General features: G+C 37.4%; 1 protein-coding gene across 7 annotated transcripts; it reads left to right on the plus strand.

Annotated features, from left to right (window-relative positions):
- The first annotated feature begins 21,265 nt into the window (after positions 1-21,265).
- On the plus strand, positions 21,266-96,223 carry CSNK1G3 (casein kinase 1 gamma 3). 7 transcript variants are annotated; one of them, XM_085043781.1, is made up of 16 exons: positions 21,268-21,473; positions 36,775-36,830; positions 38,962-39,374; positions 43,158-43,198; positions 54,169-54,238; positions 65,779-65,927; positions 67,191-67,425; positions 78,160-78,245; positions 78,376-78,460; positions 80,407-80,555; positions 81,544-81,639; positions 82,294-82,389; positions 89,481-89,587; positions 89,966-89,989; positions 94,657-94,748; positions 96,031-96,223. In XM_085043781.1, the coding sequence occupies exons 3-15, from the start codon at positions 39,197-39,199 to the stop codon at positions 94,712-94,714; spliced, it is 1,374 nt and encodes a 457-aa protein (XP_084899907.1). In that variant the 5' UTR covers positions 21,268-21,473; positions 36,775-36,830; positions 38,962-39,196; the 3' UTR covers positions 94,715-94,748; positions 96,031-96,223. The 7 variants fall into 7 exon arrangements, with proteins under 7 accessions (XP_084899912.1, XP_084899907.1, XP_084899910.1 ...); XM_085043782.1 differs by lacking the exon at positions 21,268-21,473 and adding an exon at positions 21,818-21,924; XM_085043784.1 differs by lacking the exon at positions 94,657-94,748.
- The last annotated feature ends 13,841 nt before the right edge of the window (positions 96,224-110,064 follow it).

Here is a 110,064-nt window from a genome sequence, read left to right on the forward strand (position 1 = left end):
TCTTTGTGCTGACATAATATCCTTGTATTTTAGTAGCACACATATTCTGTAAAGTTGCTGAGTCACAATTTGGAAACACCAGGAGAGGGAGAACCTGTTTTCCTTTTTCAAGAATTTATTCTGGTTCTGAAACACTTCCCCACGGGACACTTTCTTATGTCTGAGTTGAATCTGTCCAAGTTCAGTTCTGGCTGCTGCTTTTTGTTGTGTCATCTTCTGTCATATAACACTACATTTGGCATAGCAACTCTCTAGCTCTGCAGTCTGAGTTCTTAAATTTCTATCACTGTTACCTTCTGCAAGCCAAGTTGCTGGCACTTTTTCTAGATACTTTTTACACAAAACCTGGAGGCAGACCTCTGAAAAGTGAGTGATTTTGGCTAGTGAGGGAACATGATCCCAGATGATACCAAGAATATACAATTTACCTGTATATTCAATATCCAATATACCTGTACAGCTTTTTCATTTGAATATTGATTTCTCTTGGTGTGATTCCTGAAAATAATATTCTTGTGACCTACTGTTGAATAAACAATCACTTCTTGTAACTGTCCATGGATTTGCTATTTGCCTATTTAGCAAGCTGGGCTGGTTCAGCAGAGGGTCAGACGAATGCCAGAGCCAGCACAAAAGACTGAGAGCTTGTGACTTGCAACGCTGGTTTATGGGTGTTTATGTCTGCACATGGCAAAGCATGTGGGATCTCTCCTTTTGGCAACAGCAAGCCTTTAAATCAGGTCACCTACCTCATGGAACTTTATCCTTTGATATTCTCTCCTGGCCTTAACCTGACTTTTATTTTGATGTTACAGGTATTAACTGGGGGAAGAGCCTCATCACTATAAGCTCCTTCCAGTAAAGACTTCTTTTAATAAAAAAAATGAGGAGACAGGAGAGAAAAGAGACATCAAAAAGACAATAGGACCTTCTTGGTCTTACCATCTACATTTATTTTGCAGTACACCAAGCCTTTCTCTATTCATCCTAGAACCACCAAAGATTGCTTCCTTATTATGCTATCACAGTCACACCTACTTGTATCTCATCTTGCGCATTTGCCTGCTGAGGTGTGAGCTGCAGGATGTGCCCTATGTAAGAACACTGGACAGCAGCAGTGAACACTCAGTGGGAGGTGTGCCCAGGTAGAGGAACTCCTCCACTTAGTGACAGAGCTGTGGGAGGAGGTGAGCAGAGGGAGCAGCAGAGGGAGAGTCTGAGTGAGAGACAGACTACTTGAAAAACCCCCTACCTTCCCAGGAGCAGACCTGTTAGTCAGACAGGATCCATGATACAGGGGATTCCCTATCCTATCTTCAGTCTACAGAACAAAATTACTTAAGGGTTAGGGGGGAAGTGGTGACAACTTCCCGCCCTGCACATTACTATCCCACCTTCCCAGGTGCCCTGGCAGAACAGGTACAAGGCTCTGCAAGTGGAGCAGGACAGCAACGAGAAGGATGGTTCATCAAAGTTGGAGGTGTCACTGAGGTTAAGTCAGCCTAATCCCTGTGTCAACACTGCTTCCATACAGAAAAAGGAAAAAAAAAAAAAAAAGATGTGTCATTGCAATAAGAGGCTTTTTCCTGAGAGGAACAAAAAGCCCAATATGCAGAGTGGGTCCACTTCTTAGAGAAAGTCTGCTGCCCTCCAGAGCCTGGATTAAAGACATTAAAACTGCTACTCTGGTACAGCCCTCAGATTATTAACCATGAATACTTTTTCAAGCAGGCAGTGATGAAATTGCAGTAAGAAGCCTAAGGGCAATCAAAAAGGAAATTCAGCACCTTGGGACTAAGTGGTTAAGGGATAAGGGGCACATGTAAAATTCTCTTCTATTGTTCCAGTTGTAGGTAATGATGAAGGAAGAAATAGGAAGCAGATCAAGAGAAAAACAGATCAGTATCTGACTCTGAGACTGGTTAGACTGGTCCCTGGCAGAGTTTTGTGGGTTTTGATCATCAGGCATGCTGCTCCCAGGCTTATTTCTAGTGAAACTGTTTTTGTCCCCTTTCCCCTTCAAATCTAGTTTAAAATTCCTCTAATGAGTCCTGTTAACTCCTGAGTAAAGATCCTTTTCTCCCTCTAAGACAGTTGCATCCTGTCTGTCAGCAGCAGGCCTGATGATCAAAAATATTGCGGGGGTGGTGTGCAAGTGGACACTGTAGCAAATTTGAATTGCCCCAGCACTAATTTGTGCAGAAGGGGTAGGTGCTGAAGTGTTAGAAACCATGGAAACAATTGAGAACAGTCACAGGAATTAGGTCTTCTTCCCCTAAAAAGGTAGCAGGATTGATAGCCCAACTAAAATGCATCTACACCAATGGAAAACACTGTGAAGCCCAAAAATTACAGTGTAAGCAATCATGGGAAAGTGGTGGAATACCTTGCACTTCTGGAATGCTGCAACAAGTGGCAACAAAATATTCAGAATCAGCAAGAAAAGAGAGCCCTCTTTAGGAAGTGGAGGAGTCAGAGAGTGTTTTGACTATCTAGAGCTTGACAATGGTGATGAAAGGGTAAAGTATGCTTTCTTGAAATTTGTTATGCCCTTTTCTAAAGGCATTTATTGACTCCAAAATAAGGAAAACTCCAAACAGTAGGGACAACCTAATAACTCTCAGACTTCAATAAATGTATTAGAGTTGGAAAGGCATCTAAATGAAATAATGTAAAGACAATGCTGGTATTAAAAATATTGTATATATTATTGCCATTCAGCACACTTCTTTCTAATAATTTGTGAGATTGTTTAAATCTATCTAAAATACATAGATTTAAAAAAAACCCTAGATACAACAGTAAAAAAAACCCAACAGAACAAAACCACTGAGAACAAGTCATAAAGCAGCTTGTTTCAACTACAGTCAGTTTCTATAACATTACATTTTCTTAGTTTGATCTTTCAATGCATCTTTGGCAAATTAATGTTATTATGCATCTCTTTTAGCAATAGAATTAGAACTGTTGCACTTAAAATATTAATTTGTCAATTCATAATCAACTTTTTGTGAAGAAGATAGAGAATGTCCAGTATCTTTTGCTTCATTACTATGTTCACTTATCCCACATGTCTAAGGAAACAACACAATTAAATTAAGGTGGATACATATTATAAGTTGGCCCATAAAATAAAATCAAGTAGTGAATACTAGGTTCAATGCTTAAGCTAGCAATGGTTACAAAATTTTCTTCATATAGACAATGTTTAAACTAATTACTGAGTTAACAATTTAAGAGTAGGATTATTAAATAAATCATCACTTTTTATGTTTAGCTCCTTGATTTAGAGCCTATTGAGTTTTAATAGTTCTTCATAATTATTAAATTATTTTTCTTGACATTTTTTTTTTTTCAGTCACAACTTCACTTTCCATTGGCAGACATGACAATTTTGTCTCCATGCCTTTTCTTATACCTCTTTTTACAAGGTTACTCATTCTGTCTTCTTTATTTCATTCTCTTAAATAAAAATTCTAAAATGGATTTCTATTGAAATTGAAAGATTTGTACTTGCTGCATTCCTATTTGTCTTAGGATCATTTATTTAGTTCTTATTTAAGCTGTCTTGCAACTCCTTTTACAACTGAGGATTGTTCACACAGAGAGGATGATAAATAGCTGTACCCCTTTGTAGTATGGGTATAAATTGAATGTAAGTGCAATGTGTGTTCTAAAATTAGTCTTCTTATGATTGTTTGGTTACACTTTGGAATACTTTGGAAGTATCCTTAAGTGTTCTATTTTTTTCCTATCATAAAACAGCCTCAGTAAGAGCCTACTTTCTATGGAGTTTGAATATGAGCGCAGAATTTTAAATACTGTCTTTAAGGCAAAAATTAAAATTGGAATCACTGATCCACAGTGCATGACCTGGAGGAGAAAAAACATCATTTAAACAAAGAATATTTGAATATAAGAAGAAAGGAAGCTGAAGGCTCTTTTCAAAGATTATATTAGAAAAGCAATAAATTTTATTCTTCTGAAAATGAGAGAAACAAAAGGTGAAATACATTTCTTCAGAAATAGTAATACAATATTATTTCTTTTCCACTGATAGCTTAGTATGCGTAAATTGTATAACTATCCCTAAACAGTTACTGTGATGCCTAATTAAATTCACATGAACTATACTCACGGATATCATGAATATCAATGAAAATTAGAAAACGGTTGTACTTGGTTTGTAAGGCAAGGTTTTTGTAGTGGGGGCTATAGGAGTGGTTGCTGTGAGAAGTTGCCCCCATGTCCAACAGGAACATGCCAGGCATGTCCAAGCTGAACCCACTGCTGGCCAAGGCTGAGTGCATGAGCAATGCTGACAGCACGTCTGGGATAACAGATTTAAGAAGGGGGGAAAAAAGGCTGTGAAACAGCAGCCAGGAGAAACGAGTGAAAATGTGTGAGAGCAACTGCCCTGCAGACACCAAGATCAGCGGAGCCTGACGGGGAGTAGCTGCTCCAGGTGCCGGAGCTCGGATTCACCTGCATCCCGTGGTGCAGCCTATGGAGAGGCAGCTGTGCCCCTGCAGCCATGGAGAACCACAGGGGAGCAGAGATCCACCTGCAGCCTGTGGGGCACCCCACGCCAGAGCAGGTGGAAGTGCCTGAAGAAGGCTGTGACCCTATGGGAAGCCCCCATGAGTGATGAACTGACCAGAGCCCCCATTGTCTACAGCCCCCATTCCCTGTAACCCTGTGCTGCTGTGGGCAGGAGGCAGGGAAGATCAAGAGCCCGAGAAAAGGGGAGAGGTGGAGGAAGGTGTTTTAAGATTTTGCTTTTATTTCTCATTCTCACTCTGATTTAATTGTCAATAAAGAAAATTAATTTTTTTTTTCAAGTTGAGTGTTTTGTCCCTGTCAATTACTGGTGAGTGATCTCTCCCTGTCTTTATCTCTACCCATGAGTCTGCCGTTATATTATATCACTGCTGCCCAGCTGAGGAGGAGAGTGATAGAGCAGTGGGCACTTGGCAGTGGATGCCAGAGTCAACCCACCACAACTGTTAGAAGAATTGGATATGTAAAGGAAACAGACAATTACATGCAAGAAAAATGAACAGAAAGTATCTCATGGATATTTCCAAACTAGGGACAAAACACTGGCTTTGTTCTTTTCTCAAGTCTAGGACTATCTAGAACTCTATGATGAAAAATAAGAGAATCCTGAAGAGTATCAGAATATATTCTGGATGTCCCCAAAGCACTCCTATGTTATGACACTCCTAGGAGTGTTCATGTAGCCTATCAGATTGTTCCTGTTAATTTTCAGACTTTTTCAGTAAAAGCAGGTCAGATTCTCTGTCAAATTGTTGGCGATAGAAATTTCTGAGACTGAAAATGGCTAACGGCTTTGAAATCTAAAAATGCTGTCAATGAGTAGATAACTACTTGTCTTTGGTCTCATGGTCTCCTATTATATGGCTGCTTACGACTCACCTAGTAAATAATGCTAATACTGAAGAATAAAGAATTACCAAACTCTTATTATTTGGAAGAGGAAAACTTTCAGTCAACATTTCAAGGGGATAAAAGATTCTGTACAGGTGAGAATATTTTGTGGGCTCTGTTTTTCAGAGTTCTAGTATTCTTAGGGACTTTTACATTTTTTGAAGTTTAATGTACTTATTGAGAGGTAAGATGTCTTAAAGGTTACCCTGTGAAAGAAACTTAAACAAATAATTTCAGCAAATGGCATCCCCTCACGATAACATTCAAGGAAATCTCTTATATAATCAGTTTCCTTTTATCAGTCCTTAATTCCCAGGAAACTCCTTGCATCTTGAAACACCTAGTAACTTAAACACTGAGTTAAACTAAGGATCTGATTCAGAACCCACATGAGTCAGTGAGATCGGAAGTTATCCCTTTCTTTGAAGAGATAACTTCAGTGGATTTCAGATCTTGTCCTAAGTGACTACAGACATACTCCTACATCTCTGCAAGAAGGAAGTTTAACCACACAGTTCAGGTCATATTTGAACAGCAAACACAGTATTTAACCAAACAGAATAGTATCATATGGGCTTTTTGCCATTTAACCAAAGAGAATGGTATCATATGGGCTTGCATAACCTGGCAGGTCGGTGAAAAACTGAGAACCTTGATCTCCCAAATCTTAGCTTTCTTCTCTATGCATTAGGCCTTGCTGGTCTTAATATAAATCAAGACATTATCTTTCTATTTTGAAGAGAACATTTGTGAGGCTGAATATGCTGTATAATATAAGAATGGAGAAACCAAGGACAAAACAATCAAAATGCTTCTGTAAAATGTGATCAGTGGCAGCAAAAATGCTAAAATGAGATTTTTTTAGAGTATTTTAAGAGAAAGTCATTTGGGTCTGGTACTCTAGATTGGGTTGCTACTGGATCCACTGTTAAAAATTGGATATATGCATCTGATTAATTTTCTTAGACTTCATATATTAAGAGTAGGAGCACATCCAATGAAGAACAAGAGAAAATGGACTCAAGACATTACTTGGAGGCTGCACAGGTGTTCAATCAGCTTGTCTGTGCTAAGGTTACATTGTAAGTATCCTTCAGATATTTAGTGAAGAAAAGAAAAAGAACTATGTTCAGCGCAGTACCTTTCCCAATTTCTCTATCACAAGTAAAAATGTAAATGCAGTTGTAAGACAGCAAGTGGAAGCCTCCAAGTAGGCATCAACAAAGTAGTTTTGTAGTCCTGAAGAACTAATTATGACAAAAAAGTATTAGGGCTGTTCTGCCCTGAGGGACTGACATTAATCTAGAACTGCTGGCACTCAGTCACTTTTCCAACTCAGGATTATGTTTCTTCCCATAGATATGTGATTTCTAAGATTATATCTGTACAGATGCACAACCTAATGTTCTTGGAAAATTCACTATTATTCTGGGACACTCAGGTATATAGAAAAAATAAAAACGAATGTCAAATACATCTCTATAATTGTGACACTAAAATCTAGTGATGTAAGTCACATTCAAGTATCTGTGTTAGCCTGTAAAATAATTCATTACAGAGGATTAAATTATAAAAAAGTCTTTGCTGTATTCTATGAATAAGAGAACATGGAGAATATGTGTGCAGTATTTACCTAACAAAAAATAACAGGTATGACTAGTATAGTTCCAAAGACCAGAATACTGTGCTAAAGCTGATCCTTAAGGCATGCACAGATAATAGAAAGCGATACATGGAAAAGGCCATCTAAGTCTAGCAAGCACTAATCTATACTTGCATTTGTATCGATTTGCTCACACAAACTATTTCTGTAATTGGTAACTCTGCCAGTATGAGTTAGCATTTAGTCTTAGATGGACCAGATGGACAGAGAGTTAGAGACAGGGTTTTTAATCCCATTATGGAGATTGATAACTCTAATAGAAGGATTGTATGACTTGCCCAAAGATGCTTTGGAATCATAAAGACATTAGTTTACTTCCCTTTTCCACATTCCATTATGGTGTCCTATCCAGAACACATTTTGGGAAAAGGTAGTTTTTGAGCTAATTATCATGTGCTGTGAAGTTCATTTGCCTCTAGACAATGTTTGCTGTGTTATATATATTGTTTTTTCTCATGTATAGTTTTTTTTTCTTCTAATTGCTGTGCAGATTGGAAGTGAACTGTTTTTTAAACTTCTAAATTCTCAAAACTGTGTAAAAAACTGCAACTATCACATAAATGAATAGACTCATTTCTCCCCTCTTACAAAGCTTATGTAAGTTACTGTTTGAGTGCAAAGTACTTACGAGACTTAAATATAGAATATATTTAGGATAGGATATGGAATCACAGAACTGAAATCCCTGACTTGAAAGGGACCCATGAGGATCATTGAGTCTAACTCCTGCAACCTAGAGACAAATCACCTCCTTCTTGAGCACCAACAGTCTTGGGGCCATGACCGCTTCCCTGGGATGCTTTTTTGAGTGCTTGACCATGCTGTCTTGGAAGAACTTTTTACTAATATCCAGTCTTACCTTCCCCAGATATTTCTAATATCCCTCTTACCATTCCCTTGTGTCCCATCAGCAGACATCAGAGAAATCACTCCACTCCTCCCAGTGCAGTTAGTTTGAAGTAATTGTAGTTAGCAGAGGCTTTGTACAGCTAAAGTTGTTATGGTGGTGAGTGCTTTCCTCCACTGTGAGAATGACAATTTTCTTCTCTAAATGCATATTTATAGGAATTGCAATACCAGTAGCAGTTGCTGAATCCAGTGGCCAATCTTCACCTGATCTTACACATTTTCTGGACTACTAATAGAACTCAGTGAGGTGAAAAATGGATATATTTTGAGGATAATTAGGTTTAAATTAATTGTCTTAATCCTACTTCATTACATCATGCCCAAATAAGGCAGTATTATTAATTGAAAAACCTAATAAATTAATGCACATGACACAAGCAATTCTGGTTTTTTTTCTCTCTAATGAATAAAATGATGCTGGACCATACTACAAATGGCTACTGCTAAATATATTTTTAATGTGCAAAATAAAATCCAGGTAAAGTGCTTAGATGAAATGCCTAGTCTAAACCAACAGAATGTTTCTGTAGGAATAATAAAATTTTTTCAAAGTTTGCAATCTCTGCCTGTGTTTACAGAGATGCTGACTCAATTACATTTTGTGTGAGGTCTCCTTCTTTCACCATTATTAGAATGCATATAACATTATTAGAAGTATACAAGATATGGAAGTGTAAACTGTGGCCATTGTCATTATTACTTATAATAAAATGGCCATGAATATTAATTCTTTAAATTTTCACTGTGTTAAATTTTCACAGCATCTAGGGTGGCAGTAGAATGCACAGATTCAGAGCTACAGTAGGACTATTGCAAAACAACCATAGCTGGTTGGGGTTTTTTTCCCAGTACTAATTATTAGATGCTTCAAAGAAGGATCAAGGTTCCCTTGTACAAAATATTGACATTTATTAAAGGAAAATAGTCTTTCTTGCTCTCTTGTTCACTAGTAAGGTATACTAAGATATGTCAGTTATCAACTACCTGTCAGGCATAGCACTCTTCTGAATACTCACTTGATTGCAAGCCTAGGATAAGTGTTGGAGATTACTTACTGCAAATGACAGTGTTTAATTTTATGTTACTGTAGAATATTGCATTACGGAATATTCTGCATGTTATATATTTTTCCCCAGTCCAATGAACTGATACTTGAAAACCTAAGAACTTTATCTTGCTAGTGCAGTCCAATGTTTTTAAAGTGTTTTATCCTGGATCCTTCCCTTATTCCTTTGCTTTCATAGCAGAATCAGAGAAACATTTTAAAGTCTTAAATTGTGTGCTTAAAGTGGGCAATGTCCAAAGACTAAACAAGATACAATTCATTTTTTAATACTTTATTTTTTTCCCATACCTCTTTACTGATAGTGAGGATTTTAGTTTTGCCACTGCCTTCAATCTAAATGCTATAAAGTTATAAAGTGATGTGTAAAAATCAATAGTACTCACAGTCCCAGTTAAGCAAAATTTAGCAGGGCCTGTATTTTTTCTTTTGCATCCTCTAAATAACCATGAAAAAATTTAGAATGAGGCAATTTGGATTATACTTAAATGCAACCAGAAAAACTAGATTGCAAAGGACACTGGTCTCAAGACACATATTTTTAGTAATAGAAAGAGTTGTAAGAAGATGATTTCCATATCATTACACCTCCAGGATGAATAAATATACTGCATGAATTTGCAAGTTAATGCAATCTGCTCTATGTTCATATGTCAAGCCCCAAAAATCTCTCAATGGGAAATCAATAAGGCCTCTGGAAAAATAAAATCTATGAATTTCATATATTTATTTCAAACTCTAGAATCTTTCATTAGCTGCTGATTCAGAAAGTATTTCTAATATGTTCTGGTGCTTGTCTTTTCCTTGGATAAGATTTTAATAGTTAAATGGTAAGTGATATAGCAATGTAAATTAAAATAACACCTAAAAGTATGTTCTAAAGTGATTGAAAACTGTACTTGTATTGCTAAAATGAAAGATTACCACAGAAGCAGATCTCTTTCCAGGTATTCTCTCACTTTTTTTGAATCATTAAATATAAAACTTTTTATAGTTTTATATTTATAGCAATCTACTGAAAAGATTGTTATAAATATAAAACTATAAAAAGTTTTATATTTAATGGCACTAGGAAATATTTTTTTAAGCCGGGATTTTGAAGAGTTATTTGTTTTTTCCTACTTAATTTATTGAAAAAATGAAATGAAATGAAATGAAATGAAATGAAATGAAATGAAATGAAATGAAAACTTTCTTACTGGTACCATGTATTGCCAAGAAGAACATGCAGCATTTTAGAGTATTAGTACCAGGTATTTTTGCTGTCTCTGTTTTAAAACAGATAAATCAGACACACATTAAGGATGGACCTCTTGAACAGAATAATTTACCTTTTAATTGCATGTAACCAGACATTAGGCAAGATCACATGAATGCCTCACAATCAAGGGTTGAAATGTGTTAGTGAGAACAATGGTTTAATAACGAAAGATATACTGATGAACATTGGCTTATGAGATGATACTAAAAGAGAAAAAGCAGTAGTTCAAAAACATTTAATTTTACTGGATACCTACATATTTAAATCTGGTTCATTTGCATTGGGTCCTCACTGTATTGTATTCTGGGGATAATTGACACATTTTTGTGATTTCCTAACATTAATAAATCCCTGATTTGATTTTATCTTATTAAGTGACTTTTTTAACATCATAGAAATTGTAATCCTCACCCTGCCATGCCTGAAAAATGTAAGCAGTCCTAGTGAAGTCAACAGAATAATTCATGTGGAAGAAAAGCTATTCATATGCTTAGGAGTGTTCAGGTCTTACATTTTTTGCATGACTTCTCAATGGTGAGAATGCATATAACTTTACAACAGGCTCACAGTAATTCTACATGGTAGAAAAATGTGTGTCCTTCTGATCTCAAAAACTATTAAGGTGGGAAAGAAAATTACACCTGCTGACTATTCCATATTTTTGTTCCATAACAAATCAAAATAATTACATATGTTACTAGAGAAAAAGAATTTTATGTGAATAAAAATAATTAATTTTCAAGTGAAAGGTGGATTAAATTATCAACCCGAATGCCTGATAGCATTTCAACCTTCCACATTTTTTATACTGACTTTAAAAAGGCTTTAGATTATGACATGAATTACTTAATTCCTTTCAGATCAAGCTACATCAGTATTAACTTAATCAGTTCCATCTTCCTCTTTTTTGCCACAGATGTTCCCCTGCATGTATTGATTAAATACTTTATCTAAACTTAACGTATAGTTCTATCATTCTCTGATAGAGTTAGCAAGCAACACAATATAAACATTATCCCCATAAAGAAGCTTTTCCCCCCCGTGGTTTTTAGTAATATGGAATTTCTAGATTGACATAGTACTAAAAGCAAGGGTGAGTTTTGGCCTGTTTGCCCAATTATATGGCCATTGGAAATCTTTTGGGAAAAGGTTAGACAAGCATTGGTTTGAATTAAGGTAGGTATCATCTTGAGACAGGGAATTGGAAATTATGATTTCTAGGGGCCTCTTTGAATATTATTTTTTAATTTAGCTGTGTCTAATTGTTACATACCTACAAGACAAGCATTGTCAATTTAAAATTGGTGATTTAAAGATTTAATTAATTTATGATTTCAAGCAATTACATGAGTCTAAGTCAAGAAAATCAGGAACAAATTTATTAGAAGTGAAAAAGCAGCATTAGACTGCTGCTTTTATCCAGCTGCAAAGTAGAATAAAATGCTGGTATATTTTCCTAAGAAGGCTACGAAGTTGAGGAGAGGGGGGAATAATTGCTTTGAATAATAGTACTGTTCAGATGGAGGACGAAAGAATTCTTTGGTTGAATCTTAAAAATACACTGGGTAAGCAACACTAATTAATTTTGGCAACACAAATAGTTCCTCTTGCTGTAATTGCTTAGCTGTTTACGGTTTTTTAGTTGGTTGGTTGGTTGGGGTTTTGTGTTCTTTTTTTGCTTGTCTGTTTGTTTTGTCACAATGATCTAAATAACTAAGAAAGTATTTGCTATCGAAATTTTTACAGTGGGCTGTCTGAGAATGGATAGCATGTTAATGGGATAACAGGAATAAGAGAAGACTTCATAGTTTCTTCAGATTCCCAAGGTTCTGCTTTTGTTAGCCTTGCCAGAGGAAACAATAAAACACGAACTAGTGAAATAATTGAGAATTTACTCTACACAAATAAAATTGGTATGGAATATATGGAAGTTTACAGAATTTGAAGATTAATAATAGCAGAGTTAAAGCTATCATAGTAAGTGTAAATATATATATTTATCAATATACAATGTAGTCTGTACCACAAGCTGTGCTACAACTTCTTGTTTAGATTTTGTTGAGTGATGCCTTGGTAACTCAGACCCTCAAATTTTTTCTTTTTTCCTTCTTGCATTTCAGACTATGATGGAAAGCAAAATGCGTACATTGTACACAGCCTGAGCTTTTATTAACTACACTAAGACACACTTCTCTCACCACAAATTTATGTTGCTCCAGACGCCTTACAGGATTTCCTTCCTGTACTCTCTCTCTCCTCCCAGCAGAATATAACTTCCTGTATTTTCTTTGTCATAACATTTATCTTCATTATTCCTCAAATTCAACAACTTCAAAAACCTTAGAGAACCACATCCTGCTAGATAGCTTCTAAGTTCTATTGCCCATGAAATGGACATCCACACTCTTTTGAACCTTTTGGTATTTAGTGAAAATCTGGTTAAATGCCATTATACAGTGTGGGTTCTACCTGAAACTACACCACAGGGATTTTTTTTCCCAGATGGAAAAACAAAGATATAAACTTAAGGCCAATTTAAATGCGGGAAAAAAAGTAACTTAACTGCAGTATTTTGAAAAAGAGTAAATTGCTTACTCTTTGGAAAGAGTATTTTTTTTTTAGTCAGAGGCATAGAGATAAATCTGCAGCGGTACAATGTCCTTCTGTACTATACTTAGTATGACTGAATTTCCATTTTTCTTAAGATGTCATTTTAGTAACGTCAAAATAAAAGATATCTATAAACCCATAGTTAGATAATAAAATAGTTAGAAAAGTAATATAGAAAGAACTGAGGAGGAACATTCTAATTGGCATATCTGAGAAAAGATGTATTGGAATTGTAGAAGATTCATAGGGTAACAAGGATGACCAACGCATTTAACAGTTTCTTTACACTTCTTTACAAGGAGCAAAAGCATAAGGAAGGATTTTTCAGTCTGGGAAAAAAATCTGGACAAACCAAAGAATCCCCCTTGTCCCCTGAAAAAGTTTGGTACGGGTTATGTCAGAGATTGCAAAATCACTGGTGGCACAAATTAAGCAGGACATCTAACAAGTGCCAAGGCCAAGAAGACCCAGGTTCAAAACAAGCAAAATTCTTCAGACAGCAGCTACATTTTCTGTGAATCTCCCCACTACAGTACATTGTCAATGCACAGACTTGACATGAGATCAAACGGAGCCTGGACTAACACTGAAAAAGACAAAACAAAGGAACTCCCTGACCTGAAAGCAATTAGTGACTTGGAAAATATGTGGGGGCAGTCTCATATGTGACTGCTCTGTTCTTACTAATCCCTGGGCAGTGATGGTTTGGGGCCTTTGGCCAAATAACAAAGATCCTATGGAATGCTGTTTGCATTTGCTCTCATATAAAGGCCAAGGGCTGATTTCAAGAGATGCTGCAGTTTTCCAGTCTTGCTGGTTCAGGTGCAAATCCTATATATCTTTATATCAAACTGGTGTTATCTTGCTGTAGAGTTTCTTCAGATGGGGTTTCTATGAACACGAAGCGTTACAAGGTACCTCATCAAAGTAGTTTTCCTAGGGTAAAACTTTGGGAAGTCTTGTGAAAGTCAACTTTTTTTCCAGATGGAAATGGGAAGCATGTGATGACACCTTGGGGCAGTAAATATATCTTTGTCTTCAGGAGGAAGAACCTCAGAGGGAAAATTAAAAAATATATGAGCCAGTCATTTCAGGGATCCACTAGCTGCTTCAAGACAGCATATTCCAGTGCCTCAATTGCTCATACTGGAATATAAATCAGGATATATTTTACCTTTGCAACCTTTAGAGAGAGACTATAATTAAAGACAAAATATGATTCTTAGAAGATTGCTTGCGTGATTTTGGATTGACAAAAAAGTTCTCTCTTTAATTTAATTGATTAAAGTAGTAACTACATCACTGGGACAGCAGCACCCCCCCCCCCAAACAAACAAAACCAATCCACCTCCCCAACAAATCAACTCCCCAAAACTCAAAGAAAACAAATTAAACCAAACCCCAAACAGACCTATAACTCATGTATAGCAACTATTTGTAAAAATAAAAAAGCTCACATAGTATTTACCTTATCTCTCTAAATTTCCCACACAATCTTTTTTTTTTCTTTTTCAGTACAGCAAACAGCTGCCAGAATTTGTAGATTACAAATGCAAGGATTTTCACAGAAAAGTGGTTCACAGAAATGTCCTTGATCTGGTAATACTACTCATCCTCCCCTGAGCTTAGCATTTTGCTGAATATACTATTATTTTTAATGAATAAAGAAGATGAGTTCTGTGGAAATACCCTTGCTTTCAGCACACCATTGGCAAGTTTCCAGAGAAAATTATATAATAGCAGTAACATAGAGCACATAAGCAGCCCTTAAAAACAGATTTTTATTGAATTAATGGAAAGGCAGTGATGTTAAGGAAGCCAAGCTATTTTATCCCTTATGTTCCATCTGATGGTATAAATGGTTTCTATTTCTGGGTTGAGCAGGAAATCTTATTTTGTCCTCCAAATCCACATGAATCCAATTTTCAGAAATTTAACACACATACCCTAAAAAGATACATAGGGCTTCTTTAGTGTCAAAATTACTGAAAAAAACTCTTAAAAATCAATAGGATAGACAGAAACATAAACAAAGCCAAGAGAACCTCCTTTTGAATGTGATTTAACAGCAAAATTATTTTTTAGGTTTAGTTCTTCCTTGATTTTTTATCTGAAAAATACAGTCCATTGATCTCAATTTTCAGAGAAAATGTTAAATACAGTGATCAATCCAGTGTAGTATTTATATCTGGAAAACCAAGCAAAAGCAATACAAATCTGAACATGCATTTTACTACCATGAAACTAGTCACTTCCAATAGGAAAGCATGATTTGAGCAATGATGGATATGAGTTGCTTCTCTTTAACATTTTAATGAGAAATACGCATTCCCATTCATTTTCATGAGAGCCAGCATAATAGGATACAAATCTTCAGAGAATTCACTAGCTTCTACTATACAAAACTCCCTTGGTCTAAGTAGCACAGCCATAATTTTGCCATGTAGCTCTGTATCTGATCAATTACTCTATTTCAGGAAAAGTTTTTAGTGTCAATGAGCAGAATGCTATTTATTGGGTAGACATTTAGAAAGCCAAACCCTAATGTGACTAATGTACCATTGATTTTCTACAGTAGTATTCAAACAATTAGTAAACTAGGGAACAGATTTGGAGCAGAATCTTGGGTGTAACAAAGGTACAAATCTACATTCAAAGGACTATTTATTGCTTACCTTCAAGAGACAGGATTGGGAAGAACTACTAACACTGGCAAAGCCAAATCAAGAACCATTTAGCTGGCATAAAAATCAAGTACAATTTCTAGTGTAGTTTGTGATATATTAGCAAATGTAGCATTTTAAAAACCTTTAACCTTCCTAACTTATGAGAGGAAATACTGCAGAACAGCTTGAAACATATAGCTTATTTATACTACCTTACTGTTACAGAAGAAAGGAGAAAAATATGCAGTGCCTGAAAAAGACTGAAAAAAATTACATCATAGCAGTATTCTTCTGGGTTTTGTTGTGGTTTTATTTAATCAATTTTCCGGAATTACGGAGACACTTCTAAAACATATTGAAAACAGAAAATGGGATACAGAGAATACAAGGAAGCTTATACTGCTGAAAAAGGAAAGTTACTCTTAAAAATACCCTATACTTATAAAAGAAAGCTCAATTAAACAAAAACAAAAAAAGCTTTTATCAGCTTTAAATTAAAATAATTACAGTTGGAATCATAGAATGAAAACAAAGGAGTAGCTTTATAATGAAATGAATGAATTTATTTCTAAATACTCTGACAGAAGGGTCTAGTTTTATTTTCAACATTTACAGGGAAGCTCAGATTTCAAAGTGCTTATGAGACAGAAAATCTTTTCAAATGCCTCCTTAATTTTTTGCCAAAAACTTTCTATCTCCATGCTTTCTTGACCCTAAATTTTGAGCTTAAATGAAAAATAAGTATGTTCTTTTCAACCTCTTGGATAAATAACAAAGTGATTACAATTGGTTAAGCAGGTCTATGATTAAATGCTTAAAACAAACAAAATCCTCTCTGCACATGAAGCACCCTTAGATCAACAATCAGATCATTGACCACTATCTCAAATTCCAGAATTCTGCATTTTGCCAAAGTGCCTGATTTCCTGTACCTTATCACGTGATATATGTGTACATTCTACATTCTATGTATATGTATAAGGTACATTCTGTACCTTATCACGTGATACGTACCTTATCCTCTTACATATGAGGACTTTTCCGTTCTTTCGCTTGAGCTGACTCACATTTTTTCATTATACAATTTACCAGACTAATTCACCAGTTGTATGAAAACATATTTTGATGCAGTTGAGGCATGTCACCAATGAAGGTCTCTATGCACTCATGTCCTCTTTTTGCTTGCTTTTTTTAGGGCTTGTTTGTTTTTTGTTGGTTTTGGGGTTTTTTTGTTTGTTTGTTTGTTTTGTGTGCAACTCTGATTTCTACCAGCTTTTAAAAGTTCATTTTTCTCCATTAGCATGGAGGGGATCAACCTGATCCCAAAACTTTTTACATCTCTCCCTTATGTAAGAGTACTCCTCCCTGGTTATGGGGAGTTCTTCCAAAGACAAACAGTGACCAGCAAACTGCTGAGCAGTCAGGTCAACCAGCAACTTCAGGACGGTGAAGAGAAAGTAGTGTAACATCTTTAAGTGTGTCAGATGACATAAACAGCCAAAGTGAGTTATTGTTTCTTATTTAAGGTAATGACATTCTATCAATTTTTATTGTTGCATGATGCCTGAGATTGATGTATTACAGGAATTCTCTAACCTGGCATGCTTTTTGTTACCATCTTTAGCAATGACAGCACTACACCATTAACTGCACAAGCCTCACATTTCTCTCGTATGGTATTCACAAATCCAGGTTCCTTGCTGTGTTCTCTACATTCATTAAAAGACTATAAAATGCTCCTTGTGGTCCTAAAATTTTGGAATGTACAAGTGGACTTCAGCTCCAATCTGCAGTGCATACTGCTGTGTCCAGCCAGGTAGGGCTTTCTCCTTCACAACAGCATGCTGCCAAACTGCGTGGACTTTAGAACAAATGAAAGGTTCCCAGGGGTGTTTGTTTTCTCTGTAGGCACACATTTGCAGCAGCCAGGCACAGATTCCCTCTGCTGCCTCTCCCATAGGGTTAAAAGCTGGTGAAGTGCTGGCTCATGACTCTGTACATTATTATGTTGCAGTATTTTTTTTATCACACTCTGGTAACTTTTAGTCCACAACAAAGAACTTAAACTAAAGGGTAATTAAACAGAATTTGACTGATCAATAGAAAATAATTAATTTACTGCAGAGCCTGTATTACTGCCTGTTTAGCTCTATTTTTAGGTGTTGAGATCTTCCTAGGCACATGGATTAAGTTACAGGATCCTGAATGGAAGAAATTTGAAGGGACCGTGTTTGAGATACCAGAGTGAGAGCAAACACCCTAAATGAGCTTGACTGGCTCAAATCCTATGCCAGTGAGAAAAAGAGTGATATTTAGAAATCAAAATGAGTTTAAAACAAAGGATGGAAAGAGGAATCACATTTATTTCTTCAATATGTGTAAAATGAACAAAGATCTTAAGAAGCTGGAAGTGCTTTTAGGATGTGAAGGGAAAGCTGAACTACACTTAAAAGCCAGATGTTACGCCTGTGGGTTTCTAGTGCAAGAACTTCATTTATTAATATCTAGTAATTAAACAGTTTAGCATGGCAAGGAGGAATAAGTTCATTAGAGAAATACAAAATAAATAAAATGGTGTAGGCTACTGGAAACAGCTGCTGAAATAGTGCCAAATGGTGAATATTAAAATGAAAGCTGAAATATTACAGGTAATGAAATATCACATCACCTATACAATAAAGTACCCTTAAAAAAGGTAAAAAGTTTTGAAAAGTTAAGAGGTGCAGTACCTGGCAATCTGTTACTTCACTGTGAGTGCACGAATTTTCAAAGGATTCCATGAAGGCACTAATGCTCAGTCTAGGATTAAACAGTGGAAGTACTTTTTCCTTCACTTGGAACAGAACCTATGTATATACATAACAAGTTATATCACACTGTGGGATGATCACATGGTGATTTTGGCTGGGATAGAGTAAATTTTCTTTACCGTAGTGAGTATGGGGTTGTGTTTCACATTTGTGCTAGAAACACCATGTGTGACAGCACATGGACATCTTAATGTTAATTATGATTTAATGTTAATGATCAGCAGTGCTTACAAGGAGTCAAAGCTTTCTCTGTCTATTGCTTGTGGCTGCTTTTTTTCCTGCCTTTCACCACAGGTAGGCTGTGGGTGCACCAGGAGCTGGGATGAGACAGGGCACAGCTAGGACAATAGACCCCAACTGACCACAGGGATAGTCCCTATCATGTGGTGTCATGCTTAGCATATAAAGCTGGCAGAAGGAACATGGGGGGATGTTTGGAGTGATGATGATTGTCTTCCCCAGTCACTGTTATGGTTGATGGGGCCCTGCTCTCCTGGGGATGGCTCAATATCTGCCTGTGGGAAGCAGTGAATTAATTCTGTGTTTTGCTTAGCTTGCACACACAGCTCTTGCTTTCCCTATTGATCTGTCTTTATCTCAACTCACAACTTTTCTGGCTTCTGCTCTTCCAGTTCTCTCCCTGATCTTACTGGTGGGAGAGTGAGCAAGTGGCTGTGTGGAGCTTGGTGGCTGACTGGGATTAACCATAAGAATGCTATACAGCTGAAGCCACAGCACTCTTTTTCTATTTTATGTGACTGATATATGGCATGGTATGTCTCTGTTGCTCTTAAAGATTAAGATTATATGTAGCAATCCTCCACTTTCTTCACCACTGCAGCCTGACTGTAATTCTAACCACAGATGCACATTTTCTTTAAATATTGAGATGTAGAAGACATCTTTCCCTTTTGCCTTATGTTCATCACCCAAATCTTAGAATTATAGGTTATTAAGTAATTTGTTGAATTCAACTAATGGCCAATGATTTTTTTTTTTTAAGTAAGAAGTCATAACTGAAAAAATTTCCCACAGCTTTAACACAAAAACCCCCAAATCTGTACTTATTGTTAGGTTTATGACAGCATATTTAGAAAAGGCTGGGAAAAAAAAATACCGGTAGTTGTGATTATGTGTCCATTTCTGATTAAAGCTGATGGAAAATTCCAGGACAATTGTACAAGATGAATCTGGCATCACAGTAATGCTAGACTTGGTTTTGTCTCTGCTTAGTTGCTTGTGAGAGTGGAATGCTTGTGACTGTCAAGATCCTGCAGTACTAATTGGAACTCAGTATATGCTCACTTCTCTTTGACAAATGCATCTTTTACAGAGAAGAAACTTTCATAGCAGAACACCAGCTCTCTGTACTGTCCTAAGACTGCCTCATGTATGGTGCTACAGAAGTTGAGGTGAATTGCTGGAAGAGAGTTACAAGTTCTGACAGTGAATCTGTGCTCCACAGGGAAAGCAAGGAGTTAAACATTTCTGGGAATGAATGACAGTGATGTTCCTGAGGACTGCCCCATATACCAGCACACTACAAAATACTTAGCAGGGCAATTATCAATGGGCCTAAATTGCAAGATCACAGTTAAATGTCACCAAGATCCTTCTACATAGTAATAACAGCACAGATTGCCTATGGAGGATTTTTGGCAAAAGTAATTCAATGTCTCCTGACACAAGGAAATGAATCTCGAGCAAATGACTTCTGCAAGTTCCATGAAGCTACATTGCTTCTAATTGCTTTTTCTGCCAGGACTTCTAGAATGTTCTGTAACGTGCCAAGTCTACCTAAAAATTATTTAAACCAGCAATACACCAAGATCTGTCAGAACCTCCAACACTTCTCCTTTGTGTCCTATCTCCTCCATATTTATAACGACTGTAAAACAACTTGTTAATAAACGTTAAAGTTGTTTTTATTCTTGCAATTATCAGAAAAAGAAAATTCTTTTACTTAAAGCCTGAGGCCCACTAGGGACAAAATGCAACCCAAATTTCAAGGTTTTTAAACTGCTACTCTCCTGACCGAAGAACTAGAAAAGGACCTAAAGATCTCCTTTGCACGAATGTTGGCATAAAGTCTGTTACATAGCATTTATAAGTGTATTTTTAAAAATAATTACGTGGCAGCTCTTGCAGAGCTCAAGAGAGAGCGGGGTCAGATTTCGCCGTTTCCCACCGGCTGTACAGGGCAGGGAATGCAGGATGCCCGAGCGGCGAGCAGGGTAACCTCATCCCAGCGCAGCGACAGTGCGAACGGGCGGGCTGGCCGCTGCCAAGCGCGGCGGGCACAGGGCGGGCACGGCATTTCTGAGACACGGCTTGACGCGATCCGCCTGGCGCCCAAGGATGCAGGCGTTTGAGGACTGGTGCCCAGCAGAGGATCGAGCAGAGCAGCGCTTCCAGGCGCCCCGCGGCTGAGGTCTGACACTGACTCAGCCGCCGCTGGGCACAGGGCAACCCCTGGAAGTCAGCCCTTCCCATTTTAAACGGGTACCTTTGTCCCTACCAAGGAGAGGCTTGAGGCGAGGGAGGCGCGCAGCTGAGCAGGGGGAGGAGCGGCTCGCCTCTGAGCGGGCTCGCTGAACTCTGAGGGGAGCAGCGCAGCCGGGACCGGCCGCGACCCACAGGAGCCCTCCGGGCGCTGCCGCCGGCGCGGCCCCGCCGCCGCACGGCCAAGCCCCGCCCCCCGCGCGGCCCCGCCTCGCGGTCATTGGCTGTCGGCTCTGCCCACCAGCGAGCCCCGCCCCCTCTCCCAACCTGGCGTTCTCTTCCCGCCCCCCGAGTGGCCGGCTCGCCCTGTCAATCACTCTCGCGAGGGGCGCGCGGCGCGTCCCGCCCGCCCGGGCGCCTGTGCCGCGGTGGGAAGGGGCGGGCGCTCGGGGCCGCCGCCGTTTCCCTCAGCCTCGGAGCGCCGCCCCGGCCGGCCCCGCTTCGGAGCCCCGCGGCAGGGGCGGGGCGGCTCGGGAAACAGTGCCCGGAGGTGAAGGGCTGATCGCTGAGCCTGTGCCTCGCTTCTCTCGGCTCCCCGGTAGGTCGCTGTCCCTGACCGCCTCTCGAAGCGGCGTCGGTCGCGGCAGCCGCAGCACCCCCTGGGCCGCGGCCTCGGACTGGCTCCGTCCCCGTTTCCCTGGCGGCCGCGGGGCGGGCGGGGGCCGCGGAGCCCCCTGAGAGTGCGGCGGCGGCCAGGGCGGCCGTGCGGGCCGGGGCAGAGAGAGCCTGCGGCGGCGCGGAGCCGTGCCCCGGGCGGGTGCGGGGAGCCGGGAGCGGCGGTGCCGGCGGGGCTCGTACGGCGCTGGAAGGGCCCGTCGCCTCCCTGTGGCTGCGCTCCCGGGTGGCAAAAGCCGTGGCTGTGAGACCTCCGAGTGCGCTCTCCTGCAGGAGTTGCTTGCGGCGGTTGGGGTTCCCTGGCTGGCGGTCGGTGTCGGTGCTGCTGGCGGTGGTTGGTCCGACCGACAACCGAGCTGGGTTTGTAGGAACAAGTAAGTTTGTTTTCCTGTTCGTCGTAGCAGGTTGCAGGAGTACGGTTGTGCTGGGTTAGCAGATTAGCAGGTTAGAGGCGAACTGAGCTGCCAGTGTTCTTTTCTTTTATTCTTACGTTTTATTTTGCTTTTAAAGAAGTTATTTATAGGCACACTCGGAATGTAGTGGTTTTAAATTTGATTAATTAAAATCTCTAAAAGTGATATTTCAGTGATTGGCCATGGAACTTGGAGACAGTTTATTTTCAAGCATTCCTGTCCATTTGGCTGGTACACCCTTAGTGAGCATTGTAGTGACATGCAATGTGTAAAAGAATTTGGAATATAATCAAAGATTTTTCTTTTTCCTGCTGAATTTGTACTTAAGATCTTTTGTAAGTACATAAATAGTTAGAAATAGATACTGTGCACGCCGTTAAGCATGATTATAAGAGAAGCACACTGTTAAGCATATTAAGCCTTGCTGCCTGGGTTATGACTGCTTGCAAGGATAAACAACGTACCTGCTCTTTAGACTCACACCTCTTCTGAACATAAATATCTAGCGGATGCATTTTGTCCTGAGCTGCACTGAGATGTTAAAATCAAAGAGGGGAGTAATGCAATTTTACTTTAGAGGGAAAAGATGAGATAGAGGTTTCTGTGCTAACTTTATTTTAGGATATGCCTTCTCTCGACCTCAGTATCCTTTAGTCAGTTTCTTTTTAATTGAGACGTTTCAGTAGTTAAACTGTATTTGCAGTGGAAATAAGTGGCATTTTGTTGGGCTGACCTGAAATGGAAAAATTACCTGGCAAACAGCAGACTATTTACATCAGTTGAGAATGACTTCCAGCTAATGAAATGAATCTTTTTCTCTTGCCACTCTGCATCAAGTAGATGTATTGACTTATAAAATATAAATTACTTTCAGAGTCTGGAGTACCTGTTCAGATACATCACATTTTCTGTAGAGTTTTCTTCTTCTATGTAATTGAGATAAATATATTTAAGATTAGTTAAGAGAATCAACCTGTTTGGAACTTTACAGGCCACGTCTTAACCCTTCTGAAGTTGTTCTTCTCCTAAAAAAAAATAACTGAACCTACAAAAAAGTTCTTCCTTGTGCAGCCTGCTTTTGTACAGTTAACAAGACTCAGTTTGCTTCCTGTGGTAATTTTTCAGTTTTTAATAGTCTCGTAATTAAATTAATTGCATTTTTAAAGCTGATGCAGTGTATCAAATGTTAGTGTCCCCACTGCATCCATAAAGTTTGCCCTGTCAAAATAGAGTTGTTCTTGCTTCACTATTTAGTATGATAAATTGTTCTGTGATTAGAAGTATCAAAGTTACATGTATTGCTAAGATCTTTACTCTTTTCTTGAAAATTTGTTTAAAAAAGATCAGAAAATCTTCTGATCTTTAAGATTAATTTAGTTTAATTATGTCTTTGAGACAACAATCGATGGAACACGATGAACAGGGAAATGACAGTGGTTACTTTTCTCTAATATCTTCCAATTACCAAAAAGAATTTTCTAAAGAACAGGGTACTGATCAGCTATATTAACGGTCTTCATCTAACTTTTCTCCAGCTGAACATTTATTTTCAGTCTGTTGTAAACAAAACATATAGCTACATCCAGATCCTCAGGCTTTTCTTTTTACTTCTAACTGATATTTTGGGGGTGGCATACATGAAAGTAATAATGTAATAAAAAGCGCACACAAACCACAGGAATAATGAAGTAGTAAAGGAGTTTGACATACTGTTTCTTCACAGTTTAAGCTCACTGATTCAACTGCACATTAATGGCAAGAGTTCTCAGCCAGCCCTTCATACCCCACCTGAGGTTGTGTGAACAAAATACCTGACAGTGCTTAGGGGAAGAGCAGGACAGTGCTTATCAGCCATGCTCTCTGTTAAGGTGATATTAAACTGGCCATGATACCAGGGAGTCATTTAATAATGTAAATGGAATAGTATGTTTCCAACTAACATATGCTGTTAAGAGAAGCCAAAAGCTTGAAAATTACAACATGTTTTTTGGGCCTTCAACACCCTTTCAAAAGTGTTTTGAGACTTCTACATAATTGATTTCCCTGATCTATTAAAAGTTAAAAAAGTAACTTTGAAGTAAATGTTGGGTACTTCATAGCAATCCTTAATTTTTTTTATGCTATGCAGGCCTTTTAATGCTTCCTCAGTACTGCTGCAGAGCCAATGCAGTGAGATCAAGCCTGATGCTGCTGAGCCTGTTTTTTTAAGTAGTTCTGAGCAGCCTCCGAGACATTGTCACTGGAGTTCCAGAGGTGTGTAAACTACAGCTGAAACAATTGAGTGAAGAAAAATGTGTTGGTTTAAGCCAAATAATTGCTTAAATAAAAACAGACTAGTAAGAGGGTAGTTAAAAGCTAGGGTGATGATCACAGATAAGGACAGTGACTGGAACATCTGTCCCTCTTTGTGATCTTAGGTAAATCACTTAAAATTTAATGTCTCCTCTTTGGCATAGGGAGCATGTAGAAGAGAAGACGTCACACACCAATCCATGCTTTGGAATTGGTTTGGATTATGGTTACTTAGGGAGCTTTCTGAAAGTTGCACTTTCAAACGAAGTTTTGAAACTCTTGGAAGGTAGTGAAGTACCGAGCTAGTTGAAAACAAACAAACATGGCTTTATTTATTTTGGTCAGATTTAGCTCACCCATTATATTTAGGGCTAGTGTTTTGTAGATTATATATTCATTACCTTAAAAGAATGAGTGGGATTGTTTCTAAGAAAAGGGGCAGAGAGTATTTATATGTTAAATATACCTATATATCAAATATATAAATATGTTATTAAGTATATAAATAAATATGTAAAATTAAATATAAAACAATTTTAGAATATTACAAATGTATTTACCAGTGCATTCTTCTAGGATGTTTATTGAACTGCATGCACCTCATCTGTTACAGAGAGCATTTTTCACAGAATTTTTAACATCTACTCTCCCCTCTCTTGTTCATTCCTTCATCTAGCATTTTGGAGTTTGTGCAGGAAAGCTTTTTAATGTAAGATAGATAAAATCCACATTTGTCTGTTCAAAGAAGAGTATTTAGTCCAAAATAAGTAAATACTGTAGGTATGAAAAGCTAAAAAATTTTCTCGCTATTTGTGTGCCTGGTATCCTTCCTTGTGCGGTGGAATTAGGAATGGGAGGAGACATATTGATCAGTCAGAACTGTCTTTGCCAAAACATTTACTCAGGTAACTATAGGTCACAGAAACCCATGACAGACACACAGGTACATGTTGCATATTCATGTAAGTTTATTGTTTAATCTGACTTTGTGTGTAACGCCATTAATATGATTACAGCTGTTTTTCTTACGCTTTATGATCTTCTCTGTAAGCTTACTAGCCAGCTTAACTTTTAACATACCAAGGCTTTTTAGTAACTGTTTTACTAAACTGAAATCTCCTAGTAATTTGATGTCATTTTCCTAGAAATACTTTTTTTCTCCTTGGTTACCTGGGTGGTCATTTATACTCTGCATCAACCATATGTTTAAATGATGTTATTTCTGGTTAAGATAGGATGTGGACTGTAATAGTGGAAGATTATATCCTTTTCAATTCTACAAAAACACAGAGATGTTTTATGACAAGCAGAGCCTAGATTTCAGTTTGAAATATGTGGTTTTTCACACCGTCTTGTAGTCTTTGCAATTGTTCATTGAATAATTTGTGAGGTAATATACTCTTATTCAGTAAACCATGTGCAATAACAGAATGCAGGTGGAACAGCTTCCAGCAGAAGCAGAGTTGAAGGGGATGTTTGGGTGGCAAGCTTGTGTGCGGGGGTCACTGGGGTTTGATGTCCTTGAAGGGGATGCACTCGATGGGCTGTGAGACACCACCAGTCATTGCAGCAGGGCTGCAGGCTGTTGGAAAGATCCTTCTCTCCACTACCAGGCATTCCCCTGCTGCCTTCCTGGCTGTACAGTTTTGTGGCTTCACTCTTGCTCTGCATCCTGTCTCTTGTGTTCTCCACTAAGTTGATTCAGCTTTTGTTCAGTAGTGAGTTATTGAGTGTGTGAGCTTTCTGCTACTGTGAGTGAGTAATGGCGTCACTGAGCTGTGGGAATGCTGAGGCAGGTAAGCAGCAGGAGCAGCAGGTAGTGTGGCCACATGCAGTAGGAGAAGAGCCATCATAGTAATCCATCACAGTTATCTAATGGTGTTTTTCAGAACAAAATCTCAGACTTAGGTTCTACTGTACCCTTAAGACTGTACTTTTTGGTTCTGTTTGTCTTTGAGCTTGAGGTGCTAATTGCCTAGTGAATGTTGTGTCTGTTACATTCTGAAAGCTGCATGGGCTGTATTTTTGTAGAAAATGCTTTAAAAGCATGGGCTTCTTGGCAGGTTCCCTTTGTGATGCTGGAAGCTGTGATTTAGTCCAGGGTAGGACACATATCTGCAGACTAGAAGAAAGTATGATTTAAAAGTTGTATTGTTATGTGTAGAAAAGTCCTGTATCTTTCTGTATTTAAGACACTAAGCATTTTCCATTTTAGGTCTTTATATATGAACTTAAATGAAGTAGCTGAGATGACTGTTAGTGTGTTTCAACAGCTTTTTAAGCAATCTTGACAGGCATTCAGTATTGCTTTAGAGGAGTTCTGCTAGCTTAAAATAAACATATTTAATTTCATGTACTATTGTTACTTTTTATGTCAGTTTAAATGTAGATAATGTCCATAAAAATACAGCTATCTTAAGTAATTGTGCAGTAATTGTGGGAAGATAAAGTAACGCTATAGAGGCTGGAGTCAGGGACATGATTGCTTTCAGGGTCATGGGAGACATGTTTCACTTCTAACCTCAATCAGTATTGTTTTCTTAGTTACACCTTGCAAATACTTTCTTCTGAAAAGAGAGAAGTTCAGTATGAATTGTTTCTTTCCTTTCTGTGGGAGGTCACCTCAGCTGGCAGGAGCAGGTTGCTCAGTGTATCAGGTTATTAAAGTTTCCGTGTAACATTTGTTGATGGTAGGCTGAGGCATCGCTAAATCTGGAGAAGTAAATAATGATGAAACTTGGATTTACAGTTAATGGTACAGAGGGAAGGACGAATTTTTCCAACAGATAAGAAGATGACTGTATAACTAAATTTGCTTTTAAGCTTTGTCAGACTGAGAGATGTCTTTACAGAAATGCTCTTGTCTTTGATTTTAATTTTCCAACAATATTCAGTATTGTTTGGTTTTGTGTAAAACATTGGGAGACTTTCAAGTAAACTGTGTTGGTTGTACTTAGAATTTTCTTCTGAAAACAAGTCTGTTTTTAAGGAAATAAGGTATTTTTGGTCTGCAATTCTCTCATCTGCTGCCTATAGCAATGTGGAATTTCTAGTGCAGTTTTAACCAAGCTCAGATTCTTATGCTTGTGAAGATAAGTTCCTTAAGCTTTATAAAAAACATTTCAGATAGTAGATATTTATGAACCATAACCACGGTGAAGGAAGGGTGTTACCTGTTTCATGTGCTAGTAGTTTGAGAGCTGCTCAGCTTGCAACTTGTAGTACTAGGCAAGCAATAAAACATCTCTCTTCACTGAGTAAGAAGGGAACATTTAATACTGGGAAGAAACAAGGGGGCTTGTGAAGAAAGAGAGCTGAAGATGCATGAGGGGGTAGCCTGGGAATACTGTGGAGATGTGGAAGCTATCCAGCAAGCTGACATTACTGCTCTGGGGCTGTGTGGGTGTTGAACACTAATCTGTACACAGCCAAGCTTAGGTAATGTTGATGCTTTTGAGGAATGATCTATCTTAATCTTCCTAAGTGGTACATCAAGAGTTTACTACACTGTACCCATATCAAGATACTGACATTTTCTCATTTCAATGCTTGAGAATTTAGTTTTGAATTAAAATCAGTGTAGTTATGTAATTGCCATCAGACCTTGGCAAAACTGATGTTGATAGCATCGTTATTTTGTTCTCAGAATTTACACCAGATGATTTCATATTCAGTATTATTTGATTTTTTGTAAAATTTTGAGGGACTTGTTTGTTTCCTCTGAGTTCCACAGAAGGGCATTGAATTAAGGATGTTTTGTGTTACGTCACTAATGATGAATCCAAGATCTTAACTGTGGGTAGTGTTTTTCCTTAAGTTTTCCTTATGCTTTCAATACAAAAGTGTCAAGCATGATTCTAATTGGTGTGGTGTCTGAGCCTTAATGCCATTTTATTCCATATTAGACTTATAAGTAAAAAGCATTATAGCCTTTTGAAGACTTTAGAGCTGTTGTTTCAATTTAATAAAGACATTTAAGTATACATTGCCGTGAAAGCCGTGCAAATGAGGTTAGCGTTGCTAGTGTATTTCATAGTAAAGTACTTGGTATTGCTGTAGAAGATAGCTACCTGGTTTATACAGGCTGTTGGGACAGCAGAATCATTTGATTGCCATGTAATTTGTTGCTGGTATAAAGCCTTGACAGATAAATAGCTGCAAAAATCACTCTGGAGACATTTTCCTGTGCAATGGGTTATCCCTTTCCTTATATGTGGAGTTACTAAACTTGAAATTGGCTCCTGTCTAAGTTCTTGAAGTAGAATCTGGTCATGTAATTAAACTTGAGAGGAGGAATTGTGTCAGAGAATTAAAAATACTTTTAATTTTGAAAACTGATCTTCACAATCACTGTGGAATGCTAGAGCACATTATGTACTTTATCCTATCCAAAGTCTAACCTGAAGACAGAATTAGTGTCTTTTGGCCTTTGAGAAGTGTTTCGGATTTTACTTCCACATAACACTGGGGTGCTCTACTGTGGTGCCTAATTTTTTCCTCAGGTGTAGTTAAAGTGTTAGATGAAATGCAATTCTCTTTGCTTTGTTTTCTAACTTTTATATGTGTTAACTTCACAGTTTCTCTGGCCTAGCCTTAGGCTAATCTGAACCTTTCCATTGTTCTGCTATAACACTTGTGTACCATGGTGCAGTGTTTCATGTAGAAAATTGAAGCCTCCATTATGTAGTATTAGCTAACTCAGCATTAGCTTTCTGTCAGCTGTGGACAATATAGCCTGTTTAAGTCTGTATGGTTATGGTGGTGGAAAAGGGGAAAAACAAATGACTGAAATACTGCTTAACTAACCATCAGTTTTGTCCTTTCTGTGCTCTTTAGTAAATCACCTTTAATACTGTCACTATTACACTTCTAAAAATTATTCCTTTTGTTATGGCTCTCCTTTCTGAAAGCTGACTTTCAACTTCTACGCTAAAATGGTGATTATATGAAAGTGCAAGGATACATAAAAGTTTTCATCAAGTAAATGCATTCACTTGCATGGAATCCTAAAGTGAAGCTATTAGGATTTTGTAGTGAAAGCCTATGATGAAGTACAATTCATAGATTAGGTCCAAACTTGTCTTCTAGGTCAATGAGAAAATAAAAGTGTTTATGCAGTGACCAGAGACCATCTTCAGCTGATGTCCGTTTGGAGTTAACAGAGATGAAGACAATTCTCGGAGATCTTAATTGCTAACATAGTTAGTGACATAGTCGTTTGTGGAAAAATTGTATTGAGTTAGGGTAACTCCAAGTCCTGTGCATGTCTTCTGATGTGATAGCATTGGGACCAGAACTGGCAATTGGGTGGTGCAGAAGGATACATTATTGTTCATTAGGTGTTAGGCTTTCAACTGACAAAATTAAATGTACAGAACAGATACTGGAGTTCGGATCTTGGCAGTCCTCAGATTTGTTCATTTTACTTTAAACCTTGGCACAAGAAAAGTTACACTAGCTTAACTAGAATAGATTTCTTAAACAAGTTTCAGTAAAGATGAGATAGATTTTTGGTTAGTAGGGGAATGGTTGATTAAATGTGTTCATAAAGCTGGTTTTGTGTCAGATTTTGTGCATTGAAAGATAATTATATGTGGCCATATGAGGTTTGCTGATGAACTTGCCCTAGGGAAATGCCTATATGCGTGCAAATTGAAAAGCTTATTCTAAAATCTCAAATTTATAATTTTCATTGCAAATAGTGTGTGCAGTAGATACTGTAAGAGAAAAATGTAATTTTTAGGTTTTTTTCACCATATTTACAGATAGAGATGAAAACAAGACTTTTTGGAAGGCTTGGTTATGTAAACTTTTATTCATAAGAAAGCCACTTGGATTTACCTTGACATTTTCAACTAGTCTGTTTCTTTGAGTGCATCTCATTCATACATGTTTGTAAACATGTATGTGTACAGACTTACATTCAGTTGCCTAAACCTTTGTTTTACGAGGAAAATCATATATATCTGTAAGAGTAAGCAAATAAATACTTAAAAAATAATAATTTTCAGAAATGCTGGAAGTCTAATTTGTACACCAGAATTAATAAATTCTGTTCTTGTTTTGGTTTGCAAAACTTATTTTAGTCTAGAATGAGTTGGTATTGCAGAAGACAGACATGGAAAAAGACTGAACGCTGTGTGAACAGTACAGTTGTCTGAGTTTCAGCAAGTGAAAAGAAGAATCTGTGAAAACTGAGACATAAGTAAAACAGAAGTGATAATGTAGAAGGTACTTGAGATACAGACATCGTGTTGTTGGAAGTGCTGGTAATGCAAGCAAAATATATGTGCACTTGTGATCTGTTAGTTGCTTTGGAGTGCTGAAGAGCATGAGTAAAGTGTTTTGAGGCCATGCACACTGAGAAGTAAACTACACAGTTGAGCTTCTGCACGATCTGTTATAAGATGATTTCATTTGCCTTTGATATAAGCTTATTATACTGACTTTCTCAAGTAAACGTGTGTCTTCTGAAGTCTGAAAAATTTGATGTGCTGTGATCAAGAAGTAGCAGTTGCTTTGCATGTTTTCCCTCTTTTGCTGCTGAAACTCTAGGAAGGATTTCCAACTTACTACTGTATTATGTACCTTTTCTCTGTGGAAGAAGAGTAGCAAATGTGGAATCTGTAGTTCCACATTGAAAATATATTGAAAGGCAAACTGGCAGGGAAAGAATGTGGACAGAGGTTTTTGATCACCTGAATGTGGATGTTCCTGAAGATCTTATTCAGGTGTGTTGTTACTTCTGGTATATCCCATATGTTTCTCATCTTGTTATTGTGGAGACAGCAGTCCTCCTATGTGAAGCTGAAAAAGACAATCCTTATTTCTTGGATTAGTTCACATCTGCTACAAAACGTTGATTTTTTTTTTTTTTTAAGAGAAAAGCTGTTGCTTTAGAGGATTTGCATGCTCTTTTTACAGTGCTTCCAAGGTGATTGTTTATCTAATTGAAGTCAGAATAAGTAACTAAAGAATAGGAGAATAAAATAATCTTTGATGAATTAACTAACATCTGAAAATATGAAGAGCAGATAATGCCAAGTTGTATTTTGTTTTTATGTTAAATTTTAAAAAGCTATAAAATCAGGCTACAGTAGTCTTGGAATTCCCCAGGTGTATGAAGTGGATTATATTGTTGAGAGCAAAATGAGTTACTGATGAATAAGTTTTCATTATGTTCAGGTCACATTTAGAAAACACCATGTAAGACTTGTAAAATGATTCAGTAATGAGTAATTTTGATACAGGTTGTTGATAGCTGGAGAGAGAAATTGTGTCAGGAGGAACTTGTTTGGAAATGTTCTTTGCTTTTTGAAGCTGATATAATGAGTATGTACCATCTGTGGAAATTTTGTGTACTGAATATTTCAGCACACTCATTTTGTCTTTAGTTTTGACTAACATGCTAATGATTTTGCATATTTTTTCTGCTCCTGAAATCTGAAAAACTATGAAGTAATATTTAATTATTTAATTGAGTTATAGAGTGAATCTTTTAACAACTTTTTATTTTCAAGTTTGTCTAGGAAAATATTACACAAAAAATAAAGCTATAGACATATTTATTTGTAATATAAGTCACTGCAGTAGCAACTCAGCTTCTTTGGGTCACATGGAGGTCATATGAAGGCCTGAATTTCTCTCATTGGGCTGAAGTGAAACAAATTAAATCCACCCTTCAATCATTAAATATTAATATTTTTCATTTTAAATAAACAAGGGATCTGACTAAATCGTATATAATTTTAGAGATTTTCCAATACAAATTCTACCTGAAAAGTTCATCATGGTTAGAAACTGCTGTCCTAAACTTTCAAGGGGTCTTCACTCCTGAGCCTATTTGCTGTGGATTTGGAGTTTCCTACATGTCTTCTGTTGCATGGAGACGTGTACAAAAATGAATGAAAATGATACAGTAATTTAGAGCTAAACTAGAAAGAACAGCTTAATCTTTCCATGAGGCATACAAAAATAACAGAATTTAAATTTTGTAGTCTTACAAACTCTTGTTCTAGCTTGGTTTCAGATTTGCAGTATAATTTTCAGTTTTTATAATCTTTAATGTTTTTAAAGGAGTTTTGTTGGATTAAATCTTGTACTGTTTTCTCTGTGGTCCAAATACATTTGTAACATTCAAATGACTATTGGAAGATGAACGTGATTGTTCTCCATCTCAAGTAAGGGCTTTGTAGTAGGTGAAATATTCCATAGAAACTGTGTAAAATGTGAGAGAAAATCTCTGGGAAATCTGTGGCAGAGGCACCAGGAACTTTCTCTGCACTCTTCTAGAATGTGTGAGGAGAAGCTGTGTTGCTAAATTACTGTCAGTGCCAAAAATTGTGAGCCCTTGGGATCAGAAGTATGTGGACAAAGACACTTGAGAGGTGAGAAGCTGCAGAGGTATGAAGATACCCGGAAGCTCAGTGAATTTTAAATGCCAAGTGCTTAAACAAGGAATTTTTCTTTACTGTCTTTCGTAAAATAATAAAATAGCCTCTGTTGGAAGGGACCTGCAAGAATCATCAAAGTCCAGCTCCTGGCCCTGCACAGGATGCCCAGAGTCACACCATGTGTCTGAGAGCATTGTCCAAATGCCTCTTGAGCTCTGTCAGGCTGGTGCTGTGACCGCTTCCCTGGGGAGCCTGTTCCAGTGCCCAACCACCTTCTGGGTGAAAAACCTTTCCCTCATATCCAACCTAAACATCCCCTGACAGAACTTCAGGCCATTCCCTTGGGTCCTGTTACTTGTCAGCACAGGTCTGTATCTGCTCCTCCTCTTCCTTTCACAAGGGAGTTGTAACTGCAGTGAGGTCTCCCCTCAGTCTCCTCCAGGCTGAACAGATCAAGTGCCCTCAGCCACTCCTCACAAGGCTTCACATGGCCCTTCACCATCCCCATGCCCTCCTTTAGACATTCTCTAACAGCTCAATGTCTTTTCTGTGTTGTGCACCCAAAACTGCCCCCAGCACTGGAGATGAGGCTGCCCCAGTGCAGAGCAGAGCAGGACAATCCCCTCCCTTGCCCAGCTGGCAATGCTGTGCCTGATGCCCCCCAGGACATGGGTGACCCTCCTGGCTGCCAGAGCACTGCTGGCTCATGTTCATCTTGTCATCAACCAGGACTATCAGGTCCCTTTCAATGGTGCTGCTCTCCAGCCTCTCATTCCCCAGTTTGTACATCCAGAGTTGCCCCATGCCAGGTGCAGAATCCAGCACTTTGTTGAACTTCATACAGTTGGTGATTTGTTGAAGTCTTTCTGATTTGTCAAAGTCTTTCTCTGCAGGGCCTCCCTGCCTTTGAGGGAGTCAACAGCTCTTACCAGTTTAGTGTTGTCAGCAAACCTGAGTTTGCCTCATGAAGCTGTGCTGGGTGTGATGGATGACACTGTCCTTCAGGTGTTTTTCAGTATCTCCCAGAATAATCTCTATAATTTTAACAATAAATGAAATCAGAGTGACAGGTCTGTAGTTCCTGGGGTCATCCTACTTGCAGTTCTTGAAAATTGGGGCATTAGCTGCTTGAAATCATCTAGGACCTCAGCAGATTCCCAAGACGATTCAGAAATTTTTGCGAAGGGTCTTGTGATAGTATCAGTGATCTCTTTGAATATTCTTGGATGAAACCCATCAGGCCCCATAGATTCGTAGGGATCCAGCTGGAGCACCAGAACCTGCACACATCAGGGTTCACAGGGAGCTTGTCATTCTCACAGCCCATGGTCCTCCAGCTAGGAGTATTGAGACCGTCATGACTGGTCCTCAGTGCTGGAGGCAGAGGCAAAGAAAGCATTAAACTTCTCTCTGCCTTGTCTCTGTCCCTGTTTGTGAGATGGCTGTCCTCATTCTGTAATGGGCTGATTTTATTTCTGACTGCCTTTTGCCATTAATGTATTTGAAAAAAACTCTTTTATTGACCCCCATGGTTCTGGGCCAGCTTCAACTCCAGTTGGGCTTTGGCCACATGTATTTGCTGCCTGAGGTGGCAAGCAGCAGCTCCGTATTCCTCCCTTGCCACCAGACCTTGCTTCCCATGGGCATACACCTGACTTTTCTGCCTTGTTTCAAAGAGGAGATCCCTGCTCAGCCAAGCTGGCCTTTTGCCTCCTCTGCTTGACATCCAGCATTTTGGAACTGCCTGTTCCTGTGCGCGTAGGAGGCAGTGGTTAAAAAATGACCAGACCTGATACACTCCAGCCCCCTCAAAAGAATTTTATTGGGGACCCTATTGGTTCCCTGAGCAGCCTGAGGTCGGTTCTTCTCATGCCCAGGGCTGAAATTTTGCTGGCACTTTTCGTTCTGACAACAGATTTTAAACTCTATCGCTTTGTGGTCACTGTGACCAAGGTGGCCACCAGTCACCACTTTGTTCATGAGATCCCCTCTGTTTACAAGCAACAAATCAAGGAGGGCACCTTCCTAGCTGTCTCCCTTAGTAGCTGTATCATGGGGTTATCCAGATGTTTTAGGAGTGTTCTGGACCAGCTGTGTGATGCTCCCAGTTAACATCTGACAGGCTGATGTACCTATAAGGACAAGGGCAGCTGTTTTGTAGGTGTCCCTTAGTTTCTCAGAGAATGATTCACTGTCATCATTGTCCTGGCTAGGTGGCCTATAGTAGACTCCTATGATGATATCTGTATGTTTGTTTGTCCCTTAATCCTATTCCGGGACTGTCACCCTGCCATCACCAGCTGCAGGCTCTGTTCATTCCAGCCCCTCCACGTCTCCTGCCCTACTTGTCCCTCCTGAAGAGCTTGTGACCATCCAAAATGGCACTCCAGTCACACGGCTCATCCCACCAGGTTTCACTTATTCCAGTCACGTTCCTCATGTTGAGTGTGTTGGTGTAGGAACATTTCAGGTGTGGTGTGTTGTAGCTGACATCTCATGAACCAGGTTAAGGCTCTCACTAGCACTCAGTTCATTGAGTTTTGGCCTACAATCCCATAGCTTATTACTGTCAAAGCTGTTTATGTCCTTTTCCTTCTTCCAGTCTAGTTTAAAGCTCCGTCAATTTTTTCATTTTCCTGTATAGCTCTTTTGCTACTGTATGCTTTTCTTAAAAGTAGAGAAAAATGTTAGTGTACTGATACTAGCAGTGATGTAGGATCTTGTAATTAAAGTGTGAAAGGTAATGCCTATGATACCTAAGGGCGCAGTTATGGTTGAGTCTTGCATTTAAGTTTATCAGTCTTGGGCAGGGGAATGTTCTATTTAGCAACTGTAATATTCACTTAGTTAGTTTATTTAGGATTAAATATGGAACACGGAAAAGGAATGAAGTAGCTGTTAAGTTTTTATTTTGAAGGTGACTTGCACACTTGAATGTGAACGTTGTTATCACAACACTTCAGAATATGTAAGCTTGCATTTAATTGCAGTGGTGCTCCTGCTGCTGCTGTAGGATCAGGCATTTGAGAAATGTATGAATAAAGGTGCTAAAGTGAACTGTTCTTTTATTCTGCCTTATATAGTGGCCTAGAGAGACGTTGTTGCTACAGAATAGGGTTCTTACGTGGTTTATAGTCTTTGATAGTGTTAATTGGGACATTTTCAACCTTTTCACTTCAGAGATTTAGGGAGATGTGTAGATTTATATATCTAATCTAGGGATACTTCTGTAGGTGTTAGGTGTGTGACTCTTGTCAGTCAGCTGAGACCCTGTTGTCACTTTTCTTACTTGTCTTCACTGTGCCTCTCCTTACTTTTCAGACAGTCTCTCTACACGGCTTGGAAAAGTCTATGAAATTACATAAAAAAATGAAACCTCTGGTTGCTATTATTAGTTGTGCATATCAGTTACTCTGAAGTTACTTGCTTTTTTCCCATCTTGTTTTACATTTTATCTTCAGTCTATATGGATTATAGATTTAGTTTATAATTGAGATCTAATTACTTTTCCTTCTATGTAATACCATTTTGACCTTTTTTTGGATCACTTCTTTTACCTTCTCTTTCTCTTCATACTTGGAGATAGTCATTTCACTCCTGTGATGTTGCTTTGTTAGCTTGGCTTTGATGGTGTGTTTGCCATTATCCTGGTATTTAGTAATATACTTTCTTAACCAAGAACAATTATTTAAATCTTTACAATATTCCGTGATGCTGGGCTGAAGCTTTTGGTTTAAGTGTGCTCATTTATTGCAGTCAGAGATGAAAAATGAAAATTAAACAGAAAATCAAGCTGTGAAATGAGGACAAGGATGACATGTTTTTCAGACATTATTGCCCATAACTATCGCATAGCAAGAAAAGGACTTTGCAATAATTTAGAATGCTTACACTGTATATATTCCATTTTCGCTTCAGATGATGCACACTTTTGAATGATGTCTGACTTCTGAGCCTTAAAAATTATGTTGAATCATTGAGAAAAATTGATGAATCTTCCTTAACAATCTAAGAAAACTAATGCAATTCCAAAAACTTCACTTTCATTCTGTATCACAAGTTTTTACATGCCAAGTATTTGCAAATACTACATATATTTCTTTGCCTTTTGGTGCTTTTCCTCTAGAATGTGAGCGTTATGGTAAAGATATTGCCATTATCAACGGTGTAACACTGTCATAGGTAAGTGCAATACAAATAAATAAAACCATGTATTTTTGAGGTAGATACATCATAAAATGTTGTACAGGAACTTCAATATGAAGAATGTCTCAAGTGCTGTCCTTGTTTTGAGTTAGTTGCAGATGATCTTATTAGAAAAACGTTATAAGAGAACACTGGTGTCCTTAAGAAACTGTGTCAGGAATGCTTGCCTGTCTTCCTTTTGGTATGTATGTAGTGTGGGAAAAATGCATGGGACTTTGTTTAGCAGGTATCTTGTAAGAGGTATTAATTTCAGTTTATATAAGAAAGCTTAGCTGTAATGTAACTGGAATATCTCTTGGTTAAAACAGGAGAAAAGGGAAGAGTAAAAGTTCTGGCGTAATAGATTTGTCCTTATAATAGACAAATTTCTTGAAATCAAAGTTGATGTGTTTCATAATGTATTTGGTGCACTAAAAATTCTAGGGTTTTTTATTGTTAGTTCTCGCTGAACATAAATCTTCATTTCTTTGGTATCTAAAATATATATGCACTCTGTTGCATCAAATGTGCCGACCTTGTTAGTAAGAACTGAATGGTGACCTTGAAGCTCTTCTTCCACACACCTAATGTCTAGCTTTCTTACTTCTTCCATAGCTTTTGTAGCATAATGGGTGAGGGAAAATAACGTATTGCTTCCCCTTGAGTCTATTCCTTTGAGATCTGTGGTTTAGAAAGCGACTTTAGGGTGTCTGATGGTGGTGCTTGAACCTGCAAGATTGTGTAGTAATGTGCCTGTCTTTTTCTCTTAAACACTTTTGTCTCTACCATAAAACACCACAGCATTAATTTCTCACTGTTGAAGTCCTTTTTTTCTGGCATTAAGCAAGTCATTTTGAATTGGAATCTGCATTTGTGTTTTTCGATTGCTCTCAGAAGAAGTCTTTCATTCTCCCTTTCACAGTATTGTGGTGATGTTTCTTTGCTAAACAAATCTCCATGTATTTAATTGTTCAGGTAGTAGGTTAGTCAGCTGTTGATCAATGATTTTTAAATATCATCTAGTTACAACCATGCTGAAACTATGTATGATTTAACAAACACAATTATTCAGTTGACTGCTCTGGTATATTTTTACTACTACCTCTTTGGTTTTGAAATTTTGTAGTCAGCTACGATGTGAGTAATAATTTTACTTTGGGAGAAATGGATTTGAGAAATGAAAGGGTCATCAGCTCGAAGTGTTCAAAATAAGCTCCAGATGACTGCCTTTAAAATAGGCTGTAGCACATGAAATACATTTTTACAGAGGCTGTTTTCTTTTACTGCAGTATATTCCCAACATAGAATCAGATGCAGCAAAATAATTTTGGACAGGTATTTAACTCATTGTAGAATTTTTCCTTCATAAGACCTTCTGAATTACTGGGTTTTATGACACTGTCAGCAAATAGAAAACAATATCCAGTGTTCTCGTAGCTGAGATTTAGAATAAAAGCTCTCTTGTGGCTCTTTATTGCAGTAGTAAGATAACATTGTTTTTGCTGAAATCCACATAGGAATTAGTGTCTAGGAAATTATGCTAAATAAGGGAGAAGGAGAGCAGGAAAGCAAATCTATGACTTTAGTAGGGGAGTAGGTAAGTAAATATAGTTTATTTTTAGATTTGAGGAGTTACTGAAAGAGCTCAACTGTCCTTGCTGTGAGTTCATAAATTGTGCATCTCAAAAATTATAATTCATAGAATTCAGTATATTTGTATAACTTAAATAACTGTGCAGCTTGAGCATTTACTTAAAACAGCAGATACTATTTGAAGGAAAATAAATTAAATGTTTTCTTTTTCAAAGCTGGCATAAGGTGGGGTGAGTGTGTACATGTGTCAATTTTAAGTTTTTTAATGCAGGAAGAAGTTTTTTAGGACATTTTTGTTGCTTTTTAAAAAATAACTGTTACATGAAGTGTTGAAATTTTAGCACACTTAAGTCACAACAATATCTCTTGCCATTACATACTAGAATCAGAGGCTTTAACCTTAAAGCAGTGGTTTTTGTAGGTCTTCTAAGCAAATATAATTAATTATAACTTAATTGTGTGACTAGTTGAAGGGAAAGGTAATTTTGTACAAGAATCTTAGTGTCTTGAATAACTTTTGTTTTTCTTTTAACAGAATTCCTCTAAATACTAGGAAATATTGCTGGTGTGTGCATTCTGGAATTATATCTTCATACAGATACCTCCAAGGCTTTGCAAACAGGATGAACATGCTGCTGTTGACTGCTTGCTGACAGTAACCAGCTGGGCATTTCACTCATGATGTTTTCATTCTCACATTGTCCAGCTGGAATTTGCTTATACTGATTTTTAAAAAGAAATAAATCAAAGTGGAGTACCGTAAGCTTGACATGGAGAATAAAAAGAAGGACAAAGACAAGCCAGATGAAAGAACAACACGGCCTAGTGGGAGATCAGGCCATAATTCACGTGGGTCTGGTTCTTCAAATTCTGGAGTGTTAATGGTTGGCCCTAACTTCAGAGTTGGTAAAAAAATTGGATGCGGTAATTTTGGAGAACTTCGTTTAGGTAAGGTTCTTGTTTCTGTATTTCAATTATGTTATTCAAGGCCATTTTTATGTAGTCTGGGCATGAAAATCTCTGAATGAATGCTGTACAGCTCTTCAAACTGCTTTAAAGCTTCAGATATGCAAGGCATATTTAGCCCTTTTCTTGTGGCTTTACAAAAAATGGGCTTTACCCAGCCCATGCAAGCTTGATGATGTGAAGAATCTCTATAGCAAGATACTTTGTGGGACTAAAACATTTTCTAACTACTTGCAGTGCTCTCCTAAATTTGCTCAGTTTTCTCTTACAAGATGCTGGAAGTTACTTCGTGGTTGTTGTAGCTGTCTTTTCTGATATCCTGAAGTAGTTTGTTGAGGTATATTTAGGGCTAAATGGAAATTCCTTGGTTTCTTTTGTAATGTAGTGAGGCTAAACATTGAGCTGCTGTTAAATGGGGCAATAAGAATCCATCTGTAGAGAAAATCTGGGATAGTTCAATCACTCTAGTTCTCTGCTAAATAGGTAACTGAAAATCAGGTGGTGGAGAAGGCACAGACTGAGAAGGACCTACAGATTTTGAAGAATTTGGGCAGCAAAACTGGAAATGTTAGCATTTATTAAAATAGACACTGATGGGTGTGTGCTTTTGAAAGACTATAGATTTAGCACTGGGGACTTGGATTTCCAAGATGGACAGCATCATTAGTCAGGGTTTTCAAGGTTTGTCAGTTCGGTACATGTTAACAAATACAACTGGACACTTAATGGCAAAAATTTGTTCTAGTATTTTTAGAATGCTTGAGTTAAAGTGCTTCGTGCATTAAATAGAGGTGGGTTTCAAACTTGGATGTTTGAGAGGAGGGTGGGCTATGTTCGTGTTATTTCTGTTGATCTTTGCCTGCGGTAGAACTAATACCCATTGCCCTTCAGACAATATTTCTGCTGTAGTACTTGCATAAAATATAACATGTTTTGAATATAGTGCATTCTGGGGGCTATCAGGATGTAAATGTGCTTAGCAAATTTATACTGTAGAGGGATTAAAGACAATATTGCTGTATACTGCTGCTGTCCTCTGACTGAGAGGATAGCAATACATGCATACTGCTGCTGTCCGCTGACAGAGGACACTGAATTTTGCAGTCTCAGTAATGGATTATTACTGTTGTTATAGTTTCTGGTGTATTATTTAACATTAGTTATTATTATTAGTAGTTAAAAAAAATTGATACAGTTTGACCTGTACAGCATTGCATATGTGCCTTTGCAGTCCACAAATCAAGCTGAAAAATCCAAAACTTTTGTGTACTGCCTTCAAATCATAATTTTTGTTTGAAGCCTCTCAATGAACTAAATCAAACCAGCAGATTAATTTTACATAAAGGCATCAGCAAACTAGTGAAGTTAATTTTTTGCCTGTTATTTTGGTCACAATGTATAGAGTTGATTAAAAATTAATATCTGATTAACTCATTTAGTTTCAGCTGGTACAGAGTGAAACAATGTATTGAATTTTAAATATAATATTAAATTAATTACTACTTCTAGTTTGATAGTACTGAAATAAAATAGAGCAAGTAAGTAAAAGAAATAGGAGGAAGACTGTAGGGCAGTATACTGTCCTGCAACAGTTGCTAGGACAAGTGCAGCCTTTCTCATTTTAATATCTGTGGGTTTTGCATATATAATAGGTGTTTCAAATCTTTATTTATTGTTGTTCATGAGGTAAGATGCTCTAAATGTAAGTTACTGAAAGCAAGAGTTAATATTGCTTTTATAGATTCTGATTTAATATTTTTAGTTTTTCATTTCCTTTGCTACAGTACTAAGTACTTACTGTGCACCCTTTCTCCAAAGATGCACACAAGCACTTTGTTTTATGAGCTTCTGTGAATGGGAATATATTCTGAGCATGTGTCTTGAGGTTAGAGCTGAGAGTCCTAAGGGAGGATTAAAGTTGTAGAGTGGTGAAGTTGCACTCAGAAGATAAAAATTCAGTTATGTATCAGGAGCTGTTGTAGTTCTTCCACCTGGGAAGAAAGCATTGCTCAGGCTTGAGTAGTGGCTAGTGGATCAAATGGTGAATTGGCCATGTGGAGCAAATTTCTGTCTGTGATGTTCAGCCATTAACTTGCAAAGGACTAAACTGGTTTGTTAATTTTAAGACTCTTTGTTATAGTTAAATTAAACTGATATAGTTAAGACAAACTGCTAAGATAGTAAGAGAGAACTTGTTGCTGTTGGAAATGATGCGTTACTCAATACCTGTTGTGTGTTTATAGGCAGATCAGCAGTGGTATCATATATATGTGTCTGCTGCATTTTAAAGAGACAATTGTCTTGACTGACCACCTGGAAAGTTAGTGTCCCTTCTAATGCTTCTTCAACATAAGCATGTCATTACAGCTTTTGGAATGCAATATCCAGTTACTGAACTGTAACTGGATTTGTTACTTAATCCCAGTAGGTGATTTAAATATCTAAGAGATGAATGAGCAGAGCTCTTGCAAGAGCTTCTTTTAGTTTCTTAGGGATTGCAATACCATGCAAGGACATAGAAGCAGGTTCAAAAAAAGTACACCTTTTATCAAAAATGTAACTGATATGATAACGAAATAAGAAATACCTATTTAGGATGCCTGGATTTCCACTCTGGTCCCTGCGTAGGTCTAGGAATACACGTCATTCTGGTGGTCAGATTATGGGATGCTGTTCATATTGATTATATGTTTGTTATTGTGCAGCCCTCAGGTAATTTGATTTTTTTTTTGTGAAGTTGATCCACTGAGACGTGTATGTTTTTAACGCGTCTTGTTTCAGCTTTACAAGAGTACTTTATTTCTTAAAAGAACAATTAGAGCTCATATCATAGTCTTTGACTGTCGGTGTAACTTTGGTCAGAACATGGTCATGGGTTCAATCCCTGCAGGGGCCATTCGCATAAGAGTTGGACTCACTGATGCCCTGTGGGTCCCTTCCAAATCAGAATATTCTATGATTCCATGTAACTGTCTTCACAGGGAACTTTTTAGACTTGGTCCATGTCTTTTCCTCATTTGATTTCTTTAACAAAACAGAGCTAATCGTGAGAAATTCAGACCTGAGTAATACTACAGAGAAAATAGTAGGATTGTTGTTAAAAGTAATATACACTAAATGCATTTGAAGATTGTAAAGAAACAGAATTATTTTTTTCTTTATCTGCTGTTTTAAATTTTAAACCTATGAAACTTGTTTAAAATTTTAGTAATTGCATACAGTTTGAAGTAATGCTTATTGAAAAACTCTTATCCAGTTACAGAATCCCTTTAAAAGCAGCAGATGTGTTTTCCAAGTGGTGTGAGGCTGTCAGTAATGTCATTGTCCTGTCCTAACTTTTAGCTTATAAATTACTTAATTGAGGAAAAAAGTAGTTTGTTAGTTCTAATTAGTGGCTGATGTTTCAAAATTATATGATAATTTTAAAATAAGTTTCAAATAGTTTTCAGCAATAATTATGAAAATGGAGGATATCACATTTCAGTTATAGTGATTTACCAATTTTCAAGCTTTTTTAGTACATAAAAGTTTTGCAAACTTGGTGAAATAGCTCAAACTCTCTGTGAAATACCCACCTGTTACACTATTCAAGGAAAAATTCTTTTTAAAGCAGAATATTAGACTAATAAACCCATATTTAAGTCACTGCCAGAACACCTGGCACGTTAGATGAAAAATATTTTGAAGACTTTCTTGATGTTTCAATGGCATTTTACTTGAAAAAAAAGCTGAAGTCTCACATTCTTGTTTCTATTCTTTTTCAAGGAAAAAATTTATACACGAATGACTATGTGGCAATTAAACTGGTAAGTTAATATTTTTTAAAGGATTTGGGATGAGAAACTAATCAGATTTTTCTTTTCAGATGTTAATAGTTTGATCTCTTTAATTGAAACCTTTAATAGTATTGTATGATTTCATCAAACCAGATAGAGGCAATTAGTGACAGATGTAATTGTATAGTTTAGCCATATTGAGTAAAACCAGTTTTTAATTGTTGTCCCTGGTTTTAAGGCTAAATCTACATTTGCAAAGTCAGCGATGGTTTAGTGCTGCTTCAAGGTTGTGCTCTGCAGCAATCATTTTAGTAGATTCCTTTGTTTTCCTACAAGTAGAGGAAAAACAAATTTACTGTGAATCTTAACATCAGGTGACTACAGAGAAACTCCAGAAATTCTTCAGACTGCATGTGTTTTAATTTACCCACTCCTGCCTAACTGTTGGTATTGCACATCACTTTTGGTAGACATTTTTTATTTGCAATGTTGTGTAATATATTTTCTTCACTTGCAAACATGATACATTTGGATATTGTATTAATACATTATTGTTCGACTTTTCCCTCAATCGTTCATCAGAACTACTTTGGTAACACCAATATTTGCTTCTGGAAACTTTTAACTTCTTGGTAAATGACTGTTTTCATAACTGAAGTATTTAATGGTGAAACTTAGTTGGTTATTTTTTGTCATTGAAAGAATTTTAGGACTACAATTAATTTCTTGTTGCTGCAGTAGCAGAGAACTTTTTACATACCATGATATGGTTTCGTAAAATGAAAGGTAAACTGTGGGAACAGAAATGCATGACTTTAGATAAGAAATCTAAAAATCATTACAAACATATAGTAAACTCCTGAAAAATACTGGTATCACTGTCCTTGTTTAGGACAGTGCTATATTTACTTTAGGATTAGGAGAAGTTTTTGAAACATGCAAGTTATGGCTTGAGAGAACAACATGGGATACAGTTTTGAGGGTTATTGTCCATTAAATCAGATTGAAACTGATTTTAATATGATCTTGAACTTGCTCTGTATGTCTGGAGAAACTTGAAAATAGCCTGAGAATTCTTATAGTTAAAGGCTGTCTACTGCAAAGTGCATTCTGAAATACTTTGCCAGATAGTGATTTTTTTTTTAAAGCACTAATTACTTGATCATATAGAGCAAGGGGTTTTTTTAATCCGATTGGTTTTGGTAAAAGCATTTTTATTACATATGCTACTTAGTAAGCGTGGCTACCATTTCAACCCATTTCAGCTGTTACAAATGATACTGCTCAGTGGCAATATTTACTTTTTTGGTTTCCAAATATCTCACTATTGGAGTTGCTTGTTTCCAGCTGAGTAAAAGCCTTGAATTAACTCAATTGAGTAACTTAGTTTGAGGTCACTAAAGAACCAATATAGTTAAGTATATCTGTAATTTACTACTAGTGCTTAAAGAACTCTGAATCTGTAGTTAACTTTTTCAGTTGTCCTCTTACGTTAGGGGTATGAAAAGTTATGTCTTTGCAATGAAAAATAGATGAAGTAAGCATAGTGAAAATGAACACTAGAGCTTGTATCATCATAGTAAGACAAAAATACATTTATTAGCAGGTAGAACCAGTGGATTCTTTTACTATTGTTCTCCCTTTTTTGTTTCAGTGTGTATTTCAGATCTTTTAAACTTATTTCCAGATTGGAAAGGATTTGAATTACAAGGTTCAGCTTGCTAAAAGCACCTACATCAAGTGGTAGGATTTATTTGGGTTTTGTGGGTTTTTTCCTGCTTTTTCCTATTTGAGTGCCAGGACTCTATTCTAACAGTTAGATCGACTGGCATGTCTTCCTTTCCCTTTTTAAATGTAAGCTTTTGTTTTCTCTGGCACTTTTACTTTTGTGCTTTCAGAGCAGTCATTAGGCCTATGCTTAGCTTTTGTTTTGTTATTGCAAATGAGACACTCTTAACTTCCTCTCTGTTTTGCACCTGTTGTAGTTTAGGTTTAGTCTTCCTGAATGGGTTTACTTGAATTATGTTTGCTACAGTTTGAGTAGTTACCCTTGGCAGGTGTGGCTGTGGTAATGTCTACTGCAGTATCCTAAAATTGTATCCCTCGTGATAACATTTCATTGTTGACCTGCTGTCATCTTGTGAACAGCAAGACATCTCCTATGCCAGATGTTTCGTGTATCAATGGTAACCGTATACTCTAGTGCAGGAGAGCTGTGTGGATTTCTCTCAAAAGCAATGAATGGCTGTGTTTATACAGTAGCTTTCAGGAGTACTTCTCACGTTAAAAGTAAGTGTTGTTTTACAAGTGCTCTTTTGGCTCAAACTTTTTAATTGTCTTGAATTAATATTTCCCTTGTGGACAAAATTATACAAGCACATTCCTGTTATCATGCTTAGGGCAACTTCAGGACTTGTGTAACAAAATAGCTTAAACAGTTTTTCTGTGTGAGGTCTGAGGGTCATACAATCTATACATTTGTAATGTATAATGTTGATATGTAAATGCATATTTATTATGGTAAAACAGCTATAGTTCCAGAATCTTACTCTTAATTTGGTTTATTTCATTATGGCCTGTTCTGATTAGGGACATACTCAAGTTTGAGAGGTCAGAATAGACTTTTAAAAAAAACTAGAATGAAACTCTTAAGAACTGGGCTTTACCAGTTCTGCACTGTATAGTGGTGTTTGTATGTTTCTGCTGGTCTTTTAGTATACAAATTGATTTATTGTGATCAGGTAGTTCTCTACCAATAGCTATTTGGTGTATAAGAACTCTGCCTTTCCTGCTCACCTCCTCATTTATTGTTAGATTTACTGCTTTGTTACATGATCCTGTACTTGATACTTAAACCTCATTCACTATTCAATTTTCCCCTCTCCTTCATTGTTTTTCCCTTTCCCTTTGACATATTTCTCCACTGCTCAAACTTATCTCCTCTGCAGATGCTTAACCGCTACCAAAAGACCAGCTAAAGGAATTTCTGCTTGAGCATGTGATGACCTATCTGTAGGGGCCATGATGTTCATTATAAGTTTTCATTGAGGTTGAATAAAGACACTGGACATGCTTTAGGGAGCTCTTGTGCTTTTTTGTGTGATCGCCTGATTGTCTGGCAGCCAGGCCATTATTTAGACTTAAAAGGTGTCTTGTCTAACAAGCCCTTACCTTTGTACAGTAGAGTTCCACAAGTGCTGGCTAGCAAGCCTGTAATTTTTACAGGATACTTTGTAATAAGCTCTCATCTCCCACAGCACACTATTCAAAGGTGCTGGCTCACAAGCTACAACACACTTCCACAAACTACCCACTCTCATGGTAAGCTTCAGTGTGGAGTGTGGAAGAGAAAATTATAGCCATGCTTTGCCCAGACAGAGCAAGGGAGTAGAGAAAAGCAGAAAAGAAAGAGAGCAAAGAACACCACCAGTCCTTAGATCCTGCATTGGTCTCACAGTGTAGCTGGTCCAGAGCTGGAATTGTGGCTCAAAGAAAGTGAAAGAGAGAAAAAGAGAACAAGGGAGCCCAATCTGCTTCCTTTAATAGTTAATCTGGTGCAGCCTCTTTTTTGTGCTGTTTTGTTCTTGAATGTGCAGCTAGCCTTTGGAGGCCTCCTCCAGGGAGTGAGCACAGGGTGGAGGCTTAGCACAAGTCTCCAGGCAGAGCAGAGTTGTCTCAGCACAGTACTGCCCTGCCTCAGCAAGACCCTCTCTTCCGGTCACAGCTTTCCTGCCAGAACAGTCAAAATGTTTGAGATAAAACATGCCTATGCCAGGTCCTCCACACCACCCAGTGGCTCATTCAATTACATTCCTCACTGTTGGTTGGGCACATGGCTCATCTTTGGCTGTGGTCATCTCTGCATAGCAGACAGAGGGCTAGAAGAGGGTGGAAGCAGAAGAAAGTAACTAGCTAATTATAGCTGCAAATAAGTTAAATGCTTATCATTAAAACCAGAAATCCCACCAACATTACAATCCCAGTTTGTGCCAAACACTTTCCCCACCCCATGATTTCAAAACAGAAGGAATCTGGGGTCCAAGGCATGATTCATTGAACCAGACCTTTGGATGCAGTAATTGGAATAGATGACCAAATTGCCATCTGGTCAGCAGCGTCTTTCATCTTTGCTCAGGCCTCTTCAGTAGAAGTTGTAGCATTGTGGGTGGTGACAGAGCACTCTCCTTAGGTGAGGCTGAGCCTCCCACCTAACTCTTTTTCAATAAGTGGTATGCTAATGGTGCATCCATCTCTGAGGAGCTGTCAGACTGAACACTGATAGGACATAAGAAGGAATTCAAACACCGCATTTCAATCCAGCATGATATTCTAGTTTTGGATGGGAGTAAGATTTTCCATCTGAACTCCTCCAAGCCAACCCCAAGGAGGCTTTATAGTCTACAATTTTAGGTGTCAATAAGATACAGATAATTATTTGTGACTCTGTGGCAGGCCAATTCCTGCCATCAGGTACTACAGTGAAAAATGTGTAGGATGTTGGGCCCATTACAATTATAGCAAGTACACATATTTTTATTCCAAGTTCTAACACCAAGTAAGAATGCTGTTTCAGAGGAGGTCTTCAGGTCAAGTGTTACAAGTAATAAACATCAGACAAAATTACGGACAACAGAAAGAATCTTTAATTCCTTTCTGTGCAAAGCAGAGCATGGCAAGGCAAAGCCCTTGGCTGTGAGTCCTCCATTTTCTTACAAATTCTGATATTAGCTCCCAAGTTAAGTTGGAGTCTTACAATAGTTTGTTTTTAACTATTGGATGAAGAATGAAGGTGAAAAGTACACATTGCTGAAACATCTTGGTCAGTAGCGCTAGGTACAAATTAAGCAGTCAAAATGCCTGATGTTAATATCAGTCATTACTTTGTCTTAGTTCCTATAAAAAAAGAAAAAGGGAAAATACCTAGTGCTAAACCAGGGGTTAAAAAGAAGGTACTAGCCGTTGGGTGCGAACACAGTGTTCTTTATCATGGGCATTGGTAGCTGTCCACAAATAGCTGCTGAAAGGCATCCTAAGTCACTGCTCCAGTAGTGAATAAATCTGCTAAAACTGGTTGTCCTGGGTGGTCCTGAAGTTTAATTGGATCTTTATCTTTCCTTTTGTGAAAGATACAATTGATTCCTTTTCCCATGGCCCATACTTGTACCACTGGAGCAGTAAAGTGTCTGCCGTTTGTCTCATTGGGTGGAACTGGGCTTCGGTAAATAACTGAACCACTGTTCTAAAATGGTGTGCTATTTCCTGTGTCTGGACTAACAACTTCCACTTGAATTAGTCTAGACTGTAACCTCCATGTTTGAGGAGGGATTATGTATGGCATCTTCCCTCTCCTCATTTAGTTTACCCTGCAATAACTTTGATATTTTGGTCACCTATATGACACTATTTTGGTAGCAGTTTGCTGACCCTGACCATTATCTCTGGTTTTAGTTTTAACTAGAGGTCCAGAGTCTGCATCCTGCAAATCCTCATGAAGGATACTCTCATACATATCCCAAAACTGTGCCTGAAGCCTCCTAATATTATCGTGCTTGACAGCAAACAGCCCCTGTGCCTTCAGCCTCTTTTCCTTATTGCTCTCAGACAAGCAACACCTTGTCCTGAGGCCTGCTCTCCCTCTCCAGGAAGCCTAAACCCCTTTACCAATTGGCAGCCCACTGGATGAGGGACCAGGACTCACAAGGATCATTTACCCTTACAAAAGCCTCAGGTTCCCAGTATCCCCAGGCCTCCTCTTCTGCAGTTTTTTTCTGCTCTACAGTGGCTGCTGCCTGCAGTTCTGTCTTTCCTATAGCCTGACTTCAGCCTCTTCCGTAGCTGCCTTTGTGTCCTTGCCCAGCACTCCTGTGGTTCTCTCCTTTGGATCCTTCTCATCCCTCACTACTTTTGATTCCTTTACTGGTTGAGTCTTTGTTTCTAAAAATCTAGCAGCCCAATCTTGCCTTTTCCTTTCACATATTAATTCCTAATCTGAGTAGTTATCTAAATCCTTGTTTTCCCAAGGCCAGCTTCTCATCCCTGCCTTGATACCCGACACATATAAGTATTTTCTCCTGCTCTTCAGCCTTACAGAGCTCACGTAGTGGTAACTGGGTGAGGTCCCTTTCTAAATTCAGCAGAGATTCCAATTTTCCTCTCTCATTTTTCTCTATATCTAAACCTTTTTGTAAATGGTCAGCCAAATCTTGTGGACATTTCTATAAGGACTCAGCCAAGGCTTGTAAATGTTTTTTGCAAAGAGTCAACTGAATTTTGTAATAATCTGTCTCTCTCTTTTTGCTATCTAAACGTTTTGATAAAAAATATATCTGTCTCATCTTGCTCTTTGTATGAACATTTTTGTTAGGAGTCAACCAAATTTTGTGGAAATGTCTCTCCCTTTTTGCTTGCTCCCTAGACATTTAAGGATTCATGAATCCTTTTATCCTTTTGCGTCTCCATCAGCATGACACACAGAATTCCACCCATGTCATGTTCTGCTCCACCTGGTTCCTGATCCATCCTGTCCCCCAGAGATGGAGATATCCCAGCTATAAATAGCTCAAGAGCTATTCAGTTCCTCTCAGGCTCACAAGAGGGTCCATGATACGAGGGACAGCTCTCATATTAGTCCTGATTCTTACATCTTTAAGGACGAGTTAGCTACCACCTTTATCTTGCACAGTATGGGGGAAAAATATGATAGCCATGCTTTGTCCAGGCAAAGCAAAGGATGAGAGAAATTAAGGTGCAAAAGAGAGAAAGAGAGCACAGAAGTTCACTGATCTGTAGATTCCGGCAGTTGGTCTGGCTGTGTGGATGGTCTTGAGCTGGGATAGCAAAACAAAGAGAGATATGGAAAAAGAGAGTGAGAGGGCCTGATGCTCTTCCTTCTATAGTTAACCTGATGTAGCCTCTTAAGTAAGCAAGACTTTTCACACCGTGTTGTTTGCACATCCACTAGCAGCCCTTTGAGGCCTCCTCTGGGAAGTCAGCTAGGGGGAACTGAGCAGGAGCAGGAAGCTGGCTCAGAACAGCACTACTCCATCTCCATGGGACCCTCTGTTTTGATCACACTTTTCCTGTCATAACAGTCAGAATGTTTGAGACAAAACATGGTTGTGCTTAGTGTTCCACAGAACTGCTTCTGGAAATATGTTAATTTTTCTTTCTTGGGATAAAAGACAGGAAGTTACAAAGTAGTTATTGCTGCCTTTTAAACTGTAATCTTTAATTCATGGATTCACTGGTCCACTGTTAAGATTTGAATTGCTAAGCTTAAAAGTGAGGTGTGTGTGGGTGTGGGTGTGTGTGTGTTTAAAAAAGGTTGCACTTTGTTTCAACGTTGGAATGTTTTCTCTTTTTTTTTTTTTTTTTTTTTCGGAAAAGAATACCTGTGGTCTGGAATGACACCTTTTCAGAATCCCTTTAGGAAGATGTAGTTAATCCAAATCTAGGCAAGTCTGTTTAATAGTCTCGCCCTTTCCTGTAACAAGAACCTACCTATTAAAGATTTTTTTTTTCCTGAAAATAACTTTTGTTTGCCATTGCTTACAAATGTGTGGAGCAGAGACAGAGCATAGACTGAGTTATCACTGAATTACTAAAACCATGGTAAGTGGGTAATAGCTGAATGTTTATATTGTGCTTTGGGTTATCAGATTTCTTGAAAATTTCTAACCTTACAGTTCAAGTAAACTGCTTTTTCAAAGTCCCTTAAAAGGAAGTCACTTGAAAATTGTATAGTAGTGTATTCCATGTATGTGGGACCAAAGTAATTATGAAAAGAAGTATGAATTTGAAACAGATTTCTCATTTCAGGTGTCTTTATCCATTTTTTCTTACTGTATAAGCATCCCACAAGAGAAAAGGGGAGGGAAAAAACCTCTCTGATAAACTGAGGAGTAGTTGTTTCTGTCTCTCAGATAACTGGGGCTCAGTAAACTGCATGTTTGTTCTTTGATGGCAGCAAGATCCCATGTTCCTCATTTGGAGATAAATGGTCTTCTGCAGAGAAAAAGTTTTCTATGTTTTAATACTGAAGCTTTGAAATAATTAGATGTGAATGTAAAAGCAATGTAGGGAGGGTTGTTTACAGAACTTGGCAGATCCCAGAACAATTCTTTCAGTACACTTCCGTGAGGACCTGGGCTTATTTAAGTAAAGAAAATAACACTAATTTCATTTGGTAAGAGAAGAACTTGTCTTCCAGGCACTCTGGGATTAACATGATATTTGAAGAGTGATGTGTTCTCAAGCTTATTTTTAGATCCTGAAGTGTACCCAAACACGAATGAAACTAAAGAACCATAATTTGCCAATTTTTTATTATTGAATTTTCTTTTTAGACTTGTAGATGCAGTAGTGTGTTCTTCACTGTTATGTTATGATGAAAGATTACATTTAACATTATTTCATCTTGATTTATCTGTATCTGTCCTTTCTCATTTATGAGTAGTTATTGCATAATGCAGGGTGGGATGTGCAGAAATAAAATAGTTTTGTGTGAAGAGGTTATTGTGCTTGCCCTTTTACAAGTATTGTTGAACAAGACTGTGTATTCCCTTGCATGTTTGGAGTTACAGGAAGATACCTAAGCCTTCTTACAAAAATAAGGTAATTCCTAAAGACTGTCATCCAGTAAATGAACTACAAGTACATATTACCACATTTTTTTCACTTTTAATGGAGGGAATAAAAGTGTTTGTCTCTCTGCTGAGCAAGGTTTAGCTTCAGTCTTTCGCTGTGCGTAGTTGTTCAGTAGATATATTTGACTGAGAACATTACTTTCTGGAAATTTATCAGGACTACTTTCTGCTGATGGCTGGAATAAGCAGCATTCTTGAAAAAGAGGATGTGTGTGTCAAAAATTGGAAGCTGTTTCTTTTGCCTAGAATTTTTTTTTTGTCTATTCATGTAAATTTAATTCATTCTTTTTATGGGACCATGTTACAGCATTGAGGGGTTAAATTGTTAATGTACAATCAAGACAGAACTGTATAATTGAACAAAATTAAACTTCCTCTAAGCCAGTGTCTTGTGTCATTGTAATCAGTAGACATGCAGAGTTTTGTGGACTAAAATATTTCCTTCTTAGCTGGCAGAATCATAAGTTTTAATTAGACATTATGTAGATTGTGATGTATTTTGTAACTGACAGACTTATACACTACAAGCAAACTAGTTATTAAATTTGCCTAGTTTTCTAAAAGGTTAAAATGTTTCAATAAATACTTCATAGTGGATTTCCTCGTGCTGCTGAAAGCTGAGTACTAAAGGTTGATAGTTATGCTGATTTGCTTTGGCTCATGTTTGTACCAAAGTGTTTTGTTGGGGAATATCTGTCTTCAGTACTTGACCATAAATTTCATATGTCCTTCTGACAAACTGTAACTAGGCCTTTGGTGGCCCTGTTAGTCTTGTCTAGTAATTTTTTGAATAATAAATACTTTGTTTTAGAGAATTCTTGCTCACTTCATTGCAGAGAATGCTAATGTTCAGTTATGCTGACTGCTCTGGAGCATAAAAAGCATACAGTAAATTCTGTTTGTTTTTTGCAGAAACTGTTACATTAGTCCTTCTTTACTTTTAGGCATCCACCTTTGGCATCCTGGCAGGATCAAATGCATAAATGTACAGTGACAGGGACTTTCGCAGCAATTGGAAGCACCTAAGTCTTGGAGGGAGATGAGTTGAGGAAAAATACTAAATTTTTCTTGCTTGCACATTGGCTTATAGTTTTTGTGCTGTGGATGTGACACTGAGAAACAACACAAGTTTATAAACTCATAACTTTTGAAGATGATTGTATGAGGAAAAAAATGAGGACTTTGCCCAAACCTTTCCTGAAAACTGATGTCCAGCAGTATCAGTTATTGCTGATACAGTTGTATTAACAGTCTTACTACGTGCTGCAATTCTAATAGTAACAGACTCTATTACTACACTATGTGTATTAATAATACTCACTTAGTATCTAAATTATCACTGAGGCATGGGAAGATTACAGAATAAAGACCTGAGAGAGCATTGAGTACAACCTCTGACTGAACACCACCATGTCAACATGTCACTCAGTGCCATGGCCAGTCTTTCCTTATACACCTCCAGTGATGGTTACTTCACCACCTCCCTGGACAGTCCATTCCAATGTCTAAGCACCCTTTCTTTGAAGAAACTTGTCATGATGTCGAACCTAAACCTCCCCTCGTGGAGCTTAAGATTAAGATCATATTGCATATCACAAGAAACATGGCATATCTTCTAAAAGATGTCCTAGGAATATTTGAAGAATCATGTGGTAAGGTGTCGTTTCTTTGTGAATGGAGATACTCGAGAAATTTGAGTTTCCATTTAGGCTGCATGTATCTTCCTGGGCTTAATCTCATATCACTTTGTTTAGTTCTTTGAGACCCTGACACTGGCATATTGAACACAGAAATAAGATTTCATTAATATGTATAAACTGCAAATGTATTATGGGCCTTTTTTTTTTTGCCTGTTTTGGATTATAGTTTGGAGTGGTGATACTTAATTTCTACTAAGCTGTTACTATTTGGCAGAAGGATTTGGTATTTTTGTAAAGATCCTAAGATAAAACTTTATTCCTATAAAGATACATCTATTGTGTATTAAGTGATTGGAGGTTCTTTTCAATCTGTTAAGCTGCATATTAGTGCCACTTTCTGAGAAATATAGGACATATCATCCACTTTGCATTGGTGAAACATACTGTTTTTTAGCTCTTCCACTGTGTGTCTGTTATTTGGTTTGCATGTTGAACCCTGGTCTGGTGGAGCAATACAAGATGTAAGTGTCCCTGTATGCATTGGTGTCACCTGAGAGAAGTTTACTTTTCTCTTTTTCTTAATTGCCAGTCATTTTGGAAGAAACATTCAAACTCTCTGTGTAGCTTGGAAGCTGTAGGGCTAGTTTGGCTGGTAGTAGGTTAGTGTATTAGTTATTAGGCTTTGTTTTAAATGTTGTTTTTGTTTTTAAATCAGGAGCCAATGAAGTCGAGAGCACCACAGCTACATTTGGAATACAGATTCTACAAGCAGCTAGGATCTGGAGGTAAAAAGCAGTGTAATGCATTTTACTGTGATGTAATCTAGGGTCAATTTTTGGCTGAAGTTTTCTGATTTAGAGGTATAAATCTATTTCATGAAGTGTTCCTAGCTACCTAAAGCAGAAAAAAGCCCTATGAGTCAGTGGATTAATGTATAAATACCTGTATTGTTACATTTTTTTTTCTACTCTTTAAAGTGTGCGTATGAAATCCTGAGTATTTATTAAATCTTAGCTATCATAGCATTTGTCTGCATACAGGTATACCTTAAATTAAATAATTTTAGACTATTCCCATTACATACTCCTTGAAAAAATACTGCAGGTCTCCAAACTGCTAATCTACTAATCACGTATTTTTAATTAAAGTTGCTGTGATATTTAAATAGCTTCAGATTCAATTTCACTTTATTTCACTGTTGTTGATGTAGTATATATTGCTGCTTACTAGTTTTAAGCCTCTTAAATACCTCTGGAAAAACTTTAAATGCAGTTTAATATTAGAATTTCTGATTTCACTGCCATTGGTGCTTTTATACCCAGAAGTGCTATTATGATGGTCGCCTGAATGATCCAATTGTCACCTTTTGTTTTTATAGGTGAGCGATACCTAAAACTTCTCACATATTTTTGTGCCTTTCACAAAACTGCATATAATCAGTTAGGAAGATGTGAAGTTTCTTACACTAGTAAAGTGAGTACAGATATTCTCTAAATCAGCTGTAACCTAGAAAAAAAAAAGATACTATGACATCTTTTCCTTGAAATTATTCCTAGAGTAGGTCACATGATTAACTTTTCCCCATTTTTTCACTAATGCAGAAGTTTATTTTGTGAGTGGACTACTAACAGTGGTTTTCTGCATATGTGTTCAGGTTTTTTTAGCAAAGACAGCCTGTAATTTGTAACAGTGATTTTAGTTGTGCTTAAACCAGAATAAAATGCTATCTACTATGAAAAGTTGTCTCTGAAAGGGAATACACTAGGAACATCCTTATACCACTTTGATTTTCTTACCTTGAATGTGTATGTGTGTGTTCCAATGCATTTTAATACTTTTTAATTACTGCTTTCACCTATTCAGTTAAAATTCAGTATCATATGCTCATTGCTGCACTGACTGGATAGTGTTTCTCAGTTAGCTAGCTTTCAAAATTTTGTGCTGCTCTTTAAAGACTACATCTAGTGAAACATGGTTTCTAGTGTGTTCAATAATACAGAATTTTTTTTCTGTTGTACTAAGAATGCTTTGAAACTAGGAAGTTTTAGAGATTACTCTTTGCAAGACACAACATTGTAAGTTTCTCTTCATAGATGGAAAATAAAGCTGTAGATAGTAGGTAGTCAAAATCTTGAGTCTACATGCTTGCTATTTGGAGAAAATCATTAGACTATGATGTATGGATTTTTTTTGTAAGTAATTATAAATTGTCAGCATACCCTACACTAGCATTTTGAAGCAGCTGATGAGTGGAAAGCTGAGATCTGAAGTGCTTAGCTAATGGGGCATGACAACCCACAAGTTAGGTACAGTACCTATCTGAATATAAAGGTGTAACTATCTGAAATTGCAAAGGAGCTGTGTCCTGGAGGTGAGAATAAAGCTGTAATTTCTAGTTCAGACTGCAGAAATTAGGCAAGTGCTTCTCAGAGGTACAAACCCTTATAGGAATATTTATTGGGAAAATGTCTTGGTGAATGTAACTTTGTTTACCTTTTTATTTAGTGATTAAGACTGGGAACTGTGTTTAGTGTAAAAACATAGTCAAGTTGAACTTATTCTGCTTTGCTTCAGATTTCTTTCAGTCTTTTTAACCCTATTTGCTGGTTGCAATAAATTTTATATCTTTCTCTGATGCCTTATTGATGTATTGAAAGGGAGTTAGCTTTCTGATTCATTGCATGAAGATGAGGTGACCTTTAGAGTGAAAACACGAAGATAGAGCTGGTGACTTACTAAGCGTCATCAATATTTATGGAGAACTTTGTTACAGACCTCCTTTGTTTTTGCAGTAACCTGCTTTTATTCAAAAGTGAAAGCCTCTCCCAGCACAGAACCTTGAAAGCTCCTTTTTGAGCCTTTCTCAGGCACCCTACTTGAGGCTTATTTTAATAGGTTTTGTTGCAAAGGCATATTATGCAGAAAATAATTTTCTTGTTCTTATCTACTTAGAAGTTAAAAAGAAAACTGCTGATTCCTTATCTTTTGGCAGCAGTCTCTTTTTCCATCTTTACAGTATTTGGGTCCTTCAGCCCAGGAAGTTATGCAGCCTATGATTTTCAGGAAAAAAGTTGCAGTGTTGTATAGTTTTTATTCTCATGTAATCTGCAGAAATTGATTTTAGTTTACTGCCTTTTTCATGACATGCATGTTTACTGTAAAGCATAGATTGCAGTAATTTTTCTCATGAACAGTTGAAAACATGGTGTTGGAAAGTTGAAAGTGGTGAATTCAGGAAGCAAGTATGTAAACCTCCTGTGTTATACAGGAGATAGTAAAAAGATCCTATGCCAAGTCTATCTATATAAACATTATTGCTTTATAAGCAGTGGTTGTACTTTGATTAGAGAGAGAGTAGATTGAAGGAAATGATCTTCAGCATGAAAGTTGCAGGAGAGTCTGTTGTAGGAGGTAAAAGAATAGCTGCTATTTCTGGAAGAAACTTGAAATATACTAAGTGTGAACAGATCGGAGGTTTCTCTGCTACACAGTTATGCACCATACTAGCAGTTACAATTGTCTGAAGCCTTCTGTTTTTAAGCCCCTAAAAATCCACATTTGCAGGCTTTCTTATGATGAAGAAGTCTTTTCCTTAGCTGTTACTGTTTATTCACACAAACTTCTTGTAATTTGGCTGACAGCTTTATAATGTGTGGACTGTGTATTTTGCATTTAATTGTACTAAATTGTGCTTCCCCTTGTTTTTCTTATGTTTGCGTGTTTACTTGTGTATTAATATCAAGTGACTTCTAAACTATGGTTTCAGAAGCAGTTGGTGAAAAGTGACTTGTACTCCCAGGACTCCTTCTCAGTCTTATAAGGAGAGCCATTATTTTCCATAAACCCCTCATCATTTTTACAGAGAAGAACTATGAATTCCACAGTTTATGCTACAAATTAACTTATGCTTAGTGTGAAATAACTTGATGTTTAAGGGGTAAAATTCCTGTAGCCCCTGTGAAATCCCACTTGACTTGGAGATGGCAGGGGAAGACTCTGAGGGGGGAGGGGCATTAACATGTGAATTAGTACTTCTAGAAGAAAATTAGGTTTTTTTCTGGCAATATCTTCCTGAAAGCAAGTAAATATAATGTTGTTGGGATTACAGATTATCTTGCCCTCAAACCCTTTTTAACAGAGCATCTTTGTGCTTCCTCTGGTCTTGTGGGCATCCTTGATGAAAGGAGTAGCATTTTGAAATTGTATGTTTTCTTGGTATTCCCTTATCTCCAGCCAGTATTTGTCTACTAAGTCAATTTATTTTTTTTTTATAATATCCCTTTTTCTTGCTTTTCTAATGACCTTGTAGCTTGGGGTTGTTTGGGTTTTTTAGTATAGATACTATTAATCGCTGTTATAAGTTATGCTGTTTTGTGTCTTGAATGCCATGAAGATGGAAAACACCCTTGAGTGAAAAAAAAAGAAGGCTCTTCTATAGTTCTGCTCACTGACAGAACATGGAGGAAAATAGGCATGAAATATGATAGATGTGCAGTTTTTATGCACAGGACTTTGGAACTGAGAGTCTTAATTCTTTGTATTTAATAAAATGTGGTTTTGACTTGCATGAATAAGAATTAAACCTCTTACATACGGTTTTTGAAAATATGCCTATTGATGTGCAGTAACATGTAGGTGTTTGTCAGGAAAAAAATATGTGAATAATTCCTCCTTAAAGAGGAAATATTTTCTGTACTTCTGGGCTTTTTGAAATGTTTTTAATGTTTTAGGGAAACAGACCTCAAACTTACTAGAATTAGCTCTTAAATTAGTTTAAAGATGTGGCTTATTTTAGTCTCATCAGTATTTAGCTTTCATTTAGGTTTTATATACAAAAAGAGATTTTTACAAAAATTGCTTTCTCTTTTCTGCCATAATTTTGTCATTCACTAACTACAAGGGTGTTTTCCTTGGGTGGTTTGAGATCATTAGTCAGTATGCAGAAGTTTCTAGTCAATTGAATGAGCAACATATGGATGGAATTTAGAATATCTTTGCTTCTAATAAATTTTGTTTAAGGTGTATTTTCTTAATATGCAGGTATTAGTTATAAGAAAAACTGATATACTATTGTAGGTACAGTACTCCAAATAAAACTATAGCTGAATTTTGCACTAAGGCTTTTGGAATTAATAGAAAACAGTTTTGTAATTTTTAATTTGATTTTTAAATTAATCTTCTATGTTATTAGCCTTTTTTGCCTGGTTATAAGAAAAGTTGTAGGTGTATTTCATGTGCTATGCTGTAATTTTAACTGACAGGTAGGTATTTACACTGTGGTTCAGTTTTCCTTTTGCAGAAAGAAGTCTATAAATCAAAGAAGTTATGTGTTGAAGAGTGTAAGAACTATTCATCTTTCATTGTCGGATTTTTCAAACCTCTCTTAATAAATGGGTCATTATCATAATGACTGGGAGTCTTTGCAAGTGAATGAGAACTCTTTTGTGCTTACTTACCTGAGCACCTGGAACAAAAGAATGGAAAGCAGCTTCTGATGCCTAAAGTGACTTAGTAGAGCTCCTGTTTGTAATGCTGCTATTAGAACAGGCTTACTGTGGTACTTGTTTATAGCAGCTGGGGGTATCCATTGTTAGATTTTATTTTTTTATTGAGGTCATTTTTGAGAGTCACAGATCTGTTCTGCTGTGGATTATCCTACTGGTGACACTGCTGTATTAATGTTTCACACAAGGCAGATGCTCAGTATTGTAAATCAGGGTTTTTTTTTCTTAGCTTTTGTACATCTGTTCATTTAGCTGAAATCTACTTGATACTTTCCTTACAGAGTGACTATTTAGCAGTTAATATGTAAGATATGTTTGTATTTGGTGGGAAAAGGTGTTGTATTTAAGAAGATCTGGGCCAGTGTGAAATGACTACTGAGTATTGCATTCTGTACATGAATCGTTGTCGTGATTTAGTACCAACATTCATGTGATAAATGTTCTCTGCATTGCTATCTAAAAATACACTTTTTAGTTTTGAAGTTGTGCAAACCTGCCTTTTACACAATAGAATTGTAGTACTTTCACTGATGTAATGACAAAGTTACCATTGGGATAGTGATTCAAGAGCAGTTTATCTGAATTTCTGCTTTTGAGCAGTGCACAGTACATTAAGGCTAGAACACTTCTTTATTATTAGATACCTTATACACAGTTTAATGTGGACTAGTAGGTTAGACACTCCTGTTCATAGGGTTTGGGGTTTTTGTTGGTTTGTTTTTGTTTTGTTTGGTTGGGGTTTTTTTATTTTTGTTTTTGGGGTTTTTTTGTGTTGAAAATGTGTTTGACAGGCTAAAGGGCAAGAATGAGTACCTTACCACTACTTTACTGTTTAGTGCTTTTGCCTCTAGGTAAAGACAAAAATATTTAAGGTGAAAAAATGGGATTCTTCACCTTATTTCAGTTCAGGCCAGCTTTAGCTGCTGTGTGTGTGTGAGATCTGAGTGCGCAGTGGCAGCTATTACATTTTTTTTTGTGCAACTCTATAGAATGTGTGGTATAGAATGTGTGAAGCAGATTTTGCCAGTGAAAGACAAGCTACGTTTTGTATTTAAGATAATTACAGGTAACTTTTTTTTTTAGTCTGTCACTGTGACCCACTGGGAGAAGGAAATGGGATTTCAGATTGCTAATGATATCATCTCTAGTTCATCCCCTGGCCACAGCCATCTTGCCTTCCACTTTAGCCTCTGGGAGAAAAGGCAGCCCAGCATGATTTCATTGCAGTGTGTCAATGTTCTGCTAATTCTGTCTTCCCAAGACAAAATTTTCAGTGTAAATAGTTTCTCCCAGTTAATTGACTGTAATTTACTTTACTAGCTTGATATTCTGTCATATCATGAGGAAGTATCTCAATAGCAAGTCTCCTTGAGTGAAGTGCTAGAAACAAAGAACTACAGCTAGATTAATGTGTCAGGTGACTATTTTTTGTTCATGGATCTTCTAGAAACAATTTTAAATAAATTATTCGGTATTTTTCAAAATATTTTGAAATAAATATGGTGTGATTGGTGTCTTACACTTGCTGCTATTATAGAATAAAACCTATGGAAGTTAAGAAGACACATTGAAAAGAAGATATATATGAGAATACTTGAATGCGCCACATGCAGATACATTAATTGAATGTTTCCATTACTTAGTTAAAGCAGAAATAATTTTCTGGAGCTTCAGATTTTAGAATAGTATTTAATTTCTAAAGCATGGGTGTTATGTTTCTAATGATATGGGACAATGGGAATTGAAGACAAAATGTCTAGCTGTAAAATACAGAGTTAGGAAGCAAGTAATTTCAGGATAGTCTTAGTTTAGTCTAAATAACATTTAATCAGTTCTTACAGATATGTCTGAGTTGTTTGACTTCATATCCCTTCTATATATCTTGCTAGCTGTTATTCAGTATAAATGCAAAGTGAATAATAAAATTACTAATAAAAGTAACTTGGAATGAATGTTGCTTTGAACTGTACTTCTAGGTAGGTAGCTGGGAATTTGCTCTTAAACAGAAAGCTGGTTCTTTAATTTTTTTTTAATAATGCTGTCTTGCTTTATTACTTCTATTCTAATTTGACTGGGATTATTATGTTGCAGAGTTAACAATAACCAGTTAATTGAAGTAGTTTTTAATCTCTATTAAGTAAAAAAAAACATGCATGTGATTGTAGAAAATAATGCTCTATGCTTAATTTAAGAATGTAGTGTTAGAGCACTTTAACTGAATTACATGTTGAATCTCTTGACTGAAAAGGAATCTGTTCATAGGCACTGTGATGACTGCTGTGGTTGTGTTGTGAGTTGTTTGGGGAAGATAGTGCTCAAAAACTCAGCTTTGAGTTTTTGCTGCTGATAGGCTTCCTTTAATAGGAAGGTTGAGCTGCTCAATTATTTACATGAATGTGCTAATATGTATGTTTACGTGAATAAACAACAATGATAACACCTAATTTATTTTTAAGTGTAATTCAACAAAAACTATAAAATGTATTGCTGGCAGTTTTTCTTGTTGTATGCCAATCCTTTTCTAGCATTTGGCTAGTAGTTTTTTCCTCTACAATAAGTGCAAGAAATCTGGTAAGAATGGCAGCTGCATAAGAGTCACATGATAATGTTTCTGAGAAACAGTAGCTACTGGCCATAAGAAGCCTGATTGTATGCAAAAATTTATGTGGATTTTGGATTGTGACATCACACAGAGGTATGCAATAGATAGCTGTGAAAGGAGGCTTGATAATACAGTTCACAGAACAAAGTGAGTATTGCATAAATGGAAGTTTGATTTAATAATGATTGCAATAAAATACATCTCTAATTCTATTCTAGTAATGCAAATAACTAGTTAAGATTTTTCCTTTGAAATAGATCTAACTCGTATTTTACTATTTTTTCTTTTTGCAAACATATTCTTATATTTGTAAGTAAGAAATGTAGTCTAAGTGTTGTGGTGATATAGTGTCTCATTCCATGTTTAGATTTTTATAATTCGTGGCTCATCATGGTTTCAGTAGCCTTAAGGTGCTATGTTTCCAGAGATTGTATTACCTTCTGTGTATGCTGCTTTGGCTCGAGTCAGAATACACTGCCCTGGGTTTTATAATCACTTCCTTTGAGAGGATTCAAGCCAGAGTCCATAGATAAAATAGGGAATACTTGTGTTTGTGGCATTTTGTTGATTTGTATCCTTGACAGAGTGAGTACCAATATGAATGTCTGTGAAATACACCTATTACTGCAAATCTTCCTGCTAGTGTGTGAGGTATTCAGCTTATGTCCAGTGAATTGCCACACAGGAAAATTAAAACTACAAATAAAAGGCAGCAGGGTATAGGAAGCTGTATACAGAACACCTTGATCTGCAAGAGCAGTCTTGTTTATTGTACTGGCCTTTATAGGTCTGATTTAACAGAGTGTAAGCAATAGGATATAATGCAGATCACATCAGTCTGTTTTTTGACTGGTTTAGAGAAAACTCTAAAAGGAAATTAACATTACAAGAAACTGAAAAACCTTGGAAAGCTACTTACTAACGTAATAGCATAACAAATTTAGATTATATTGTATAGAGATATCTTGCCAAGATACAGCTCAAAATTAAGTCAGTGATAGATGAGGTTAAACACAATGGGTATTGTCACTGACCTGTGGGTTACATATGCCTTTGGTAGTCAGTCTCTGCTGCCTGTTTATCAAGTTTTTTTTTTTTCCTGAATGAGGACACACACATGCAATAATTGAAGCTGTGATACAGTATTTGTGTCAGGGCAAGTAGATGGAATTTTTTCTTTAACATACAAATGTATATTCTTGCTAATCATGTATATTGCTTTAGATAACTGGAGTCAACAGCATGCAGTCTCAAGCTTAAATCAGGTTTAGTGGTGAATTTCTTGAAGAAGATGGCAGCCAAGATGGATAATGGTCCAAAAGCAGAAATAACTTCTACATTATTTTCTTTATTTTAAAGAGGTTTGACAGATACAGTTTAATCTACTAGTAATGTTTTCCTTATTGTAATGTTTTTATCCTTTCATCATTGTAGGGGAAGTCGTATCTGTCAGCATTAAAAAACTCTCTGGACATTATGTACATAAACGTGGTGGTCTAAAGCACTTGAGTGAAAATTAAACAATATAATCCATAAATCCACATAAGTGGCTGAGGGGGTTCCCCCCCCCCCCCCCCAGTGAATAGCCATGAACTTTTGGGGTACTTGTTTTTGGTACTTTGGTTTGGACTTGATTTTGGCAACCAGAGGTGTACGGCAGTAATGTTTTAGGTGGCTAATGAAAATTAAGTTTGCTAGAGGAAGGAATTGAAATCCAAACAATGTTCATATTGTTAACTTCCAAGTCAAGACTTTCTTGATTTTTGTCAAAAATAAAAAAAGGATTAAAATAATACTGATTTAAAATCGATTTACAATTTTATGACAGGGCAGTCACATAAGGTATTGTAGATTGCTTTAGTCAATTGAGCCTATTCAAATGAAAGTTTCACTTGTCAAAAAGTATAAATGTATAGGGATAAGTAAATACGACTCATATCTGAAAAAAAAGGATGCTACGTTCAGAGTTTTAAACCTAGAAAGGAAGGCTGTTTAAATATTAAAGTAACTTAGTGGGAGTATGTGAATCTGTTCTTTGGCCACAAGAACATTCCATTTTTGGTGAAAGAGTAAGAAGCTGGATGTAACTTCTAGTGATATTTGTGTGACAAGCATTGAGTTCTGTATGTAGTTGGGGAGGGGTACTTGTTTTTAAAAGGGATTTTTGATAGTGGGGAGAAGATCTGCCAAGGTACTAGAAAGGATTAAATGGTAATCAAATTAATTATTGATCAAGAAACCTAAGACCAATGACTTCTTTAAATTCAGAGCAAGAAGACTGGGATGCATCTTAAAATCTCAAAGTATTCTTCAGTGATTTGAGCCAGAGTAATTCAAAACAGAAATAAAATACATCCTCATAAGTGGTAATAAGTAGTGGAATATCTTGTCAACAAAATAGTGGATTCTTAATTTCCTAAAAATCAGAATTTCTTTGTTTTTAACCAATCTCTCTTAAAGGTTTATGTAAAAGAGCTTACATTTCTCTCTCTATAGTGGGAGAAAAAGCCTCATATACCTTTTAGTAGTAGCATGTTACTTTCTGACTTCTGAAGATTTAGAGACATGAAGAAATAATATAAATAGGAGAATGATATTCCCTTATTGTTCCCTTAACAGAAAGTACTAAGAATGCTTTGATTAAGAACCAAATCCCCTAACTGCTAGTACTTTGGACTGTTAATATCAAATTATTTTATCAACATGGGTAATTTTAGACAGAATGCTCCATATGCAGGGCAGACATTATGACATGTTACACACAATATTGGGACATTTTTGAATTTTCATCTAATCAGAAAGTCAAATGTTTTAGGTATCTATCTGATAATTGAGGATGATATTTTTAATATTAGGAACAATATCTTGTACCATATTCTGATACAGGATGTGACATTATTGCTTCTTCATTTGTAGCAATAAGCTTCTGCTACGTTGTCTTTCTGAAATGGGTATGGTTAGGCCTTTAACGTATATTAGTATACAGATGGGTGTGATTATACGTATTTAAACATATATTGAAGCTCTGGTCTTCTGAAAACTGAACAGTTAAACTGGATTTTTAGGGGTTCTTCTTTGATTATTCTCACTTGTAGGAAAAAAGATTTGTAAAAACCTCTTAAAATGGTGTTAGTTTTACTAAAATAGTATTTAATTTTTAGATTTTTTTTCACCCAAAGCTGTAGTGAATACAATTACAAATTTGTGCCCTCAGTCTAAGTGTCACTATAGTAAGGTATGAAGAACTGAAGACTTTATGTACCTCAGAAAACACTCAGAGTTAGAGTTGTGTTTGACCTACAGAGAATAAAGGTGAAATCCAGTGTTTCATTAACATGTTCTGAAAATAGGTTTTGTACTTCTGTATAGTACAGTATTGTATCAATGAACCCTGTAGAAAAAGCTCACATGAAAGGAAGAATACATGTTCAAAGTATTGAATATTTGGAATAAATGAAACAGAGGATACATGCTGAAGAACAAAAAAAAAATCTGGAATATTTAGTTTCCTTAAGTAAACAAAATTTATTGTGCTGAATGAATAAAATATATGCATGTGGAAAGCTGCAAGATGAGTAGAAGCAATGATGATATCAAGGTATCTTTAACTAAATGGACACACAATGCATATTGTACAAAAAGGTGGAAGTAAAATTGGATCATAAGGCTTTAACTGTTCATATTTTTAAACTTCTGGATTGCCTGACTTCCTAAGGCAGATATTCATATAGAACTATAAAGTCCAGACTTAATGTATCATTAAACTCTCAGGTTCATTAATCTTTTTGATTTTTAAATGATTTCTCTAGGTAATAATGTTGTTTTATTCCTAAAGGTAGGAATAGCCTTAATTTAAAAAGTTTAATTTAAATGCATTTTTTTGTAAAAAAGCTTATTTAAGCCTTTCTTCATAGCATTTTAAAATCTTGTTTCAATTAGCTGTTACAAAACTTAATAGGTTCTAATTTAAATTTTTTAATCAAAATCTATATCTTTCACAAGTCAAATATGTAATTGTACAATTTTCGTTAAATATCTTGTGACTATCTTTAGTATCCTGTTGTATCTTTTACCTGTATTTTTTATGAGGTTTTATTTTTCTTCTATGTGAAAATGTATCTTTAACTTAAGATCAACTTGAAATTGGGTAGGAGTTTTATTGGTATGTTCATTAATCTTATTTATCTCTTTGTCATTACTTTGTGTTTTCATTTTACAGATGGAATACCTCAGGTTTATTATTTTGGCCCATGTGGCAAATATAATGCTATGGTGCTAGAACTACTTGGACCTAGTCTGGAAGATTTATTTGATTTGTGTGGTAGGACATTTTCTCTTAAAACCGTTCTTATGATAGCCGTACAGTTGGTAAGTAGAATAGATGTTCATTTGAGTGTTCTCTAGAATTACTAAATTCGTGTTCAATGGATTAAATGCGTATTTCACTTAGAAGATTTGCACTTCTTATGCTTTAAATTTATGTTGGTTGTATTTAAAAAGCTTGTCATACAGTTTTAGCAGGAATGCTCTTATGTCACTTTCATTTACTTTGTTCCAGTTTTTTCAAGTCATTCCATGAATGTAATTACTTGTATCTTCTGCATTCTCATCACAACCTGAAATTGTGAATTTTAGTTTGACATACTCTTTCAAAAAAGAAAACCTTGAAGAAATTAAAATAATTTTAGCCCACACAAGCAGTTATATTATAGGATTCCTAAATGGCATAAATATTTTTTTTCCTGGGCATTCTTATAAGCAAGAAAGCAAACAAAGAAATGAAAAATTCCCCAAATCTGTCCAGAAATTACAGCACAAAATTACTCAATGAAGAATTATTCTCTTTTTTGAAGATTTCCTTATTTGGGACTGACCTAAGGATGGATGGAAGTGGAAAAAAGGACAATTAAGGCTGTGCTTGTTTACCAAATTTCCACTTCCCTAAATGGTGATATTTTTACCTGTGAAGGTTAAAAGTAGCTGTTCAAAACATGAATGTAATTGTTTCCCAGGCTTCCAGGTACAGACATACAGACACATTGAGCTTACTTACAGCCAAAATGACCAAGTGCATTTTTAAAAATGCTCAAGTCCTCACAGATCCAAAGACCAGCTGTATTTAATACTTCCTGTTCCTTTCTGAATATAGAAATTTTGATAGAAAGGTGTCCAGCTGGAATGGACATTATATGCATAGTGCTGAACTTTCAGTGCTTCTCTCATTTACACCTTTAGTATGTAATAGATATACAGCAAACTTTGCTGCTTACTGCTCGGTGACATAATTTCTGATTTTACTTTTAATGTACACAAAACGTGCTTGGGTCAGCTGTTCTTAGAAACGAAAACTTCTGTTATAGATAAGACTATGACTATTGTCCAATGTGAAGGTTTCCAATACATCAATTGATATATTTGCTTTGGGAAAGTGTACATTTTTAGCTGAGTTTAACTGGGAGACACTTCGCTAAGAGCAATATGCCTTTGATCTTGAGATATTAGAAGGGGTGATTTCTTCTAAAAATAAAGCCAATGTAAGATACTTAGCTTATAAGACATTTTAATGTGGCAACCTGAAGCTTAAACTAATCTTTCTTGTCTGTTTTATTTTTTTTTTTTCTTTTATTGAAGATTTCTCGTATGGAATATGTCCATTCAAAGAACTTGATATACAGAGATGTAAAACCTGAGAACTTCTTGATAGGACGACCTGGAAACAAAACACAGCAAATTATTCACATTATAGACTTCGGTTTGGCAAAGGAGTACATAGATCCGGAAACAAAGAAACACATACCATATCGAGAACACAAGAGCCTTACAGGAACAGCTAGATACATGAGTATAAATACACATTTAGGAAAAGGTACGTGTGCTTTTTAGGTGCAGAAACAGCTGTGATTTGTCATGAACCATCTTGTTTTCAAGTTAAAATTTTTCTCAGTGTGTAGTCATTATGAACTGCAAATTTTGTATATTGTACAAAATATAGTTTGTCCTTACAGAAATACTGTTTATGGGAATAATCTTTTTGAATCTCTAATCATCATGATCATGTCTTGGGAATTGTCCTTTTTGTTGGATGTCCTTAAAAGTAAGGTGAGGTGTATCTTTTTGTATCATAGTATCTTCACATTATAAGTACACTATGGCAGAGTGAATTGTTGAGAAATAGATGTGCTTGTTAAATACAGTAAAGTCAATAGGTTGCAACAACTTGGGTTTTCAATGCTACCTTGCTAGTTTACTGATCTCTTTGAAATGCACCATAAAATAATAAAGTAGCTTATATATGATACTGATTTCTTAATTGTTTTTTAGTGCTTGTCCTATTTATAAGGCTTTGTCAGAGTAGTTAAAGGTTATGCCAGCAAGCTAAAGAAATTACAAGATGTATATAAATATTAAAGTTGTTATTATTGAATGAATAAATTTGCCTTGAAAAAGGTATGAGCACTCAGATCTTTGTTTATTCCAGCTATGGAGAGGTTTTCTAGTAAAAACAGTTAATTAGAGCCCTTTGAATTTGTGTAAGCCACTTGCTTATGACTGCATGGTAATGACTAATTAGGTGACTCTGTGAATTGGTCATAAAAATGTTGCACAATACTTACAGTTTAAATGTTAGTATAACTGTTAATATGGCAAGTGAGAAACCATTCACACTTCTCATACAGGAGTAAGATGCTCAATAATGCAAAGCCATGGAATCACTTAGGTTGGAAAATACCCTTCAGGTCGTTGAGTCAAACTGTTAACCTAGCACTGCCAAATCCACCACTAAACCAGGTCCCTAGGCACCACATCTACAAGTATTTTAACATTCCTCTGGAAATGGTGACTCAAGCACTTCACTGGGCAGCCTGTTCCAATGCTTGAGAACCCTTTTGGTGAAGAAAATACTCCTAATATCCAGATAAAACTTTCCTGTGGCACAAATGACACTTTTTCCTGTTGTCCTATTGGTTGTTCCTTGGGAGAAGAGGCCAACCCCACCCTGGCTGAGCCCTCCTTTTAGGTAGTTGTAAGAGTGATAAGATCTCCCCAGAGCCTCCTTTTCTGCGGGCTAAACACACTCAGCTCCCTCAGCTGCTCTTCATAGGACCTGTGCTCCACAACCTTGAGCAGTTTTGATGTCCTTTAGTAGGCAAACTCCCATACTTCAAATGTAGGGTTTGAGCTTTCTAAACCTAACTTTTGGACTCAGGTTCTTCAGATGAAAGAAGCATTCACTATATTTTTCAGGCGTGAATGTTGATCAGCTTAATGTGACTGTTACATTTTGACACTGGGCTCTCATGTCCACTAAACAGGATATACTTTTGATCAATATGAAATTTTGAAGTGGCACAACCACTTTTAAAATAAACTTTTTATTCCTCCTTAAATAAGAAAATTCCCCCTATAACATTTAAGAAAAAGCAACCAAAATGCAAAACTGGTAATTACTTGAAAAACAAACTGGATTTTGAATACGTCTGATATTAATACAGGATGTGTTTATTTTTGTCCAGTGGTAACTTGTTTAATCATAGAGTGGTTTGGATTGGAAAGCATCTTAAAGGTCATCAGTTCCAACCCCCTTGCCATAGGCTGGAACAGCAGGTTGCTCCATCCAGCTTGGCCTTGAACAGTTCCAGGGATGAGACATCCACAACTTCTTTGGGCAACATATTCTGGTGTCTTGCCACTCTCACACTTTCCTGAATATTTGAGCTAAACTTACTTTCTTCCAGTATGAGAGCACTGTTGCTTATCCTGTTATACATGGCCTTGTAAGACGTCCCTGTCTAGCTTTCTTGCAGGCCCCCTTTGGGTACTGGAAGGTGCTATAGTATCTCCCTGAAGCCTTCCCTTCTCCAAGCTGAACAGCTGCAACTCTGACTGTCTTCATAGGAGAGGCACTCCCTGAACATCTTCATGGACTTGTTCCATCATGTCCATATCCTTTTTATATTGGGGACTCCAAAACTGGAGACAGCACTGCAGGTGAGGTCTCACCAGAGCAGAGCAGAATCCTCTCCCTTAACCTGCTGGCCACACCTCTCTGGAGGCAGCCCAGGACACACTTGGCTTTCTGGGCTGCCAGTGCACATGGCTGATCATGTACAGCCTCTCTTCCACCAGCACCCCTAAGTCCTTCTCAGGGCTGCTGTCCATTCTCTGCCCAGCCTGTACTTAATGCTTGGGATTGCCCTAACCCAGGTGCAAGTCCTTGCACTTTTTGTTGTTAAACTTTATGACATTCACCCAGGCCCACCTCCCAAGCCTGTCCAGGTCCCCCTGTGGCATCCCTTCCCTCCAGGGTGTCAAGAGCACCACAAAGCCTGGTGTCGTAGGCAGGCTTGCTGAGGGTGCTCTCGCTCCCACTGTCCATGACACCAACAAAGCTGTTATCCACCACTGATCCCAGCAGTGACCCCAGAGGACCTGGTTTCCACTTGGACATGGAGTTGTTGCCCACAGTTTTAAGACTGTGACCACCCAGCTGATGCCATATCCGTTTGTTTCATGTGTTAAATCAGTGTCTTTCCAGTTCAGAGACAAGGAAATCCTGTGTTACAGTGTCAAATACTTTGCACAAATCCAGGTAGATGATACTGATTGCTTTTCTGTCATGCACTAATGCTGTAGCTGTGTTGCAGGCCACCAAATTTGACATACATGATTTGCCTTTACTGAAGCCATGTTGATCATCTTCAGTCACCTCCTTATTTTCCATGTCCTTCAGCATAGTTACGAGGAGGATCTACATCATGATCTTGCTGGGCACTGAGGTGGGACTGACTGACCTGTAGTTCCTCATGTCTTCCTTTTCTTCTCTTTGTAATAATGGGGCTATCTTTCTCCTTTTTTTAGTCTGTGGAAACTTCACTGGGCCGTAATGACTTCTCAGATGTAATGGGTAGTGTCATAGCCTGAGGTTCCCTCAGGACTTGTAGATGTATCTCAGCAGGTCCTATAGACTTGTGCAGCTTCAGGTTCCTTGCATGGGCTGGAGCCTGATCTACAGTGGGCAGTTCTTCATTCTGCCAGTCCCTGCCCTTGTCTTCTGTGACATGGGTAATGTGACTGGGATACTTGCCAGAGAAGACAGAGGTAAAAAAGTAATTTTTTCCTCAGCTTTCTCCATATCCCCAGTCTTCTGTTTCCCTCTGGAGAGGTCCCACATTTTTCCTAGTTTTCCTTTTGTCACCAACATACTTATGAAAGCTTTTCTTGTTGCCCTTGACATTGTTGGCCACATCTAATCCTATCAGGGCTTTAGCTTTCTTAAGCTGATCTCTGGCTGCTTGGACTATTTCTCTGTATACCTCCCAGACTACCTGTCCTTGCTTCCCCTCTCTATATGCTTCCTTTTTTTTTCTTTGGATTCATTTAGGGGCTGCCTGTTCATCCATGCAGGTCTCCTGATGGTGTTTGCTTGACTTTATTGAAAGGCATTGCTCCTGGGCCTGGAGCAAGTAATGCTTGAATATTAACCAAATTTTTTAGGGCCCTGCTTCCCTGCAGAGCTTTATGGAACTCTGAACCTAATGGAACTCTGCCAAGCAGGTCCCTGAAGAGACCAAGTCACTTCTCCTGAAGTTCAGGCTGCTGGTCTTGCTTTGCTTTCTTCTCATTACCCTTAGGATCTTGAACTGTGTTTCATGATCACTGCAGCCAAGGCTGCCTTTGAGCTTCAGACTCCCCACCTCTCCTTGTTGGTGAGAACAAGGTCCAGCAGGGCACCTCTCCTTTTTAGCTTCTCTGTCACTTGGAGAAGGAAGTTATTATCAAGGATAACTTACTGGATTGCTGATCCCCTGCTGTGTTGTCTCTCCATGAGATACCAGAGTGGTTGAAGTTTCCCATGAGGACCAGGTCTCGTGAACATGAGGTTGTTCCTGTATATCTGTAGATGACTGTAATGAATGAATGTTTGAGAATGCTTAAAAAGTCATCAGCAAGGATGTCAGTAAAAACAGATTTAGTATTAAGCAACAGCACAAAAAAGTTCTTTGGCAAGGTTCACTCTTGCTACTTACTAGACAGTTAAGGCGCACCGAGGAAAAAGGGAAAGCCCCCCCCCAAAACAACATAGTCCAGTCAACCAAAACAGAAGTGAACCGAGAATTATCTGGGTGGGGGGTGTGTGGGTGTGTGTGGGTGTGTGTTTAGGTGCGTGTGTCAAAAGGACAGTGAGGGCAAGGATAAAAAGGAATGCAGTCTGAAAGCCTAACAGCACTTAAAAGTATTGATTCGCCGCAATCGAGCTCAGAGGCACTTCAGAGACCAAGTCAGAGAAGTGGGTATTTGCTTTATTCAGTGCACCGGATGTGTGGGGAATTGTTTCCACCAAACACACATACCTCAGTACCCCCAAAGACACAGTGTTGTAGGTAAAATTCATGAATTTTCATTACATTATGGAGAGGAGAGGTTAGGAGAGGAGTGGTTATACAAATTACTTCTCATAAGTCATTAATATTATTAGCGATTTCTTGTGCTCAATGGCAAAAGGATTCCTTTTGCCCCCTTTTATCTTGATAAGATTAAGGGAATCCACAAGGCCAGAACTGACAGGTGCTGTGCTGGTGGAAGGGCTAAAAGCTCAAACAAACACGAATGGTTGAAGTGCAAATAGATTTGGGTTTTCTATTTGACTACTCCTTTCTCAGTATTTAGCCTTAACTTATACCTTAAACTTAACAGTTTTACAAAGGAACACTTAACTTATACCTAACTTAACTTACAAATTAACTTATGATTTAACAGTTTAACAGAGGAATAATACTTAACACCATTTAACCTAACTTAATTTACAACTTAACCTTACTTACAGGCCTAACTTACTTCAGCATCCAAGGTACTTAAACATCTAAGAGAGCAGTGTTTCTCCCAGAATTACAGCATATGTGTACATTTATGCACTCAGACAGAGTCATTGCAAAGTACGTGTGAAAAATTCCCCTTGAAGGCAGTAAAACAATCACTCTGGATGCTTTTGCATCTTGTCAATGTGTGAAGAGTTGAGCCTTGAGGAGTGGGGGTGTTGGACCAGGATTCATTGTTGTTCAGCAATCGTCAGAGTACAGCAAACCTGAGAGTTTGCAGGCTCTGAGAGGCACCACTCAGAGGGAGGTTGCTGGTCACTGCTTCTGCAGTCCAGAAGAGCTCAAAGGTTCTCATTTTGGACCGCTGTTTACAGGGTCACAAGAGAGTGGGCTTTAGTCATAACAGTGTTTCGTCCTGGCCACAGTGTGGGTCAGCACACTTTCTTTGAAAGTGTGAGAACAGGGATGTTATGTTACTCAAGGAAGAAAAATAGTTTCCAACACTGATCGTAAAGAAAACAAGAGGTGGTTCGTGGGAGCAGACAGTGTTTCTGATCAGCTGAAGAGGAGCTGAGCCCAGGTGCTGTTTGTCAAGGCTGAGGCCTAATGAGCATTTCTCAGATCGCAGTGTGGCCTGGAAGGGGTGGGGGAGGGAAGCAGCACCACAAGGACTCCTCTTCTCTGTCTTCCTGGTTGGGGTACCTGTAGCTGCTTAACCCTTAAACAGCTCCCATTAAACCTTACCCACAAGCTCTCGATCAGCTCCTCATCATCCCCAGAGAGAGTTCCATGCACTCAGCTGGCTACTGCCATGGAGGGTTACATCACCTCCTGGTCTCTCTTGCCTCCTTCCTAAAAAGCCTGAATGCTTCCATTCCAACGTTGTTTTGTGGTGATACTCCTCTGAAAGTGTAACATACTTTTAAATTCAGGCAGTGAGACACAGAACACGGAAGGTCCTCAAGCTCTGTGTTTACAGAGAAAGTGGCATATAGGATATAGGTTGCACTGAAAATAGTGGTAATAAGACAGTTTTTTAGGGTTGTATTTTTAGTGTGTAGATAATTTCCTGAGCAACTTGAGTGGTCTGATAATTGAACCTTGTTAAAAATAAATGTCTTCAGTAAAGAGGGAGACTATCAGGTTCACGTTCTTCTTTAAGTTACTTTTGAGTATGTCTCTATTGAGCTGTAACTTTATCTATGTTAGTGTGTCTGAATAAGGAAGGATGTTGTCCTTGAATCAGAAGTACATTTTAGGATCCATAGTATTTGAAACTATAATCAATGTATAGCAACTGGAAAGACTTTAAATGCTTAATGAAACTTGCACAAAATCACCAAAGCCTACTCTTTTAAGGTGTATATAGGAAATACATAGCTATTGAACATCCTGTGGCCAATAATTGTTTCAGAAGAGACATTTAATCAAGGATTTTTGGTAGATTTGTGCCATGCTGGGAGTTTGTGCGTGGAATAGAAGGTATATTGTCTATGTGAAGAATGATGTGGCTTTATTCAGATAGCTATTTGAAGGAAATACAAGTACTCTGCAGCCCTTACCATTATGAAGCTGGTGCCCTACCTTTCTATGAGATAATTTCTCTTAGGGATAGAACTCTGTGCTTCTTAACCAGTTAATTTGCAGGAAGGGAAAGTAAGATTCTAGAGAATGTACATTCTGATTGGAGGGTTAATGAAGACAAAATCTGCATCTGTAGAAGTCCGGCAATTTTCTGTGTTTGCTGGATATGTAAATTAGTAATTATTTTGGGATTTCCCTAAATTCAGAAAAACATTGTATTAAAGTGTTGTCTAAGTTATTTGGCTACAGAAAGGATAGTCACATGCAGTCATAACTTACTCTAATACAGCCATCTGTAATGGTCTCTGGGGAACACCCCATATCCTTGATTGTATTGGTCTTTTTGTGGTAGTGCTTAATTATTGAAGAGGCAGAGGTTAGTTATCTTCCAACGAATACTTGAAACTCTTGGGAATAAAGCAGCTATACTCTTAAAGTGAATAGAAAGGCCAAATGGAACTAATTTCTTTAAACAGTACTTACCATCAAACAAAACTAGGAGAACCCCATTCTTACCTTTAGTACATCTACTCTCATGTCAGAGCTGTCACATGTTCTAGGTTTCAAATAAATTTTGTAGGGGCTAGACTCCTCTGTAATCTAAACCAACAACAAATAATTATGCATTGGATCAATTTAAATTAATTTCTTATTGCAAGAACAATAAACATCTGGTCCTAAAATTTTATTAGCTTAAATCCTGGAGTTTTTCTAGTAGCTGTATTATATATATATATATATATATATATATATATCTTCCGCATGTATAGTCTGTTTTTTGTGGTGATGTCTCTACAAGTGTCCCAACAACTTTCACTTGTAGCTGAGCCAGTGGTGCAGGACAAAGTCCTTTCCCAGACCTGGGTTCCCCTCTAGGAAGTTCAGTGTTTTCCTTCTCACTGGTTCATCTATCACTGGAACTTGGGACAGAATTATCTGTCTTAGATAAACCCCTTTTCCTGTGTCAGTTAACCTTATAAATCCACAGTTATACGAAAGAGTGCGTCTAATAAAAACAATAAGTCAGTCATTGCACCCTTAGCTAAAAGTATAAATGAAAATAAGGGTTTTTTTTCCTTTCAGTCTATATTATTCTTAAGAAAGTAGTGTGGCATACAGTGTGTGTTTATGATAAAATTGGCTTCAACTTAATTTTTGTGAACCAGATGAATTTCATGATTCATGATTCATGATTCATGGCTTTGTTCAGGAAGAAATGCATTCTTTCCCTCATTACTGGATGAATCCAATCATTTTTAGTAAGACTACAAACACTGGGTTTCAAATTTACTTTTGCTGAACTTTAGGGACTGACAGTTCAAGCTAGGTGGATTATCTCTTCTCATTTCTGTATCTAACCATGTTATCTTTCCGGTAACTTGCAACTGTGTCTTCTCATCCAAAAAGATAAAATGTTTCTACAGCTAGAGCATTCCTAAACTTTCTCTAGGGAGTTGGATGCTTACTAAAGACTGAATGTCTGTTGTTTAAACTGTGTTATGATTACGTTATTGTTTATGCTAAAAAAATATAATTTCTGGGGATGGCCTGCTGAATGAAGCTCTAGTTTTTATTTAAATCCAAGTATTTTAGTTGAGATAATTGTGTGTAGTTTATGAGCTAAATAACAAATTTCTTACCAATTTAGCTAGCTTCAGATATCTCTTTGAGAGAGAGGAAACCATGTGCCCTAAAGCTTCCTTTTGTATTTGTTATTTTATGATTGTATTACCTTTTAGGCAACATATCCTCTCAATCTCATTAAAATGTGATACAATAGGATCTGTGTACATCAGCAGCCCTTCCCCCAGCTGATGCTTGAAATCCTTTTGTCTTCCAGCTAGTCCATTCTAGTTTCTTCCAGTTTTTGGATGTCCTTCTTTCAATAACAGCAATATAATCTTTGGATTTTGTGTTTCTCAGGCTCATCTTGAAGATTTCCATAGGAAAGATTTCCATAGGAAAGATTTCCATAGAAAGATTTCCATAGGAAAGGATACTTGGCTACTATTTCTTAATTACTCCAAAGTGATCAGTGAGGAACTTTATGAATAGAGTCTAAATAGTAATCCCTGTCCCCCAAATTAAAAAAAAAAAAATCCTTTCCCGTAGTATCTTTTTGAGGACATTGTGAACTAAAATGCTCTATCCTACTTCCCAAAGAATTGTCCTACAGAAATATTGCCAACAGTCTCATTAAAAAAACTCCAGCAAAACACCACCACAAAACACCTTAATTTGAAATAATAAAGACTAAAAGTTTCGTCTTTCATAGATAGGACTCTATGTAAAGCAGCAATTGCCTCAATAAGACATTATTACTTTGGTTGGTTTATAAGGAGAAAAGGCTAATTTTTCATTAGCATAAATGATAGAAATTAATATGAAAGAGAGGAATTATTGTCCCTTAGCAAAGACTAAATGGAACTTTCTAATACATTTATGTGGGCCGTACCTTAGTGTTGCCCACAGAGGGACCATCTGTTGCACACTTGTAACATTCCTGTGCGCTTTGCCACTGCCTTAGCACTGATCTGCTTTACATGAAATGCACTGCATTGCACAGGATGTTTGTCAGGAGTAGTGCTCCCGGAGTAGTGATTTTCTGCCTGTTTGCCCTACCTCATAAAGAGCACAGAATTCCTGCTAGCAACTGGCCCTAATGTTTCTTTCACACCCTAATGTTTCTTTCTTCTGTCAGGCATAAAACTCTGCAGCTTGCTCCTGATTTCTTCTTAACCTATGGGATTGTATCAGAATAGTGTGTGGTCAGCAAGGGGGATATTGTAGGGTTGGCAGAGAAATTCAAATACACCAAATTGTCTGGAGGTCCCTCACAGAGAAAAGTGTCAGCAGTGGACAGCGAGAGTGGAGACATGAAGACAAACAAGAAAAGTCTTGGTAGAGGAATTAAAAACATGGAAATGAGTGAAGGAGAAAGAGTCTCATATGGCTGGCAGATGTGTGATGAGGTGGGGGGTGAGATGTAGCCTGTGTTCTGACTTGCCATCCTTTTTTTTTATATTTTCTTACTTGTTTGCTGGTATGTGTTTACTCAATGTTCAAATGAGAAGATAGGGCTAGAAAATAGTAATAAGTATGTTGTTCTATTTACATGAAAGTTAAAAATTGTTCTTCAGATCAAGTATATTTATGGCAATATTATGTGTTGATCAGATCAGAGCCAGGTTGGCTTTGTTCACTTTACTGTGTTCAAAAAATTGAACAAACATTTTTTTTCATTTACCTTTCTGCTCCATTTCTCTTGTTATCAAAGCATAGTGACTTTGTTCCATGAAATACTGAGTGTTAATGTTTTGGTTTTCTTCCTCATGTCAGGGAGAAAGTAAAATTTAGAATTACATGCTGCCTATTATTGCAATACATAATACAATGTATAACGTTTCTTTCAACAGCAATACAGAATGAAGTCAGATGGAAATGTAAAAATCTGTTTTCTGCTAGTAATTGAAAGACTTGCTATTCCCTATTACCTTCAGTTTTCCCAAGAATGATGGATTTAATTTAAAAACTATGTGAATGTACTCTGAAAACTTTGAATACGCTGTGTTTACGTGTTACTTTCCCTTTTCTTTAACATTTTGTGAACTTTTTGAAGGACTGCCACTGCTTTACTGTAGATGAAAAATTGTAGCTTTGCCAGGCATTGTGTTCTGGGAAAGCTCATATGTCAGCTAGACTTGATAGCAGGCTCTATGTACATGCTGCTTTCTGTTCAAATAATAGTGCTTCTGGGCCTTCTTCAATCTACCTTTGGCTTACTCAGAAATTCCATAATGTGTCCCTGAGGAAAACACCCTGAGGAAAATTTTTCTGTAGAGGAAAAATTAATGCTATTGAAGCTTTCTTAAATTATTTCAAGTTCACAAATAATAGATCAAAAAAAGTCAGAATTAAAATGCAGTTTTAAGGGTTGAATGTATTTTAGAATAAGAACAATTTCTTACAGCAACATAATTTGCTTAAAGTGCTGTTGAGGTGAATATTCCTGCAGTCTGCATCTGCTTTTTTTCTGCTTTTTACTTGTGTTGAGGCAGTCCATAGTACACAACGTGCAGTTTGATTTCAAGTACTTTATACCTAGCAATTATTTTTACATAATTTGGAGGCTAGTCTTTTAAATATGAAGTAAAATTACATAGAGTGAAGTTTCTAATAATATTTGCATTTTGTTTCAGAACAAAGTAGAAGAGATGACTTGGAAGCCTTGGGTCATATGTTTATGTATTTTCTCAGAGGAAGTCTTCCATGGCAAGGTTTAAAGGTACTGGGTTTTGATATCTTCCTCTCTTGTGTTTTCAGATCATCAGCTTTTATTGACATGTTTGGGTTTTTTTTGAATGTGTGTGTGCAAGCTGTGTAACTTCAGAAGCTTGTTTGTTCTTGCATCATAGGCTGATACATTAAAAGAACGTTACCAAAAAATTGGAGACACTAAACGAGCAACTCCTATAGAAGTATTGTGTGAAAACTTCCCAGGTAATGTCTGCTGTTAATAAAAATATTGTGTATTAATTTATAAAATGAAACTGGCATAGGTAATTGCTCAATATCTGGCTTTAAAATTACAATATATGTAACAGGTCACAGAATCACAGAATAGGTTGGGTCAGAAGGGACCACAGTGGGTCATCTGGTTGAACCTCCTTGCTCAAGCAGGGCCATCCCAGAGTACATGGCACAGGATTGTGTCCAGGTGCTGCTTGAGTATCTGTAGTGAAGGAGACTCCACAGCCTCTCTGGGCAATCTGTTCCAGTGGTCAGTCACCTGCACAGTAAAGAAGTTCTTCTTTGTGTTCAGATGGAACTTCCTGTGCCTCAGTGTCTGCTCATTGCCTCTTGTCCTATTGGTGGGCACCACTGAGAAGAGCCTGGCTCCATCCTATTGTCAACCACCCTTTATATGTTTATACATATTAATCAGGACCCCTCTCAGTCACCTCTTTTCGAGGCTGAACAAGCCCAGCTTGCTCAGCCTTTCCTCATAAGAGAGATGATCCAGTCCCTTGATCAGCTTGGTAGCTCTTCGCTGGACCCACTCCAGGAGCTCTATGTGTCTCTTGTGCTGAGGAGCTCAGAACTGAACACAGCCACTGAGTAGGTGGACAGGATCACCTTCCTAAACCTGCTCTTCGTAACGCACCCCAGGATTCCATTGGCCTTCTGGGATCCCAGGGCACACTGCTGGCTCAAGGAGAGCTTGTCCACCAGAACACCCAGATCTTTCTCTGCAGAGCTGCTTTCCAGCAGATTGGCTCCCAGCCTGTGCTGCTGCATGGGATTATTCTTCCCCAGGTGCAGGACCCTGCATTTGCCTTTGCTGAATTTCAGGAGGCTCCTCTCTGCCCATCTCTCCAGACTGTTGAGGTCCTTCTGAAGGGCTGCTCAGTCCTCTGGGGCATTGGCCACTCCTCCTAGCTTTGTGTTGTCAGTGACATTGCTGAGGAGGCTTCTGCCCCTTCATCCAAGTCATTGATGGATAAGTTAAACAATACTTGGCTCAGATAGAAGAATTATCCTTTGAAGCAGCAGTAAGCTAATGCTGTTGTTCTTCAATATAGATTCTTCTAAAGGAAACAGTAAAAAAATAGCTATGCTTACAGTGATTAAGTAGTTTGCACTTGTATCTTCACACATAAGATTTTGCAATCCTTTTCAGCTCAAATCTGGTATCATACCCCTGTTAAAATCAAGCTGCATTAGAAACAGATTGAAGTAATATTTAAAATAACTTCAAAGTTTCAGGTGTCACTTCTAGTTCTCCCTAAGTGCACGGAGAATCAGTGAAGTGTTGGAAAATAGGACAGAAGCAAATATGACTTTTTAAAAAGTTGCATTAAAGTGCTTGGAACAGGAGACATGTATGACATGGACATGATTTTGCCAAAATATGAGTACCTCGAAAGATAACCAAAATATCATTGATAATCAAAATGGATTTCTGAGAGTAGTTCATGACAAACTGATTTTATTATCTCTAAGAAAGGAAATAATGTCCACAGTAGGCTTTATGTCATATACCCCTTTCTTTACCTTTCCTTAGTCATGTATCTGTAAAATTGATTGGAAAGAAAGAAGAAAGTAGAGGCATTTCTCTCCCCACTTTTTTGCACACTGTGCCTTAGAACTGGAACATTGAATAGAAGATCTCAACAGGTGATGCGAAGGAAAAATTAGTGGGGTGTCACTTGGTAGGATATGTTTGGAAATATGGTGGTATATCTCAAAATATGGTAGCATGTCAAAGAACATTAATTCTGTTAAGTAACTTTTCTTTCTGGTAATTCACAGATTCATGGTGAACAACTGTTCAGGTTTTATGCACAGAGGTAGAAGTTGCTTTAAAAGGAAATAAGGTGGTGGGGAGTTTTTTGAGTTTCATTAAAACAGATAATGGCAAATATGTATGTTTCTTATTTATATAGAGGAAATGGCTACTTACCTACGTTATGTGAGAAGGTTAGATTTTTTTGAAAAGCCAGATTACGACTACTTAAGAAAGCTCTTCACAGACTTACTTGATCGGAAAGGCTATATGTTTGATTATGAATATGACTGGATTGGCAAACAGTTGGTGAGTACATTTCAGTTGTTAGTAATATAATGGGTTTTTCTGTGATCACTTCTGAGTTTCAGAAAATATGTGCATCTCAAGGCTGCTGTGAGGGTTGTGAACAGCTCCTATTACAAGCCTGTCTGCAGATGCATGTTCTAACATTATTCTTTGGCTTGAGTGTTTCATATTCAGTCTCTTTCCAAATGTACTCTTAATATCAAAGAACATCTCTGCTCAATCCAAAATGCTGTTGTAGAAATTCAGATTGGTTTTTGAGTTGAAGAACCTTAAAATTGTGCAAATGGTTGTCATTATTGCATGTATTTTTTTGTTCCCAGTATTTCTAAAATGCAGAGCTGTAACTTCTCTGCATATGAGGTCTGCTTCAGATATTTATCAGTTCACTATGAAGAAGTACTTAATTTTGCATAGTTCATCGCATATTTTATCACAGTTCATCTGAAGTTACAGAAAACAGTGTTTATGTGCTTTAGTAAAGGGTAGAGGATGAGGTTTTCTTCAGCTTCTCAAATTTTTCACTTCATTTGAATATGTAGGGAAGGGATGGGTAATATGTATACGTTCGACCAGTTTTACATTATACGCTTCACTCTCCAGTTCTCTATGTGACTGAAAGAATTGTTGTATTTATTTTATTGCAAAATAGTTTTTCAGTGCTTAGCATTCAAAATTATTTTAGGCCTCACATCAGGTTTCATCAGAATGTCCTAACTGCTATGCGCAGAAAGTATCCTAAAGTCTTTCAGAAAATTTATGTACGATAATAATTAGAATTGGTATCCATTAAATTCTGTAAGTCTTGGTTTGTTTTTTTTCTCGTTGGTATTAGCAACTATCTAGTGAAGCTGCTGCTTCAATCTGATAATCTTGTGTTATTTGAAACTGTCAGATTTAAAGACTATTTTCTATTGCAAACCAGTAACTTTTGGTGAGACTTAGAAATTTATTTTTTTTACCAGTTGCTACATATTGTTTATATTTGTAGCCTACTCCAGTGGGTTCAATACATTCAGACCCTGCAATGTCTTCAAACAGAGAAGCATATCAGCACAGAGATAGAACGCAACAATCCAGAAACCAGGTAAACTGCTCATGTGAGATTATCAGCATTACTATGTCTTTTTTCTAATGACTTGTGCTATGTTTTTATTAGAACTTGAAAATAAAACTGACTCTAGGTTTTCTTTGTTTTTATTTTGATTTAAGTAGATCTTTGTTAAAGTCTACATCATAGACTTTACAGTAGAAATATACAGATATCTCCTAAAAGCTTGCTTGTTTGAAGTGATGATGTAATGTAGTGAATCAGTAGTGAATTTTCTCCCTACTCAACACTTCTTTTCTTGCTGGCTCTTCTCCATACACTGTATCCTCTCTTTCCGTTCTAACGTGCATGTACAACATTTTTCCTTTTTTTTAAAACCAGGCTAATGACTAAGGTGTTAAAAATGTTAGGAATGCAGACCTCTGTCCATTTACCTAAGCAAAATTACAGGGTTATGTTAGTGTGCTTTTTCTTACTGAGAATTTTGAGGTTTAGCTACTTTACTTCTCTATGAAAATATATATGAAGGCTTGTGAAAGTATGTTGATAACATGGAAGTGCAGTCTATATAGGGACTGTGTAGTGCTTCTGTGCTTTTAAAAAATAATAGATAATAATTAATGCACAAATAGTTTATTTAAATTTTTTTTTCTTCTTTTGCATAAATCCAAATATATTCAAAAATGATAGTCAACAGACCATAAGGCAGCTTGGGACTCACAGCAAACCAATTCACATCATTTGAGGGCTCACTTGGCATCTGACAGACATGGTGGCTCTGTACAGGTATTTTCTGTTTCTTTGTATGACTTAAATAATTTGTTTTACTTTATATAATACTACTTCCCTGTAATGTGTCATGTGGAAATGTGATGCATTTCCATGCTATGTAGCTTTTTGTTTGTGGAATTTTTCTTGCATGTTTCTTAGTGAAAGTCTTAAAACAGTTGAAATGTCTTTTTTACAGACTGTTAACTTACCATAGTGCAAGCAACTGGAGTTTAGACTTATAATGTGTTAGTTGTATTAGCAACTAAAAAACACTATTCACTGAATTCAGTGTTGTTCAAGTCATGTTTTTTGTTCCTTAAGTAAACTTCGAATTAAAATGCTATTTAGTAATGTGTGCTTAAACTTTACTCCATTTATTCAAACAGTAATTGAGTAGCAGAATGTTCCCAGGGCAGCACCTCACACATACCAGTGATAAAAGTAGTAGAAATGAACACTTCTTCCTTTATTATTAGTTAATTCATTCTTCAAAGAGCTCTTTTCCTGGTTTGTTTTTAATTTTTAAAATGAATTTTTGATATTTTTGGTGTCCTGCTCTTTGAATGTATTTAGGTGTGAAATAGTTGGAGTAATGGGTAAGGAATTAATACTAATTAATAATGAAAGGTTCAAAATGCCAGTGCAAAATCTACATGAGAATTTGAGCTTTGAGTCCAAAATGAAAATTGTTTAGCTTTGTGAAATCTTATCTGGGCAGGGTGTGTGTTTGGAAATTGTCTGCTGCATTTTTGATTATGACAATCTAAGTTATATATATTTCTTCTGAAGCTTTTGTTTTTTAAAAATGTTGTCAAGGCCTGAAGAAAGAATGAAAAGTTCAGGATACAGGAAACAGTGCTGCAGGCCTGTCAGTGTGATAACATTCTATAAATTTTGTTGCTTGAGAAACAGCTGTCATGTCATGTAACAAAATCTAGTAGATGATCATCATTACTGTGTGTCAAGAAAAGTTTAAAAGCTGTTTTGTGCTTCCCATTAACAAATGTTTAAAAAACTTTACTTGTACATTTAACTTGAATTACAATAGTTCTCTCAATAACATAACATTTAAAGGTAATCATATATCTTTTGAGAACAGCATAGTCATGTGGAATCAAAAATAGATTTGAAGTATCTTCCAAAATTTAATTTCCCTTGTTTTAGCTTAGAAAAATACACATTGAATTTGTTAAATTGCAGTTAATAGAACTTTCAAATTGTCATCATTTGACTCTGTTGGCAATTGTGGCACTTAAGAAACCTTCTATTCTTTGTCAGGTAAGATGTAACAATTACAAGAAATTTTTGCCCATTCTAAGATATGCTAAATATCCTTTGGGGATGGGGAGAACATTTCCTAGGAAATAACACAAGTAACACTAGTATTCCTTACTGTTAATATAGTGTTGTTTCAATTAATTTTCCTCAAAGGATACAGGCAGTCTGTGTTCAGATCATTTAGATCAGTTGAGGCTAAGGAATTGCCATGTGAATAAAGCACTGTGCAAAACAGCAGCCATGGTCTGTGTCTTTGAAGATCAAATGTTGTGCAGCAGGGTGTTTTCATATTGGGTTGCTTTTTGTTGTGGAGTGGTCATGCTTCCTGATTAAGGGCACTTATAAATTCTCACAATATCTTCAGTTATGCTGGGACATAGGCCTTGGCTGTTGTCAAATACCCCTTTGTGGCAGGGATATTAACTGAATCATGCTATTTGTTAAATTGGTTCATTAGCTGGCTACTTTAGTTGGATTCCTAACTGCTTTCAAGGTGACTGGTTCTAAAAGTCCCGCAGAAAATTGGTCAAAGGAAAAGTTGAGTCTGAGGTGTGAAATTAAAGTGTATTTATTTTTTCTGTGATATATTTTCTGTAATTAGTGAGCCATTGCTCATCTTTGAAATCAGTTTTATTAATTTTTCTGCAAGAGATGAAAATCTGTCCATTTATTTTAAAATGGCAGTGGAATGTTTTTAGGTCACTGCTATTAGTCATCTGTAGTACTACTGCTCATGTCATCTCTGAGGTTCTTTTTTAAGAGATTATTAAAATGTGCAAGAGATTCTTTTCTGTGATATATTAACATCAAGTGGACTGAATGTTGGTGTATTTATTTGTTACCATACATTTGTATGCTCTTAGTGATGATAAGTTCAAGTGGGAACCATTGAGGTTCAACATGGTTTGTTCATTAAAAGATACTGTCCTGCCTTTTGTATTAATTTAATTTATCCCAGACCCTAGGCTTGTGTTCAAAAGATCCTAATGTGCTTAGACATGCCTAATTTTACTTTGTAGCATCAGTTAAAGTTCAAGTAATACTAGGAAAATGAGTTGTAAAGGGTAGACATCCCTTCTTCCATTTACCTCAGTCCATCTTTCTAGTTTGTGTAGACTTACTAATGATCAGCTCGTATTTCCCAGGAATACATTGAACAACTTCTGTTGTGCCTTTGTTTTCATAAGTTTGCCTCAGTTCTCAAAATGTCATTTGTACAACACTGAATTATTTCCTTCTCTACATGAGCTGCAATCTGCTTTTGCTTTCATACAGACTGTATTCATCTGTTCTATCACTCTTTTTTCATTGCTTACTAACTGATCTCCTTCCGCTTATATTTTCTCTTTCTGTCTTCCCATTGGGTAATTCTTTAAAAGGAGGTTAGATTGAAAGATTGGGTTTAAGAGTTCTGAGTAAAATACTTAGGAACTGCTTGAAACATTTTTGTATTTGATGTAAGTAGTTATGAGTTGCAAGGTTCCTTCAAGAAGCAGAGGTAGTGGTTGTCAAGAGTTAGATGAAATGAATCAATTTTCCTAAGCTTTTGTGGCCTAAAAAGGTGTTGTGATGACTTCTTTTTTTTTCTGAACTGAAAACTTTTTGAAGGTAAAATAAAGAATTGTGTATTATCACTAATGAACTGCTTAGAGATGTAGACTGGCTTTATTTTTTTGAGTGGAGAATTTAGTTACTGAGATTCTTAATGGAATGGTGGGGGGTTTTCTATGTCTATTTCAATTCCATATTGCAATTCCATATTGTGATTATAGTAATAAAAATCAGCAAAATTTGTTTTCTGTGGTAGACTTCTTAACTGATTTTTCAACATAGCAAGTAAAAGATTGGTTTACATACTAATCCAAAACAAAGTATGGAGCCTGAAGAGTTACTGTTGCCATTTGGGGAGTGGGTATTCAGGCATAACTTTGTGTTGTTATAAATGGCCCATATCAAGCTTCCAGAGGACCATGTATCTAAGAAATCAATCTGTTCTACAATGTCATTAATGGGTAGTGGGTGTAATTTTTGTTTCTTTACCTTACAGCATAGAGGGTAGCAAGAAACAACCAATGTGATGCATATGCTTCCTTATATTGGTGCTCTTTTAAAGAATTGATTAAATTTGAAGGAACTAAATGTAAACCAGGAAAGGTTCTAAAAATGCTTAAAGTACTTTTAGGTTTTCAGTTCAGTGGTTATTCTCCCACTTGAAAATAGGTGAGCAGCTTAAGTTAATCTTGAATATTGTGACACTTCTAATTTGAAGCTTTTAAAATATTTGTTTTCTGAAACCTAATTCTGTCACTATTCAGGGAAAAATGTTCATCTGCATTTAGTTAACTGAATTTTTAGGTGCAAAACCATTGCTTCAATATCCTAATTTTTTCACTATACTTGTATTCAATTCTTTTAAGAGATGAATTGGGCCTCCCATTTTCATCAGGCTATTGATTGCATCAGAGGAAATCCATTCCAACTTGAGTCACAAATAGAGAAATTAAATTACAAGTTTCTCTTAGCACACTCTTAGTTTTATATATCAGTGCTTCTCTGTCTTAAAGTTTTAGCTTCTCATGTGGATCTACTGTGATGAATCTTCATTGTGCCTTATTTGTGGTACATTCTGGCTACAGAATTTGATGTACCACTCCTTCAGTGCATACGTTGCCTTCTAGGTGACTTATTTTTGCTCAATTCTATTATATTCCCTTATCTTCCTGCCTGCCTTGTGTGGATTTTTGAGCTGATTGGCATGTAGTTGGAGAGAAAAGTGTGATGATTGGTCTAATTTAAGCCCACAGACTCCAGAATCAGGACTGTACAAGTGTTAACACTGCATTATCAGTCTTCTAGTAAAGGCTCTTTTAGGTCAGATTGCAGAGTACTTTACTGATGTAACATGGAATTAAATTCATACAGCTGTAGCCTTAATGACAGTGGAATTGAAGCACTCCTGCCTATCTCTTGTACTCCTTTGTACGTGTCTTTGTTAGCTTCTTTTCTTTAACAGTAAATATTTGGCACTGTTAGTTCTTGTCTCTTCATCTTCTGGTGTGAAGTTTTCAGCAAAATGTTTCAAATTATCTTGAAGTAAACAGTCAAACTAATAAACCAACTTAGGACAGAAGCTGTCTTGAAAAGAGATTTCTCCAGCTAATTGAAACCATGGTCAAGAAAAGCCAATAAGTTTGAAGTCAGTTTGAAGAATAAGGTGCAGTAAACTTTGTTCTTTGTTACCAGACAGTAGTGCATTGACCCCAGCAGAGGATGACTTTGGCTCCTTTAAAGATGAAGTCACCTTAGATTACACAACACATACATAATACTTACAATGTTATTAATGGAGAAAGGACTTTTCGATACCTACTTTCATATTTTCCAATTGAAATGAAGATGTACATAGTGAGTTTGAGCTCTTTTTTTGAATGTGCTGTCCAAGAAGATAGTCAGTTACTGAACAGGTGCTCCTGGGAAAAAAGTGTGAAGGAGGATGTCATGTGGAAACTCCACAGATGCTACAGTTGGGCAGTGTGTTTGATATTTGTATAAGAGTCACACATTTTTTCATTTGTTTTTTGGGAAAAGAGAAGAAAATAGGCATACTTGCAAATGCCTTTGAAAACTGTTCTTTACAGCAGTCAGGAATGCTAAGTTATATTATGTCTGCTACCCATCCAGAAAGGGGCATATACCTGTCATGTTACTTCTTGGTGTACCCTACTCTTATTTGACTAAATTGAAGACAAAGACTTCTGTTTCTCATCAACCACTGTTACTCAATCTTGAGCATGGATCTGAGGATTTTTTTAAAAGTTCTTTTGAAGTCTAAATTATGGAGCAGAAATCCTGCATTATTAGGGCTGGAGTTGTGGGTAGTTATATAGCTATGCACTGGAGGTTCCATGTAAGCTTGACCCCACCGGTGGCCCCTTCCAACTGTAACCAATCTGTGCTTCCTTTGGATCCAAACTCATTGGTGAGCAAGTTGAGCAATTTTTTTTTACCCTTATATTTTTATGATTGATCCTGTTTTACTTAGCAAATGCTTCGGATGCTCTTTTCCACTCTGCTTATCACTATTACAACTGGGTATTTCACAAGAAGCCAGTGAAATTATCTTCACAGTAAAACACCTGTTGAGGTGGTTGGGATCACACTATAACCTCCCTCTCAGTAAATATGGACAATGATGATAACTCAGAATATTCTGTGATTCTGTAAAACCCAATAAACACTAACCCAGGATGTTTGGTTCAGGATGTCTGCGCCACCATCATAATGTTTGTTAAAGTACAATTCCTGCCTATTTCTGTCACTGAATGTGAAGTACTTCTGTCATGCCCAATGATAAGAAGCTAAGCTTAAGCTACCTTGTTGAAACTCCATTGACTTACTTATCATGGCAAGAGTAAAGTCCAATCTCCCATAATTCCTTCAGTTATATAGACTAAAATTTAAGTAGTTAAAGTCCTGCAATCTCAGACATATTTTATTTTGTTAAAAGCCTTCAGGGCTATTTTGGCAGTGGTTCCTATTTTAGTGGAATTTGAAAAAGAAGGCTCGGCGTGATGTAGGCATATGGCATGGAAAATGCCTTGAGTGCAGCCAACTTCTAAAGCTCTGTACATAGCTACAATAGGAGCCACAAAACAAGCCTCAATAGGCTGGCCTCTTAGCTCTGGCTATAAATAGATGAAACATAACTGCTCTATTAAGAGGAGAGCTTGGAAGAGTGTGGGAAATAATATTATGGTGATGACTTTCCTTCACTCTCCTTTCATCTACCTTAATCTCTGACCATCAGGCAACAGCTGGTAATAATCTTGAATTATAGACTACTGTTGGTCTCTATAGCTGATTAATTTTTTACAGATGCTTTCTGCAAACGTTTATGTTATTTGCTCAGATTGATATTTTTATGCTTGTTTCCTTGCCAAGCAGTTGCTGCTACTTAGTAGCTACTAGACCTCTCAGTGGGGTCAGTCAGTTTTTTAATGGGTCACTTAGCACTGTCAGCACCTCTGATCACATAGGCACTTGTCTTGTGCCAGTTAACCATCTTCCCTGTGAGATTCTGTGGGGTTAATAAGGGAGAGGCCTCTGGAATGGCTCTATTTGTCATGCAGGAAAGCTGACAGGATCTGAGGGAGGGAATATTGGGTTCCACTAGGTTTAAAGTCAAAACAAATATTTCTAGAGAGCCACAGCTTTCACAGTGACTTGAACAATTTATATAGGAATTTGAGACTAAACTAATACGAATGAAGATTAGTCTAAGTTTTTTGTTTTTTTTTTTTTGCAGTAGGTTTTTTTTGTTCTAAAAATTAGACACCATCTATACTCTTAGGTGTAGAAAATGGTCTTGGTTTTCCACTTTTCAGGTGAGAGCTCTTTGAGATGCAGCTGAATCAGGCCTTCATACTCATTCTGAATAGAAAGAGCAAAACTAAGGAGCATAAATTCACTGAAGGAGCAGAGATAGGGTTAGACTGATTGAATTGACATCAGAAAAGTGCTTAGTGTCTTCCCTTAAGGCTCTGAAGAGATGTGCAGGAGATAAGCAAACCTGATCCACAGAGTTGTTTTGCTTTGTCCACTCACCTTGAATCTATCATGTAGATGTCAGTTCCACTAGTAGATATGAAAGGAAAATTACAAGAGAGCAGGGATGCCAGAAGAAAATGTGGAAAAGTTACTGTTACTGGAACAAAAATAACTATGGAAAAATCAAAAATTACTGGTTTTTTAAGATGTATTGTAACCTTAGGAATTAACAAATGTATGTATGGCACTAGAATAATTCCAGGTCTTTCTTGTGATTTCAGGTAGTAAGCTCAACAAATGGAGAACTGAACACAGATGACCCAACTGCAGGCCGTTCAAATGCACCCATCACAGCTCCTGCAGAAGTAGAAGCAACGGAGGAAACGAAGTATGTCCTTCTTTTTATATTCTTTGGATCTTGTGTGCTTGGCTGCTTCAATATTTTTCTCATATAGTTTTTAAAAAATATTGTCTGAACTGAATAGCCATTGGTGAGGGGCAAAACTAAATTGCTGTATTAAATTTTGTCTTTAAATTTTTAAATAGTAGAGTTCTTATAGCCTGTACTTTTTTAGGCTGAGCCTTCAATGACATGTCTTGCTATGCTAGCTAGAGAAGTGCATGCATTTTTGATACTTCAACTCATTTTGAAATACTTATTTTAGATTAGTGTTTTGACTACCAAAAGCCATGCATGAAAGATGTGAAATTCTTCCTCTGTATGGTATTCTGATTCTCTTTTTTCCCTTACTCTCTTTCTGTATAGCTGCCAGAAAGTGTTGAACATGTGGTGAGTTATACAGCACAGGCAGGCAGAAATAGCCCCAGGAGCTTTGTTCTTGTTACTTGGTTTAAAACTAATTTCAGAGAATTTAAAAATAAAGTATCTGTTTGGAAATGGCAAAATACATTTTAATTCTGTGAAACAATTAACTGTTTTTACAAAAAGCCACCTTCAGGAGCTATTCTGCCTGCTTCAAATCCTGCTTGCTTTTAAGTTATGTAGTCTGTGATGTATTTTATGTCAACCTTTTTAATGGGTACTAGAATATGTTTTATTACCTTCTATTCTGTTTGAAAGGGGAAAACATTCTTTTTGGATATTGCAGCATTCAGGTAGTATATTAACATCTAGAAAATAACTCACATGAATAAGTAATAAACGCTAGCAAATGTTTGAACTTTTCCAGTTTTCTCTGTAAACAAAGTATTTACCAGAGTATTAGTCTTTGGCACCCTTCTAACTAAAATGTATCTTCAGGGTTCCTTAATGTTACAGTGTAATGAAAGGGAAAAATATTAAGGTCTGTTGATATGGGATGGACAACTAATGTTTATATATTTGAGTAGTAGACTTGCAAAATAGTACAGAAAAGTGTTCTTGATAGCTAAAGGCAATATGAATTCCAACATGTTTTATTTTATAATTGTGCTTGAAATAGGCTTTTTCAGGGGTATGGATCTAGTTTATCATAAAATAGAGGCACTCAAGTTTGAAGGATACTTTAGAGGCAGAACAATCCAGTAGGCATTCCTTAATAGCAGCAAATTTTCTAGGACCCATTTTCCTAACTTTTAGGAAAAGGGAAATTTCTCAAAGTGCAATTTATTTTCTTTGAAGCAACTGTTCTGCAGGTTCTGGTTTTGATAGGTAATATTTCTTTGCATATGTAATTAATAATCTTAAACAGAGGTAGGTGTCTGTTGTGCCACATTTTTGCACTGGCTGTCTGTGAGCACTGAGAAAGCTGCCATCTTCGTAGAAGACTGTATGATTTTACTGTCAAGAGTACAGTTTTTTTATATATACTTGAAACAAAAAAAATCCCAAAGAGCAAGCATATTGATAGGCTCCCCATAGATAAATTGCCTGTCCCTTCTCTTCAAATAAGCACAGAGATAACCTCCCTTATGTTCAGCTCATGTATGCGCAGAAAAAAAGATTAACTTTCTTGCACTTTGCGTAGTGCTTAGCACAATTAAACCCATTTTTAGTCACCTACTTTACTTAGTTTTCTGCAGAAAATTAAGGGAATTCTCAGGAGCCAAGATGCTCAGCTTTAGAAGTGTAGAAGTTAATTATTTCTGATATAAATATATAATAGACAAATACGCTATCTTTGACCTTTTTGGCCTAGTCTTAACTGGTTTTGTTACAGACAAAATAACTAGTGTCAGTGTCCTACTCTTTAGATTAATTTTCTTTCTTTTCAGTATGAAACACTCAAATTAGTGTTTTAGCACTGTCTGTTTAAACTGCAGTTTCCTCAATCACTGGATGTTCTTTTGGAGGCTAGCAGTTGTTTTATATTTTGGTAGTAATTAACATACATGCACGCCCACTTACACGCACATCCTCCCCAGCTTTACTGTTAAAATCAATGCAAAGGCAAACATTTTTTCATAAACAACACTATAGAAGACTTAGGTGATTTTATATCCTAACATGATGATTACAAGCATCATATCAAAAGGGGTTGTGAGACATTTAAAGATTTGTTTATAAATTTTACGTTGTGGAGTAGCATCAGGGAATGCAATTACTAGTATCGTTCATGTTTATGACATGGTTATTTTTGGTTTTAAGGGGACACTATTTTCTCAAGAGACTCTCACTTTGTGCCTCTTTCATAATCTTTTCTCTACCTAAAAGTATGAGCAAAGCTAACCTCTCCTGCTCATATCTTCTGTTTATAACATTTCCTCATACTCTGAGGAAATAAACTTGAATCTTTTTTAGAAACACTTCATTCTTTGTTCTACACGTTTTCTTAGTTTTAGAAACTTGGTATGACTATATCTTCATTTAAAAGATCTAAAAGAGTGTCCCTCATGTGGAATTGCCTCCATTACATATGATTTTAACTATGAGCACTAATGTAATTAACTGAATATTAGAGCTTCTGTTACCATTTTGGTGAAAAGCTGTAAACCAGAAAGGATAAGGGTTTTTATTGGTTTGGGACATGTGACCAGCATTTAACCAAACGTTTCATTGTTTGATAAAGATTTCTGTACTCATGTGCAGTATACATTCTAAATCTTACACCATGTCATTTTCATGGTGGCTGTGCAGCTAGCATGACTTAGTGGGCACTTAGTGTTTTGGGCATTTTGGTGGTTTTGTTTTATTTGTGAGTGTTGGGGGAGGAGATGTTGTTGGTTTGGTTATTTTTGTTGGTTTGAGTTTTTAGAAAAGTAGCTTTGTGCCCTATTTCAGTTGTTACTTACTGACATTGTAAAGCAAGGAGAAAACTAACCTGATCACTGTGTTGTCCTAACGCTTGAGAATCTGCAGACCTATCTGTAATCTTCTACAGATGACCTTTCCTTTATCATATTTATTAATCTGTCTTTACTCTTTGCTAGCCATCAGAACAGTTGCTTCTATGAAGCATGTGTGATTTGGATAACCAAAATGCTATTCTGTGGGAAGGCAGAGAAGTGCAAACAGGAAATTATTATATGATCTCTCCTTTTTGCATTTTGCATCTTTTTTGCCACTTTAAACACTTGCTACTAATTCTGCAGTAAAGTGCCTGCCACATGCTTGATGGCAAATATAAAAACACAGCTATCTAAACACAAATGACAAATTAAGTTGCTTTAACATGTTGGCCCAAGGGACTGCTCAAGTAGTAAAACGAAGGATATATAACAGGAAAAAGGTATGATAATGTTTTTAGAAGGACAAGAAGTGTGTGAAACCATAATTCTGAGATTGCTATCTTAGATAATATCTCAAAGGTCACTTTAGATTGTACAGAAGAAGTGCAGTGTTTTTGAGTTTTATAGATTGCTATTATACTGCCTGCTCTAGAAATGTTACATAAACTACAGATAAAGCTTGGCAGTCATTAAATGCTTTATTTAAATAGAAACATCCTTTCCCAGAATTAGAAATTTTTAAAACTTATCTATTCTTCTTTACTTTGCAAGCATATTGAATAGCATAATAAATTTGTGGTTTAATAGTCCTTAATAATACACCTATCTATAGCTTTAAATATGGCTCCAAGCAATGTAATATCTGTATTATATGTAAGTGACAGTATCACCCTCTAGTGACAGTTTTTCTAAGAACAAGTCTACATTTCTGTTATGAATATGCACTGTGGATCTCTAATTCAGGGTTATGTTTCTTTCAAAAGATTTGTCAGGCAATGCAGTCTGATCTGTCTTAATCCCATGTAAAGCCACGTATATTTTAAAATTACGTTTATTTGACCTTGGAAGGTTTGATAAGTGTAGCACTTCTGGACTTAAAAATACAGGGTGTTTCAGTTTACTCCAGTTTAAATTTCCAAGGCAGTCCCGTGATTTACAATTCATCATGGAATTTGCATTACTTTAGTGCTTTTTAGATATATTATATATTAATAAGGGATTTATTTTCCTATACCAAATAAAAGTTTTCAGCATTTAGTGATTTTTCCCTGTTTTGGAATACAGTTGAATAGTTTTTTATAATTAGATAAAAAACAAAGAAAACAACTGTTAATAGAAATTATTCTCATTATTATAGTAGTATTATGCAAACTCCAAAAGACCAGAGGATTAAAGAATCAGTTCATTATGTTGGTTAAAAATAGAACTCCTGATTTCACCATTGCTTGGTGCCCTTTTTCTCTGTTTGACAGAGAAGCAGCAAACTAAGTAGGTAATGCTTCTGCAGGGCAGTATAAGATTTGCAGCAAGGATGAGTTAAATTTTTCTGATAAGGAAAGCAAGAAAACCTAAAGTGTCCTTGAATTGCAAAGAGGATTCAAGTAGTCCTAAACATTTAAGAAGTCTAATCTACTTGGGTTGTGCTCCATATAAGCAAAACTTCTTTAAAGAGTAAAGTCAAAATTCTGGATTGCTGTTCTAGAATAAAAATTACCTGTCTGCTGTACTTTCATCTTCCTGCAGTTACTTACATAACTTATGGGTTCTGCATATGCAGATGTTACAAATCAAGACAAAATTTAGGGCTTTCCCTAAGGCCTCCTAATCCCAAACAAGTGTAAGAGTGATTTAGCATCACAGTTGAGGGTAGGATTTCTTCATCTACAGGACCATAGAATAATTCCTTTTTAAAGGGGGGAGCACTGTAAAATGCTTTGCTTTGGTATATGTCATATATCTATACATAAAATATTTGAGGTGAAAGTGAAACTAAATTGGAGTTCATACATCTACAAGTAAATTCAGAGCTTAAGTGATAATGAATGAGGTTACAGGCAGATGCTAAAAAAGAAAGGGTTAGTAATTAGGGGGGAATTTCAGTTACAGTCCGTGGCTACTACCCTTGAAAACCAATTATGTCTCTTCTTTAAGAAGTACTTTAAATTTAGTAAATACAGGATGATACTTCTGCTAGCTGTAAAAAAAGTACTTACCTATGTAGTTTCCCCTACTGAATTTTAATTTTGGGCTTCCTCTTCATCAATAACCAATGTTTCTTTCTGCTGAAAGTTATGTAACTCTCAGAGCAGTTCTGGTCTGCCTCTGCCCACTGCTACTTTTTCAGTGACTGAGCGACAGGGTGCCTTGGATATTTTGAGAAGGTAACTTCTGTCTCCCCTTACTTTGGATGTTGTTCTCACCCCCTGTAGAACCTTATTTTTAGACCCTTATTCTCCCTGACTTTAAATGCTTTTCCCATTTCCCACATTCCAAACTAAATCATCTGGATTTCTTTTGAATTTTAGTGATATAAAATGCTTGGTGAACTTAAGGATTTACCAATCAAGGCTAGTAAAGCAGTACATCGATATTTTCACTGCTGTTGTACTTTACAGTTTAAGACTCTTCAGTGTATATTGCCAGTGAGAATTCAATAACCAAACCATGGAACTCCATGGGACAAACTCTGTTAAAGTAGACAGCTTGCATGTTCAGTTTTGATCACACATTGTGAACCCTTTAGTGTGAAGCTTTATTTTTAAAGGTGATGTTCAGGACCCAGGAGCTGCTTAAAATAAGTCTTAACAGTACATTTAAATGAATTAATTTTCCTTGTGTTATTTGTTGCTTTCCTCTCTAGTTTATTTTCAAAAGTGCTTTCTGGACTTCTGCAGTCCTTGTCTATATTATCTATGTCTAACTCCCTCCGACTCCTATTTAATTTTGTAGTGTTTTTTCAGGTATTTTCAGATTGTCTCTATTGGCTAAGTGAAATTCACAGCATTTGTCAGTTTAGGTTTCATTAATGTAGCATGCAATAAAGCAGAAGAGAGAATATCAGTGTTCTTTATACTTAAGCTGCGATTTTTCACTGCGGTAGTATTATCGCAGCACTGGAACAGAACATTAATTATATTGTTCATGAACTTTGTCTTCTAAAATATCATGGGGAATAGCCTTGAAGAAAGTTTTTCCAAGTTCTGGTTGAGAAAGGAAGCTCAAGTTGTTTTCTGGTTTTAGCAACAATAGTGTCTTAAGTACTCAGTTTGGGTGACACAGTCATTAGCACAAGCTTCTATTTTCGTATTGCCAGTTAATATAAGAGTACTCAGATAATGAAAATTCTTTATTCTTACAAATCCATGTTTAAGTCAGCCTATTATACCTATGCTTTTGATACTCTCATCAATAACCTAAACTTAATAGGTACTTCTATTACAGCTTTTTTAATTTGATAGTTTTTTACAAAATAAGGTGAAATGTGTCAAAAATATCACTGCTTCAGTTTCTTTCACTAATAAATCAATCGCCTGCAATAGAGCTTAATGTGTTCCTTGTGGTGCTGGCTATACCTGAGCTATGTACTTCAAATGAGACATACAGGAGAAAGTTTAGTTTTGTGGTTTCTTTTTATATCATATGTAATTCATGTCACACTTGCAGGTGCTGCTGCTTATTCAAGCGGAGGAAAAGGAAAAGCATTCAGCGCAACAAATGACTAGAACCAAACAGAACATGGGAAAATGCTTATTTGTTCAACTGTTGTCTTGTGATCTTAGAAAAAACCCAACAACAAAACCCAAAGCAAAAACCTCCGTAATAAACACATTTTCCAAGGACTCCCTGAGAGACAATATCATGCCTCTGTGCTTTGATTTGGTTCTTCTGCATCCATCTTTTATTTCTTTAAATCATCTATTCTGAAAGCTTTAAGGTATTGTCAAATAGGAGTGCTTCTTTGACCATCAACATATGGACCAATGAAATGACAGAAATGAACAGTATCTTGAGCAAAACTGAACTTGAGTACTTCTTTCCTAGGAAGTAGTAGCAGTGTCTTAGATGAAGACATGTCATAAATCAGTTTACTTGAGTTTGTAGCAGTGTATCTAAAGCAGTTTTCTGCAAAAATGCAGAAGAAAAATACAGGTACACAACCATATTGCAAAATAATAAAACCTTAAGATTTATTTTATGACACTTGCATTGTTTTCCTTCTTTTGCCTCAGTATTACTGATTAGTCAAATTGTTACTGTAGTCAAATTGCCACTGTGTGGAGATTCTGGGGAGGCTGGTTTTGGCAATTGTCTAAATGCTGGGGATACTAATGAACAGAATGTATTTCCAATATCCTCTTGGTTTGAAAACCTGCTTTTATTTCGCCTACAATGAAAATTGCAGTACAGTAGAAATTATGAGTGTTTGCAAAGAATACAGACGTTTGTGCAATTTAAGTTGTACTTCTGGTAATGTTAACGATATTGAATTACCTTCAAAAGAGTTCTACAGAGCAAATACTGAATCCAGTTAAAGTGGAATAAGTATTAAAGCCTGTATGTTCACTAAGGTAATGATGATTGACAGCATCTTTAACTTGAAAATCTGGATGTGCAATTTAAAGTTAGAGATGTATTAGTGAATTTGCTCTTTAATTTAGAAAACAAATGCAGTGGAAGTGAGTTAGACATCTCCTTTCCCTGTGTACCAGCCTAGAGCATCCAAAATTTCCTGCAATTTTTTTCCTGGAATTTTCTTGTCTTGCAGTGTAGGGCCACTACTATAGTAGGATTGCAAGGATGTGTCAGGTGCTTCTCTACAGTCCAATGAAGTGCTTGAATTATGAACAAACCAACAGTTCTGTAGGCAAGACAGTCCATTTTATATTTTCTTCTTCAGAGAAGAAATGCTTCTTTTAAAGCCATAATGACAGACTTCTGCTTTTGTCATGTTTAACTGCCAGTCATTGAAGAAGGGCTGTGGAAGATGGAAATGACTAGACAGACTTATTGACCAAAACTCAAATTATCTGGTTTTTTTATAATTCTTCTAGAGCTAATTAGCATCTTTTTTCTATCCACAAATATCTTTTGGCATACTTATTTATTTTTAGTCTGTTTTGTGGTAGCATTTAAAATGTATATTAAAACAAAAGTACACCTTTGAATTAATCGTTGCATTTACAAGGATTTTAATTGTATTTTGTAATTTATTTTTCATTAAGAGCCAAAAGTGTATTTTATTATTTGGATTATGTGCTCATATGTATGCTTTGATCTTTATCATTATTACTGTTCATGATCTTAAGTTTTTGTTTTAGAAAACCTGAACTTCGCCTACAAAAACAGACTGTATAACAGGTCATAAATTTCCACTCCACCAGAGTGTGTTATTGATAATTTCAACCTCATGAAGTTACTTCTTTGTTTTTGTTTGAGCTGAGAAGTAGGTCACTTGACCATTCTCTTATGAAAACACATCCTTCTTTGTAGCTCTTGACCAAATTTGTTGCTTGTACATGTGGTATTGTGTATTTCTCACACACCCGATGAGTTTTACTCTTGGAGGTTTTTGATCTCTAGTGTTTGTATGATCTGAACTCCATAACAAGAAAGTGTGAATATTATGGACTTACAATGGTTGAATATATAAAAGCTGTTTATTTGCTGAAATGACTAGTATCTAGGCACTTGCTTTTCAACAATTTTTTTAAGTGCTTGATTTCAATGCGGAAGAAGGTTTTCTTCTAGTAAAGCAGTTGGCACTAATGTAGGTATGCCAATATGATTTGCATTTATATACTTTTTTTTCCTGTCTAAAGTAATGAAGTAAACAATGGCTGGATGTCTAAAAATGAAATACATCCCTGTTTAAATGTAAAAAAAAAAATAAAGATAGTTTTTTAAAATTTGCCTTTTTCCCCCTTTTCATACAGTCTTAGATGAAATAATGTTTTAGGATGTGCTGAACAAATTTAATGGTTTTGGATGGCAAGGAATTTGAAAGCATGATTCTTGTAACGCTGCCTTCCCTCGGAGTTACAGTTGTGTTTGCTTAGTTAACAGGTGTTACTGTTGTATGCTTTAATAGACATGATAATAGCAATACAGTAAGGAGGCCCCAAGGCACATATTTGAAATCTACTCACAGATTGAAGTCTATGTTGTCTGTGCCACCTACACTAAGACCTGAAGAGGTTTAGGGAATGCATGAAAAGAACATGTTTTGGGTTACATTATCTAGTCCAAACACAAAACACCACCACCCACCTCCTGATGTGAGCATGGAAGGCTTTCACTAGATCAGGTTGCTCAAAGCCCCATCCTGCCTGACCTTTAAATGTTTCCAAGGATGGGGCATCCATAACTTCAGGCAACTTGCTCCAGTGTCTCACCACCCCTGTGGAAAAAAGGTCTTCCTTACATCCAGTCTAGATCTACGCTCTCGGTTTAATCTGTAATTTCTTGTTCTGTCACAAGCCTTGGTAAAAAGTCTCCTTGTTTTATTCTTCAAGTATTGAAAGGCTGCAGTAAGGTATTGGCAGAACAATCTTTTCTCCGGACTGAACACTCCCAGTACTCAGCCTTTCTTCATAGGAGGGGTATTCTCATCCTCCCATCCTTTTTTGTTGCCTTCTCTCCACCTTCTTTAACAGATTGCAAATGTTTCTCATGCTGGGGAGCCCAGAGCTGGACACAGGATTGCAGTGGGGTCTTGCCAGGGCAGAGCAAAGGGGCAGAATCCCCTCCCTCATCCTGCTGGCCATGCTGCTTTGGATGGAGCCCAGGATGCATTTGGCTTTCTGTGCTGCAAGTGCACATTGCTGAATCATGTCTAAATTTTCATTCACCAGTATCCCCAAGTCTTTCTCCTCTGGTCTCAAACCCTTCATCCTCCAGTCTGTACTTAGACTGGGGGTTGCTCTGGGCCAGGTGCCCAGAAACTGCCTGGTCCTTGCTTTCCTCCAGAAAGATTACATGGGTGCACTCCAAAAGCTTGTCAAGGTCTTGAAGTATACAGAAGGTAGCTTTTGATAAAGGTGCATTCCTAGGTCTGTTGTTTGCAACTAAAGATGGTCTCACGGTCGAAGATTGGTGGCTGTCTTGGGCACAGTAGATTATTAAGTTGTTAGGTTTAAGATATTTAGCACTATGAAAAAAAATGTCAGCAGTGATGCCACCCAAGATTATCTAAGAGCAGGCTTTTGGCTTTCAAGGGTGTTTGGGTCCAGGCACCCCACTGGACTTGTTTGTGTGTGAAGAAGGACTGCTGGGTGGTGTAGTGGTTGGTGGCTGTCTTGGGCACAGAGATCACAAAGAGCTTTCAGTTCTCAGAGAAGTGAGGAGGCAGATCAGCAGAGCTGCCAGCTTGCACTTCTGGAGGACAGACTCTGGCCTTTTAGCTTTTTATCAGTGCAGATTTCATATGGTATAGAATATCCCTTTGGTCAGATTGGGTCAGTTGTCCTGTTCATGTCTCCTCCTCATGATTGCCCAGCCCCAGCCTGCTCATTGTGGGGGTGCAGAATGTTGGGGAGACAGTGCTGATGGTGTGGCAGGGCTGCTTGGCAGTAGCCAAAGCACCAGTATATTACCTGCACAGTCTCTTGAGTCACTGATGCAGAGCACAGCAAGGTGAGGGCTGCTGTGGGGAAAAGAATTCATCCCAGACAGACCCAGTACAAGTAAACATGATACCCATCTACCAGAAGGCTTGGAAGGAAGATGCAGGGAACCAGCAGGCCTGTCAGCCTGACCTCAGTGTTGGGGGAAGGTCATGGAGGAAACTTTCTTGATTGCCATCACATGGCAATCACATGCAGGACAGTCAGGGGATCAGGCCCAGTCAACACAGGTTTAAGAAAGGCAAGTCCTGCTAGGCCTCCTGCCCTCCTTTGACAAGGTGACCTGCTTAGTGGATGGGACTGGATATTGTCTGCATGGGCTTTAGTGAAGCCTTTGGCACCATTTCCCACAGCATTCTGCTGGAGAAACTGCCTGGTCGTGGCTTGGACTGGTGCACTCCTCACTGGGTAAAAAACTGGCTAGTGCTGTGTGGGTGGGCGCCCAGAGAGTGGAGGTGAGCAGTTATATCCAGCTAGCAGCCACTTTTTATGCTCCCTGGCCCCTCCCAAAGTCCACTTGCTGACTGGAGTCCATTGGCCCAGTCCAATGTTCCACTGCATTCCAGTGGTGGAGACCTTTTGCTATCTGATTGAAGAATGTCTCTGGAGGGTACAGTGTCTTTGTGGTCTTCTGCTGACTGTCCGTGAAATGGTTGCCAGGCAAAGTCTCCCCTGAGACAAGGCTTTCACCCATCTTCTCCTAGTTGCCTCCTGCAAGTGTCACATGTGCAACCCCTCCCCCACGTGCCTCTGACAGCCGGTATTGTGACAGAAATCAAGATTAAATTGGTTCCTCAGCAAGTACACATAAGTATACGTAAGTATACATAAACGACTGTGATTTGATTGATAAACCTCCCTGCAAGGACTGAAATCTCAGTTGGAATTCAACAATCCAAAGTTCCTGAGGTAAAGCTAAATTTTAGCAGTTTCTTGCTTGCAGGACAAATTAATATATTTCTATAATATTTATTTTCTTAAATGAAGGAATTGTATTCCATAAGCTGGTTGTGCTATGCCGTTTTGTAAAACAGTTACAGAAAACTACCCTTTCTGGAAAACACAGGGTAAACTTCTGTAGTTTTAGGAATATCCACATGGTGTAGTGAAATGAGCCCTCTGTCTCCATGACCAGTACAGAGAATTTCAGTCTCTGTTAATTCAGCCAGCCAGTTAAGCATCAGCTTTGTGTAGTGCATTATTAAAAAAGCTCTTCCTATGATGAATGGGAAACTTGTCAGCTTTGCCATGTTCTTGATTGCTTGGAGTATCAGGATGCAGTTTCTTTGCAGGAAGCTCGTGAGCTCCGTGTCCATTTTGGAAGGGTAGTGTAGTGAAGAGGCGATCACAGATCCTGTTAATGCACTTAAAGCAGGTGCATATGAACTGCTCTATGTGGCAATAAACTGAAACTGAGAAAATGAGGGAGGGCAATGTCTGAAGCTCTCTGCTGTGGATTCTTTTTATCCAGGAGACCTTGGCACTGTGCATGACCTGGGATGCTCTGATACATGAGGTGAGTGGAAATACTGGTGTCTATTTGAGTGTTTGTAAAGCTTAATTTCTTTATTAAATGTTTTTGTTGTCAGGATTTTTGTTTGTCTATTTGATTTTGCTATAAAATAAATATAAATAGAAGTTCTGCTGATTCCTCCCCACACCATGGGGGATATTCTTGCTCACTCCTGGAATTTGTGCACCCCATGTTGGAGCCCAGCCTCTTGCTTGCACTGTTGGGGGAGGACATCTGGAATTTGTGGCTTGAGCATGGACAGAGCAGATGATTTTACCAGAGTGGACAACCATGGAAAACTGGTTGCCCAAAGGGATGCAGGGCAGCCCCAGTGGCTTTCAGAACTGTTGTGAATGACTACAGGGTGATGTGAGTACTTAAAGACCACAGTTGCCTGTCTCCAAACGCTGTCATAGCCTCAGAAGGAACTTACTGTAAGACAGATCACCATAGCAGGAACTTGAGATAACCACAGACAGGAGAAATGTACAATAGGAAGACACTAATTCCAGGTGTGGTGGAGGTGAGATCTGGTTAATACAACCTAGTTAATGCATCTAGACAAAAAATTCCCCCTCTGGGAAACTGTGGGAAAGGAAGCAACTTCTCATGCACATACCACCCCAAGTTATGGGAGCATCTGCGACCACCCTGTGGATACCTGGATCTTGGACTGTATAAAGGTGGGTCCCTCAGAAGAACGACTCCAGGAGCCCCCCAGTGAGAGGTCCAGGGTGAAGAAGAACTTGTGGGATGCTGCTGGATCCATGGGTGGTGAGTATCTTCTGCTTGATCTTTCTTTTTCCTCTCCCTTCTGCCCCATTTTTTTTTTTCTATTTCTTTCTTTCTACCTCACATTTCCTGTTAAATAAAATCCTTGTTACTGATTTTGGTATGTGGTCTCATTAGCATCTTAATTTGGACAGAAGCATCTCTCACTAATGGGATCATACAGGGTATGACGCCCCAACTATTGTGTGCAAGGTGTCCAGCTATTGTGTGCAAGGTGTCCAGCTATTTTTGGGAAGGTATGCCATGGCTTAGTGAAGGAGCAGGGGCAGCAGGAGCAGTCTGCTGGGGGCCAGGTTGGACCTGGCTGCCCTGTGGGGGTAAAAGGGAGGGTGAGCAGGAGGCTTGTCAGCAGCAGCTGCCCCTCCCAGCTCTTCTGGGCTTCCCTTGGGGCAGTTTTCCTTCAAAGCCAAGTCTGTGGAAATGCAGCTGTTGGTCTTCTCTTGCAGATGACTCCTGCACCTCTTGAGCAGGTGGGGATCATCTCTCTTGCAACTGAGGTTGTAGAAGAAGAGTAACAAAAATTTGCAAAAGCAGTGCAAGTTAGTTGCCAGCCTTTGGAGACACCAGAATAGGAGAACTGAGCCTTGCGCTGGTGAAAAAACAGCCTGGGTCTTGAAGAGGTTTCCTGGGCATTTGAAACCTGAAGCTTAGGCTGACCAAAAGGTTGTGCTACGATTCTGTTAAGTATTGGATATCCTTATGATTTCATCTGAGAAAGAAGGAGAACAGAGAAAGAATTGAATGTCTGAATACTTCCTGCCCTCCTGCTCCTCCATTGCCAATGCCAAGGCTTATGTTGCTGTGAGTTTCTTGTGCCAGAATCATTCTGAGAATCAGATTGTGTGCAGGGGAAGTGGTGCAAATTGCCAATTAGCTGGTCTGTTCTGTTACCATGCAGTGCTGTTCAACTTGATAACTTGGGAAGGAAGCTGAGGAGCTTGGGTGGCCAAGCCAACAGGGACAAGTTTGTACCAGCTATTGAAGCAGTAAGTAATAGAGGAACTGTACAAAAATAATGACTACCACTGAGAACTACCATGGTAGATTGCTTGGTGCATTTGCTTTAATGAGGTTCTTTTTGCAACCATGACTTACTGGAGCAGATGTTGAGGAAGAAGGGTTTGGGAGAACATTTTTTCTCTGGTCCATCTTTTGTGCATGCATGGAAATTATTTTCGTTCATTAGAGATGAAACCTTTTAAACACAAAAGGGTGCTCTGTTTGCCCTGTTGTCTCATCCTTAAGGACAGGAGACGTTGAGTCTGCTGATGTGTCTGAAGCAGCAGCAGGTGATGATTGTACTCTCCTCACCACCAAGCTTAGGCTGCAGCCCTGCTGTCACTCAAAGTCTACCCAGAAGTTTGAGGTATCCAGGGAATTAGGCTTAGAAGGTTGACATCTTTCAAAAGAATAATAATTTTATAAGTAGATGGGATCTTTTTATTCACTGGAAGCTATGAGGAGACTCTGTCTTGCTGATGGAAATTATCTCTGCCTGCTGAAACGTCAAGGCTGAGGCTCAAATCCAAACAGCAACACTGTGGCTGTATTTGGGTTGTGTTGCAAAGTTCCAGTGTCAGGGTGGCTATGGGGTGGTTTCTTTGACAAGCTGCCAGAAGCTTCCCCCATGTCCAACACAGCCAGTGCCAGCCAGCTCCACGACAGACTGACTGCTGGCCGAGGCTGGGCCAACCAATGATGGCCATAGTACCTCTGAGACAGCAAATTGAAGGAGGGGAAGAAGCTTTTGTGCAGGGGCAACTGCAGCCAGGGAAGAAAGGAATGAGAACATGTGGTAGAAACAGCTGCTCTGCAACCCACGGAGGTTCGTGGTGGAGCAGAGATCCACCTGCAGTGTGGGGAGAACCCCACACTGGCACTGGTGGGTGCCCAAAGGAGGCTTTGACCCTGTGGGAAACCTGCATGGAGCAAGACTTGTGACCCCATGAAGAGAGGAGCCCACACTGTAGCAAGTTTGCTGGCAGGACTGGGGACTCTGTGAAGGATCCAGAGTGGAGCAGACTATGGAGAACTGCAGCCTGTGGAAGTACTCATGTTGGAGAAGTCTGTGGAGGACTGTCTCCCGTGGAAGGGATTCCTACAATGTATCAGGGTGAGTGTGATCAGTCCTTTCCCCTTGGAGGAAGAGTGGCAGAGACAATGTGTGATGAACTGAGCACAGCCCCCATTCCCTGTCCCCCTACACTGCAGGGTGGAGGAGGTAGAGAATTCCTCAATGAAGGAAGTGGGGAAAATGGGAAGGATGCAGGGTTTAAAGTATGATTGTACCACTTGTGCAAATACAAAACTCTCATTGTAAGTGAATTAGTTTTTGAATGGTGTATTGGTTTGGTTTTCTAAATTTTTTTGTTTGCTTTATTTGGTTTTGGTTTTTTTTTTTTTTTAACAGATTTCCTGCTATGGATGCTAAAATACTGTAATTTCAGATGTGCTGCGATGCTGCCACTTAGAGGAAACATTTGAAAGTTCTTATTATATGTGCTTTGGAACTGAAGTCATTATTTTCAAATAAAAGATGCTTAACTGAGAAATATCATCAGGAACTGAATAACTGCTTCAAAAAATAGTAGCTTAGAAAGAACCTGCAAGCCAACATGCACACAAAACCACCCAACCCAGTTGTTGATCTTGTGTAAAATATGTTAAACTGTTGTAAATGTAGACACCCTAGCAATGTTCAATAAGTGTCTCATGTAACTAGCCTACAAATACTGTGCATTTTTTATTTAAGAGCTATGCTGTAAATATTTTTTGATTTACAAATTGTTGATATTATTGTTTTAAATTATACATTAGAGCATTTTCTATACAAGAGAGCATTGGAAACATACTTACAGAGCACAAATGATACCTGCATATTTCAAAACACAGAAAGGAAAAGCAACCACTGTTTTTAACCATGGCAACAATATCTATCCTGAGCCTTCAGTAAGTTTGGAAGTCTAATGTACAAATGTGTAATGCAGAAATTAGCAAAGTAGCTATGGTTGGTGTGTACTGATGACAGGCAAGGAACTGAGGCACTAGTGTGCAGATAAAACTGAATTGAAAATCGACTACATCTTTCATCAGGGAACTAGAGCTGTGCAGTTATTCTTATTGATCTGGTTTAATATGAACATGAAGCTTAACTTACAGATGTTATAGAACTTATAGATCTTATAGATAAGCTTGGCTTATAGATGTCTTTGGGATCCTTTTTTTGCATACTTCAAAAATGTAAGATTTTGCCAATGGGGTAGGAATACACAAATGAAACTCAGGCACAAACAGGCCTGAGCTTCAGTGGTTTGGTCTTGTTTCTTTGGTTTTAACTGTATTGCTCAGTAAGTTTTGAATCTGTGTGTTTTTCCCCTATCTACATATACATACATGTTCTATATACATAAACTATTTTCCTGACCTGAGAGAAAAATGGAGTTAGGGGGAAAAAAGCAATTTGCAGAAATGCTCTACTATAGATGATTATAACAAGGGACTTAAAATGCATGCCACAACTGGAAAACATGAAACATTATGTTTCCTTTCATGTGAAGCTTGGTATGACCTTCATTGGAAATAGCAAGAAGTATTATTTCTGCAATGAGTATACTACACTTTCAGCCCAGTAGTTGTGAAGCAGCAAGTTTAGCATGAATAAACACAGATATAAATTGTCAGGTCACATTTCAGTGAGAGTTCGTGTTAAGCAGTAATATAAATGTAAGAGCTTACACTGAAATGAAATTTGTAATATAAAGATCAAACCTGCCTATGAGAGTCTTTTAAGGAAAGCTATTGTACTGAAAACATTACAATTTTGTTTTAATAGACAGTGACACACTACAACAACACTAGGGCATTTCTGCTGGATAAATGTGATATGAATTAGGATCTGATTCAGCAGAAAAACTACATGTGCTTCCATATGGATGATTTTACCATGCAAGAAAAAACTGTCTTTTTAAAGAATATGACTGCTACTCTTAGATTAAAACAAAATAAAACAAAACAAAAGCATAGTTAGTCAGTTGTCACAGCTTTAACTTTAGGAAACCCATGCACTGAACTTTGTAGTTTCTAAAGTGTTTTAGTGATTTAAATTCAAACATTCTCTTTTAGCAGAGGTAAAATGTTAGCATGTGGACATCACTGACACCATGCATGTTTGTACCTTTCCTTCAGTGAGCACAGTAATGCAGGAGCAGCATGGCAGTGAGACATCACAGCCTGTGAATGAAGGTGCAGAGCTAAAAAGGTTAAAAATCAGTTTGCATAGAAACTCAGCAGATCACTTCTAGTCCACGTGTCATGTGGAGACACAAGGTTGTCTGAATCAACAGCAGGAAAGATTTTAATGAAATATATTTAAACTAAGATGGCTTATCAGAAACCGCAAGTAATCTCAGTATAAGCAAGTAATTATAAGGACATTTCTGATGAAATTTTGTAATTCTTTCAAATGAAGTGTTTCCAAATATGTTTAATTCATATTGAGTGAAAACAGGTAAGGTTTTGGAAGTCACACTACAAGAACAGCCTTGTTGCAGCAGAGTTACTGTGTGTTGAGCAGAGTAGTCTGGCACTATCAGTGTTCACCATCAGATACCTAAGAAAGAATATGAGAACATAAAAGATTGTACTAATACTTCTCCCAGTCATCAACTCTCTCAGCATTACATAGTTCAGGAACTTTCTCAGTCACAAACAGTATTTATCAAGTTTAATAACCCCACTGAATTTTATGTTTTCTGTCATTAAGTTACCTGATTGCTTTGTGAATTAGCATGTACCTCTTATAGACACTAGATTAATGGAAAGTCTTGCTGTTAATCTTTCTGCATGAGTTCAACATGTTGAAATATTTGGATAAGCTCTCAAACAGAGCTTATCCAAAACTTAAATTTGGTTTGTTGGGGTTTTTAAATTTTGTTTCAGCTCCTTTTTATGTTTGGTGTTTTTGTTTTTGGTTGAGATGCTTTTTTGTCTGTTTGTTTTTGTTGGTTTGGCTTTTTTAACTTCTGAAAATGGGCATTAGCCCATGTAGGAAATGAATGATATGGAAAGAAATGTAGGAAAAAACTGGTAATTCTGTGCAATAATAGTAGAATTTTAGAGGCTGATAATCAGAAATGCAAGATCATAATATGCTACTCCTTAACAGGGATAGTTTTGTTGGCTGGAAAATGTCTCTCTCAGATTGTCAGTGTGCTAATGTTTTTTTGAAACTTACCTAACTGTCACTGAATAGCTTTAGCTGGTCACAGACCAAGGGCCTGATTTCACAGATAGCCCCTCTATTGTTGTGGCATGGCAGTGGTAAGGAAATTCATAAACAGCTACAACATGAGCTTAATTGGCAGGCTTTGACTGTAGTCTTGATTGCCCTGGCACATTAACAAGTCCTGATATATAGTTCTGGATACTTTATCGTGTTTGTTTTATGTTCTAGGTTTTGTAGGTTTTTTGTTGTTGTTGTTGTTTTTGTTTTTTAGTTTCTGTGTGTGTTTAGCTCATTGTTACTGGTAGTTTTAATTGCCAGAATCCACTGCAATATTTCACAATGTCAAGGAAAACTGAAATGGACAATTACTATCCTTTTCCTAGCTGGAATGCTTGTTTTGACATCTGGCATATTTTATCTGCACATAGTTCCTAATTTTTCATTTCTGCTTACACTGTGGAAACCAGATAGATTTGTCTCAAATTGTAATGTTTTGGAACTTTCAATAATCAGTGAAGGTTTCGATTTCTGAGCAGCTAATAAATGAGAAGATGTAGTCTGTTCAGTTGCCTCCTAATTATATGCATCTCTGTTTAAAAGTCCTCAAGGCAGAAATTAAAAATGTCAGTGTGACATCAGTTGTGATCTCTGAACACATTAAAGAAGAAATACTAATGCTATAACATATGCACCACATTTGCAGGGAGTTTGATTTTATTTGTAATGTTCATTCACTGTTTAGCCACAGGCTTTCTAAATTGAGCTTTTATTCTGGACCAGATTTTTTCCAGTGTATATTCTTGATTTAAGTATTGAGAATAATATGTTTTTGAGAAATAATATTGAAAAAATATATTTTGAAATATATTTGTTATCAACTAACAAGTATGCCCTCTATTTCTTTTTAAACAGCAATGCAAATGTGCACTGTAGCTGGAAAAAGTGCTATTAACTACTCTTATGCATTTGTGTTTGTAGTTAATTCTAACTTTATTTTTGTTCATTTTGCCTGTTTTGGGATGTTGTTTTCCCTTAAGCTTCCACTTCTGTTTCTGTACTCATTTTAGCCTATTTATTCATTCAAAGGCTTGTCTTTATGTGCAGCGTGAAGTACCATGCTGCAGCATTAATATTTCAGAGAAATACTGTTTTTTGACACTATATGTACAAAATCTCAGTAATAAGAAACAGAATAAAACGTTTTTGCTCACTGCCTTAAGAACATAACTAACAATTTATTAACTGCTTACTACAACATTAGGCACATGAAAGCAAAATTCTGCAATCATAATAGCTGGCTTCACTTAACCCAGTCTGCTAACAAATAGCATTTGGCTACTTCAACTTTCTGGTTGTAAAACTCTAGAGAGCACCTAGTAATAATGTAGCTTCATAAATGTTGTATTGGCTGCCTGCTTATTATAGGTTTGCCATTGACTATGTATGATCCTTCTGTGGATAATGCTTGTAACAGCCTGGCTGGTGATGGGTAAAATTTGCAGGTGTATGCAAAATACTTGATTTAGAGCATCCTGTCTTGAAGGGGAAGATACACTTCATTGCAAGCTGTCCACACAGAAATGATGTGCAGAGAAAAGCACCACTGAGCTCACTTAGATAATCTGGCTATTTCACAGACAAACCAAGTAAATAAACCTGCTCTTTGCTCCAATAACTCTGGTAAAAACGAGATGCTTTCTGTCTCATATCTCCATATTTCTCATTAGGCAAATGCTGTAAGAATGTTTTTTTTCACATTCTTCAGCCTGAAAATGTTTATTTAAGTTTCTCTAAGGAAAGCTGTATCACCTGTTTCAGACATATTCAGGGCTGTTTTTTTTTTTTTTTTAAAGTAAACCAGGCTTCTGTATTTCTCTGACACCTGGAACTTGTGGAGTTTATATAATACCTTAAGTTATGTGCCCAATAAAAATGCAGTGTTTACCTTTTATTTTGGGGGGGGGGTGGTGGAATGTGCTTTGTGTGTGTAAGGAAGCTTGTTTCAAAAAGTGACAAGGGACTTCTCCCTGGGCAGGAGGATGAAATGTACTTATAGTTGTTTTGAGTGACTCAGAGTATGTGATACACATAGGCCGTGGTCCAAGACACACTGGAAGGAATCAATAGCCTTTTCTGGTCTTCCTTTTGCTCGAGGCGAGGTTTGTCTGGTTTGAGCTGTCGTGGGGTGTCTGCTGCTCTGTTACCCCTCTGGCTGCAGCAGGTCGGGCGAGTTTCGTGTGCCCAGCAGACCGGAGGGAGCCCGGGCAGCACTACCCTCCTGCTGGAAGAGCTGCTCGGCCGCTCGGACCCGCAGGACAAAGGCGGATGTGAGCAAAGGAATCCCTTATCCCTGCCATTCCCTCTGGATGTGCCACTGGATGGCAGCATTGGCTACGCGTTGGCACCGCCGGCACCGCGCCGAGCCGGGCTGGGCTCCGGTTCAGCCTCGTTAAACATCAGCCGGGTAAAAGATTGATAGCAATGCAAATGTATTTATAACCACTAGAGATAGTCACCTTCCACCCCAATTAGCCTTTGAATTGATT

The sequence above is a fragment of the Lichenostomus cassidix genome, chromosome Z, assembly GCF_008360975.1.
Source record: "Lichenostomus cassidix isolate B80296 chromosome Z, HeHo_3.0, whole genome shotgun sequence".
Lineage (NCBI taxonomy): Eukaryota > Metazoa > Chordata > Aves > Passeriformes > Meliphagidae > Lichenostomus > Lichenostomus cassidix.

Coding starts and splice junctions, on each gene's coding strand:
- CSNK1G3 (XM_085043781.1), top strand. CDS start 39,197: ATGGAGAATAAAAAGAAGGACAAAGACAAGCCAGATGAAAGAACAACA. Junction 54,239..65,778: donor CAAGCAGCTAGGATCTGGAG/GTAAAAAGCAGT, acceptor TTCATTTTACAG/ATGGAATACCTCAGGTTTAT. Junction 65,928..67,190: donor TTATGATAGCCGTACAGTTG/GTAAGTAGAATA, acceptor CTTTTATTGAAG/ATTTCTCGTATGGAATATGT.